The sequence below is a fragment of the Lagenorhynchus albirostris genome, chromosome 9 (assembly GCF_949774975.1).
Source record: "Lagenorhynchus albirostris chromosome 9, mLagAlb1.1, whole genome shotgun sequence".
NCBI classification, from domain to species: domain Eukaryota; kingdom Metazoa; phylum Chordata; class Mammalia; order Artiodactyla; family Delphinidae; genus Lagenorhynchus; species Lagenorhynchus albirostris.
Window position 1 is genome coordinate 68,913,193 of NC_083103.1, and position 136,116 is coordinate 69,049,308.

At 37.7% G+C, this 136,116-nt stretch overlaps 1 protein-coding gene across 1 annotated transcript; it reads left to right on the forward strand.

Moving 5' to 3' along the window:
• The first annotated feature begins 10,818 nt into the window (after positions 1–10,818).
• On the forward strand, positions 10,819–111,794 carry DEUP1 (deuterosome assembly protein 1). The gene is made up of 15 exons (XM_060157888.1): positions 10,819–10,903; positions 12,058–12,130; positions 39,714–39,885; positions 41,283–41,378; positions 48,355–48,489; positions 53,145–53,258; positions 55,264–55,506; positions 61,420–61,565; positions 64,969–65,074; positions 69,945–70,142; positions 71,846–71,932; positions 89,537–89,560; positions 92,739–92,890; positions 98,353–98,467; positions 111,332–111,794. The coding sequence occupies exons 2-15, from the start codon at positions 12,084–12,086 to the stop codon at positions 111,506–111,508; spliced, it is 1,812 nt and encodes a 603-aa protein (XP_060013871.1). The 5' UTR covers positions 10,819–10,903; positions 12,058–12,083; the 3' UTR covers positions 111,509–111,794.
• Positions 111,795–136,116: the final 24,322 nt, after the last annotated feature.

Genomic DNA, 136,116 nt, shown 5'->3' on the forward strand with positions numbered 1-136,116 from the left:
AGAACTTCTAACATGTAGCTGAGTGGATTTCAGAATTGCTATGGAACAGTGACTGCTTTGGACATCCCATTTTTTCTCTTTTTGAACAAGAATGTCCAGAGTGGTTATCCTGTGCCTGTCCCATATATACATATACATATATATACATACATATATATATGTATATATATAGGATGAGTTATCCCCTCATGTATGTATTTATGTATGTGTATATGGATGTATATATATATGGATAACTTGTCTCTTTCGTTCACAGGGCTTGAGATCTAAGGAACCATACTCAAGGAGTTTCACTTAAGGAATGACACCTGACAAGCCAAAGCCTCACCTGGATCTGATTAAGTTGACATGTTTCTGGACTTTAAACCGATGCAATAAATTGTTGAAACAGGGTTGGTTGGGGGGTGTTGGAAGGGGATGAGTATATTTTCTATGTGAGAATAATTTTAATCTGTGGCCAGAGGACAAGTTAAAGAGTTTTAAAATACATCCATAAATCATTCAACACCCTTTCCTCCAAAAATGGAGCCTAATTCACTTTCCCTTGAGCTTAGACTGGATTTGGTGACTTGGTGCTAATGAATAGAATATTATAGAAATGATAATGTGTGATCTCCAAGACTAGTTCATAAAAGGCATTGCAGCTTCCTTCTTGCTGTCTTTTAGATCATTTTTCCTGAGAGAAGCCAGCTTCCATGTCATGAGGATGCTCAAGAAGCTCCATGGAAAGGTTCACACGGTCCATGTAGAGAGGGACTGAGGTCCTCTGCCAACAGACAGGAGTGGGCCATCTTGGAAGCAGATCCTTCAGTCCCAGTCAAGTCTTCAAAGCCTCCAGTCCTGTTCAACATCCTGACTGTAATCTCATGAGAGACTCTGAGCCAGAAGCACCCAGCTAAGCCAAAACCAAATTCATGACCCTTAAAGAAATAAGGTAACAGATATTTGTTGTTTTCAACTGATAATTTTGGGGGTAATTTGTTACACAGCAATACATAGCTAATACAGGTGTACACTATTCTGTTGCTCTCCCCCTTCCTTTTTTGCTATTATAAACAATGCTGCAACAAAACCTCTTTGTATGTATATCTTTATGTCCTCAAGAAATTATTTCTATAGGATAAATTCTTAAAATTGGAATTTTAGGCTTGCACATTTTAAATTTAGGTAGATATTGTTAAATTGCCTCCCCAGAATAATTGTAACAATTTTACTCTCCCAAACAGTAGATGAGAATGTCTCTCTCTCTTTGCCAATTTTAAATGTTATTAGTCTTTCTAATTTTTCTCAATCCTATTTGATATTTTTATTAATTTGTATTCTTTATTGGTGAGGATGAGCATTTTTTTGTATATTTATGATTTGAAAAAAGCACCTTGCTTATCATATGAATTTCTCTTTGCATGCTCCTACCCCTTGATCTTTCCTCTCCCACAATGCCTAGCATATAGTTCACATTACATAAATGTGCTGTTTTTGAATGGATGAATAATGGAATAGTAAATGAAATTTCGACACACAGAAAGTCTTTATTTAACCCCATGGGATTGACTTTTAATTGGGAAAAATACCTTAGCAGCCAATTAATTTAATTACCTTTCCCTTTCCCTTTATCAGTATTTAATTATCATTCAGGTGTTCTCTGAATAAGCTCTTTATTTTAACTTGTCCAGGCTAATTTGCTTCTAAAAGTTTTTCTCTCTGAATATATAAAACACAGCAGAATAGTTATATAACAAATAATAACACTACAATAGAAACAACCATGTAGTGATGCTAATTCCAACTATTCTTAGGTACCTCCTGAGTGACAAGCACAGCACATTAAATACATCATTGACCTAATTTAATATTTACTACAGCCCTGTAACTACTGTTATTTCCCACTATGGAACGAGGAAACTAATATTCAGTGAAATTAAATAAATTAGCCAGTCATATGGCTGTTAAATAACAGAGTTGGGATTCAAAATCTCATCTGTCTGAATTCAAAGCCCATCTTCTTTCTGTAATGCTCAGCTGAATTTCTCAGAAATAAATCACTTGTATAGTTGTATTTTAATATTGTATATTCAAAGGAAAAGAAGGGTTCAAGATAAGAATTCCACAATTTTAAATGATGAACATTGAAATTATATATTTTTTCCTGCTTGGAGGGCACTGTCTACTGCTATTGATTCTTTTTTCAGAAGAATGAATTTCCTTTCCTTCATTGTTAACAAACCTAATTCAGCCATGACAGGTAAGTGACTTAGCCCCAGTTAAAGTGAGAAATGCAATTGAAACATTTAACAATGAAAAGAGAAAAAAAAAAGAAAATGTGGTTTCTTCTCACAATGATCATCAGTCTCTACCATCTAAGGATCTATGTCAAGCTGAGAAAATTCTCCCAGTCAGTTCAGATATAGGACTGCATAATGAATTTCAGCACAACCCCATGATAATGAGACTGATGCCTTCTTTACAAAGCAATTTACAAACTTTCAGAGATAATTTTGGTTTCTGGATGTTGAGGTTACCATAAACTGAAGGCAAGTATACTTTTCAGGTGACACTCCACAATGTTCCATCAGAATGACGTAAATTTATTTTTTAGAGATGATCAATCCCTAAATTGTCAAAAGTTGTTTTCTAACAAGTTTTCTGTAGACTCAAGCACTGTAAAATGCAAGCAGGTGGGGAGTAAGCGGCACTATATGTAAGGGCACTGGGAACTAGATTTCATGGTACATATTTCTCTGCTTCCTTTTCTGAGACATATCTAAGAGGTTTCATCATTTTTGTCCAGGAAAAGGAAAAGAGAAAAATGTTCTGGTTTTCTTTTTTCCTATTGAATGTGGCAAACTCATGTTCCCTCAACACTGAACTCAGATGCCTCCTGGAATAACGTTTTATTATAGGCATAACAACTCATATTAGGTAGCAACAGGGACAGTGCTAACATGCTTTATACCAGGAACGAAAAGAGGCATAATGGTGGCAACATGATGAGTAGTCTTGCAACACAAACCTAAGAAACAAAGGTACTAGGAGTCACTTTCCTTCAACCTTCATGTTGTTTCATATGCTCATTGAAGGGTGACACTAAAATGGATAAAACACTGATATCTCTCTAAAACAGGAGCTGCAGTCTCTCGTGGTGATGATAGAATGTTTATCCATTGAAATTTGTTTCTTCATGTATCTCTAATTCAGTTTTACTCAGCCACCTGAGTAACCACCACCACATTAACCACTGTTTATAGGATAACTAGGAAACATGACACTCAGAGATACACAGAAAGTAATTCTCAATTCATAGAAGTCATTTCAATAAAATTAAATAACAATAAAATAATGATAGTTAGATTTCCTAATATAAAATCTGTGTTCTAAATATATTTTAAAGCCATATTCTCTTACTCTACACATTGCTATAGTCTGTTCTTTAATCTCTCACTAGCAACACCATCTATAGCAGATGGGGGCTGATCTTGAAGCATTATTTATTTAACTCATTCATAATTTTTACTGTTGCTGTTTCTAAAAATAAAGAGCTGAGGAAACTTAAAGAACATTTATATATAATATGATACGAAAAAATTTTAAATAATGTAGAGAAGACTTCCATTTCTGGCAGCATGTTTGATTAGGTATACTGAACAACCCTCCTTATCAAAACAAATAAAATATAAAATATAAATATATTGCTGAGTTGGAAAGAAAGAACGGAACTGATAGATTTATAAACCCAAGTAGAAGCAAGACCTCTAACAAGGGAGTGAATGCTAACAGCAGCTTTGCCCTGAGTGTTTCTTCTTACACTGTGATGACTATGGGCAGAAGGGCAATGGATATAAAGCCCAGGACCAGCCCAGGTGAGGATTCCAATAGAAGACCCCTGCAAAAAACTGGGATCCCCAAAGTCTACTCTCACTATAAAAGTAAATGACAGACAAAGAGTAAACTTTAATGCATACAAATTTTTAAAAAGTGATTTAGGGGGTTAAAGGATCCCAGGATGGAATGCAAAATGTGACATTTTAACTGTATTATAAATGTATGAAAGAGGTAAGGGGAAAAGGTACTGATCTAAGTAACTTTGGGTATGAATAGAATCTGTAAAAAAGGCAAAATTAACTGTACATAAGTACTGTACTCTAATTGATAAAGTTGTTTTTCAGAGGATACAGGTTAACGCTTCCAATACTGCAATACCTGTATACTTATGCAGTTGAGTAATTAAGTAAATAGATGGTGGATGGTGGGATCCAGTTTTTTCCTGTTGGAGTAGGAGTTTACACATAAGCAAGGAGAGGAGGTTAGAATGATCCACATAATAGGTTAGTTGGAGATTACAATGGGAACTCATGTTTAGCCTAATAAAGAAACAAATGGTTACATACAGAAGCATTCATAGATACTTGTAGATATAGACATTTATAGATATAAATGAGCCTGGAACATCTTATAATGCCAGAAAGTCATGAAGTGCTTCAAAAAAACCCAAAACTAAACTAAACTAAAACCCACAATGATGAGAGTATGTCAAAGGGACATAGAAGTTAACTGAAAGAATTCCCAATGGCCAAAGCTGGAACAATTTGAGAAACAAACTAAATAAAAAAACTTTGAATTATAATTCAAAGTATACAATAAATATCCATGAGTCCATACAGATATAAATAAATGATAGAGATGAGACAAAACTTCCATGCAGAGGAATTTCAAATAATTTATATAGAGACCCTACCCTTAAGGAGGTGATGGAGCAAAACTCCTTACTCCTTAAGTGTGAGCTCTGCCTAATAACTTCCATCCAAAGAGCACAGAGTGGAAAGGGAGGGGAGAGTAACTTTACAGTGGGGAGACCTGACAAACACTATCTCAATCAGGTGACCAAGATCAACACCCACAATCATAAACCATGTTGACAGTAGGTACCCTTGATACAACGTGATGAAAATGGCAGTTTACTTCTGTGATCTTCTTCCCCCAAACCCATAATCCCAGTCTAATCATGAGAAAAACACAAGACAAATTCCAATTGAAGGACATTCTACAAAATACCTGACCAGCACTTCTCAAAACTGTCAAGATCATCAAAAACAAGGAAATTCTTAGAAGCTGTCACAGCCAAGAGATGCCTAAGCAGACATGATAACTAAAGGTAATGTGTTATCCTGGGTGGGATCTTGCAACAGAAAAAAGGATGTTAGGTAAAAACTAAGGAAATCTGAGTAAAGTACAAACTGTAGTTAATAATAATACATCAGCATTTGTTTATTAATTGTAACAAATGGACCATACTAATAAAAGATGTCAATAATAAGGGCTATTGGATGTGGGGTATATGGGAACTCTCTGTATTATCTTCATAATTTTTCTGTAAATCTAAAACTATTCTAAAATAAAAGACACTTATTTTTGGTCACAAAAATGGAACAGCAGAACACATACCTATCTTAACTTTGACCCTAAGTGAAGGAAAATTCTTTCTCTGGCAATTTATATCATAAGTTGTCCCTACACTTATTTTTCATTCATTCATATTACCTGTGTTGTCTTAAAAATCTCCTGTCAAGGGCTTCCCTGGTGGCGCAGTGGTTGAGAGTCCGCCTGCCGATGCAGGGGACACGGGTTCGTGCCCCGGTCCGGGAAGATCCCACATGCCGCGGAGCGGCTGGGCCCGTGAGCCATGGCCGCTGAGCCTGCGCATCCGGAGCCTGTGCTCTGCAATGGGAGAGGCCACAACAGTGAGAGGCCCATGTACCGCAAAAAAAAAAAAAAAAAATCTCCCGTCACAAATTTAATATAAAATAATTTGGGGTTGGTTATGCCGTAAGGCAACACTCAAAAGCAAATGCAAATCCTCTGGAAGAATTTAACCTCAATTCTAGCCTCAAAGATGTCCCAGAAATAAATCCGCCCCCCAAATTATCTTATAGTCAAAACTCATAAAACATACAAGAAAATAAGATAACATGATAAGAAATAGCAGTAATAGATCCCAACATTTCAGAGATTGGAATTATAAGACACAGAATAGAAAATAACTATGATTAATATGTTTAAAAATTAAAAGAGAAACCTGAATACTTTGACAAAGAAATGGAACTTATAAAAAGTGACAAAGATGATTTGTGAAATAACCAAATTTCAAATTCAACAAATACTTCTTGAGTACCCACTAAATGCAAGGGCATGTACTAGATACTTTCATATATAGTATCTATTTTTATTTTCATAACAACAAATAATTCTATTAATAAGTACTAAAGTTGTAAACCTTCATCTTAAAATATTTTCCAATATTTTGTCTTTTCCCTACAATCTGGAAAATTTCTTCTGATCTATTTTCCAGTTCACAAGTTCTCTCTGTACTTGTATCAAATCTACTATTACACACATCTGCTGTGTTCTTAATTTTTGTTATTAGTAATTTTTTTAGCTTTAGAATTTCTATTTGGTTCCTTTTCAAATACGCCAAGTTGCTTTTTATATTTAGCACTCCTTACAGATTTTTCAATCTTATTTTTATTTCTTTAATCATATTATCCATATTTTTATAATCTTTGTCTGATTCCAATTATAAATCTTCTGTGGTTCTGTTTCTGTGGTCTGTACTTTCTACCAGTTTTCCCTGATGGTATCTTGTTTCCTGGTCCTAGATTATATTTGCGTCTGTTCTGCTATTTGAGAAATTATTCTTAGGAAGAATTTGAGGCCTAGAATGATTTTAATCTTCACCAGAGAATAATTTGCTAACTTTCTCCAGGTGTTTTAATCTACCAGTCCAACACTGCCTTATCCATGCTCAGAAACTGAGATTGTCCTGAATTACTTAGGTGATCCAAAGCTGGGCTGCAGGTTAGTGAGAGGACTGATTTATTTCCACTTCCCATTTTCCTGAGGGCAAAGCTCTTTGGGATTCCAGCTTAAAGGCAGAGGGTATTTATTGACTCCTTATCTGGGGTGAGCCCAGGCTTTGTCTTTTGGCCACTTTGCTTCCGAAGACTACCAGAACTGCTGCTCAGTTTTGTGGTTATTCCTTCCAGAACATCGAATGCCTTCCAGGCAAAAGCAGCATTGAGCTCTGGGCTCACTTCTCTAGGTTCTTGCCTTTCTTCGATTTTGACCCAATAATTTCTCACTATCATATTAGCTCGAGACCTGAAAGGTTTTATCAGAGATGAGCTTTTGGAAAGAGTTGACCCCTGGCTCCAAATTTGTCTTTCCCGTTGGGAACCTTTCACTTCAGTATTAACCCTGCCATGCCTGATTCCAGGAAATAAGCTATTCCACCCATGAAACTTTAGCTCAAGACTGTAAAAAATCTTTGGTTCCCTTTAATATCCAAGAGAGGGTTACATTTTCAAAACCACAAAGCAAAACACTAAGGACCTCTAAGAAGGAAACCTATAGGAAAAAATCATGGTAGCCATTTTCCAAAAAATTTAGTTTTGTTTTCTGAACCTAAAATGAGATCCGGTGTTCCTAATTCCCATCAGGAGGACGTGCTTCTGTGGCACCTGGGCCCCTGGCCAGCCCACACAAAGAGGCCCTCCCATCAAACCTGAATTGTCTGAATTCTCTTTGGAGAAGCAGCCCTGATGAGGAGAATTGACAGGACTGTGAGCCATGATGCAGTGAAAGGCCTCACCCTGCCTGGCTAAGGGGCCTAGTTATGCTTTGCTCCAATCCCTCTCCCAATGCAGAGAAGGTTAATGAGGATTTTGAGGGAGGAGACTTTCATAGTCCCTCTCAAATCACACCCAAATTACTTAGAATCTCTCTCATTGTATGACCCTTCACACTTAACAAAGGGCTTTAGTACATTGACCAGGCACCCGTATTCCAGGGATATGCTGTCCAATGTGGTAGCCACCAGTCATGTGTGGCTATTGAGCACTTGAATATGGCTCTAGGAACTGATCGTGCTGGAAGTAAAAACTACACACCAGATTTTGAAGACTAAGTATAGAAAAAAAGAATGTAAAATATCTCAATTTTTTATACTGACTCTATGTTGAAAACATATTTTGGATATGTTGGGTTAAATAAATATGCTTTTCAAATTAACTTCACCTGTTTCTTTTTACTTTTTAAGTTTGACTACTAGAATATTTTAAATTACATGGGTGGATAGGTGGTATGCATTATATTTCTATGGGCCAGTGCTGTCTCTAGGGTGGCCTTGGTTCTAAAGACCGAATCTCCTTTTCCGGAATGGCTATTTTCTCAACTGGAATATGCATTGAAGCATCTCCAGAAAACTCCCTCAACCTGCTTCCACTTATAGAAGTGGCAAGATACCATAAGGAAAAAACCTGGACTCTAATCTCTATTTTTGTCATTAACTAGAAATAAAACTAGTCAAATCATTTTAATTCTTTGGGTCTGAGTTTCTTTATATAAAATGAAGCGTTGGACTAGGTGCCCTTAATGAATTCTTCCAATTCTATGGTTATTTCATAATTATTATTATTAAAATTTTTTTCTAAAATATTTTCCATGCATAAGGTAGTCATAACTTTTCATTGTAATATATATATATAATTTTTTAGCCTTCTTTTGAAAATGATATAAAAATAAATATTCCCATGTTGATAAAAAGACAGACATAAAGATAATTTATATAACCTTCCATATATTAAAGTTGTATGTTTGTTTTCTGTACTACTATTATAAATTTTGGCATGAAAACTGTTTTGTTAATGAAGGTTTTTCAATGTTTAAGGTTCAGTCTATAATGATTATTATGTATTCTACATAATTCATCCCTTAGTTTTTCTTCCAAACACCATCCTCGATCCTCTCCTCATCCCTTTCCAAACAATTTCACCTGAAAAGATCTAATAATAGGTACATTTCTGGGTAAATTCAAGGCTTTGCAGTTCTTACTTGATGGCGGGGAGTCATGGAGCAGTGAGGAGGGGGGGGAGGGTAGGTCTTTGCATTTTAAGTTTTAAGTCTCACCCTGAAATGAAACCTTTATTCCTATTAAATTGAATGGGGTATTTCTATTCTGTATTGAAATTTTCTTTAAATCTGTCATAGTATGTGAACTCTCACATACCTATGCTTTGCAAGCCCTGCTCACATTCATTCTTTCTTGTGAAAATATGGCTTTAAATACATCTACAGTTACCTGTGCAAGATTCTGACTGCTAAAGAAACCTGCTCAACCTTAATTTTAGGACAGAGTTTGAAGAGCACTGGATTTGAAGTAAGATGATCTTGGTTCATATCTTAGCTGCACTTGAACTAGATGAATCCTCTTGGACAAAATTTTTTTATTCTCCCTAAACCTTAGGTTCCTAACATGCTAAAAAGAGCTACAATAACACCTGTCACACTTGTGTTGCATGGTACATTTTGAGCATATAAGGAACTAATGAACATAAAAGTACTTACCAATGGTAAAGAGCTACACAGCAAGAGTGATGTTGGGCATCCTGAAACTTCATTAAATTTCATTCCTAGTTCCATTTTCCCTTCCTGGGGTCAGAATAAATACATTGATCCATTCAGTTTAGACAAGAATAGAGAATATGACTAAGGTTTACAGAATAATGGAAGGTCTCAAGTTAAGATAAAATGATCACTTTCTTCATTCAAACATAATGAGAACTATGAAACACTTATTAGCACTAATGACCTGAGTTACTTGACACAATTCATCTATGAAACTCAATTTGTCGAGAAACAGCAAATGTTATTTTGGAATTTGGATGGAGGAATTGAGGTCAGTATTAAATTGATAGCCATATTAAAGTAGCAAATTAATGTTAATATTATGAAAGTGGAGTGCAAATAAAAGATTTTAAGAATTAGGAATTAATCGACTGAATGTATTGCAAGGAATTCTGTCCCTAAAATAGATGCTAGAATATTTTCCAAACACAAAATCTAAGTGCTTAAAATATCACTCGTGGAATCAGTAGAAAAAAAATGGGTATATATATATATATATGTGTGTGTGTGTGTGTGTGTGTACGTACAAGTATTTATGCATATATTCTTTCCTATCATTTCTTTGAAATCAGAACCATGAAACAGAGCTTCTGTCATCAGTTATACTTGGAATTTGGTGAAAAAAAGAAAGAATTTGGAATCAATCACTCTGAGCTCCGTCCGTGTTCCCCCACTTAGGAGGTATTTCCTTCTCCCTAAAAGGGAAGCAACACTATCTGCTCCGTCTAACTCTCAGAGTTGCTCTAAGGACCCAATGCGCTGGATGGGAAAGACAGGTACAGTTGCTGCTGAAAGTAAAGCTCTTCCTAGCTGGGGCCACTTTGGTGACTCGAAAGGCAGCTCTCTTTGCCGTAAGTCTATTTCTTTTTCGTATCATTTCAAATGTGGGTAAGAGGAGGGGGAAGCCAGGGGGATTTAAGGAACCTGGATGCAGAACCCTCCCTCCCCCCAGCTGTTTACACTTTGTTCCCTCGTTATTTCGTTCATTCATTCGACAAATATTTCTCGGATCTCCGTCGAGTGCCGGACACTCTGCTAAGCGGTGGGAGCCACAAAGTGGACAGCACCCAGAATGTGGTCTCGGGGAGCCCTCCGTCTGCTGAGCAGACCCCACACGCAGAACTGCAGGGCGGCGAGGTCCCGGGTAGCCCGGCAAGGCGCGGCAGCCGCGGCCTCCCGCGGGTCAGCCCGCCGCGCCGCCGAGCCCATCCCCCGCCTCACCCCCCGCAGCAGCGAGTTCGGCCGCGTCCCCATGGCAGCCAGCGGCGGCTCTGTGGAGGCGGCGGGCCGGGAGCGAGAGGCCGTAACGGCCTCGGAGGCCGCGCGGCGGGCTGGCGGGCCCGGGCGGCGGGCGGCGGGGCCCCTCGGGGCGGGCCGGGCTGGCGGTGGCCCCGGCGTTCCTACTCTCGGGGCTTCAGACCTCTCGGGAGAGCGCGGCGCGGCGCAGGTAACCCTCCTCGGACCCTCGACCTTTAGCCCAGCTTGCCCAAGAGGGGCGGGGGACCCCCAACAGACAGGCTGTTCCGCGGAGGCTGGCCTTGAACCCTCCCGGGGGGCGCGGGCTGTGGGACGGGTGGAGAGAGGCTCGGACTGACCCTGTAGAATTCAGAACAGAGATTCTCCCTAAACTGGAAGGTCTGTGTTCTAGTTGTGTGGCTTTGGGCAAGTCACTTGGCTCGTCTGTGCCTCAGTTTCCCTGATGTTAAAGTGAGGGATTTGAGAACCTACAAAATGAAATTATTCATCTGAACGTACTGGTCAAGTTTTCATTGCCCATTCCTGCTCCTCGCCCTTCTGCTCCACTCGCAATTCCAGAGTCTCTCTTTAATCCCTTTGATTTGAGAGGGACTTGAGCCCGCCTGTCTTCCTCCTCTTTCTACCATCTTGAATGCTGTTTAACTTTTATTCAGAGGAGTCAAAGTCCTTTTCAATATTTGTCCATTTATCCTCATAGATTTTTTTCTTTTTAATTAAAACTACGTTGCTGGGAAAACCTTTTTTTTTTTTACTTTAGGAAGTACTAACATCCCTATATTGTCAAAAGGGTGAGCAGGTGCCCACAGAGCCACTGAGGAATTGTTAAGATTTCTATTTTTCTATTTTATTTTCTTTTTCTATTTTTATTTTCTTTTTCTATTTTTAGGCAATTTTACGTTTTTTGTCCTAAATCTCGTGGTATATTCATTCTAACTAAATCCAGACAGGACCAAAGAAAGAATCTACTCAAAGGCAGACCTTTAGGGGAACCACCAGGAAGGAAAGCTTGAGTCCCTTCAGCTGGGACCCATCTGGAGTAAGAATTCTGTTTTACTCATCTCATGTGTTGGCACTTTGCAAAGTACCTGGCACCAAGCTGTTGTTCATTAGATAGTGAATGAATGTTCACTTCAGTCAGTAGCATCTATTTCAACTCATCACTAAGCCAGTAAATGCATGGGGCACACACACACATGCAAGTTTCTACGTTTTGTGGAACCAAGAGTACTACACTCAGAAAAACTCATATAACAGCATGGTTTGCCAGTAGCAAAATTTTCTTGTTTTATAGGTTAATAAATGTAAGCATTTTAGGAATCTAGATCATTTTTTTCCTCCTCACAGATTAAAAATCAAGAAATACAAACCAGATGCAGCAGTTTCTTGACATGGAGAACCAAGCCCATAATACAGTGGAGTAAGTGCTGAGACATTGCTTTTTAATGACGTTGGTACTTAATTATGCCAAAATCTCCCTGATGATATGTGAATTTTGAAATTTAGTATTAATAGAGGATGTACCAATTATTTTTGGTGAAGAGGTTGGGAGAAACTCAAGTGACTTTAATTAAGAATCTATAGTTTGAGTCTTTCCAGTTTTGACTATGAATCTGTAGTCAAAAATCACCATTTTCCAACTTTTAGTGAAATTTTCCAGTTTTCTAGGGTGATGGATGCCCACATAGGCCTCATGTGCTCTTGGGTTTCCACAGTGCAGCAGCTCCTGGCCAGCTTGCTCCTTTCCTGCTGCATTGAGTGTCCAAGCATCCCTCCAGGCTTACCCTTAAGGCTGAACTCAAAATGTAAACATAGCCTCAAAACAGACTTAGCTCCTCAAAACTGCAGCAAGAACTGGATATTTTACCAAACATTTCAGGAAGAGATAAGGAATAGAGTTTGTATGGCATTTGCCATTGTAAAAAATTAAATTCTTTTTGACAAATGTCTGTCCTGCCCTGCCACCAGCACCATAAAGGTTTCTCTTCCTACTGTTTCATTAGCCAACTGGCCACTGGCTGACCCTAGAACTTAGGGAGTTGAGAGGGAGTGGAGAAAAGTGGGAGAGGGATTGGGGATAGGGGTGATACTATAGTGCCTGATCTTGACTGTGACTCACTTTGGCACTAGTCAAACACTCCAGATATCTTACTTTCAGTTATTCTGCTCAGACTGTGACTTTGACAGCAGGCTAAAAGCTGCACAATTCTTAAACTTCTACTGCATACTTCTCCTTAGAACAGCCCTGCTAGGTATCATTCTCATTTTACAACTAACAAAATGGAGCATATTAGTTAGAGTATAGTCTAAGCTCTTGTGACAAAGAGACCCCCAAATACAGAGGTTTAAAAAAGATTGAAGTGTATTTCTGTTTCGTCCACAAGACCAGAGATGAGCAGACCAGGGCTGGTAGGGCAGCTCCGCCATTCTCACTACATGATTTCCAGCTCTGGGCCTGAAGTGATTACTTTAGCTCCCACCGTCATGACTGTGCTCCTGCCAGAGGGAAGGGGGAAGGGCAAGAGGAGAGAGTAAGACCGGTTCCTCTTAGGAGTACGACCTGGAAGTGACAAGCCTTGCTTCTGTTCACTCCGCATTGGCCCGAACTTAGCCCCAGGGCAAGAGCTAGCTGCAAGGAAGGCTGAGAAATGCAGTCTCTAACTGGGCAGCCATATGGCCAGTTAAAGCTTAAAGGTACTATAATAAAAGGAAAAAGAATGGATATTGGTGAACAACTAGCAGCCTCTGTCACACTGAGTTCAGAAAGGTAGAAAGAAAGAGAAATAAAGCAGGAACTTGGCCCAGAATACACAGCTGGTTTCTGGAGAAGGTAGGCTTTGAATTCAGCAGATATGTCTGGCTCCAATCCCAGCATTTTGCTACATTAGAAATGGATGGCAAAACGATGTGGGGAGCATCCTGCCTGGAACCCATAGCAGAGCCAGGATAGGGTTCTGAATTGAGCAGGTGGTAAGTCCCTGGTGTGAAGATGGCACTAAGGGCTATGATGCAGATTGAAGGTCTTGAAGCTGAGGTTGGGTACCAGATATCACTTCACTCCTGCAAATCTGAGGCATGGAGACTGCTGTTTCTCTTCATTCTTTTGGAAAAAAGTATGGAGGACTGAATGTACGCCAGGCACAACACTAAGCTCTCTGACTCATACAAAGACCGTTAAGGAACAAACCTTAAAGAACTTAGTATTTAGTAGGGAGCCATAGAGCTCATTTGGGTACAATGTAATTACAAACCAGAAGTGAATGAGAATTACTGGAGGTTTCCATGAGAAAGCCACCACTTACAACAGCAGACATGGGACCAGACCTTGTCGACCTTGGTCTCCAAAGAATGGAGAGCCGGGTTGGCTTTGCCTCTGTCCCATGCACTATTGAGAAATATGTAAAAATTTAGATCATGAAGATGATAAAACCTCACTCATCACGGATTTGTTATATGCTTATCAAACTATGTCACCTATATACACAGTAATGATTTGTGGAGCAACCTTCATTTGACGAAGATTTCATTTAGCTAAAGTCTACAATGAGCCATTCATTGGTCTAAGCACCAGGAAGACAGCAGTGAACACACTAGAGCCCACTCCTCCAAGGGATTTTTACAGTGGGAGACAGTGGGAGATATCAACATGTTTCATATGTGATATGAAGAAGAATAAAGCAGGCTGAGGGTGAAAATGGGGTGGTCAAGCAAAGATTCCTGGTAAGGCAGCATTTGAGCAGAGCTTATGTCTGGAAGAAGACGGTTCCAGACACGAAGAACAGAAAACACAAAGGCCTGAGGTGGGACCTTTTACACAGAACATTTATGATGTGGGTGAGTCATGATTCTCTGACATCTAGGTTATAACAGGGTTTGATTTTTATTTATCCAAGATTTCTCCCAATTATAGGTGTTTGTGCCATAATTATCAACCTAAACTTCTAAATGAAACATTTATGTATTTATTTTTGTCATGGGGGTTTTTTGTTGTTGTTTTTTATACATCTTTATTGGAGTATAACTGCTTCACAATGCTGTGCTAGTTTCTGTTGTACAACAAAGTGAATCAGACAAGTTTGTCCTTTTTGTTTTCAGAGTGTATTCCCAGAACATAAATAACTATAGAATGAATAAATAATCTACTTTTATTGGACTTTTTAAGAGAACCATGTCTACATTTTACTTTGTTTTTGTTTTATTCATGAATTACTGCTCTTTGTCCTTTTATGTTTTATTTTACTTATCCTGTTCTGATTTTTGAGTTGAAAAATATGATTCAGTTATTTTCATGATTTCTGGATTTCATGATTTCTTTAAATAATACAAGCATTTAAAGCTAAAGTTCCTCTTGGGCTCAACTTTGCTGCAGGCCGTAGAATTAGTGTTCTCATTTTCTAAATTGTCTATTATTTCAGCTTTGATTTCCTCTTTGACTCAAGAGATATTTGGGAGATGTAACTTCTGGGGGTGGGGTTTAATTATCTTTTTATTATTACTTTCTAATCCACCTACATCCACGGTCATAGAATATGACCTATATGATAGTTCAGTTTCATTAAGATTATTCTTATGATTTATTACATGATCAACTTTTATTAATGTCCTTTAGGCATTGAAAACAAATGTATATTCTCTTTTGCTTAAGAAAAAAGGTTAAAAAGTTATACATTTATAGCCAAACTGTTTAATTGTTATTATTATTATGTTTAAATTATGCTTTTCAAATCCATTATTACCTTTTTGTCTATTTGATCTGTCACATTTTAAGACAGATCTTTACTATAATTGTAATTTTTATCCAATTCTTTTATTTCAGGCAGTTTTAATTTTATATGTCCAGTGTTCTGTTGCTCAATATATCGAGGTTCATGGATGTTATATCTTCATGGTATATTATATGGTTTAGCTTCATAGAATGTCTCACAAGTATAAGTGAGTGATTTTTATTTGAATTCTACTTTGCCTGATATTGATATTGCCATCTCTGCTTTCTTCTTAATTTGCATTAGTCTGTAATAGCCTTCTTCATCCCTTTTATAAAGGAAAAAATTCAGTCTTCTCATTCCTTTGTAGGGAAAAACCCATTTCTTCCCTACTGTGTCTTTCTTCCCTGTGTGTCTCCTTTACCTTCACAGAGAACACTTCACTTCCGGTCACCAAATGTGTGGAGGTTTTTTCCCCCACCAAGCAATTCTCTGGGACACCAGCTGGGTGTCCTGCAATTCAGCTCAGTTCTGACACTGTCTACCTAGAGACAGCAGCAGATCCCACAGGTTGAGGGCTTAGTCCCACAAGACTGCTCACCACCCTCTTCAGCTCCAGTTGCAAGCCCAGGTTGTCACCTGTGCTTCTGACCAACCAGTTACAGATCAGAGGTTCCAACAGCCCCTCCTCGGATTTGATTAATTTGCTAGAGTAGCTCACAGACTAGGGGAAACACTTACCTTTAAACTCTTACTTTCATCCAGCTTGTTAAAGGATACAGATGAGCGTCCAGATGGAAAGGAGGCATAGTGCAAGGTATATGGGAAGCGGCATGCCACTCTCCCAGCACCTCCACCTGGTCACCAGCCCAGAGGCTCTCCAAACCCCGTACTCTGGGGATTTTTATGGAGGCTTCATCATGTAGGCATGATGGATCACTAACTCCATTTTCAGACCATCTCCCTACACAAGGGAATGGAAGGGGGAGAGGCGGGGCTGAAAATTCCAAGTTTCTAATCATGACTTGGTCTTTCTGGTGACCAGCCCTCATCCAGGAGTCATCTAGGAACCTGCCCAAAGTTGCCTCGTTAGAACAAAAGACACTCCTATCACCCAGGAAATTACTAAGGTTTCCGGAACCAAGGTCTAAGACCAATATTAGAGCAAGAGATGCCCCTAGAGTTCTTATCACTTAGGAAATTACAAGGGTTTTAGGAACTTTGTGCCAAGAACCGGGGGCAGAGACCAATACATATTTTCTATTCTCCCATACCCTTGTTTGCAATATTTTTTAATATCATATTGTGTCTCTTATAAGTAGCATATGGTTAGATTAATGTATATATATATACCTCAATTGGAATGTCTTTGCCACTAAAAAGAGGATTTTATGATCATTAATATATTAACATTTGACCCTTTTTGCTTTGCCAGCATTTGCTAGTCTTATCTAGTTTTCTTTTTTTCTTAGAAGTTCTACATCCTATTTTATAAGTTTTTAATTTACATTTTTTACAAATTTTTTTTTTTTTTTGCGGTACGCGGGCCTCTCACTGTTGTGGCCTCACCCACTGCGGAGCACAGGCTCCGGACGCGCAGGCCCAGCGGCCATGGCTCACAGGACCAGCCGCTCCGCGGCATATGGGATCTTACTGGACCGGGGCACGAACCCGTGTCCCCTGCATCGGCAGGCGGACCCTCAGCCACTGCACTACCAGGGAAGCCCAACAAATATTTAAAATTTGGATTTCTAGTCTGGCTTCCCGAATTTTTAGTGTAACTTTGACCTCCCTCAATCCTATGTAAGACTTCACCTTTAGTACTGTTTTTGCTTCCGCATTCCCTTACTTCACCTCCAAGAAATAATCTGGATTTCTAGTCCTGATTTCTATTAATTTATATATAAATGATTATATATAGGATAATGTTATCTATTTTATTCCTCTTTTAAGAATCCTCTTTAACAGCTGTAAATTTTATTGCATCGTTTATTACTATTATATAAAATTTTCCCTGTTCTTAATTTAATTTATTTAAAATTCATTTTTAATTTGACTGAAGTACTGCCTTAGGTAATCTTTTCATAAAAATGAACATAGGTAGTGTACTTCTTAACTTTTTTCATGTCCAAATGTCTTATTTTTACCCTTACACAGGAACTCTGTAACAGTCATTACTCCCATGGTCTTGAAGTGTAGTGTTGAAGATGGAAAGTCCAATGCCAGTCTCATTCTCTCCTCCAGGTTTTGTTATCCCTTTCTTTTTTTTTTTCATATCTGGAGGCTTATGGGATTTCTTTTTATCCTTGAAATTTACAAATTTACCAAGATAACTTTCTAGGTATAGATCCTTTCTCAATAATCCTTCACAGCATTTGGTGAACACTTTTATTACTGAAGATTCAAATCTCTTCAGCTCAGTGAAATTTTCTTCTATTCCTTTGATTAGTAATTTTCCACCATCTTGTTTCAATCTACTAGAATACCTACATCTTTTTCTTTTTTTCTCATAATTTCCATCATTGTCTTTTTTGTTCTGTGTTCTGGAGGAATTCGTTGCATTTTGTCATTTTTATTTCAGCAATGATTACATTCTGGTTTTTTATTGCTTCTCTTGAGATCTTTAGTATTGACAACCATGTTTTTATTTCCAATACTTCTTTTTTATATGTTTATTTCATTGTTCCTTTTACATAGTAAATTGCTTTTCTTTATCAATGCAATACACCCTTTGACTCATTAAAAATATGAATAAGAAGTGTTTGAAATTATCTCTTGCTTCTTATATTAACTCCTTTACAGTCAGTCATTCTGTGGGTGTGGCTCCGGTATATTTCTCCACATCCTTCAATTTGTGCCTCTTTCCAAACCCCAACAATTACTCCACGGCGCTGCCTTTCTCCCAGCCTCTGCTACTCTAGAAGAGAAATCAATTACGTTTCCAGAGAAATCATTCCACCAACTACAGTGCAGCTACAGCTCCCTAAGGGCTCAGTATAACCACCATCCAATGTGCTGTGCAGTCTAATATATTTAAGATTGTTAAAGCTTATGTTTAATAAACTTATCTCTGAAGGTCATTTCTAAATAGGAATTCCACAAATGCACTGAGCAATGCTAAGGTCAATAAAACACAGAGAGTCCCAAAATTTCTGAATTCTGGAGTGATGTTTTGAAAAATGTCATTTTCCTTGTACAATATAAGTGGATGCACATATGATGGATTTTTTTCTTTAAAATATCTTTTCTAACTGAAAAACAATATTTATCCAGATTTTCCTTTACTTAGTTACTCATGTATGTAATTTAAAAAGTCATTTGGTTCTTTGTCACTGTTACCAAAAAACAGCAACCTCCTATTCCTGCTCCAGTTTTCCACTCCCGAAAGGCAACCACTTTCATTTCTTTTGGCTAATCCTTTGATATTTATCTCCATATCTCTAAAGAACATGCTTACATTGCTACTTCTTGATTTTTCAGTTTTGGTCACCTCGTCATCCCTGCTACACACACACACACACACACACACACACACACACACACACACCATTCCTCCGTTCTCTCAATACACTATAATTTTGGTTGGATCAATATTCTGTTTGCCTTGTTATGACTTTATAAATACCTCTACCTTTATAAACACTCTTCACCTCTGAGCCATATAGTATACTGTGATTACTCTTCCTTTCCTGCATGTTTTGTTTTTCCTGGCGCTAATACCTCTAGTATCTTAATCATAAATTTTTTGACGTTTTCTTCTTTCTGCATAATTTTCTTCAAACAATGTCTTTCTGTGTGTATTTGACCTCGCTGTGTGAACTGCTTCCCTCAGATGTCTGTGATCTCTGACTGCTTGCTCATATTTAAGAGTAATGGCATTAGAAGCTGATGGGAAGATCCAGTGTACAGGGGTAGGGCTTGTTAACAGTGGTCTTCACTGTCTGATTATCAGGGTAGTCTCTTTCCTTTGTCTCAGGCTGATCAGTTTCCAGAGAACGTGATTCGAAATCCTCCTGCTTACAGGGTATAAGTTGGGCAGCCAGCGTTCACCTCCTACTTCCAGAAATATCTAGTGGGTTGCTTCTTGGCTTTTTCCAATACCAGCTCCCATTTTTTTTTGTCCTGTAGGTTTAACCTTGTAGGTTAAAAATATTCCTTTGCTTTATTTTAGTAGGATTTGGGAAGGGAGCAAAATTTGTATGTTCATCCACCTTCAACCAAAAGTCTCATTTTCTCTACTGAATCATTTACTCTTTATTCTGTGACTTATATCTGAGTCATTGATCTCATTCATAGAATCTCGTAAAATCCTTCCTAAAATCTAGGTACTGCTACATGATCTACCAAAATGTTTTTATCTGCTGTGAAAGTCATATTTTCAAAGACCAAGGCAGATGAATATTAAAGCACATTCTCACATCTGAATTCAGAAAACTCCTTTAAAGGAGCACTCTTCTATGTATACAACTTTCTTTTTTTTTTTAACGTTTTTATTGCTGTATAATTACTTTACAATGGTGTGTTATTTCTGCTTTATAACGAAGTGAATCAGTTATATATATATACATATATCCCCATATCTCTTCCCTCTTGCCTCTCCCTCCCTCCAACCTCCCTATCCCACCCTTCTAGCTGGTCACAAAGCACCAAGCTGATCTCCTTGTGCTATGCGACTGCTTCCCACTAGCTATCTATTTTACATTTGATAGTGTGTATATGTCCATATATACACTACCACTCTCTCACTTTGTCCCAGCTTACCCTTCCCCCTCCCTGTGTCCGCAAGTCCGTTTTCTAGTAGGTCTGCGTCTTTATTCCCATCTTGCCCCTAGGTTCTTCATGACCATTTATTTATTTAGATTCCGTGTATATATGTTAGCATACGGTATTTGTTTTTCTCTTTCTGACTTATTTCACTCTGTATGACAGACTCTAGGTCCATCCACCTCACTACAAATAACTCAATTTCGTTCCTTTTTATGGTTGAATAGTATTCCATTGTATATATGTTCCACATCTTCTTTTTCTATTCATCTGTCGATGGACACTTGGGTTGCTTCCATGTCCTGGCTATTGTAAATAGAGCTGCAATGAACATTGGGGTACATGACTCTTTTTGAATTATGGCTTTCTCAGGGTATATACCAAGTAGTGGAATTGCTGGGTCGTATGGTAGTTCTATTTTTAGTTTTTTAAGGAACCTCCATACTGTTCTCCATAGTGGCTGTATCAGTTTACATTCCTACCAACAGTGCAAGAGGGTTCCCTTTTCTCCACACCCTCTCCAGCATTTATTGTTTGTAGATTTTTTTTTTTTTTTTTGCGGTAAGCAGGCCTCTCACTGTTGTGGCCTCTCCTGTTGCAGAGCACAGGCTCTGGATGCACAGGCTCAGCGGCCATGGCTCACGGGCTTAGCCGCTCCGTGGCATGTGGCATCTTCCCAGACCGGGGCACGAACCCGTGTCCCCTGCATCTGCAGGTGGACTCTTTACCACTGCACCACCAGGGAAGCCCTGTTTGTAGATTTTTGATGATGGCCATTCTGACCGGTGTGACATGATATCGCATTGTAGTTTTGACTTGCATTTCTCTAATTATTAATGATGTTGAGCATTCTTTCATGTGTTTGTTGGCAATCTGTATATCTTCTCTAGTGAAATGTCTATTTAGGTCTTCTGCCCATTTTTGGATTGGGTTGTTTGTTTTTTCGATATTGAGCTGCATGAGCTGCTTGTAAATTTTGGAGATTAATCTTTTGTCAGTTGCTTCATTTGCAAATATTTTCTCCCATTCTGAGAGTTGTCTTTTCATCTTGTTTATGGTTTCCTTTGCTGTGCAAATTTTTTTTAAGTTTCATTAGGTCCCTTTTGTTTATTTTTGCTTTTACTTCCATTTCTCTAGGAGGTGAGTCAAAAAGGATCTTGCTGTGAATTATGTCATAGAGTGTTCTGCCTATGTTCTCCTCTAAGAGTTTTATAGTGTCTGGCCTTATATTTAGGTCTTTAATCCACTTTGAGTTTATGTTTGTGTATGGTGTTAGGGAGTGTTCTAATTTCATTCTTTCACATGTACCTGTCCAGTTTTCCCAGCACCACTTACTGAAGAGGCTGTCTTTTCTCCATTGTATATTCTTGCCTCCTTTATCAAAGATAAGGTGACCATATGTGCATGTGTTTATCTCTGGATTTTCTATCCTGTTCCATTGATCTATATTTCTGTTTTTGTGCCAGTACCGTATTGTCTTGATTACTGTAGCTGTGTAGTACAGTCTGTAGTCTAGGAGCCTGATTCCTCCAGAATCCAACAGCACATTAAAAGGATCGTACACCATGATCAAGTGGGGTTTATCCCAGGAATGCAAGGATTCTTCAATATACGCAAATCAGTCAGTGTGATACACCATATTAACAAATTGAAGGAGAAAAACCATATGATCATCTCAATAGATGCAGAGAAAGCTTTCGACAAAATTCAACACCCATTTATGATAAAAACCCTCCAGAAACTAGGCATAGAGGGAACTTTCCTAAACATAATAAAGGCCATATATGACAAACCCACAGCCAACATAGTCCTCAATGGTGAAAAACTGAAACCATTTCCACTAAGATCAGGAACAAGACAAGGCTGCCTACTCACACCACTATTATTCAACATAGTTTTGGAAGTTTTAGCCACAGCAATCAGAGAAGAAAAAGAAATAAAAGGAATCCAAATCAGAAAAGAAGAAGTAAAGCTGTCACTGTTTGCAGATGACATGGTACTATACATAGAGAATCCTAAAGATGCCACCAGAAAACTACTAGAGCTAATCAATGAATTAGTTTAAGTAGCAGGATACAAAATTAATGCACAGAAATCTCTTGCATTCCTATACACTAATGATGAAAAATCTGAAAGTGAAATCAAGAAAACACTCCCATTTACCATTGCAACAAAAAGAATAAAATACCTAGGAATAAACCTACCTAAGGAGACAAAAGACCTGTATTCAGAAAATTATAAGACACTAATGAAAGAAATTAAAGATGATACAAATAGATGGAGAGATATACCATGTTCTTGGATTGGAAGAATCTACATTGTGAAAATGACTCTACTACCCAAAGCAATCTACAGATTCAGAGCAATCCTATCAAATTACCACTGGCATTTTTCACAGAACTAGAACAAAAATTTCACAATTTGGGCTTTCCTGGTGGCGCAGTGGTTGAGAGTCCGCCTGCTGATGCAGGGGATACGGATTCGTGCCCCGGTCCAGGAAGATCCCACATGCCGTGGAGCAGCTAGGCCTGTGAGCCATGACCGCTGAGCCTGCGCGTCCGGAATGGGAGAGGCCACAACAGTGAGAGTTCGCGTACCGCAAAAAAAAAAAAAAAAATTCACAATTTTTATGGAAAGACAAAAGACCCCGAGTATACAACTTTCTTAACCTTTAGAGTGTCCTTTCCCTCTGAGGCCTATTCATAATCACAACTTTATTTACCTGTTTCTTATGAGTTAAATACAGTTTTAATTATAATTTGTAAATAATTCTAATATAAGTCAATATATATTTGTAGTTTAATAAATTGTCATGTATTATTTTTGCACATTGAAAATTATTTTTAATTTGATTGATTCTCGTATCTGAGTGGCCCAGACTATACCCCATTATTCTCCCTCCCTCATAATTTATCCCCCACAAAATACACATATTCCTCTCCCAAGTAATCAAATTTAACAAGTTCTAGTTTCTTGTTTCTCTGAAGAAGCAAAGTGAAGTGGACCTAGTGTAGAATTCTGATATCTCAGACTTTGAAGTTAGACCCTGAAGTGTTAGCACAATGCTAAGTGGTTGTAGGAATTCACTGAGTGACTTTGAAAGGAGGGAAAGACACTTAGGAAGAAAGGGGAGGGAGTGAGATAGAGGGGAGGAGGGGAGTGAGGGAAGAAAGAAGGGAAGAGAAAGATTCCTTTGAAAGACTCATTAAGCCGCTATTAAGTTAAGGCAAAGATTAAAGTTTACCTCTGTGTAGGATAAATTTGCACGTAATTTTTACAGGACAGTGTTTACAAAAGGTTGGTTGTATTAGTTACAAGTTACATTTTTTAAAAAATGAAAAAGAAATAAGCCATGATATGTGTAAACCTAGGCATGTACATCAGGATCCAGGCACACTCACCCTGACCTGACATTGCAGATGCTCCATGGTCTGGCACCTTGGAACCACTTGGAGCAGTTGCAAGCCTCTTGTCAGAGCATTGGTGAAACAGAGAGGTGTTGAAACATGAAAATGATAGAAACAGGAGGAGCTCGTTAGTTCTCTCCCCTGCGGCGGAAAAAGCAGTCTCACTGGACCGTAGCTCATGTAAAAGCTATGTACAAAAAGAGCATAACAGAGCCAGGTGCACTGTAGAATCATGCAGTGAAATGGCTTCCAAATTTTCTCTAAAAAAGAGAAAAGCAGAATTGCAAATATCTTGTGATAATCTTATTTTCAAATTATGAAAATACTTTTAAAAAGTTCAAGAATAGGAAAAAAATGGGTGGATCAGCAAAACAGCTGACTCATGAAGGACAGCTGGTCAGAGTACAGATGAAGTCTGTACCATTCATATAAGAAACTGAAGTGGGATATGAGGCACATTTGGTGCTGTGGCCCAGGGACCCTGGAATACCCAAATCTTGCCTCAGATCACAGACAGTCTCAGGGAGATACATACATACTTACGATGGCAAAGAAAAACAGACACTTTGAGCAGTGAATGATAACGAGGCCACCCACTTCCCACAGTGTCCATGGGGGCCATGAGGACACCCCTGCCCCTCTCAGCCATGGTGGTATTGGCAAAGGACTAGTGGGGAGCCTGAACCCCTCCCCTGGCCACCCAGCAGTAATGAAGAATCCCCTCTCCCAAGTAGCAACAGATGCTTAGTCAAGAACGTGGATTCCACCGTGGCCTGGCAGGAGTGAGACAGCGCCCCATCTCTCTGATGGTGCATTCTCAGAAAAGGCCTGTTGAGCACAAATTTTATAAAGGACCCAGAGTCTCATAACACAATACCCAAACAGATTAGGGTTTTTATTTTTCTGCAGGTTGGCAGTTCAGAGCTGACACTGGCTCTACCATACCATCAGGGATTCATGGAGCTTACAGTGCAGTGGGGGGACAGATTTTAACAGATAAATGAGGGTATATTCTGTCAGAGGGATGGTAGTGACTGCTTTGAAGGAAAATTAATCAGGTTATGGCAGTAGAGAGTTACAAAGTACATCTGATAAGGTGACATCTGAAGAAAGACCTACAGAAAGTGAGGATTCTCTTCATATGTATTCATATATATGAATATATATATGAAATATATATGAAAATATATAATTCATATATATATATATTCAATATGGCCTGGGGAATGGCATTCCAGGCAGAGGAGACAGCAAAAGCAAAGGTTCTGGGGCAGGAACATGCTTAGTATTTTCAAGGAACAAAAAAAAGGCCAGTGTGTTTAGAGAGGAGCAAGCCGGGAGGAAGGTGGTAGGTGGTGACCTCAGAGAGACAAATAGAACCAAGTCCTGTAGGGCTTTCCAGACCCTGGTAAAGACGTTAGGTTTCACTCTGTACAATGGGAAGTCACTGGAAGGCTTTGAGCAAAGCAGTGACATTTTCTGACCTAAAGTTTTGAAAGGCTCATTCTGGTTGCTATGTGAAGACTAGACCATAGCAAAGCAAGGGTAGAAAAGACAGACAAGCTGAACTCTAATTCAGTGGGAGATGGCAGTGGTTTGGATCAGGTTGGTAGAAATAGTGACAAATGGGGATGTTGTGACAGAAAAACTGATAATATTTAGAAATCATAGATTGAATGTGGAGTGTGCAGGAAGGAGATGCGATGGTGGGCTTTTGTCCCACCAGTTGGAAAGATAAGATTGTCATTTATTAAAATAAAGAAGACTGGAGAAAATGCAAGCTTGGTTTGAGATGCCTGTTAGCCATCCAAGTAAAGATCAAATAGTTAGCTGTATATCCAAGTCTAGATGTATCTTTCTGCTTTATCACCCTCAGTGTGTGGCTTTATTGTTTGGCCCCAACTAATGATTGCAAGATGGCAGAACCATCTCCAGCATCGCATCTGCCTTCCAGGAAGGGAGCAGAGGAAGGGCAATGGGTAAAAACAAAAGAGAGCATGCCAGCATTTTATTTGGGATTCCTACAGAAGCCAAAGCCCTGAAACAAGGATTTGGATACAAGTAGTTTATTTGGGAGATGAAAGTATGGTCTATTAGTTTCCTATGACTGCTGTATAACAAACTCAGTGGCTTAAAACAACTAAAATGCATTTACTCACAGTTCTGTGGTCCGGAAGTCCAAAATCAGTGTCACTGGCCAAAATCAAGGTGTCAGCAGGGCTGCATTCCCTCCAGATGCTCTAGGGGAGAATCCGTTCCTTGCTTCTTCAGGCTTCTGGTGACTGCCAGCATTCCTTGGCTTGTGGCTACATCACTCTGATCCTTAAGGCGAGCATCTTCACATCTGTGTCTGATTCATCTTCATATCCCCTTTTCTTGTGTGTGTCAAATTTCCCTCTGCCTCTTTCTTAGGGCCCACCCAGATAATGTAGGATAATCTCCCCATCTCAAGACACTTAATTTATACAAAGAACTTTCTTCGAAATAAAATAACATGAACAGGTTCTGGGGACTCAGACCTTACATCTTTGGTGGCCATTTTTCAGCCTATCACCTGTAGGGTTGGGGAAGTAAAACAAGGAAAGGCAGGTTATCAAACCAAGTACCATTGAGGGTGACTGGAGCAAAATCCTGATGGGGAAACTCTGGAACCCAGTATAAATCACACTCCTCAGAGTCCTTCCATCCAAGAAGCAAATGAATGTTTATACACCAGTAACCGACAGTTATTGGTTGAAGGTTGCTCCTGGGACGGCTTCAATTCCCTGTCACTGCTGGCCTATCACACAGGAGGCAAAGAGGACTCCAGTAGCAAGAGAAGACACTTAGGCAAAGAAATGCAGGTTCTGTCCACTGGAAGTCAGGCTGAGTGCCCTGAAGTGGTAAGTGTGAGAGATGTGTGGGACACCAACAGCAACTGCTGTGGCCTTCTTTTCAACAGCTTCACGGCAACTTCCGCTTACATTTCATAGGCCAGATTTTGTTACATGGCCATGCCTAGCTCCAGGGGAGACTGGGAAATGTAGTTGTTTTTTTCACTGGACACATTTCCACACTGAATAACATCAGAGCTCTGTTGGTATGGAAGAAAGGAAAGCTGGATGTTGAGTAGGCAACTAGCCACATAGGAGATAAGGATGGAAGCAGACAAGAGATAAGGATGACTCAGACTAGGGTTTTATCACTGGATATGGTGAGAAGTAGTCAGAATTTAGTATACTGGAGGCAGTGCCAATAGGACTATGGTTCTGGGGTTTGAGGAAAACCCAAATCTAGAATCATGAAGAGTTTTTTATCTTGAGTAACTGTAACTATGGTGCCAATTAAAGAAATGGAGTGGACTGGAGTGGGAGCAGGTTTGTGGCACAGGGAGTCTAGCATTCTGCTTTGAACTTGTGAAGATTGAGATGCCTATAGACGCCTATGGGAATGTCAGTGTTGAATAGGTAGTTGGTTAGAGAAGTCCGGAGCTCAGCAGCTCAGGCTGCAGATACAGATTTGGAAGTTATCAGAACAAGCTGGCATTAGAAGTTTCATTAGAAATTTCTAACATTTAGGGAACAGTATATTTCTTAGTTTTCTAGCATTGGAAAAACAGATTTTATCAGTGTTTGCCTAATTCTTCACTGTTAGGATCCAGTGAAATAGACAGCTGTAGTTTTAAATAGAAAAAGGGTAAAGTGACTGTCCTCACATGTACTAACACTGCAGTCTCTCATCAGATAGACCTTTTGGCAGGAGGGAATTTTAATTGTCTTAAGAGATTGGCTTATAGAATCCATACTTATGGTTATTAGTGGAAGTCAATCATTAAATATTTAAATGTTTAAATAGTCAAAAAAATTACAAAGGGTAATTATAGATGTTGAAAATGGGATAGCAATATACGTCAGATACAAATTTGATTTTGGGTTCATACTTTTTCAGTGGCTTTATAATATGTCCAGATTTGCTTTAGTTTCAACCTCTCCCATAGGCTTAAGAAAAGAAATATAAAAAAACAAACAAAAAAATCTAAGCTAATGCGTGTGTAAATATTTATTTACTATTAATTGTATCCTATGTTTGTATGTATTAATATGGAATAATTTTTCAGATAATTATTTATGCTTCTAGATGATTGTAGAAATCACCCTGAAGAAAGAGGGTTAGTGCTTGCTAACATTTCACTGTCTCCTTACCTCAGTCGATCTGTGAACCAAGATGTTACTCAGAATGTGAATAATTATCATAGAAAAGTTTCAAGAAAAAGTTTATCTGTAATGTAGATCTTTAAACAGAATTTCCATTCCCTTTAGAACATAAAAAAAAATGAGATTTTAAATTTGTATGTACCTAGAATTCTTATAAAACATTGATAGAGACTTGAAAGCTATGACATTGCATTTTCTTTCTATAAACATCTTTTTTTGATGATTATAATGAAGGCTTTAGAATAAGGCCTTTATAAGTACAGTTAAGCATGCTTTATTGGAATAGTGGGATTTACACCTCCTCCACATCCTAACATTAAGCTTATCACAAATGAGAGCAAAGAATGGACTGAATATGAGCCACCATCTCAAATATGCAATAAGAATAGGCATTGCAATGCTAGTATGTCAGCAAACACTCATGGTGACAGTAAATAACATTTTTTGGGCAACAAAAAAAAGTGCTTGAGAAGAAGCTACTTTTAACTATAATTCAATAATTAATTTTGAACAAGGACAACCATGAAACTATGACCTAAAAATCATAAAGTGATAAATCTTTCATTTACTGTTTTAGGAGAGACAGTTGACTAAAGAGCAGGCTGACACCACAGACATGTCTACAAAAGTGAGTTCTAGGAGTTCTGCTGGAGTCTCTCTCATTTGGTTCTAATTATGTTTCAGGTGTAGTACAGAATGTGACGTGCAAATAGGATTTGTGAGCCACCACAGAAATGTTCAATTCTATTTATTATTATTTTTGAAACTGAAAAAACAGTTTATCCATTTCTCCTACCTCCACCTCTTGCCTCTGACCACCACCAATCTGTTACCTGTATCTATGAGTTTGGTTTATATATACATATATCTTATATATATATATATCTTAGACTCCACATATAAGAGAGTACATATGGTATTTGTCTTTCAGTGTCTGACTTATTTCACTTAGCATAATACCCTCAGGGTTCATCCATATTGTTGCAAATGGCAAGATATCACTCTTTTATGTGGCTGAATAATATTCCATTGTGTGTGTGTGTGTCTATACACACACACACATATACATACATGTACCACATCTTCATCCATTTATCCATCAATGGACGTTTACTTTGTTTCCATAACTTGGCTATTGTTAAATAATGCTGTAATGAACATGGGGATGCATATATCTTTTCAAGTTAGTGTTTTCATTTTCTTCAGATAAATGCCCAGAGGTGTAATTGCTATATCGTATGGTAGTTCTAGTTTTAATTTCTTGAGGAACCTTCATACTGTTTTCCATAAAAACTGTACCAATTTACATTCCCACCAACAGTGTACAAGTGTTCTCTCTTCTCCACATCCTTGCCAACGCTTTATATTTCTAGTCATTTTGATAATAGCCATTCTGACAGGTGTGGGGTGATATCTCATTGTGGGGTTTTTTTGCATTATGTTTAATGATTAGTGATGTAGATTAATGATAAAGAGCATTTTTCATGTGTCTTTTGGACATCTGTATGTCTTTTTTGGAAAAATGTTTATTCAGATCTGCTTTTTTGTTTTTTTTTTTTTTTTTTGCGGTATGGGGGCCTCTCACTGTTGTGGCCTCTCCCGTTGTGAAGCACAGGCTCCAGACGCGCAGGCTCAGTGGCCATGGCTCACAGGCCCAGCCACTCCGTGGCATGTGGGATCTTCCCGGACCGGGGCACGAACCCATGTCCCCTGCATCGGCAGGCGGACTCTCAACCACTGCACCACCAGGGAAGCCCCAGATCTGCTCATTTATTAATCATATTTTTTTGTATTGAGTTGTATTAGTTGTTTATATATTTTGGATATTTGCAAATGTTTTCTCCATTTTCATTTTGTCAATGATTTCCTTTGCTATGCAGAAACTTTTTAGTTTGATGTAGTCCCACTTGTTTATTTTTGCTTTTGTTCCTTGTACTTTTGGTGTGAGAATCAAAAAATCATCATCAAGGCATAATGTCAAAGAGCTTTACCACCTGTTTTCTTCTAGGAATTTTATAATTTCGGGTCTTACACTCCAGTCTTTAATCCATTCTGAGTTAATATTTGTGTATAGTGTAAAAGTATTAGTCCAGTTTCAATCTTCTGCATGTGGCTGTCCAATTTTCCCAAAACCATTTATAGAAAAGACTGTCCTTTCCCCATTGTGTATTCTTGGCTTCTTTGTCATCAATTATTTAGCCATATATGCTTGGGTTTATTTCTGGGCTCTTTATTTTGTTCCTTTGATCTGTGTGTCTGCTTTTCTCTGAATATCATACTGTTTAAATTACTATAGCTTGTAATGTAGTTTGAAATTAGAGAGTGTGATACCTTCAGCTTTGTTCTTTCTCAAGATTGCTTTGGCTATTTGGGGTCTTTTATGGTTTCATACAAATTTTAGGATATTTGTTCTGTTTCTGTGAAAAATTCCATTGGGATAGGGATTTTGATAGGGATTGCATTGAATCTGTAGATTGATTTGGGTGGTATGGACATTTTAACAATATTAATTCTTCCAATCCATGAGCATGGAATATCTATCCATTTATTTGTATTGTTTTCAATTTCTTTAATGTCTTGTAGTTTTCAATATACAGGTCTTCCAACTCCTTGGTTAAATTTATTGCTAGGTATTTTATTCTTTTTTGATGCAATTGTAAATGGGATTGTTTGCTTAATTTCTCTTTCTGATAGTTCATTATTAGTTTATTTAAATACAACAGATTTTTGTATATTGATGTTGTATCCTACAAATTTACTGAATTTGTTTATTAGTTTTTAACAGTTTTTTGATGGAGTCTTTATACTATATATATATATGTGTGTGTGTGTGTGTGTGTATATATATATATATATATATATATATATAGTGTCATCTTAATAGAGTGACAGTTTTACTTCTTCCTTTCCAATTTGGATGCCTTTTATTTCTTTTTCTTGCCCAATTACTCTGGCTAGGACTTCCAATGCTAAATTTAATAAAAGTGGTAAGAGTAGGTATCCTTTTCTTGTTCCTGATCTTAGAGGAAAAACTCAGCTTTTCACCATTGAGTATGATGTAGGCGTGCCACATATGGCCTTTATTATGTTGAAGTAATTTTGTATGTCCCCTCTGTACCCACTTTATTGAGGGGTTTTGTCATAATGGATGTTGAATTTTGTCAAATGCTTTTTCTGCATCTATTGATATGATCATATGATTTTTATCCTTTATTTTGTCTATGTGACATATCACAGTGAGTGATTTGTGGTTGTTGAATCATCCTTGCATCCCTAGAATAAATCCCACTTGATCGTAGTGTATGCCTGTTGAATTTGGTTTGCTAATATTTTGTTGAGGATTTTGCATTTGTGTTCACCAGGTAATTTTCTTTTCTTGTGATATTCTTGTCCAGGTTCAGTATCAAGGTAATGCTGGCCTCATAAAATGAGTTTGGAAGAGTTCCCTCCTCCTTTTTTTTTGGAAGAGTTTGAAAAGGATTGGTATTAATTCTTTGAATGTTTGGTAAAATTCACCAGTGAAGCCATCTGGTTCTGAACTTTTGTTTGTTGAGAGGTTTTTGATTATTGATTCAGTCTCTTTACTAGCAGTCAGTCTGTTTAGATTTTTTATTTCATTATGATTCAGTCTTGGTAGATTGTATATTTCTAGGAATTTATCCATTTCTTCCAGATTGTCCAATTTGTTAGTGTATAATTTTTCATAGTAGTCTCTTATGATCTGTTTATTTCTGTGGTATCAGTTATAATATCTCCTCTTTCATTTCTGATTTTGAGTCCTCTCTTTTTTTCTTGGTGAGTCTAGCTAGAGGTTTGTCAATTTTATTTATCTTTTTCACAGAACCAGCTTAGTCTCACTGATCTTTTTTTATTGTCTTTTTAATCTCTATTTCACTTACTTCTGCTCTAATCTTTTTATTTCCTTCCTTCTACTAACTTTGGGTTTTGTTTGTTCTTTTTCTAGTTCCTTGAGGTGTAAAGTTAGATTGTTTATTTGAGACTTTTTTTTTCTTGAGGTAGGTATTTATAGCTAAAACTTCCCTCTTAGGACTACTTTTGCTGCATTCCATAAATTTTGTATGTTACATACCCATTTTCATTTGTCTCAAGGTATTTTTTACTATCTCTTTTTATTTCTTCTTTGAACCTTTGGTTATTCAGTAGCGTGTCATTTAATATCCACACATTTGTGAATTTTCCAGTTTCCTTGTATAATAAATTTATAGTTTCATACACTGTGGTCAGAAAAGTTGCTTGATATGACTTCAGTCCTTTTAAATTTAGTAAGACTTGTTTGTGACCTAACATATGATCCATGTACACTTGAGAAGACTGTGTTTTTGTTGCTTTTGGATAGAGTATTTTATAAATATCTATTAAGTCCATCTGGTCTAATGTGTTGTTTAAAGGCTGATGTTTTTTGTTTTTTGTTTTTTTTTTTGCGGTACGCGGGCCTCTCACTGTTGTGGCCTCTCCCGTTGCGGAGCACAGGCTCCAGACGCGCAGGCTTAGCGGCCATGGCTCACAGGCCCAGCCGCTCCGCGGTATGTGGGATCTTCCCGGACCGGGGCACGAACCCATGTTCCCTGCATCGGCAGGCGGACTCTCAACCACTGCGCCACCAGGGAAGCCTGATGTTTTTTAATTGATTATCTGTCTGGATGATCTATCCATTAATGTAAGTGGAGTATTATAGTGTCCTACTATTAGTGTATTGCTGTCTATTTCTCCCTTTAGATCTGTTAATATTTGCTTTATATATTTAGGTGCTCCGACATTGGGTGTGTAAATATTTACAAATGTTATATCTTCTTGTTGGATTGACTTCTTTATCATTATACAATGCCCTTTTTTGTCTCTGTTACAGTCTTTGTCTTAAAGTCTATTTTGTCTGATAAAAGTATAGCTACTCCAACATTTTTTTCAGTTTCCATTTGTATGAGATATCTTTTTCCATCCCTTCACTTTCAGTCTATGTGTGTTCTTACATCCTAAATGAGTCTCTTGTAGGCAGCATATAGATGGGCCTTATTTTCTTATCTGTTCAGCCACTCTGTGTCTTTTGATTGGAGAATTTAGTCCATTTACATTTAAAGTAATTATTTTTTTAATTTTAAAAATTATTTATTATTTATTCATTTTGCCTGTGCTGGGTCTCAGTTGTGGCATGTGGACTTCTTAGCTGTGACATTCAGACTCTTAGTTATGGCATGAGGGCTTCTTAGTTGCGGCATGTGGACTTCTTAGTTGTGGCGTGTGGACTCTTAGTTGCAGCATGTGAACTCTTAGTTGTGGCATGCATGTGGGATCTAGTTCCCTGACCAGGGATGGAATCCAGACCCCCGTGTTTGGAGTGTGGAGTCTTACCCACTGGACCACCAGGAAAGTCCCTAAAGTAATTATTGATAGCTGTGCACTTACTGCCATTTTGTTAATTGTTTTCTAGCTGTTTTTACAGTTCCTCTCTGTTCTTTTCTTCTTCTCTTGCTCTCTTTGTGATTTGATGACTTTTTTTAGTGGTATGCTTATATTCCTTTATCTTTTGGGTATTTACTATAGGTTGTTGCTTTGTGGTTACCATGAGGTTTACATGTAACAATTGCTATCTATAACAGTTGACATAAAGTTGATAATAACTTAAGTTTGATACCATTGTAAAGCTCAACATTCTTACTCTTCCCCTTGCTGCATTTAATGTTTTTGATGTCACATTTTACATCTTTTCATCTTGTATATCCCTTAATTGTTGTAATCATAGTTATTTTTACTACCTGTTTTTGAATCTTCTTACTAGCTTTATAAGTGATTAACTCACTACCTTTACTATATATTTATCTTTCCAGTGAGATTTATTCTTTCATATGTGTTCTTGTTATTAATCAGTGCCCTTTCTTTTCAGCTTCAAGAAGTTCCTTTAACATTTCCTGTCAGGCCAATTTAGTGGTGATGAACTCCTTTAGCTTTTGCTTTTCTGGAAAATTCTTTATATCTTTTCTGAATGATAACTTTGCTGGTTAGAATAGTCTTGGTTGAAAATTTTTTTCTTTCACCATTTTGAATATATTGTGTCACTATACATTTAGTAGAACTAAATAATAGTAATATAACTAAGACAGATAGTATGTTAATACATTTTTAAAATGAGTTTTATTAGACTATTTTGAAAAAGGTAAGACCTGATAAGATTGCTCATCAGCCTTTTGGAAACTCATTTTCTTAGCCTTGTCCATGTTGCATGAAATAGTGTCCTCTTTATTTTTTCTCCCTGCTTCCCTTCCTCTCTCCCTCCCCTTTCTCTGTGATGACTTCTATATTTGTTTTTTAAGGCAAAGCCCCTCTTCTCTCTCCCAAGGTGAAGATCCATTTCTGTCAGACATCTCTCATGTCCTAAACTGAACTCACTCTTTTTTTTTTTTTAAATAGACCTGTTATCCCCTTCTGTTTTCCAGACTGGTGATGTATAGACTGACCCTACATTTCAGTTTGCCGAGAACAGCCACTGTTTATACCTGTTGTCCTGGAATAATTAATATTAGTGCCCCTTTCACTTTTAAAATTGTCCTGGGTTGGATAACAAATCATGTGGTCACCATAGTTATCTGTCTGATGAAGGTCTGCCTTTTAAGAATCAGCACCTGGGCTTCCCTGGTGATGCAGTGGTTGAGAGTCCGCCTGCCGATGCAGGGGACACGGATTCGTGCCCCGGTCTGGGAAGATCCCACATGCCGCGGAGCGGCTGGGCCCGTGAGCCATGGCCGCTGAGCCTGCGCGTCTGGATCCTGTGCTCTGCAATGGGAGAGGCCACAACAGTGAGAAGCCTGTCTATCGCAAAAAAAAAAAAAAAAAAAAAAAGGAATCAGCACCTAAGCCCATTGTTAAAGGACTTTGGGGTGACATATATTACATGTATCTTACTCTAGCCCCTTTTACTCTGAATGACTCTCTCCACATTCCATTCCCCTGCCCTTTCCCAACACAGTTGCCACTACTGCCTCCATTTACATCACCAGCTTTCTAGTTTGCTCTCTCTTCATCTCCAAATAATGATGTCCTGATATTTTAACTCTAGGATCCCCAGACTGATATGTTACCCTGCAAGTCTCAATGTGCCCCCTCCTTTCTGGCTTAATGCATTCAGACTGCTGTCCTGACCTCAGGATCTTTCTCTTGTGAATTGCTCCCAAGGATAAACCCCATAGTTAGGGCAGGGGTTTACATGTCTTAAGTAGTGTTATCCAGCACAATCCAGCCAGTCTCCAATGCTGAAAGATTCATAGAATTTTTTTTTTCTTTTTTAGCTCCTCAGTCAACTTTTCTAAACTTGGAATAATAAGGTCTACTTTATGGGATGTTATGAGGATTCATGACAGGAAGTACAGGAAAGTAATTAGCATAGTGTTAGCATTTGACTAAAGGAAGAAATAAAAATATAAATAATGTACTGTCCAGTTATGGAGGAGGCTAAACTAAGCCTTTTGTATTTTATTTTAAAGTTCACTAGATTTTGGAACAGATATTGATACTGAGACAGCTGAACTGCTATTAATTATCTCTGAGAAACTGAAGAAGGGAAAATATACTACAAGATTAGACAATTGACTTTCAAAAGGGAGTATTAACTATGACCAAAAGCTGAATTTGATGTAAAAGTGTGTTTGACTGAATCTTAGGTAAGACTCTGGAAAAGATTATCAGTGGTTTGTGAGCATCCAGAAGAGGAAGCAGTGGCCACCAGGACTCAGCGTGGATGCGCCTGGACCACTGCATGCTAGACCAGCCTTGCTTCAAAGTGCAAATATGCTGGTACATCAGAGAACATACAGACAGAGATATACTTGGGCTTTGGCATATTTTATAGGGCTTTTCACCACATATTTTGTGGGGAAAAAAAGTAAGGTTAATTAAGTGGATTAACATCTGATTATAATAAAAGAAATATTCAACAGATCACTGTGACCCTGAAGGGCTTGATAATGGAAGGCCAGAGGGCTCTGTCCTGTCTCCTGTCCTTTATGACATTTAACAATCACTTGTATGAAAAAAAACTGTATATGTAAAACAAGTAATGCTTATCAAATCTGCTGTTGACACAAAATTGGGAGGTATAGTGAATATATTCTCTGACAGTACCAGGATCACAAAATATATGTTCAGGTGTTACCTCTTTTCAGGAAGGCTTCTGTGATAGTCCACGCTATCCAATACCCAAGGGGTATTCGGGCCCCTCCTTGCTGTTCCCAAAAGAACTGTATGTATTCCTCAATCTGTTACTGTACCTGCCTGCCTTGCAAGTCTTCCTATACACAGGCAGTTGGTCTTATGTCTCTATCTTCCTAGTTCCTCTCACAGTGGGGAGAAGTCACCTGTGAATGTTTGCTTCCTTAAAGAATCAGTGATGACAACCTACATCGAGGCTGAAACTGTAACACTGAAATGTAATGAAAATAAATATAAATCCCTGCCTTTGGAGCATCCCCCAAAATGAAACAATCACAAGATAGTGAGTAGGTGGCTCTACTCATAGCATTCATGAAAAGGAAAAAGCGTGTTTAGCAAGAAAAAACTCGCCTTAAAAGTCATATGATATCACTGCTTTACCCTTCCCCCTCCCAAATTCAAAGCTAAGGTGATCTTCATCTGCTTGAATGAAAGTATGTATCACCTAAAACAAAGGATGTGAGAGTCCCTCTCTGAGCTAATTAGACCATACCTTGGGTACCATGTTAAAGTTCTGAACAATACATTTCAAGGAGGAAATCGACAAACAGGAAGGAACTTGTTCAGAGGAGAGCCGCCAGGATTATGAAGGTTCTGAAAATCTTAAAATAGTCATTCATTTCTTCAACTAATACACAGTTCAACAACTGTATATTAAGCATGTAGTATTTCCTAGACAGTATACTAGGTAGTGAATGGTAGAGAAAAAAAAATCTCTACAAGCAATTGAAGGAAGTAAAGATAACTTGTGAAAATAAACAAAGACCACCCAATAAGAACAAATGAAGGCTATTTATTCAAAGATTTCTATAAAAAGGGAGTCAGCTATCACTTGCATTTGGCAGACTCAAAGACAGGCAGGAGAGTGGGAAGGCTTAACAGTGAAAAACCAGAAGGCTTCAGGTATGCCTCAGCCCTAGGCTGTCGACATGGGGAAGCTAGAGGCAGGATCGTTAGAAGCAGGGCCTCCTGTGTGATTGGTTTGGGGAACATATTTGCCTTTCTCTGGTTGGTCCTGAGTTGGAAGTGGAGGCAAAATTGGGGAAGCTGTCAGTCATTGACCAAGTCTTGACCATTCTAGGACTGTTGCTGCAAAGGTTTTGGGTCAGAATCCATTACCGTATATTCTGCATTGTCTGTTAGTATGTTCAGTCTCAAATATTGAACATTGAGAAGACTCAGGGAGAATCTGGAGGTACACTGATAACTGTATTCAGCATATTGATAACTGTATTCAAGTATTTTATAGTCTACAGTGTTGAAAAGGCATTTGTTCTCAATGGCTACCATGGATCAAATTAGGACCAGTGGATGAAAAAGTTCTTCTGTATAAGAAAGAACTTTAAAAAACCCACTTCTGTCTAGATGCAATCTCAGACAGTGGTTACCTGCTAAAGGAAAAGTTCAGACCTAGGCTGGGTGACCTCTTGGCAGTGATATTACAAAACAGATCACAAACTTTGGCATGCACCAAGTGGCATGTACTTGATACCTTTGTTACTAATGCAGAATCTGGGCTCTGTCGTAGATTTGCTGAATCTGATCAGTGGGGTATGATAGATGATTCTCTCCAGAAACATTTGTGGAAGGTATGCAAACACTGAATGGGTAGTTGGACTAGATGACTTGTAAAAGCCCTTCCACCTTGAAGTCTAATATTCTGACTTTTGCATATCATAGTCATAACCAGGAAATAAACACTTTGTTCACTTATTTAACAATACCAGTTGAGTAGCTCATATTATGCCACACTCTACTTTAGGCCTATATTTTAATTCTATTAGTATGGTACATTCCTATATGCCAAAGAGATAGTAATGGAAAAAACTCATTTGTTGACTCTTCAGAGATTTATTGAGCATCTGCTATGTGCTGGAGCACTGTGCTAAGCCTTGGGGAGATGGTGATGAACAAGACTGATGTAGTCCTTTTTCTTTCAGAGCTTACACCAGCAGAAAAAAATAGACAAAATGTATTTACAGTAAAGGGTGGTACATGTTGTTATGAAATAAAAATGGTGTGAAAACCATTCTTTTCGTTCTGTTTTTTTTTTCCCCCACATCAGAACTCCAACCAAAATCCAATCCAGTTTTTTATAGAGGAACTAGTATTTCCTTTCCTCAGACTTGTTTTAGGTTTTAAGTAAAAATTGAGAGCCTTTGGGCCTTAGCCCAGGAACGTTAGAAGACTTAAGAATGGCATTTTGTACTTAAAACCTCTGTGGTGTCGAAACTGGTGAATCTGCTGTTGAATAAGCCAATCAAAGGGACATCTCTTGTTCAGGATGATTCTGGGTACTTGAGAAAGGGATTCTGGAAATTCTGAGTTCTTTGAGTTCAAATACCTATTTCTAAACCTATTGCAACAGAGCTAATTTGTACTACACTTTTCAAGCAAGTTCTTATGCAAAACACCATGTCTTTTGCTGTGTGGTATACAGGAAGGAGCTTAATTAAGATGGGAAGCAGCCGTCTAAGATCTAGTTCTGGCTCTTCCATTAATTAATGTGTGACCTTGATGTCGCTGGGCTTCAGTTTTTTAAAAATGCTAAATGATCCTTAATTAGCCCTAAAATTCTGATTTGGTGAAACTAAATGGAGGAAATGATGTCTTTTACACCTGCCTCTCCTGCCTTCCTCCCAGCTACGCAAATATATTGGAAGCCCTATCAGCACCATTGAATGGATACTGAAGTAACTTGCTTTTCTCATCTGGACATTTGTGTGTTCTTTAAGCTGAAGTCTGAGGCCTCAACATCTACCTGCTTATCCAGGCCGAATGACTGGATTTATACCAGGTCCTTGCGGAATGCTTCAGCTTCTATGAAGGAGAACCCTGCCCTGGGAGCACTTAGCAATCTCTCCAACTCTCGGTCTCTATAATTCTAGTTATCATCAAGCGTCTTGTTTCAAACACAGTAGACCTTCCTAGACTCAAAATATTACCACTTTTCTGACTAATAGTATCCCCATTGTCTAAAATCTTACATTACTCTGCCCACACCTGCCCACTTAGATTCCTTCCAAAGAGATACCACCAGCCAGATCACACCAAGTTTCTCTCCCGAAGGAGCAGCAGTGTAGCCCAGATAGTACATTTGAATCTGGTCCTACCTAGCCTGGGCTTGTTCCTCTCTCCCTGGCAGGCACAATTGAAGCCCCAGCTGACCTGCCGTCAAACCTCCTCAACTTATGATAAGCACATAGGTATATGTATATTTACATGTAAGAGCATGGAATCATTTTTCATAATTAGAATTTTCCTTCGAATTAGCCCACTCTAAAATTAATTAATTAATTTATTTATTATTTTTAAACTAACTTTCTTTATTGTGACCTTATTTCTGATGTAATCCACACAATATTTTTTCATTTTAGGACTCCCTTGTCTAAGTCAAAACTTTTGGGTCAGGGAGATCCATGCATTACCACCAGTACATAAGAGAAATGCAGGCAGTGACTTTATCAATATATTGCGTTATATTATGGCAGCAACTGTACTTTTTTAAATGCCTTTGAAAAGTATGTACACTGTTAGCTCTGAAATTAGCTTTTAGTTTTAATTTAAAACGTTAACCTCTGGTTTTCGGAATTCTTCCTATTTAAATAATTGAACAGTTTGAGGAAATAATGATCAAGCTATTCAAAGCAAGACCATCATTTTTCTTGTGCTCACATTTCACTCTTTTTAAATGTATTTTACTTTTCTACAATTGCCAGAGTTTCTCCTTGTGAGGCTGAGCTTCAGGAATTAATGGAACAAATTGACATCATGGTAAACAACAAAAAACTGGATTGGGAAAGGAAGATGCGGGCTCTGGAGACACGATTAGATCTTCGGGATCAAGAGTTGGCAAGTGCACAAACTTGTTTAGAACAGAAAGGTCAAGAGGTACTGCAGAGATGTGTTAATAAATTGTTAATTCCTCAGACTGTTATAAATAGTATTTGTCCTGTCCAAATATATTTTTCATTACACATACTTTTTATCAGGCATCAGCAATAGCATTTATAGCTTGAAATTCTGTCACAGTGTGCTAAATGTATTCTATCAAATAAGCGGCAAGCAGAGCTTAAACCGGTAGTAATTTGCCAATGCAGACAGAAATAGAGTCTAGTCAATGTCATCTAGGAAAGTGAACATTCAATATGTATGTGAAATAAATGCTGTTTGCAAGCAAAGATGTCCGTGCCTTTGCTGCTGTAGAAACAAAGTAGTCAACAAAGCTGTGCCTTTGGATGAGGCAGAGTTCAGGAGCATTTGCCTTTTCTCATCTGCTAGAAAAATCTTTCCTAAAAGAAGTAAAAGGTAAAGGCTTGATTGCAGAACAAGAGAGAAAACAGTTTGGTGAAGGGAGTGTGTGTGTACCTGGGCGCCCACTTGGGAGGAATGCCCTGGGCCCCGGTGAAGGTGCTTGTGGCCAAGCTGGTGATGGTAGAAGGAGGCCTGAGTGCTCTCGGGCCTGCGGAGGAGTTCAGGAAAGGCATACGCTTCACCTGATGTGGACTTTCATGTCTGTGAATTTTTCTTTGGGGTGAGGCATAAGAAACATGTTTACTGATCACATGCTAATAACTAAAACATCAAGTCAACTTGTTCAGTGGCCGTTTTTCTACCTCTAATGGCCTCTCAATGGAACTTAGTTTTTTGTCATGGTTAACTAAGTTAATGTTTGGCCTAGTTAGTTATCAATAGAGGCAGGTCATAAGACCTGGCATATGGAAGGGACTATTTTCTCATTTTTGTACCTGTCACAATACAGATGTGCGAGCAGGGGCCTCGCCTACTTTTTAAGCAGACAAATTCTGTAAGCCAAATCCCTAAGAACTCCTCTTAGACATTTTTCTTTTTCTTTTTAATTTGTTAGTCCTTATAAAAATGTAACAATTATTCCACAACACCACTAAAACAGAGCTCCCATTGAAGGTAGTAGCACCTAAAATAAAGGCTGAAGTGTGTCTGCAGGGGTTCTGCCCCAGGAACGATGACATAAGCCTCCCAAAAAGATAATGCGAAGTAAATTTTAAATCTTGCTTTAGAATGTGCCGGTGAGAAGGATCTTTTGTCAAACATCCATACCATACTGTCTTAATGTGTACCCAGTGGAATAGTGCTAGCTACATTTGGTTTCTGTGAATTTAATTGTTAATAACTATTCTAAGAACCACAGTACAAATATTTATTCTTGGTTTGGTACAGCAGTTTTATTTGAACTGTACTCCTCTTTTGTACATTTTCTGATTTTGTCAGGCAAAATTTAGAAAAATTAAATTTTATTCTTAATTCAGGTGGGGTTACTTAGACAGAAGTTGGACAGTTTGGAAAAATGTAACTTAGCAATGACTCAGAATTACGAAGGACAACTACAAACCCTAAAAGCTCAAGTAAGGAAACTTATTACAATTTAATATTATATGTTTTGGTATATGTTTTGACCTATAAAATTGTGTTAATTTTGTTAAAATGAATTATTTTTAGTACAAGCAAAAGTTCTAGTATTTCAACTACAGGTTATATGTTTGGCCCTGTCTTTCATTGTTTTATGTGTATTGATTTTGTCTCTTTTATTAGATTGTCAGCTCTGTATCCCTTTAACACTTAGCACAGTGCTAGACTAATGGCTTTCTATTTATCAAGTGATTAGTAGGTTAATTATATCATGATAATTAGCTTTGTGAACAACAACAACAAAGTATTATCTTTTGTAGTCACTACTTCCTAATAGGGGTGTCCTTTCTTCTATGGCAATTTAAAATATGGAGGTTTGCTATTATGAAATAGATATTTGAAAGAACAAAACTGGTCTTTTTGCTTTATTACTGGTAGGGCTGTTTCATAAATGAGAGGGCTTCTGCATATATGATGAGAGGGATACTGATTTCTTTCTGATTTATCCCTATATTATACTCCCCACTGTGCTAGGAAGCAAAAAGTCTTCTCTTTCTTCCCACAGGTGACACATAGGGCAATAAGCATCTGAGCATCTCAGGTCTCATAGGTACTGTATCCTTGCTTCACTTAGTAAATTAATCAATGGGAAATATGGTTTGATTATGAATTTTACTTTACAACCAGCTTTCTCTGGAGTGCAGAGATTTCACAGATGTTAATATAGTTAAAACAGCCCAAAGAAGTTAAAGTTCCTCCTTATGTACCTTTTTAGGGAGGTGATCAGCCATTACAATAGGAATATGAAGCATTTGATTCCACTTAATGGGTATGATCTTACAAGACTAGCTCTTAAGTCTACCTAGATATTTTGCCTGCAATTTAAATAGCTGCTGCTAGATGGTAGCTTGAATTATGAAACTTTATATGGGTTTTCCTAGTTAAGACTCTAAGCATTTAACACTTAAGCCAATCAACCTTACTTTTTCTATAAAGATGAAGCTCTAACATAGCAACATAAATATTGAATCACTATAATTTTTCAATATAAACAAAGAGATCACAACCTGGAATAAGTTTGAAAAAATACAGAAATCTAGATACAAGTTAAGTACCATCTCTAAATTATATTTAACGAGTTCAGCCGTAGCTTACCAGATCTTTAATTTCTGGATTTTTTTTTCATGTCTGTTGTTAAAAAGTTTTGGGCTTGTTTACAGGCACTGAGCAGTCATTTAATATATGAATCCTTGCCATTTGATGCTTTGCAGCTCTATTTTATTACTCAGCTGCCAGCTAGCCAACAAATGTCTTTACGGCAATTTTCACAAAAATTTGTTCTGTGTACTAACACTGAGAGCTTAGGAAATGCTATTTACTCTTCCTCTTCTCCTGGACATTCACAGTGCATAGTAGCGTATTACAGGCTGTGAGAAGTCTTGCTTTAAAAACATCCATTTAACCCTTTTAATCCATCATTTTTCAAATATATTTGACCATGGAACCCTTTTGTTTTTTAAACTAAAACCAACTAACACCATAGCACAGCTACAATGTAAACACCATAAACAGGTATTTCATAGGATACACTTTGGAAACACTACATTGTTGTTGAGAGAACAGCCATAATGCTTCCGATGCAGTTTTCTGACTCTCTTTTCTTCTCTGGTTAAAAGAAAGGAAAGGAGAGAGTTAGGGGGGGAAGGCAGAAGAGAAGGAAGAGGAAAGGAGGGAAAAAGACAGAGAGAAAAAGAAAAGTACTATGTATTTGACTTGGTTTGCATAATAACTAGTAATATGTCATTTTTCTAACCAGAAAACGATATCTTGTGGCAAACATGCTTTTGTTGCTGCTGGCTCACTCTACTGCTTCTTTCTTTGAAATTCCTCATTTCTTTACAACCTTATTTTCCTAAAATTTCTTAAGGGTACATTTTACCACACTCTGCCTTAAAAAACTCAACTCTGTCAAAACTTTCTTGTAGAAATTGCTTCCTTTTATAAAATGGGATGTTTTCTTTTCCTTCTAACCATTATAAAACTATAATTATATATATATTTGAGATTTCTACTTCTGGAAAGATGGAGTCAATGTACTTTCCCCTATTCTTCCTGCTAAATGGAACTAGAAATCCTGAGCATTATTTATAAAACAATAAGAAGACTCTGAGAAGTGGAGAGGAAAGACAGACCAACTAGGACCTTGGGACCCAAGGAACAACATGGTGGTGAGTTCCTGGAATTTCTTTTTACTTCTTATATCCCAGACTGGATAACAGAGAAGCCAGCAACCCAGACACTCCAGTGGGCACAATCAAACAAAAAGAGCCCCAAGGAAAGCCTGCTGCCTACAACTGAAAAACCAGAAGAACAGACAACCTACCAAGATTAAACACTTTTAGATAATAACTGCTTGACACTAGCCAAAGGCCACAGAATAAGACTATGGCTGCAAACCCACTTCACCAGCAGAGACTGAGTGGACAGCCTCGGTTCCACCCTTACTATCTATGATGAGGTAGCTCAGGCCCCAACCTGGATGGAGTCAGAGAAGACTGAGTGGAACTCTCCATGGGGTGTCAACAAGGCCCTCCCCAGCCCATGGTGTCAGTGGAGACCATGTGGAGAGCCTGGACTTCTCTGCCCATCTGGTGGTGATGAGGCAGCCCTCCTCCTCTTCTCTGGAATGGTATCCAAGGAAGCCTAATGAGGAGTCAGGACATTCACCACCTCTCCATAGTAACAGGGCTACGCCCCTCACTACAGCATCATTGAAGGCCGTGTGAGAAGCAGTAACAAGGCACCTATGCCCCTCCAATCAAAGTGTTGTCAGTGGAAAATGTGGGGAGGCTGAACTCTCACCCCCACTCAGCAGTAATAAGGAATACCTCCTCCCAGTTACCAGCTGAGGCCAAGTTAAGACCTGAACTTTCCCTGCCAGCTGACAGCAATGAGGCAGCATTCTATTTTTGCCTACTGGGATGTTGTCAGAAAAGGACTGCTAAAACACAATATTTAAATAAAATCTAGAGTCATGTAACACAATACCCAAAAATGGCCTCAGTTAAAAAATCGCTCATCACACCGAAGACAAGGAAGATCTCAACTTGAATGAGAATAGGCAATCAAGAGACACCAACACTGAGTTGATATAGGTGTTAGAATTATCTGACAAGGAGTTTAAAGCAGCTATTATAAAAATGCTTCAGTGAGCAATTACAAACATCCCTGAAACAAATTAAATTAGAATGTTTTAGCAAAGAAATAAAACTAAAGAGCAAGCAGTTAGAAATTTTATAACTGAAAAATACAATAACCAAGCTAAAAAAATTCAATGGATAGGCTCAAAAGCAGAATGGAGAGGACAGAGGACATAATCAGTGAACTTGAACATAGCAAAATAGAAATTACCCAATCTGAATAACAGAAAGAAAACAGACTAAAAGAAAATGAACCTCAAGGACCTGTAGTATTATTACAAAAGGTTGAAAAATTGTATCATCAGAGTCCCAGAAAAGAGGAGAAAAAAGGGTAGGACTGAAAAAGTATTCAAAGAAGTAATGACTGAAAAGTTTCAAAACCTGGCAAAAGATGTAAATCTACAGATTCAAGAGGCTGTGTGACACTCAAATATGATAAATCCAAACAAATCTACACCAAGACACATCATGGTCAAAGTTCTGAAAACTAAGACAAAGTCTTAGAAACAGGAAGAGAGAAATAACACTTTGCCTATATAGAAAAGCCAATTCAGATAATGGATTTCTTATCAGAGACCACGGAGGCCAGAAGGAAGTGGAATGTTTTTCAATTGCTGAAAGAGAAAAAGTGTCAACCCAGAATTCCATGTTCAGAGAAAATATCCTTAAGAATCAAGAGGAAATTGAGAAATTCTCAAATGAAGGAAACCTAAGAGATTTTGTCAGTAATAGATCTGCCCTAAAAGGATAGCCAAAGGAAGTTCTCTTGGTAGAAAGGAAATGATAAAGACTTTTGAGACATCAGGAAGGAAGAAAAAAAATGGAAAAAGTGAAAACATGGGTAAATGCAATAGACTTTACTTCTCTTGAGTTTTCTATTGATAAATTGTTTGACAGCTGAAGCAAAAATTATAACAGTGTCTAAAGTGATTCTTAATGTATATTGAGAAATTTCTTAAAGACAATAATGTTAGAAATGGGTCATGGCAAAGGGACATAAAGAGAACTAAGATGCTGCACTTCACTTGAACTGGTAAAATGTTGACACCAGTAGATTGTAATAAGCTATGTATCTATAATATTACACCTAGAGCAATAACCAAAAATGCTATACAAAGAAATACATTCAAAAATACTATAGATAAATCAAAATGGAATTCTAAAAAATGTTCAAAGAACCTAGAGGAAGTCAGGAAAGCTAAAACAGAGAAAACAAAACCTAGATAACAAACAGAAAACAAAAAAAATGTCAGGCTTAAACCCTAACATAATAATAGTTACATTAAATGAAAATGGTCTAAATACACATGTTAAAAGATAGAGATTTACAGGGTAAATTTTAAAAATGACCAAACTATATGCTGTGTTCCAGAAACTCACTTCAAATATAACTACATATGTAAATTTAAAGTAAAAAACAGAAAAAACAAAAAAAGATAGAAAAATATATACCCTACAAATATTAATCAAAAGAAAGCAGAAGTGGTGCCAAAATAATTCAATGGAGAAAAAATAGTCTTTTCAAGAGTGACAGGACAACTGGATATTGACATGAAAAAGGATTAAGTTCAACCCTTACCATAGACAAAAATTAACTCAAAATGGATCAAAGACCTAAATATAAAAACTAAATCTGTAAAACTCTTAGAAGAAAACATAGGAGTAAATCCTCATGATTTTGGATTAGGAAATAGTTTCTTAGATTTGGCACCAAAAGCACAAGAAAAATTAGGTAAACTTGATTTCATGAAAATTTTAAAAACCTTTGTGCTTCAGAGCACACCAAAAGAAAGTGAAAAGACAACTGACAAAATGGCAGAAAACGTTTGCAAATCATATATTTGATAAGGGACTAGTGTCCATAATTTAAAAAAAAAAAAACTCTTACTAGTCAACAGTAAAAAGAAGACCAAATTTTAAAATGGGCATAGATATAAATAGGCATTTCTCCAAAGGAGATATATAAATGACCAATAAGCACATGAAAAAGTGCTGAACATCATTAGTCATTAGGGAAATGCAAATCAAAACCATAATGAGATACCCCTTCACACCTGCTAATAGCTATAGCCAAATGATAGATAACAGCAAATCTTGGTGAGGATATGGAGAAATTGAAACCCTATACATTACCACTGGAAATGAAAAATGGTGCAGCCACTTTGGAAAACTGTTTGTCAGTTCCTTAAAAAGTTAAACTTAGAGTTTCCATGTGACCCAGCTATTCTACTCCTAGGTATATACCCAAGAGAAATTAAAACATATATCCACACAAAAACTTGTACACAGATGTTCATAGTAGCATTTTTCCATAATATCCAAAAAGTGGAAACAATCCAAATGTCCATCAATTGATGAATGGATAAACAAAATGTGGTATATCCATGCAATGAAATATTATTCAGCCATTAAAAGGAATGAAATATTGATACATGCTACAACATGGATGAACCTTGAAAACATTATGCTAAGTGAAAGAAACCAGACACAAAAGACTACATGTTGTATGACTCCATTAATATGAAATGATCAGAATAGGCAAATCTATAGAAACAGAAAGTAGATTAGTTGTTGCCAGGCCTTGGGGAAGGAGGAAATGCGTAGTCCCTGTTAATAGATATAGGGTTTCTAACGGAGGTGATGAAAATATTCTGAAATTAGATAGTGTGATAGTTATACAACTATGAATATACTAGAAACCAATGAAGTATATACTCTAAAGGGTGAATTTTATAGTAGGTGAATTATATATCAATTTTAAAAACAATGTGAGAAGGAAAAAGGAAGCAGCAATGACTACATTACTGTCAGATAAAGTAGACACAATTGTTCACAGCTTTACTTATAATAGTCAAAAACTGGGAGCAACCAAAAACGTCTCAATACGTGAATGGTCAAACTGTGGTTACATCCATACCATGGAATAATACTGAGCAATAAAAAGGAATGAACTATTGGTACACTCATGCACATATTGTACTGACATCAAGTTCCTGGGTTTGATACTGTACTATATAGTTCAATAAGGTGTAAATATTTGAGGAAACTGGATGAAGAGGACCCAGAACCTCTCTGTAATATCTTTGCAACTTCCTCTGAATCTATACTTATTTCAAGATAAAAAATAAAAACAAAAAAACTTGTTAAGTTATTTAGAAATTTCCTATCAACAGATGTTGATAGACCATGACACTTATAATCAATTACTTGAAGGTAGAAGCAAGAAAAAAAATAATACAGAGTCTAAGTTATAACAAGAATTACTGGTAAGAAAAAGATCAAGCTTGATATTTAATTTTATTTAAACTTATATCAACATGAATAAGTGTATGTTGTTTGTATCTTTTAAATTAAGTCCTTAGTTTTCTTAAATGGAGTATAAGTTGGTTATTTTATAGATTGAGTTACTGAAATTAAAATCATCAACACAAGATGTCACTAAATAAAAATAAGAAAAAAACTTGGTTGTTTTAAATTTTGAGCCTTGCTACATATGGTTAAGACAAAACTGAACAAAACATTTTATCAAGTGAATCGCTGTTTAACTGTGCAGTTAATGAACTTCCAAATTTACATGAAAGCTGAATTGCGTTCAGCTTCAATAATTTAGTTTTAATAACTAGTTCTATCTTCACTAATTGGAACATTTAAGCTTTACTGCATTTCCTAATCGTGACTTAAATTTTGAAAGAGGTACACAAGAAAAGAACTATCGTGAAATCGAGTTAGAAATAACCAATAGTAAAATGTTATCATTCTGTATTATTTACAGTTCTCCAAACTAACTAATAGCTTTGAAAAACTGAGATTACACCAGATGAAACAAAATAATTTTCGACAAAAAGAAGTACCACACGTCAAAGAAGAAATACCCTTTGAACTGAGCAATTTGAACCAGAAATTAGAGGTGAGCTATATTTTCTTAGTTTCTCCCTGTGTATTGAGATTGGTTTTTGTTGTTGCTGTTGAGGGCTATTTGTCTCTAGTGTACACAATGACATGTACCGCTGTGGTAACAAACTCCATTAGAAATCAACTTCTCATTGAATATATTTTCTTAGTGCACCTTCCCTTCAGGCACTTAGTGAATTAAAACATCACTTCGATTTATACATCTTTTATGTGTATCAGCATTTTTGGAGAGCAAAAAAAAAAGTTCAGAGGAACTGCAGATGTTGAGTGAAATTGAAGGACATCCCTGGGGTCACTTAAAGCGAGTGTCTAGTAAATCTTTTAATGGCTGTTTAACTATTAGGTACTTAAATCCCAAAGAAGCCTCATAGCAGTTTTCAGAACAGAGCTTGTAGTTTCAGGATCTTTTCTTTGAAGAGGTAGTGCCACTCCAATATAGCTACCCCATGTTACCCAGAACTTAAAATCTCAGTCCCTATAAAGGTTTACTATGGCATAGATACACTTATTTTAATGCCCTTAACTTTCCAACCTTGGAAAAAATAAACCAGCTATTTTTCTTCCCTGTGCCCTTGAGCATTCCTGCTACTGGTCACATAACAGCAAATAGATTCTAGTATGAATCCCTGTTCTCTAACCTTAGCTAAATTCCCAGTGCTGCTCAATCATTGTTTTTTAATTGACCTCAAGTTGACCCCTATCATGTTATCCAAGTCATTTTTTTCCCCACTGTTCTCAAGCCCTAAACCCCAGCTTCTCCCACCGTCAGCCAATGATTTCAGTTTCTTCTACTTTGTTAATAGGTAATGGTTCTGTACTTCCCAATCACCCAGGTAGAAACCTCTTAGGAATCTTTTATCTGTTCCTTTCTCTTACTCTCATATTCCAGCCCAGATTTGCCCCTTTCCTTTGTCTAATGCCTCTTATCTCTGTCTTTCTCCTATCTAATTGTCCTTGCCCTGTTTCATACTTCTTCATCTTTATCATGACTCTTCAATTAAGTCCTTCTCAAACTTTTCCTCCAAAATATTTTTAAGAGCAGGAAAAAACAAAAATCTGGAATCACAGTCCTAAAACCAGCCTATTGCAAGAACTTTGTTGGAAGTCTTTGGTTTTAGTTTTTAAATTCCTGCAAATTTTATATTGTACTGAATAATAAATGTACCTTCTTTTAAATACAAAATTACTACCACTGAGTAAGGTTGACCATCTAGGAAAATGCACTGTGTATAACTCCCTGGCTCTTGCAATGGTGTAACTCGACTGGCTTCTGAAATATTCTGGTCTCACAGAAGATGCCCAAAGATTGTGACATAATATACACGAGCTTTCACTGAAAATGCAATTAAGTCACTGATGTTCCATTTGATTGACTTCTCATGGGGATTAGTGGGAGAATTACATTCATATAAATTGTTTGGACAAAGAAAAAGCCTTACATTAAGTACTTTGTGTGTATACATTTTACATTTAGGGAGCTAAATATTTATATAAAATGTATCTCATGAAATTATAGTGGAAATTAGTAGCAAAGTATGACTTGATATGTTTGTACTTATACAAACATTTTTAAGCACACTATGTAGATACAGTTTAATCTACTTTATTACAGAAATGCTTCATGTACCTGTTTTTGCTTAGAAGCATCTGAAAAATTAATGTGTAGGAGATGGGCTGTTCCAGTTTTAGTCTACATCTAAGCATGTTTCTCCTTGGGGACAAACATTTATACACTGGTACAGCGATCGAGCAATGGGAAGCAGCTTGCTATAGTGGAAGAACCTGACAGTTTACAACTTAAAATAGGACCTGACTGACTCATTTATTTGCCCTGTGACCTTTAGACAAGCTGTTAACTTCACAGAGATTACAGTTTTCACCAATAAATGGGGGCTAAAATTATAAGTGACATTGTGGTTATGGAAGAAAAAAATATATGTGTTTGTATGTGTGTTTAGATGCACACTCAAGCATTTGGGGGTAAAAATACATGAAGTCTGGAAGTCGCCTTAAAATACTCCAACAAGAATGGGTGGAGCGATAGATGAAATATAGATGGACTGAGTTGACAGTAGTTAAGCTGGGTGAAGGGTATAGGGGAGTTTGTTTTACTCTCTACTTTTATGTAAGTATGGACATTTTCATACTAAAAAGTTAAAACTATCTTGCAAGTGGAGGTTTGTAGAGTCCCTGACATACAGTAATCACTAAAGAAATGGTCATTCTACCTCTCAATATTTAGTAGAGGGATTAAAAACTATATATAATAATATAGCTTCTGCTAGAAACTTTGATTTTAATGCCTCTGATCCACTCTCAAACTTAAAGACCCAGAAAAGGTTTCTAGCTGTGGAAAACATACTCTAGAGGTTTAAGCAAGTGTACAGAGCCTCTGGAACTGGAGCCTGGGCCGACACCTCCAGTCTCTACAAAATCCTCATAAAGCTTTTCTCTGTCTTTGCACGGCCCCATGACTGCTGGAGATATTGTGCTTACTTGTTTGCTGATCTTGAAACCAATACATCTGTAAGACCGAGGAAGCCAGGACAGGACCAGCCTATACGTTTGTGACACACATTTTTAGCCTTGTTTGCCCTCATTCTTGGCCTCATTTCTACCTGTTGTAGAATTTGTAAGGAAGTGAGGCTGATGTTCCTGCCTCCTCCTAAAGCATGCTGGGAAATATTTATTGTCAAGATTGAGATTGTTGGGTGTTAAGTATTAATATCATTGAAAGATATGAACTGTGCAAGTCAACCTTGCCCACATTTTGATTTCTGACTCCAAATACTCCTTTCTAAATTAAACAGCAATTTTTTAATCCACGTTGTACTGATTTGAAGTGTACCTAGTTTTGTAAATTTGTCACTATTTCTGAAGACCCTGTTTTCATGTACCTAATTTTAAATTGTCAAATGTCAGAATCAAAATCAATAACTTTAAATGAACTGTCTCCATTTATCTTAATAAATATGGTCTATTTATCAGGGTATTATTATATATTTAAACAGGGTCTATCTATATTTCTCCATCTTTCTTACCACCACACAATTTCAGGTCACCTTTAATAACTATAAAAGCCTCCCAATTTATAGCCTTCTTTCACTGATTATTTTGGGACTTCTGGATTTATAAAATGAAGATTTCCCCAAATATTCTTTAAAATCATTTCTCCATAGAAAATATGAAACGCCATATTCTCATTTTAAGCAAGTTGTAGCTTTCATTCTCTAAATTAGTATATTTATTTTCCAGCTAGCCAATCCAGTCATTTCAACCATCTTCAAAACATCGCCAATCTTTCTAGCCAAATGAACTCTTTTCCAATTGACATATTATTGGGGTTGGCTAAGATAATCATGGCATCATCTGCATGGCTTTTATGTGGCACTATTATTGTACTAATAATTTACAATTATTTACATGTACATTTCCCTACTTTATTTTATATATAAATTGATTTTTTCTTTTGAAAATTTGTTTCTTTTAATCATGAAATATTTCCAAATTCTCCTCTCTCCACAGTACCTGCTGGATACTAATACTACTAATACTACAATTAATACTACTGAGCTGATAATTGGAAACATCAATGCATTCATGCCATGTATCTACATTCAGTAATATATCGATATGGACTAAGTAGCTATAGAGTTTGTTTCCAACCACATTGTTTTCTTTGCAAAATTTAGTGAGAAATGTTTACATTTTTGGAAATATTAATACCATGCTTTTGTTTGTGCATCCCTGTACGTGGTGCCTGGCACTTTGTCATGCACTGTGAGCAATACAAAAGTAATGAAATACATAGTCCTTACCCTTAAGTTGCTTACAGCCTGGAGAGAAAGATGAGATATGATGGCCAGCCCTAGGCAAAATTGAGAAGCAGTGAAGTTTTCTCTGGGATTCCCAAAGCCACATTCTTTCCTCTTATAAATTTGTGAACAGATAACCAGGCTCCATGAAGACACTACTTGAGCAAAACGGTGAAGAACTGAGAGCATGCTGTATCAAGTAGTTCTACCACTTCTTCCCCAGCTTAGCCCAGTTGGTACTGCCTAAAGGAGGCCTGAGATGGTTGTTCTGTCTGTTCTCAAGAATGGGTCAATCTTGGCTTCACCTGGGATAACAGTTTTGAAAGCCACAGGGGACAAAGTCACTAAATCAGTCCAAGCCCCACCCCCTCAAAAACAAGACAGCAGGTTTGGTGACTGAGTGTAAAGAATGAAAGAAGGGAAAAAACTTCTGGTGTCAGCTCAGGAAATAGAAAGGAAGTAGTGGTTGATGCAAAAAATTGTTTGAAACTCTGCTATTTGTTATCAGTATTTGTTATAAAATTTTTTTTATATTTTTAACAAACAAAAATCCTTATTTTTAAAAAGATGCAGTAAAGGAACTATACTCCAATAAAAATTAAAAATAAAAATAAAATAGCAGATGCAATTCCATACTTTCCTAGCAAAAATTAGAAGATATATCTATTACTAAATCCAAGATGAGTGATTTGATACTTTTTTGTTTTCCTAATGGGGAAAGAATGGATTTACTTTTTTTCTCAGAAGAAAGATGTACAAATGAAAGAAGCCCTGTTCATTGTGCTTTAAAATGAATAATTTTTTCAATTTATATTTCTCTCTCCACTTTTTAAAGGAATTTAGAGCAAAGTCAAGAGAATGGGACAAGCAGGAGATACTATATCAGACTCATCTGGTTTCTTTAGATGCTCAACAAAGAGTATTATCTGAGAAGTGTAATCCATTTCAGGTACATCATCTAATACTATCCTCTAAATCAGAATAAATTAGAAGTTAAATACTATTACTCTCTTTACCATTCAGCATGTAATCCTTCTACAGATACAAATGCCAACTAAGGGAAAATAACCAGAGCAGGTCCAACACTGGGTAGAGTTACAAGTGCATGAAATATCTGTAATGGTGACTTTAGTCTGTATGTCTCAGAAGGTGGTGCTATTAAAAGTCTCCATTGTTATTATGTCATTAAATAACATGTTTTTGCATGCCTATGAGCAAGTCATTTAGAAAGTCTTAAGATTGCTTGATCCTGGCACTCTAGAACCTTACAGCCTAGACACAGATAATACATGTACAGGTTTACAGATAATTAATGACAAGTGAATGAAAAGGATACAAATCCTTTTGGAGGTCGAAGGAGTACGAGAAAAATTTGGACTGACATAGTCAGGAAACATCCTCCAGCAGGGGTGGGACTAGGCCTGGGCCTAGAAGAAGAATGGCTATATTTTGAGACAAGAGAGAATGTATTCAAGTTGGTGGAAATAACATGAGCAAAGTCACTGAGGCAAGAGAGCAAAAGGCAAATTCAGGGAATGGAAAGTGGGCCAATTGGCTGGAAGTCCATGTGGGAGGTGAAGGGGCAGTAGGCGGGAGGGAAGGCTGGCGAGTTGGATATTAGATTGTAATAAGCCTTAAAGGCTTACCTAAGGAATTTTGAATTTTTATTAAAGCTGGTAAGAAACATTTTTGTTTGATATATACTTATTTTTCATTCTTTCTTTAAGTTACTTGAATTATATGTTATACATGTTCCCTGAATTCAACAATACAAAATAATGTGATGTAAAACTGATAGCCTCATCCTCTATTTCATTCTTATCCATTTAATATAAACACTGTTAACAATTAGGTGTTTATCTTCACATACATTTTCTTTTGTTTGTACAAATATGTAAATATATGCTTGTGTGGAAATTGTATATTTTTCTTTTTTAAATTTTGCTTTTTTACTTAATAAGCCATGAATAGCCTTTTGAGTCACTACTTAATTAAAATATTTCAAAGTATATAGTGTATATATATCATATATACCATAGTATATCGCAGATGTACCATAATTCTTTCAATCATTTCCTTATTAACTAACACTCAGGTTGTTTCCAGTTTTCTGCTATTACAGTAGTGTAACAAATACCCTTGTATGTACATCTTTAAATACGAATACTTTCGTTTTGTTAAATAAAAATCCTAGAAATGATCGCTGAGCCAAAGGGTATGTTCATTCAAAATTTTAATAAATATTAGCAGATTCCTTTCTTAAAAATGATAGTAATTTGTAATTCATGAACAGGCAACAAGACTACCCCTACTTTCACCAGCATGGACTATCTGTCTTTTGATTTTTACTAACTTGATGGACTAATAGTAACCTTGACTTCATTTGCTTTACGTTTCTCTGACTACTTGTAAGGTTGAGCATCTCTTCTTGTGTTTCTCAGCCTTTTTCATTTCCTCTTCTGTGGATTGCCTGTGCATAAACTTTGCCCACTTTTCTTTTGTGTTGTTTGTCTTTTTCTTATTGATGTGTAGAAGTTTTTGTACATCAGAAATTACCCTTGTTATACATGTTGACAACTTCTTTGTACAATCCAGATTTTTTTTATTTTGTTTATTTTTTGTCATAGAGACATTTTCAGCTATTATGTAATTGAATCCATGCTTTTTTTCATATCTTCTATATTTTCTTTTTTGCTGAATAAGAATTCCCTAGCAAAAGCCATCCACTCTCCTCTGCATCTTTGCTCTGAGGTTATACAGATATATATTCTCTTTATGCCACCTGAAATTGAGGTTTTAGAATAAACACAAGACTGAATTATGAAGGACAAAGCTTCATTATCTAATAATATATTTAAAGATGTTTTACTAATTCTTTTCTATCATTCTTGAACTTTATGTAAGCTTAAATACGATATTCTTCACTTAACTGACACAATTTTCATATTTCTCAGAAACAGGCGCAAAGTTACCAAACTCCACTAAATAGTAAAAAACAGGGCATAGAAGAAGACAGCAGCTCTGAAATTCCTTGGATATGCGAACCAGATACCAGTTGTGAAACCAATGAAAGAGATGAGTTCATTATTGAAAAATTAAAATCAGCTGTGAGTGAAATGGCGTTAAGCAGGAATAAATTACAAGATGAAAATCAGAAGCTCTTACAAGAACTGAAAATGTACCAAAGACAGTGCCAGGTAAGGATTTATTTGTTTTTCAACTGTTATAGCCCATGAGTTGTACAAATGATGACTCAACAGGCATGTGGATTAGAAAGCTAATTTTTTATTGCATATGTAAATTCAGCTCACATTTCCTCTTAATAAGTAATTCTTACTTGATGAGTAAGTTCAGTATTCCCGTGGGTACTTTTCCCCACTAGGTGCACTCGGGTTCTGCAGCGACGTGATAATAAATATTACCAGTGCCGTAGAACAGTGGTCTCTCACAGACCTCGCTTCCTAAAAACCATGGCCCTTTAGCCACACCACACCTTCTGTCCCCAGTGTTCATTCTCTCTGACACTGTGCCTCTTTGCCTCTCAGGAGTCCTGGGCTGGAGACCCAGGAAATGATTAAGGGTTTGACAATCTAATCACCTCCCTGAGAGGCATGAGGGTCACTCCCTGTGATTTATCGCCATTAACCTTATCATAATCGTTTACCAAATAGGAGGTAACTCCACCTTGGTAGATGTGATGGATGGTTTTTCCAAGGATTAATTTTTTTCTTAACTCAAAAATCTTTTTTTTGTCTCTCTCTTGGAACCGCTAAGAAGGTTATGCAGCATTCATCAAAATTGATCATTACCAATTTCTCGACTAAATATGTATTTCTTATTCATGGCTCTCCCAGTTACTTGAGACATTCTGTGGTTTTCTCTCCCATTCTAGGTCTTATCTCCCACCAGCAAACATTCAGCCTCTTTCTACTGATTCCTCTGTGTCAGTTGGCCCATTTCTTAGTCCCACTCTATTCCCTCCTCAGGCTGAGGTCACCTTTCCAGGTCACTGCCTGAGCAGACTCCCACTTCTCTAAGATATTCCACCTCAGGCTCTTCTTCCCAGGGTCACTTCTTAGTGTTGGGCCGACTTCTCCTTCCCTCCTTCTGCCACATTGTATGTGGGATTACGTGTGGGATTCATCCTTTCACTTCTTTCTCTGCCAGCATCTATCTTCTGTGTTCCCCTGTCCCCACGTTGGCCAGGGGACAGAGCACAGGCTCCCGGCTTCTCCTATCCTGTGGCATTTCTACGAGAAGTACAGCTTCCCACCCCAAACTCCAGCTTTGTTTGGGGAGGGGGTGTTATTCCAATACAAATGAGATAGCAGATGTACACAAACCAGGCTAAACCACAAATGCTAAACACTGAGAAAGTCATACGTCTTCTAGAAACAGAAAAGTTATTGATGATGTTTTCTCTGGATTCACTAGAATGTAAGTGAGACGAGCCCCTCCTCTTCTGCTCTAGAGCTTGTCCAGGTGCTTTCTAGTGTTTAGCTCGCCATCAGCCCACCAGTCCTGGTGGAGCTGGGTTTGCGTGACTGCTAGTTCTGACAGGCTCCCCTTCCTCCCAGGGGCTGCTTCCCCTTCATCCCCCTGGACAGGGGCCACGGGTCACACTTCTGGCCCTGATTTAAAGACGACTTAAATTTACATTTTGCAGCTGTCTTTATACTGCTAGAGGCTACACCAGGATCACAAGCGTTCACCTGCAGAAAAAAAAAAGCAAATTATTCTGGAGTATGGTTCACACACACACACACAAAATATATTATAGTTCTAATGAAAAGATTTTTGAGAAGTAATTTGCTTCAAAAACTTCAAGGTGTCTAAAAGCTAAGATTTCTACTTCCAGGAAAACACTAATTAATTTTGATGCAACTAGAAAAAAATGCTGCTTTTGTTTGGCCTTTTCCCTGTTTTACTTCCAAATTTTACTTACGTTTCATTCTTTTGCTTTAGAATAAGTATCAATTATTTACTGCTTGATAGCTGATTGAGGGTTCAAACTCACTGCTTCTCTCAAACCATTAAGCAAATTTCTAACTAAACAGATGGGCCTCAAACTAGTTTTACAAAATTTATATTTTACCAAATGGGAATAATTAGAAGTGAATAATCACTGTAACCAGTGCATGTATTTAGAAAGAAGTTTCTCTTCTCTTTTTGCAAAACTGTCATATGATGGTGTTCCACGTCTTGCACATGAATTTAAAAAGACAACCATTTCAGTCTGAATTACTGTCACTTATTGTATATAAAATTCTCTTTAGTTTACAACACACTTTAATGCCAGCTGCATCTGAATTTTCACACGAATCACACCTTCTCACTTGTCTTTCCACAACCTTGAAATGTGTCAGCATAGCTATTAATTCCATTGCATATGTTTATTTACTGTGCTGCATTACTCACATTTTGAAAGTGTACAATATTTCCCATTGGCAGTTAATGACAGAAATAAATTGTTCTGCATTTTTTCTAATATCTATGCCCAAAAAATGGACCTTTTTTGTTTGCTTGTTAATGTGTCATTAAGGTACTAGAGCAGCACTGTCCAATAGAAATATAATGCAAACCACAAATGTAATTTAAACTTTTCTAGTAGCCACATTAAAAGAAGTAATACGAAATGGGTGAAATTAATAGATAATTTTAATAAACTTTATGTAACACAGCATATATCCAAAGAGTTATCATTTCAATATATAATCAATGTAAAAAATTATTAATGAGATATTTTACATTTCTTTTCATACTAAGTCTTCAAAATCTGGTGTGTATGTTACACTTACACATCTCATTTTGGATGTTTAGTATTCACCGGAAGTTCCCAATCTGTATTAAGATTTCATAAAATTTACAGTTAAAAAAGTAGAGATTTACATACCCAAGTTGTTCCAAGCAAACTTGAAAGTGTTCCAGTAACTGAATCAAGTACCAAAGAATCATTTTTCCTGAATATTTGCATCCACACTGACAAATAATTGATTTGACTTTTATACAAAAGCATGCTAATTTTAAATCACCTAATCTAAGTTAAATCACCAATTCTTGTGTCAACTCAGTATTATTAACATTGAATTCAAAGGGATATTACAGAAGTCAAAAAACAACTCAATTTATCAATATCAACAAAGCTTATTTTTTTGCACTTTCTAATCAATTTTACATAATGCTGTCAATTATAATTAAAAACTTTCACATATTCCTTCATGTTAGAAAAACCTGTCAAATCATTATTATTGTAAAAGTTTCAATTCTAACATAAATTCTTCTATCTGTGCAGCTAGATCACAAAGAAGCCTTTTTTTCCCTTAATGATATCTCCAAATGTCACTCTTTTTTTTTTTTTTTCGGTACGCGGGCCTCTCACTGTTGTGGCCTCTCCCATTGCGGAGCACAGGCTCTGGACGCGCAGGCTCAGCGGCCATGGCTCATGGGCCCAGCCGCTCCGTGGCATGTGGGATCTTCCCGGACCAGGGCACGAACCCGTGTCCCCTGCATCAGCAGGCGGACTCCCAACCACTGCGCCACCAAGGAAGCCACAAATGTCTCTCTTTTAGGTGTTATTTTCTAATGACAGTACACAAATAGACTCCATTATTATCACATTTTACAGAATTCCATGGTGACACTACATTTCATTGTCCTGGAGTTAGAGCCCTTTTGTACCCCACCCCTTCCCCAAGTGAAGGCAGGCCACTCTTCTACATGCAGGTTCATGTTAGATTGCTCCCTGGTAGTAAATCTGCAATGCAGGGAGCCGGGAGGGTGCCTTCCTCAATTGGGTAAAGTAATCGATGAAATTCACATCAAGTTAATTTGTCTTTCTATTTGCTAATCTATTGTTTCACATTTCTTTTGTTTATTTTGGAATTTTAACCTCATCTGAAAAATCCCCACTGTTTGAGACAAGGACTTTATCCAAACAAGTCTGTTAGGTCACTTATTTGAATATATTTTCATTCTTATTTCCAAATCAGCCAGGAATTTCTGGGGCTAAAGTATTGCAGCTAGGTCTTTTACTGAGCCCAGGTCTCTAGGTCTCCTGGAAAATAATACATTATATTTAAGACTTTGGTAAAAAAAAAAGAAAGTTTATCTGGGAACCCATATGTCCTATACTGTCTACATGATTATAATTCTAAGCTGTGAATTTTTGCATAAGAATTAATGAATAAGAAAACGTATGTCCACGTAAAAGCTTATACATGAATTTCATAACAGCATTATTCATAATAGCTAAAAAAAAGGAAGTACCCAAACGTTCATCAATTGATGAATAAAGTGGTATATCTATACAATTAAATATTATTAATAAAAAGGAATGAAGTACTGATACATGCTACAACATGGATGAACCTTGGAAGCATTATGCCCAGAGAAAGAAACCAATCACAAAAGGCCACATGTCACATGATTCCATTTGTATGAATTGTGCAGAATAGGTAATTCCATAGAGACACAACATACGGTAGTGGTTGCCAGGGGTTGGAAGGAAGGGAAAATGAGGAGTGGTTGCTAATGGGTATGTGGTTTATTTTAGGAGTGATGAAACTGTTCTGGAATTAGATAGTGGTGATGCTTGCACAACTTTGTGAATATTCTCGAATCCACCGAACTGTACAATTTAAGTGGGTGCATTTTATGGTATATGGATTATATTTGAATGAATCTATTATTGATATATAAAGCATTATTGAACAAATGATTTTTTGAAAATATCAACAGTGTTTTTTTACAGCCTTTATTAGCAGTGCCCTCAGAACAACACCCCCCCCCAACTTTACCAATAAGCTACAGGTCTGCTTTACTTATTTTGCACGAAACAATTATTTTTGTGTCTTGAATGTTCTAACTGAACTAGTAGACAAAAGATCTGGATTTTTCCATTCCAGAATCTGCAACTTATGAGCTATGTAACTTTGGACCAAGTCTGGCCCTCAATTTCCTCATCTATAAAAATGGCGATGGATTTGATGACTTGGGTCATCAAATATATTAATATGTATTTAATATTAATTACATTAATAAATATTCATTTCTCTGTGTAATTGAGTGGAGGAGACCTGTTGATATGAAAGGACTCTTCCATTCCTCTCTCCCAGAGAACAGCCAAGTTCTGCTGGAGAAAATCACTCAGCAGGTCATGGGCACAAACCTCAAATGAGTATCAACATTGCCAGGAGTCCTACTGTGTTGCTCCAAACAACTAACTCTCACATGCCCATTGAAGGCCATCTCAAACCTTCTCCACTCTCAAAAACCCCTCCCCCACCCCCACCTCCACCTCTCCTTCCACTGACCTGACATTGCCTTTTTCCTTCACAAGGAAAATAAAAGCCAACAGGTAGCCCCTCTCCTAGCTCCCCATTTCCAAATGCATATACGTGTCTCCATTCCATCTTCCTTCCTTCTTTCCTACTGCAGGAGCAGAGGGACTCCTTTGCTTTAGGCAGTTCTTTCACTTGTGCTTTGGGACCCACCCCACCTACCTTCTCAGGAACCTGACACTGTTAGTATTACCCCTTCTCTCTCCCAACTAGATCCTTCCCAACAGCTTCTAAACTTGCTCAAGTCCCTGCTATTAGCCAAATAAAACACTGGGCTCACAGGATTGCTGGTATTTCTAGTTACCAGCTGAAGTAGGGCTACTATTGGGCAATAGTGGAACCGTAAACCCTGGTTTATAATTCACTTTGTTGGCCAGCTTTGAAATTAGATTTTTCTTGGCTATTATCTTATTTAAATTAGGAATGATTTGCATTCATTCAAATTTTATGCATTGATATTTTATTCATACTTTTATGTTTCACTCTTTCATACAGTATGGCCATATTTGGATGCTTCTTTGTCTTTATCACTAGACTGTAAGCTCATGAGGACAGATCCTGTGTCTGTATCCTCAGTGCTGAGCATAGAGTAAGAGCTCAGTAAATATTTGTTGAATAAATGAATGAAATTCTGTAAGACAGAGCCAGCAAAGGATGATATATCAGTTCATTTGAAATTAGGCTGCTTCATAGATGTTAAATATTTTTAAAAGTATTATACATCATGATATCCAAATGTGAGGATTGAAATTTTTTGATGTTTTTATTTAGGCCATGGCAGCAGGACTCTCAGAGGTGAAAAGTGAGTTACAATCACGTGATGATCTCTTGAGAATTATAGAAATGGAACGATTGCAGTTGCACAGAGAATTATTAAAACTAGGAGAGTGCCAAAGTGCTCCAGAAAATAAAAAAAGGTATATTTTTATATTCAGCAGCCTGAGAAAAACTATTCAAAACATCATGTTTGAATGTTTTTAAGAGTTTTATATTTGAAACTAGAATTAAAAGTCAGTTTTGTATTAACATGCTGTTAATTATTAGGTAATATTAGATATTAAAAATAAAGTTAGTGGGGGCTTCCCTGGTGGCGCAGTGGTTGAGAGTCCGCCTGCCGATGCAGGGGACACGGGTTCGTGCCCCGGTCCGGGAAGATCCCACATGCCGCGGAGCGGCTGGGCCCGTGAGCCATGGCCGCCGAGCCTGCACGTCCGGAGCCTGTGCTCTGCAACGGGAGAGGCCACAACAGTGAGAGGCCCGAGTAACGCAAAAAAAAAAAAAAGTTAGTGATTATTTATCTTCAAAATCAGTATCTTTACTCACCTAGGGAATTATATCATGCTCTGATATGTGGATATTTATGTGTCATAATGAAGTCAGAGACTTTCTTAGAACTTTATTCTTCAGAATATCGTGAAAACAATAGTATAGAGCTGATATTTAATTATCAGTGTTGGTAAATAAGATTTATTCCATATTTTTCAAATATTTTTATTTTGTTGGCCTTAAACCTGTTACTAACTTTTCACTCATAAATGTTGTATTTATTTTGGCCTCCACACTCACCACTGTGTCAGTTCCATTAAGGGTTTTGTTAGACCAGACTTTTTTTCCCTTTTTTAAAATCAGACAGATATTGTGTACTACATAACCACAAAGGAAATGGAACTTCAGAGGATTATTAAATGTTTATGTTTGTGAATAGACAGTTTGAATGTTCTAACTATTCACTGATGTTCTAATTCTCATTAGAACTTGAATCCTTCATACATCTGAAGGCGAATGCCAGACCAATGATAGGATTTTAGAAACTGAATAGCCAAATGGTAAGGGATATTTTATTGAAGGATAATTACATTGTTTTAAAGGCAATAATTATTTCTTCAAAGTTGTGGGATCTGCTAGCATTTCTTTGAGGTCTACGCTTAACAACAAATGGCAAATTAAGATCCGTAAAAATGACCTACTGTGCATCTAACCAGGGATGGTAGAATGCCTGTTAGCCAGTTTGCATTATAGAGTGCTCAGATATATAAGCTATATGTCATCACCACTGATCATTAATAAATCCATTGGAAATATATTATTATGTGCAAGGCACTGTCCCAGTGTGGTGAGTTGGTGAGAAATGTCTTTACGCAAGGAATGTATATGCCTAAAAACGTAAGAAGTTTCCTACAAGAGCAAACCATTCAACCCATGTCTAGCTCTGGTTTGTGAAGAGCATTGTAGGTATTTTCTCTGGAACTTCCTCACAAGGCCAATGCTGAATTCCAGACATTGCCAACTGTCCTTCAATACATGATTTAATCTAAAATCTTGCCGTTATTCACATATTTGGCTAATACGACTCCTCTGGTATGCCTGCTTAACATCTTCTATTTAAGTTGGTATATATTTTGGTCTCCACGCTACATCTTTCTAATTTGGAGGATATTCTTCAGTTCTAGTATTCTGAGATTTGATGAAAAGATAGATATTTAACTTTTCACAGCTTCCATTGTATTTTAGACTTTGGGCAGAGTCTTCTCAGCCTTCATCTTTCCCACTGAAAGTTTCTAATTCTTTTAGTTTGTGCTCATATGAGCATGATTCTATCCTCTTTATTGTTTTGGGTTTTTTTAAAATTTAGACTCTGTTTTGTCTTTACAGCTGTATTAAGGTGAAGCAGCCATGGCTAATGAGTGTAGACACACAATAGCTTTATAATAATAGCATTATAATGTCTTCATTCATTTTCAGAACATTTCTCCATAATGCTAAGATTTTGTTAGCTTTTTCTTGTCTTACTTATAGAAACACCTTGGGCTGATATGTTCTGAGAGTTATAAAAATAATTTCTACATTCCCTTCTTACAAGATAAATGATAGTTCCTTTATATCTTTATATTAGCATGATTATTGTTTTCTTCTTTAAACTTGTCCACATTAAAGCTTGATGTTTGTTCCATTCACTTACTGAAATTTATAAGGTCATTATGAGGTTTTACCATTCAGTTCAGCATTCCATTCCCTGAATTGCTTAGGAAGAATTAAAAAATTAGGAAATTTCATTTTTCACCTTTTTAAAATCATAGCAAATAAGAGAAATTTAAGATGGATCCTGAAATAATGTTTTAGGAGAATATTAGATAAAATACAATATATTACTGAGTGGGAAACAAAAGGGGACTGAAAAATAATGTGTTCAGTACATTCTAATTGTACAGGAAACATGTATGTTTTTATACACATATGCACAGGCAAAAAAGACAATATACACAAAAATGCTGACAACAGTTTTTCCTAGATGACAATTTATCGCAGTATATACTCTGATAAACTGTTTTCTACACTTAACATGTATATTTGATAATCAGAATAAAAGCAGTCCAGTCCAGACATATGTACCTCAGGGATATCACTATTAATTTATACCTTTTAAAAGAGCCCTTTATTTTCCATCTTTACATTAGTTATTTCTCTCTCATTACTCAGATTTTGTTGTGTTTGAATGTGTGGCTTAAGTTTTTGATTTGTGGAACTTTTTAAAAAGCTCTTTGGAAATCTAAAATTATGCTCACTTATAGGTGGGTACATTCCTCAAAACCCCAGACTCTACCAGGTTAGTCCAGCAATAGTGGAAAGCATGTTTCTTTTCTTGCCTGGTTATCTTTATTTTTCTGTTTTAATGTTTTTTTAATTTTACCAACCTCCCTGATGTGGAAGTGAACATTACCTGTTTCTAGTTCTCCAACCTTCCTATGGAAATGGTACTTTTTATACTAGTTTCTGCCTTTCCTCTCTAGTGTCCATATATGGTTGCCATTCCATTTTATAAATTGAGCAGCCAAAAAATAGACATATTTGCACTCTCTCTGGGTAGCCTGTCAGATTTAATCATTTTGAATCACTTTTACAGAGTAGCGGCTCCCCTCGGACATCTCCTGACATAGTTCCTTTCCACGATGTAGAAGCAGGTCAGGTGTATTTTCTTTTTTAAATTGGCTCCCAAGCTATTTTATTATACCAAACAGTCTTTTCTTCTTATCCAAAAATCTTATCTACATATGCAAATCCAGTATTCAGCCAATTTTTAATGTATAATTGAAATTCCATATTAATAACTAGGTTTTATTTTTTTCACTAAGACTATTTGCACTCAGTTAAATATGCAAATACTTATGGGACCTGAATGTATTAGAACTTGCCATTTCTGTAACTAGAAATGTTTCCAGCAGACTAATAATCTATCTCTGCATCCTATGATGGCCTAAATTAACAATATAATCACAACAATTTATCAAGTTAAGCTTAATTTTTACTCATTATAATTTGTAGACTTGAATCATCTTATTCACCATCTATTAAAGAATCAGAAAAACAACGGAAAGAGCTGTTTGCAGTGACCCCAGATCAACCAAATCATGAAAAAGAATTGAACAAGGTATGGCAAATAATGAGCTTTGTTCTTACAGGCAGATCTGAGGTCTCTGAATACAAAGGGGGAAAAACATCTTCCCTCTCACTCCGTTCTTTTTTTTTTTTTTTTTTTTTTTTTGCGGTACGCGGGCCTGTCACTGTTGTGGCCTAGGCTCAGCGGCCATGGCTCACAGGCCCAGCTGCTCCGCGGCATGTGGGATCTTCCCGGACCAGGGCACGAACCTGTGTCCCCGGCATCAGCAGGCGGACTCTCAACCACTGTGCCACCAGGGAAGCCCCCACACTCCCTTCTTTTTCCTTCTGTGTTTTCTCCTAAGATAATAACCTACCAAGCTGCTAATTCTGACACTCCTCTGTGTGATGCTACAAGAAAGACAAACCTTAGGTCATCACTCTGCTGCTGGGAGACTGCCCAGGAAACACAGAGGGCCTGTGGCTCAGTGCAGGGTAGCTGAGCGCAGGAAGTGTGAAAGCAGAGGCCTGCACTCAACCACACGCTAGGTGCATGAGCTTTGGGAAGTTGCCTATGCGAGCTGCTTATGTTTCTCATTTCTAGGATGGGGGTGGGATAATTCGCCCTACCTCATAAGGTTGTGATGAGGATTAAACAAGCTTAAACAACTCTTGCCATGTGCCAGAAGCTGTTCTAAGGGCTTAACAAATCCTAATTCATGTATTCCTCACAACCATCTTATAAGGTAGGTACTAATACTACTCTCTTTTACATTTAAGGAAACTAAGGCACAGAGAAGATCAGCAATTTCCACCAATATTATATAACTAGTAAGTAGCAGGGGCCGGATTTGAATCCAGGCAATCTGGCTCCAGGATTCATACTCTTCCTTTAAGAGTATGAATTCATACTCTTCCATTAAATCCATAAAATAATGCAAGTAAAGTGCTTAAAACGGGGCCTACCCAGCTCAGAGGAAGCACCTAATAGATGTTGGCTGCTCTTGTTATTGGTGACACCCACATTTTGTCATTGAGCGCCTAACATGTGCCAAGTACTCTGCCAGGAGCTAGGCAGCTACAAAAACTGTCTTCTCTTCTTCCTCTAGTCAAATTCAGTCGTGGCTTTCCCATGAGTTTCTCACGGCTGCTACCCACTTCTCTGGTCTTTCAGTTTAAGGATTACACAGAATATTCAATGCTATATAGTCTAAACAATTGTTAAAAGCAGGAAAATACTGGATGTGGCTTTGAATTATCATCCAGTGCCCAGCAAAGTGCCTGACACACAATGAGTGAAAAGAAATATTTAGAGAACAAATTAATTAATATTAAGGCTGAAGTCTCCCATAATTGTATAGGGTCATAAATTCAGTTGTTTGTATAAATTAAACAAACATTTATTGAGTATCTAGTAGGACTGTTGCTGTACTGCTTATTTCTGTAGGAAATATAATAATGTAAAAGCCAAATCCCATCTCCTGAAGAATTGACTGTCAGGCAACTATTAAGTGTAGAAAAGGTGTTATGAATTACTGATCATTTTCCTTATATTTTTCACATAATCCCATGAAACTTATTTTACTGATATTTTAAAATATAACTTTAAAAACTGTTCTTGACTGGAGTCCCCAGTGAATAAATTATGATAAAAGGTTGATTAAATCCTCCTAAAGTATAGTTACACCGTTCTTAACCTCATAGATTAAGGTAGAGTAATAAACTTAGAAGGAATCTACTGATTTTGCACAGTTTTGATGTGGAGGGAGAGACTGCAAGACACAAATCTCTTTACAGACTCTGGGAGACCTCTAGATAATGCATTGCTGTGCAGAAAAGGTAACAAATGAATTGTGTATAAATAGCTATAGTTTCTGGGAAGTGTTTGTAGAGAGCATTTTCATTCTCTTGTAATAAAACCAACAAGAGCCATGTACTGTGAATCTTGCAAGTGTTTTATTTCTTTCTCTTTTGTCAATATAGAATGATTTTTAGTAACTTATTTTGTGATAAAATTGACATTTTTAACAAAGCCAAAAGTCATTTACAGCTAGGTAAATTAATCTCATTTAAAAAGAAATTTTGCAGTATAGCATGTTTTAATATCTAAATGTTATAAAAATAATGAAAATAGTTTACTCCTTCTTCATGATAATATATTCATTTTTTTCCCACATTTTAAAAATACCATTTTAAGAGAACATGTTAAACTACACCATGGGGATGCAATCAGCAAAATCCAAATTGGGGCAAATGATAGAACAACCCCATTGTTCATCAAATAAATTGTAAGAGAAAAAAATTGGAGAGAGAAGATGGGAGATGAAAGGAGATGTGTAATATTGCCCTGGGGTAAGGGTATTTGTACTTCAGTCTCCTAGTCTACGCTTCTGCTCTTAGGAGCTGGATAACTTAGACCCAGTCAGTTCCTTTCCCTATGAGCCTTTGTTTTTCCATTTTTTTAATGATGGAGTTAGGCCATGTGATTTCTAAGGTTATGTCCAACTCTGAAATTCTAAAAATTTTGGTAAAAAGAATAGACTCAGATGAGAGATTGATGGTATAAAGCCTGAGGCTGGACCATGGTTGCCTTACTGACCTGAGGACTTTCCATGTTAGGTCATCCCACTCTGGCTTTTTTCCAATGTGGGAACCACGTTCTAGGGCTATGCTCACAGAGGTTACATAGAACAATGGGTAAGGACCTGGAATCAGACTGCCTGTCACCAAGAATGTGACTGTGAACAGTTATGTATCTTAATTTTCTGATCTGGAATATAGAGATTGTGGTGATTAAATAAGACGATGTATGCAGAGTACTCAGAACACACACACACACGTGCACACGCACATGCATGCACAAAGAGAGGCTTTAAAAAGATAGGTGCCAGGGGCTTCCCTGGTGGCACAGTGGTTGAGAGTCTGCCTGCCGATGCAGGGGACATGGATTCGTGCCCCGGTCCGGGAGGATCCCACATGCCGCGGAGCGGCTGGGCCCATGAGCCATGGCCGCTGAGCCTGCGCGTCCAGAGCCTGTGCTCCGCAACGGGAGAGGCCACAACAGTGAGAGGCCCGCGTACCGCAAAAAAAAAAAAAAGATAGGTGCCAGTCGCAATGTGTGGACCATATTTAGATCTCAATTCAAATAAGCAAACCTGCAAACCATTCATTACACTTCTGATACAATTTTAAATTTGATAGTGCCTGGATATTGTATGATATTGAGGAATTGTTGTTAATATTTTTAAGACATTATAATGGTATTCTGGTTATGTTAGAAAAGAGAGAGAGCACACCGCTATTCTTTTAGAGATATATCCTGAAATGTTTAAAGATGAAATGAAAAAAAAGTTTTTGAAGTAAGTTCCGAGGGGTAAATTCATATAAATCTCTTTGTGAATGGCCCCTCCTTAACTCTCCAGCCTTACTTCTCACAACGCGCCAAGTCCCAGCCACTCCAAGCTCCTCTGGGTTCACTGAGTGTGCCTTCTCCATCTGACCCCGCTCCTTCACTGCATTCGTTGCCTGGGAGCTCACCTCCATCTCTCTCTTCCATCTGGCTTCCATTCATCCTTCAGTATTCCGTGTGATGTCCCTTCCTCTGGGAATCCTATCCTGGCATCCCCAGGCTGGAGTAAGCACTACTCCACTACATACTGCTGATATCAGTTGCTACACTGTGTTCTAACTGTTTATTTTCCTGTTTCCCCTGATGGACTGTGATTTTTTTTTTTTTTGAGACCGGTAATTACGTACTTTATCTCTGATCCTCAAGAATCAGAGAGAGTGAAAGATTTCTAGAAAGACGGGAGGAGGCTGGACTAAGACAGTGGTAGTAGGAATGGAAAGCAGAGGTGAGATTTAAGAGAGGTTGAAGTAGAAGGGACAGAATTTGCTACCTGACTTGATTTGGGAGGATGAGGGAGGGGAGGAGTCCAAGGTGATCCAGAGGTTTCTACCGTGGAAGGTTTAGCTAAAGTTAAGAATATGAGACTCCATCGGCTTAAGAAGTGTAGGTGATGCTTTTTGATGGACACCTTAAGTTTGAAATTTATTGTAACAAGATTCTTAAAAACATAGTGTTCAGTCGCAAATAGTACAGCATGATTTAGTCCAAAAAAGCACTGAATTTAGATCCAACAGTCCTAAGTTCTAGACCTAGCTCTGCCCGTTAATAGCTTTATGAATTTGAGCAGGTCACTTAACCTCTCTAAGCCAATTTTTTCTCCCTAAAAAATGGTTCATCAGCCTCTGGGCTGTGGGTCCAGTGCTCTTCCATGGCACCAAATCCGGAGTGGTGGTTTAATGGGTATCAAGTAAGTTACACGAGATGAGTAAGTTCCACAGTCTGCTGCACAGCACAGTGCAACAGTAAACAGTAAGGTATTGTGCACTTAAAAATTTGTTAAGAAGGTAGAGCTTGAGTTAAGTATTCTTACCACACGTACACAAAATTAAAACAACAAAGGGACACAAAGAAACTTTTAGGTGTAATTGTCACGTTTATTTTCTTGATTTTGGTGATAGTAACACAAGTGTATGTCCAAACTCACCAAATTTTATCCATGAACTATGTGCAGTTTTTGTATAGCAATTATACCTCAATGAAGCTGGGAGAAAAGTGCTTGATAATACTTTCCCCACCTTCCTGTCAAAGTCGTCATTAAAGTGGTGTCAGTAGTTGGTGATGACTTACATACAATAGAAAATAGAAGTGAAAAAAAAATTTTGAAATTGGAAGGAAAAAGTCAATGAATCATTATTGTAAGTATCTTTTTCATTTAGCATTGATCAGAAAAGGAGGGTAAAGTGAGGTCTGGCAAAGTTTTAAGATAGGATGGGAAGACCGAACATGGCCAATAAAACCTTTTAGCTGCTGTATAAAGGATTTGTTACTATTTTCTGGAAAATATCTGCTGCAGATAAGAAGCCAACTCTATCAGGAGGAAGAGTACCATAGCTCTGAGCAGGAAAGAATGAGGAATGAAATCTCTGACCTAACTGAGGAGCTTCATCAGAAGGAAATCACTATAGCAACTATCATGAAGAAAGCTGCCTTTCTGGAGAGACAGTTAAAAATGGAGTTAGAAATAAAAGAGAAAATGTTGGCGAAACAACAGGTATGCAAGCGGCAGGAAGCACCTGTCCAGGTCACTCTTGCTCAGTGCAAATAGTCGCCTTCCTTATTGATTAATAAAAGGGTTGTATTTCTTGTATTGTTTCTGAGACTAACAGCACAGAAATGCTTTGTGGAGTCACATAAAACCTTGGTGAGATAATGCAAAGTGTCATCAAACAAGAACCAGGGAAACAAGTGACAGCACAAGAAAATTTCTTTAAATCTCATGCTAACATTTTCTAGTGACCCATATTCTGATCACCTCCCACAGCATGCTCTGGTCAAAGATTTCTTCCTGAATTTGTTTTCCATAGTTCTCTTCTATTAACATTTGTATCTTAAAAAAAGCTTCTACTCCAGCTTTTCTTGGACACTTCCCACTCCCATTTCATACCTTTGTTTTAGAGTTTTAAAAAATGGACATGAAACACGAAGATTACTTCATATTTACTGAACATTCACTCAATGCATAGCTTGGTTCATGGGGAAAAACAGCCATTATAACGTTCTACTGTTAAAATACTGCAAGTGACTTCTAAGTCTTCCCTCCCTCCCTCCCCTCCTATTCGTTTTGAAATTCCCTCAGTCCCATACTCATCATCAAACTGGTGGCCTGCTACTGAAAGTATAGGGTTTCTCAGTGTTTTTACCCCAAATATAGAGGGATTTTTAAATTTTATTTATTCATTTTTATACAGCAAGTTCTTATTTGTTAGCTATTTTATACATATCAGTGTATATATGTCAATCCCAATCTCCCAATTCATCTCACCACCAAATAGGGTTTTTGAGAGCACCATTCAATAATTTTCTAAGCATATGAGGGTTACTTCATAAATAACAGGGCTATTTCAATCCTGAGTATTGTAAAAACAAGAAAAAATTCTGCCTTTGCCCAATTATAAGCTTTAAACTGTGATTAATTTGTATAATATTACAGGAAAACAGCATAGATAGGACAATAGCATTGGTTGCACCTGTAAAGGAAATGATATTTTTACAGGTGTTAACAGTGATCTGGGTAGTTGGATCACAAATGATTTTTAGTTTCACCTTTATATTCTATATTTTTAGATTTTTGTCAAGGAGAATATATTTTGTAATTTACAAAAGTAAACCTTTTTAAGGGAAGTGTTTTATATGGAAATGAGCCCTAGATAAATAAAAGGGCAAATGCTATGTCTAAGTGCTCTTAAGTAGAAGAAATTAGGGAAAAAAATAAATGAGGAGACAAAATGAAGTTGTCACAAAAAAGAAGGAAATTTGGCAGAAGTATCAAGAAGAACAAAATTAAACATGAAATCATATTTGCGTATTGTAAAAATTAATCAGGTCATGAACAAATTTAACGGACACTATTATTCAAGCATGTTTTTAAAACTGTAATTTTTCTGATGGTAATTTGCATACCATAAAAAAGTAGAAGTGAGAAATGGAATTTTGGAATAGAAAAGTATAATGAATCATTATTGTAAGTATCTATTTTTAATTTAGCACCAATCAGAAAAGGAGGGTAAAATGGGCCCTGCTGAAGACCTGAGAACTGAATGAAAATACCTGATTTATGATGATCCTGCCTAAGAAGTGTTTCCCTTCACTACACTTTGAAAATATTTACATTAACAAAATAAAATTAATTTTCATAGAATTGTGAACTTTTATTATGAATTTTACATTCACTTTTAACTACTAATCTCCTTTCAGGTCTCAGATAAGAGAGATAAAGCTGTCAGAACTGAAATCACACACCTGAAAGGCATGATGGGAGATTTAGACCCTGGACGGTACATGGTAATATGCTGAAATCATTCAGTAACTTGAACAGAGAGATTACTTAGTTGGTCAGGATTTACCCAGACATTCTTTACTGAATGCTTCCCACATGTCAGGCATGCAGGAGATGGGGTGGCAAATTATCTTGCACTTAGATTGAATTTACTTTTATCCTCAGGCTAGAACATGTGAATTTCTAGTTTTCTCCCTTGTTCTTTTCTGGCATTGGACTCAATTCTGATCATTTCCTCAAACACACTACTTCCTTGCTTTTGCTCTTGCTGTTACCTCTGGAATCCTACATCCTACATGGCTTGACTCATGTGTCAACTTTCCCCTTGATGAAGCTGCTCCTGAAACTCCAGTCAGAATAAATCATTCCATCTACACTTGGTTTGTATTTTGGGTCCAACTTGTTTCATAGCTTATCACTTCCCCACTGGATGGTGAACAAAGACTGTGCCTCACTAATGTGTGTATCAAGAGTACCTCCCAGCGTCAGGAGTATAGACAGTGTTCAGTGAATGCTGGTTGAATAAAAAGGATGGATCAGTGAATGATTGAGGACTGACCGTGTGGTTTCAAGCAGTGTCTTTACAGGTTTACACAAGGCAACTTAAACAGGTTCTGTGCCTTTCATTTCAAATGTTTAATATAACAGTTGAGGGTTGGTTTTTTACATGTAAAATAGAAGAATTTTATTTATTGAACTAATGAAATACCATTGTTACTTGTCTACCATTTATTTGCTCTGAGTGAAAATTCTGAGATAAAATAATTTTCTGCCATGCAGGGAATGGAGGGAATCGAGTACGGCAGGTGCTTAACCTGGCCTCACGTTCCTCAGCTGTAAAGTGAGGAAGTTGGATCGGGCATTTTCCAAGGTCCTTTCTTAAGCCAGGATACTGTATTTCTTTTTTTGTCAGTATTTTATTTTTGCTTTTTTAATTGAAGTATAGTTGATTTACAATATTATATAAAGTTACAGGTATACTACATAGTGACTCACAATTTTAAAGGTTATACACTATTTATAGTTATTATAAAATATTGGCTGTATTCCCTGTGTTATACAATATATCCTCATAGTTTATTTTATACATGATAGTTTGTACCTCTTAATCCCCTACCCCTATCTCTATATCTGTGAATCTCTTTCTTTTTTGTTATGTTCACCAGTTTGTTGTATTTTTTAGATTATACATATAAGTGATATCATACAGTATTTGTCTTTCTCTGACTTATTTCACTTAGCATAATACCCTCCAAGTCCATCCATGTTGTTGCACATGGCAAAATTTCATTCTTTTTTATGGCTGAGTAGTATTCCATTGTGTGTGTGTGTGTGTGTGTGTGTGTGTGTGTGTGTACCACATCATCTTTATCCATTCATCTGTTGGTGGACGCTTAGGTTGCTTCTGTATCTTGGCAATTGTAAATAATGCTGCTGTGAACATTGGGGTGCATATATCTTTTTGAATCAGTGTTTTTTGTTTTTCTCAGTTACATACCCGTGAATGAAATTGCTGGGTCATATGGTATTTCTATTTTTGGTTTTCTGAAAAACCTCCATACTGTTTTCCACAGTGACTGCACCAATTTACATTCCCATCAACAGTGTATGACAGTTCCCTTTTCTCCACATTCTCAACAACATTTGTTATTTGTGTTCTTTTTGATGAGAGCCATTCCGACAGGTGTGAGGTGATACCTCATTGTGGTTTTAATTTGCATTTCTCTGATGATTAAGAATGTTGAGCATTTTTTCATGTGCCTGTTGGCCATCTGAATGTCCTCGTTGGAAAAATGTCTATTCAGTTCTTCTGCCTATTTTTTGATCGGGTTGTTTGTTTTTTTGATGTTGAGTGTATGAGCTGTTTTTGATATTAACCCTTATTGGTCATATCATTTGCAAATATTTTCTCCCATTCAGTAGGTTGTCTTCTCATTTTGTTGATGGTTTCCTTTGTTATGAAAAAGCTTTTAAGTTTAATTAGGTCTCATTTGGGTTTTTCTTTGCTTTTATTTCCTTTGCTTTAGGAGACAGATCCAAAAAAATATTGCTACAGTTTATGTCAAAGCGTGTTCTGCCTATGATGATACTATATTTCTGTGATAGTATGTGCTTGTTCTCCTAATAGTCTGTATTCCAGCATCAAAGAATAGAAGCATTCTGCATTCTTCTTTGGGCCTTGTTATGGATCCTGTGATTGGAGTATAAATGGATAAAAAGTAAAGTATGTGTGATTTCCCTGTCTGTTACAGAAAATCTGTGTAACACAAGGACTTTTTTTTCTAAACTGGATACACGAAAACGTTATTTAGAATCCTGCCCTCATCTATGTCTTTTTCTCTCTCAAATAAATGGTTTTTATGTTAATTTTTTACATTTCAATCTGGATTTTTTTTTTTTTTTTTTTTTTTTTTTTTGCGGTACACGGGCCTCTCACTGTTGTGGCCTCTCCCGTTGCGGAGCACAGGCTCCAGACGCGCAGGCTCAGCGGCCATGGCTCACGGGCCCAGCCGCTCCGCGGCATGTGGGATCTTCCCGGACCGGGGCATGAACCCATGTCCCCTGCATCAGCATGTGGACTCTCAACCACTGCGCCACCAGGGAAGCCCCCAATCTGGATGTTTTTAGTTGTGTATTCTGCTTCGTCACAGCCCCCACTAAGCCTGCTTCACTCTGGCTCCTGTAGGCATTTGGCTTTGTTCATTTATTGGTTTTCATTTTTTCAAGAAATAAAACACGTGAAGATGTGTAAAGAAGAAGCTAATTATCTCTGCTCCTATCCCCAATCCCAGTTTGGACTCCAGAGGTATTCAGCGCTAACCAGCTAGTGTGTAGCATTCTATAACTTTTTCCTTGCTTGTGTACACACTTAGGAGGGATGAGCTGAGTGTTGTTTTACAGAAATACATGTGTAATACATACATTATTCTAAACTGCCTTTTGACTGTGTATCACGGACAACTCTACAAGTCAGTAGAAAAACACCTTTTTATTTTTCTTAATTTCTTAGAAAAAATAAATGTATGTATACTCATGTAAGGTATATACAAATTTTAATGAATTGAAGAGTAACTTACACACTAGTGATTTTAGCGCAGTCTCTCTTTTTCTCTTGCTTTTCCCCTTCCCCTTTCCTCCATTTCTCTAGCAACCTCCTAACCCATCCACCAGATAACACGTTAACTATTCGCTATGTATCATTTTGTGTTTTTCATACATGTTTTTGTGTGTGTGTAGTCATATACCTATTTAGGGGTTTTAATTTTTTTTTTAATGGATTAGATTTTACACACTTCTCTGTGTCTTGTATCCTTTGCAGATCCTATGTCAACAAGTTTAGGTCTTATTTGATTGTATAGAGTAGCTTAATAATATCCCATGATGTGAATGTATCAAAAGTTATTCAGCTATTTTTTCAGAATTATGGTTGACCCTTGAATAACGCAGGGGTCAGGGGCGCTAACTCCATGCAGTCAAAAGTCTGTACATAACTTTACAGTCAGCCCTCCTCCATATCTGAGGATTCAACCAACTCTGGGTCTTGTAGTACTGTGGTATGTATTTAGGGGAAAAAATCCATGTATAGTGGGCCCACACAGTTCAAACCCCTGTTGTTCAAGGGTCAACTGGAATTCATTCATAATTAATAACTGTTTCTAGATTTTTACACAGATACACAATACTGTCAAAAAGATCCTTGTACATACATCTTGGAATACCTTTCTGAGAATGGAATTGCCGATTCAAAGAATATGTTTTAATTTTAAAATATTTGTTGTCGAATCATATTTCTGCCGTCTCTGTATGAGAGTACCCTTTTCTTTCATCCTTAGTGGAAATAATAGGTGTTATTGCTCTTTTATATTTTTGTCGGTCTGATGGGTGTAAAGTGATTTCTCAATAGTAGTGTAATTTGCATATCCCTGACTACAGTGAGCATATTTTTGCGTATTTATTGACAATGTACTATAAATTCGTTATATTCTTTGCTCCTTTTTCTCGAGCAAAACTCAAACTCATTTTCTTTGGACAATTTTTTCTTGTCAATTTATAACAGCATTTTTCTAAGTTTGTTGTTTCTAATTTTATTTATGATATCTTTTTATCATACAAAAAATTTTAAACCTTTATTTGTCAAACATGTACATCCTTTTGTTTATAGCATCTGAATTTCCTTCCTTGTGTAACATGGTTCTTCCAACTTCTAGACAATACATATAGTTTACTCAAAGATCTTTATATTCTTCATCTAAGCCTTTAATCCATTTGAATTACACTTTTGCATGTGACGTAAAACAGGAATCCGATTTAAATTTTTATATAAATATTAAGCTCAGTTAATCCAGTTTCTCCTGATAATTTCCTGTTGGATTCTATTTGGAATTGAATTAAGTTTATATATTATCTTTGAAAGAATTGGCATTTTTATAATAGTAAAATTTGCCATCCAAGAATATGGCATGGCTTTCCATTCCTTCATCTCTTATTTTATGCTCTTCAATAAGACCTTACAATCATCTTTGTATAAATTCTGTGCCTTTCTTTTTAAATTTATTCTCAAGCATTTTATAATTCTTGTCACTATTGTAAGTGGAATATTTTCCTTTTTCCATATCTAAAAACTTACTGCTAATATAGAAAAAAGAGCCAAATTATCTTTTAATTTTAGTAGGCATTTTACTAGAGGTTCTTAAGTTTTTTGAGATATGCAGTTGTCTCAACAAAAATAGTTGTATCTCTTCCTTTCTCCTGTTCATATCAGTAATTTTTGTCATATTGAACTTGCTAGCACTTCCAAGAGAATATTAAATAATAGTAGCGATTGTTGACAGATTTGTCTAATTGATGAAATTGTTTTAGAGTTTTACTGTTTAGGATAATATTTGTTCTTGACTTATGGTCTTTATTTTGTCTTTCTATTCCTAATTAGAGTTTTTAAGATTTGCTGCCAGTTTCATCAAATGCCTTTTCAGCATATGTGAGATCTTGTAGTTTTTGTCCATTAATTTGTTGATGTGTAATAGACTATGATTGACAGATTTGCTGATATTGATCCACCTTTGAATTCCTGGAATAAACCTTCTTGGTCATTGTATTCACTTTCTAGTGCTGTCATAACAAAGTACCACAAACTGGGTGGCTTAAAACAATAGAAACTGTTGTATAGTTCTGGAAGCTAGAAGTCTAAAATCAAGGTGTCAACAGGGCCATGCTCCCTCTGAAACCTGTGTGGGAGGATTCATCCTTGCCTGTTTATAGCCTCTAGTGATTTGCCAACAATCTTTGGCAATCCTTGGACTGTAGATGCATCACTCCAATGCTTTGTCTTCACATGGCCATCTTCTTTCTGTTTCTTCATATCATCTTCCCTCTGTGCATGTTTTCCCGGTGTCCACATTTCCCTTTTTTATAGAACACCTGTCATACTGGATTAGGGTCCACCCTAATGACCTCATTTTTTATTTGATTACCTCAGTAAAGATCCTGTTTACAAGTAAAGTCCCATTCTAAGGCATTAATAATGGTTAGGACTTCAACATATCACAGTCATCCTCTAACAGTTTTGATATATTTCTGGATTCTATGTGGTAATATTTTATTTAGAAATTAAGATGTGTGTGTATAAATGAGATTTGTATATAGTTCTCTTTTGTCTTCCTTGTTATACAGTTATGCTGGCTTTATAACATAAATTGGGGGCTTTCCATATTTATGAGCAGTCTAGCATGGTTTAAATAATATTGGAATTACAGTTCTTTAAAGGTTAGCAGGAGCTTAGCTATGAAACTGTCTGGATGTTGAACCAGTGAAGATAAACCATAATGGAAAAGAATATAAAAAAGAATGTATATATATGTAACTGACGTTTCAGCAAAGTAGATTTTCAATTACCTTTCTATTCTCTTTCAGGGTACCTGGTATATTCAAATTTCACTTCTTCTTAGGTTGTTTGTGGTCATTTTTATTTTTCTAGGAAATTTTTCCCCATTCCAGTATGTTTCCTTGTTACCAAAGGGAGTAATATCCTAAAGTTCTTTGCATCTCTTCTATATTCTGTATTTGTTTCCTTTCTTAATTCTAAGTTTGTATAGTTTAACTCTCTCTCTTTTTTAAGTCTGGCACACAGAATCATTGCTTATTTTATTAGTATTAAAAGTATTGACTTTGGATTTGTTATTATTTATTCTTCCTAATTTCATTATTACTGTCTTTTATTAATTTCCTCTTCCTGATTTGTTTTGTTGTACTTTGTCTAATATCTTAAGATAAATACTGAATTTCTTAATTTTATATCTTTTTCTTTAATTGTAAGGGTTTTTAAAGCTCTCTGTGTTCCTCTGGATATAGCTTTTGCTGCATCCCATCAATTTTGCTGTGAAATGTTTTCCTATATGTTTCTCTTCCAATGCACTCTGCCAGTCATAGAGTGGGCTTGGTCTCTGAGAACTGGACGATCAGGCACACCCAAGAGGGCTAATATAACCCAGCCAAGCCCCTCCTAGGTTACGTGGCCCTGCTTGCTCTGAGGGAGGGAAGGAGTCTTCACCAGCTTTCCCTGACAGGAGCCTCACTCACTTAGCTCAGGAGCAAAAGGTTAGAAATAAACATGGTACAGGGGAGATGCAGCAAGATGCCAACTTCCAAGTCTCCCTCGCTCCTCAAAACAAGAATATTAGAAAATATATATCCCACAGAGAAGTTAGCACTCAAGTTTTAATGAAGTTAGTCAGTTTCACATTGGTTTCTTAAAGCTTTCTTTTGTTCCCCCCTAGATTTATTAAGGTATAATTGACAAGTAAAATTGTTTATATTTAAAGTATACAATGTGATGATTTGATGTATATATACATTGTGAAATGATTACCACAAATTATTTAACACATCCTTCACTCACATAGTTACCATTTGTGTGTGTACGTGGTAAGAACACTTAAGATCTACTCTGTTTGCTAATTCTCAATGTACAATACAGTATTATTAACTATAGTCATTATGCTGTACATTGGATCTCCTGAAGTTTTTCACCTTATAAATGAAAGTTTGTATTCTTTGATTCAACATCTGCTCATTCCACCCCCCCCCACCCAGATAGCCCCTGGCAACCAACATTCTACTCTCTGCTTCTATCAGTTTGACTTTTTAAAGAAGTTCCACATATAACTGCAATCATACAGCATTTGTTTTTCTCTGTCTGGATCATGTCACTTAGCATAATGTCCTCCAGGTTCACCCATGTTGTCACAAATGGCAGGATTTCCTTCTTTTTATGGCTGAATAATATTCCATTATGTGGAATTTTCTGTATCCATTCATCCATTCATAGACACTTAGGTTGTTTCCATATTTTAGCTATTGTGAACAATGCTGCAATGAACATGGGAGTGCAGATATCTCTTCAAAATACTGATTTCATTTCCTTTAGATATGTACCCAGATGTGGGATTGCTGGGTCATATGTTAGTTCTATTTTTAATTTTTTCAGGAACCTCCGACCAGTTTGCCAGAGTGGCTTCTCCACTTTATATTCCCATCAGCAGTGTACAAGAGTTCTCTTTGCTCCACATTCTCACCAACACTTGTTATCTTTTGCCATTTTGATACTAGCCATCCTAACAGGTGTGAGGTGATATCTCATGGCGGTTTCGATTTGCATTTCCTTGATGATTAGTGATGTTAATAACTTTTCATGTGTCTCTTGCCATTTGTACGTCTTCTTTAGAAAAATGTCTATTCAGGCCCTTTGCCCAATTTTTATTGTTCGTATTTTTGCTGTTAAGTTGAATGAATTTGTTATATATTGTGGAAATTAACCCCTTTTCAGATAAATGGTTGGCAAATATTTTCTCCCATTCCATAGGTTGCCTCTTCACTCTGTCGATTGTTTCCTTTGCTGTGCAGGAAGCTTTTCAGTTTGGTGTAGTCCCACTTGTCTATTTTTGCTTTTGTTGCCTGTGCTTTTGGTGTCATATCCAAAATATCATTGCCAGGGCCCATGTTAAACAGCTATTTCCCTTGTGTTTTCTTCTAGGAGTTTTACAGCTTCAGGTCTTACATTTAAGTCTTTAATCTATTTTGAGTTATTTTTTGTGAGTAGTCTACGATAGAGGTCTAGTTTCATTTGTTTGCTTGTGAACATCTAGTTTTCCCAACAACACTTATCGAAAAGACCATCCTTTCCCCATTGTGTGTTCTTGGTGCCCTTGTCAAAGATTAGTTGACTGTACATGTATGGGTTTATTTCTGGGTTCTCTATACTGTTCTGTATTTATCGCATGCCACAGTCACCACAGAATGTTTTCATTCATTCTATAAATACTTATTGAATGTCTGCTATGTGTCAGGCAGTATGTTAGGATTGTAAGTCAGACTACATCCTTGAATTCATGGAGCTTAATATTAGTGGAAGGAGACATACATTAGTGGATACAGACAATTAACTAGATAGTTATGCTAAAGAGTGATAGGAAATTGCAGAGTGCAGGGGGCTGTATAGGGGTTACCTAACCCAGTATGGGGAGTCAGAAAAGGCATCTGAGGAATAATTAGCCAGACAGAGTGGTGGGAATGAGTCATGATAAGGTAATATAATGTACAGAGACTAGAGATAAAAAGTCAGGGAGACTGGTAGAACTGTATAACAACACAGAGCTGCTGTTCATTGGGTGTTTACTACATGCCTTGCCCTCTGCCGAATACTTTACGTACATTAGTGTCTACATCTTTATACCGTGTGTGTATGGTAGGTATTATTATCCCCATTTCACAGAAAAAGAAATGAAATCTTTAAGTTTTTAAGTAATTTGCCCAAGATCACATAGCTTGTAAGTAATTTGCCCAAGATCACATAGCTTGATGACTCCAAGTGCATGATATTAACTGTTATTATATCCCGTGGTTCTGTTTCTTCTGTTTTCTTCACTGGCTCCTCACCCTTCTTCCTCTACTCATCCTTTAAATTTGGCCTTGGCCCTCTGCTTCTCTGGCTGTGTACTTTCTCTTAAAGGATAGAGATAACGTCAGTTATCTCTTCTGGATCATAGAATGGCTTCCAAGTTGGGCACTTCTCAGACCAGATATGCTTTCTTTACATAAGCTTTCCTTGTAGAACATGTGCTCAATTTCCCATAGGAAGTCAGAACTCTTCACATTCCACGGCTTCCTTAATCTGGCTCACCCACTTTGTTTCCCTGTAGTGACTTACACAAAGCCTCCACTATAGCTAGAGTAGCTTATTCTCATCTGTGTGTGTGATGCTCATTTCTCATGTTCTTTCTTATTACCAGGCCTTTGCACATGCTTTTCCTTCTACCTAAAAATCCCCTTTCCCTACTTCACATGGCCATGCCCTATTAATGTTTCAAGTCTCTCCACATAAATTTTACGTGTTATACGAAATCTTCCCCGATTTTCCTCTGTTAAGAGTCCCTCCTCGAAGCCATCATAGCATCCTTTACTTAACACCTATCATACCGCAATATTAAAATTACCTGTTCCTTGTCAGCTACCCATCCCCTTACCAGTAGGCTCACTGAGGGCAGTTATGGTCCTGGTTTACCATTGTACCTCAGCACTTACTATAGTGCCTGAATATAGGAGGCACTGAAAAAATCTTCTGTTGGATGAGTGAATGAATAAATGAATGAGTGAATGATGAATTAATTAACCTATTATATGTCCTCCACCTTTCCTTTACTTTACGAGAGTAAAGACATACCCTTTTCTTTATTAAATCCCACCAGTCCCGGGCTTCCCTGGTGGCGCAGTGGTTGAGAGTCCACCTGCCGATGCAGGGGACACGGGTTCGTGCCCCGGTCCGGGAAGATCCCTACATGCCGCGGAGCAGCTGGGCCCGTGAGCCATGGCCACTGAGCCTGTGCGTCCGGAGCCTGTGTTCCGCAATGCGAGAGGCCACAACAGTGAGAGGCCCGCGTACTGCAAAAAAAAAAAAAAAATCCTACCAGTCCCTTAAGGGACTAGATTAAATTTTATTTCCTCCATGAATTCATTTCCCATTACTCTAGGGCCCATTTAGTTCTCCTGTCTTTGACTTTCTTTAGCACTTAGTTATAACAGTTTAGCACTAAGTTTAGAATTGTCTTCTTTTATTTTTTTAATTGTTTAGTATGGGTATGTTTTGTCTCATCAATCATAGACTTCTTGAGGGAAGAAGTGGACTATGTTTTATACTTTTTCTTCATATAGGGTGTGGTATAGTGTAGGGCTCAATGAATACTTGCGGATTTATGGGACTCACCTGTAGTCTAAGAAGCATGAATAAGTTATCATGAAAATCATTTCTAATATCATTAAAAAGATCACTGAAGCCTTGTCTTATCTCACTTTCTGGATGATCTCAATCCCAATAATTGTTGACATTCATTGATTCAGAAAACATTTGAGTTCCTACTTGGTGCAACATAATTTAACACATAATTATACCATATCTATATTATTTACTATTTTTTCATACATGTTACTTTAGCCTACTCAATTTTATTATATTTTCCATAAAGGCAGAGTCACTTTTTGATATTTGATTACATCTGGAGAACTTAGCACATATATATATATATATATATATATATATATATATACACACACATACACACATATATATGTGTATATATATATACACACATATATAATATATATATATACACACATATATATATATATACACACATATATAATATATATGCCTAAAGATGTGTTAATGGGCTATCATAAAATGGAATGCCATTGATGTATAGCCTTCAATGTGATCTTATTAAAATAGCATTTAATCATATATATTTTATGTAACATTTTACTTCATATAGGAAGGTTATTTTAATTGAAATGTACTTGACATAAAATATGTTGGTTTCAGGTGTGCCTCATAGTGATTTAACATTTGCATATATTATGAAATGACCACAATAGTCTAGTAACCATCTGTCCCATATAAAGTTATTTCAGTATTATTGACCATATTCCATATGCTGTTTAGTACATCCCATTGCTTATTTATTTTATACCTGGAGATTTGTACCTCTTAATCCCCTTCACTTATTTCACCCATCCACCCTTACGCCCTCCACTCTGGCAACCATCAGTTTGTTCTGTGTATCCTTGAGTCTGTTTTGTTTTGTTTTTTAGATTCCACGTATAAGTGAGATTATATGGTATTTGTCCTTCTCAGTCTGACTTATTTCACTTAGCATAATAGCCTCTAGATCCATCCACTAGATCCACTTGTTGTCCCAAATAGCAAGATTTCATTTTTTTTTAATTATGGCTGAATAATATTCCATTGTATATATACACCACCTCTTCTTTATCCATTTGTCTATTGATGGACATTTAGGTTGTTTCCGTATCTTAGCTATTGAGTTAGTGTTTTTGTTTTCTTTAGGTAAATACCCAGATGTGAAATTGCTGGATCATATGACAGTTCTGTTTTTAATTTTTTGAGGAACCTCCATATTTTTTTCCTTAGAGGCTGTACCAATTTATATTCCCACCAGTAGGGCATGAACATTGCTTTTCTCCACATCCTCACCAACACTTGTTATTTTCTGTCTTTTTTATGATAGCCTTTCTAACAGGTGTTAACAGATAATCACATTGTGGTTTTGATTTGCATTTCCTTGATGATTAGTGATGTTGAGCATCTTTTCATGTATTTTAGTCATCTGTATGTCTATTGACATCCACATTTTTTAATCAGTTTTATTTTTTGATGTTGAGTTGTATCAGTTCTTTATATATTTTGGATATTAACCCCTTATCAGATGTATCATTTACAAATATCTTCTCCCATTTGTTAAGCTGCCTTTTCATTTTGTTTATAGTTTCCTTCCCTGTGCAAAAGCTTTTTAGTTTGATGTAAACACACTTGTTTATTTTTGCTTTTGTTTCCCTTGCCTGAGGAGACAGATCCAAAAACTATATTACTAAGACCAGTGTAAATGAGTATACTGCCTATGTTTCCTTCTAGGAGTTCTTTGGTTTCATGTCTTACATTTAAATCTTTAATCCATTCTGTGTTTATTTTGTGAATGGTGTGAGAGTAGTCCAGTTTGATTCTTCTGCATGTAGCTGTCCAGTTTTCCCAACATCATTTATTGAAGAGAATTTTTCCCATTGTATATTCTTGCCTCCTTTGTTGTAGATTAATGACCATATAAGTGTGGATTTATTTCTGGGCTTTCTAGTCTGTTCCATTGATCAATGTACTATTTTTGTGCCAGTGCCATACTATTTTGATTACAGTAGCTTTGTAGTATAGTCTAAAGTCAGGGAGCATGATATATCCAGCTTTGTTCTCCATTCTCAAGATATTTTTTGGTTATTCAGGGTCTTTTGCATTTCTAAACAAGTTTTAGAATTATTTCTGCTAGTGCTGTGAAAAATACAGTTGGTATTTTGAAAGGGATTGCATTGAATCTGTAGATTGCCTTGGGGAAAAGGGTCATTTTAACAATATTAATTCTTCCAACTTATGGGCACAGTATATCTTTCCATTTGTTTCAGTCATCTTCAATTTCTTTCATCAGTGTCTTATAGTTTTCCAGGTATAGGTCTTTCATCTCCTTAGGTCGATTTATTCCTAGGTATTTTATTTTTTTAATGTGATTATAAATGGGAATGTTTTTTTAATTTCTCTTTCTGCTGGTTCATTATTAATGTATAGGAATGCAAAGGATTTCTGTATATTAATTTTGTATCCTGAAACTTATTGAATTCATTTATTACATCTAATAGTTTTTTGGTGGCATCTTGAGGGTTTTCTATATATCGTTTCGTGTCATCTACAAACAGTGACAGTTTTACTTCTTCTTCTCCAATTTGAAATCCTTTTATCTGTTTTTCTTGTCTCATTACTGTGGCTAGGACTTCCAGTACTATGTTAAATAAGTGGCAAGAGTGGGTATCCTTGTCTTGGTATTGATCTTAGAGGAATTGCTTTCAGCTTTTCACTGTTGAGTATGATGTTAACTGTGGGTTTGTCATATAGGGCCTCTATTATGTTGAGGTATGTTCCCTCTATGCCCACTTTCTGGAGAGCTTTTATCATAATGGATGTTGAATTTTGTCAAAAGCTTTATCTGTATCTATTGTGACGATCACACGACTTTTATTCTTCAATTTGTTACTGTGGTGTATCAAATTGATTGATTTGCAGATATTGAACCATCCATGCATCCCTGGGATAAATCCCACTTGATCATGGTGTATGATCTTTTTAAAGTGTTGTTGAGCTAGATTTGCTGGTATTTTGTTGAGGACTTTTGCATCTATGTTCAGCAGTGATATTGGCCTGTGGGGTGTGTGTGTGTGTATGTATATGGTGTCTTTGTTTGGTTTCAGCATCAATCTGATGCTGGCCTCCCTCACAGAATGAGTTCAGAAGCATTCCTTCCCCCTCAATATTTTGGAATAGTTTGAAAAGGATCAGCATTAACTCTTCTTTAAATGTTTGGTAGAATTAACCCATGAAGTTGTCTGATCTTTCACTTTTATTTATCGGGAGTTTTTTGATTACTGCTTCAATTTCATGACTGGTAATGTCTGTTCATATTTTCTACTTCTTGATTCAGTTTTGGAAGATGGTACATTTCTAAAAATTTATCCATTTCCTCTTGGTTGTCCATTTTATTGGTGTATAATTATTCATAATAATCTTTTACAATCCTTGGTGTTTCTGTGGTGTCAGTTGTAATTTCTCCATTTTCATTTCTGATTTTATTTATTTGGGCTGTATTTCTTTTTTTCTTTATGAGTCTGACTCATTTTAAAAGTTTATCAATTTTTTATCTTTTAAAAAGTTTATCAATTTTTTATCTTTTAAAAGGAGCAGCTCTTAGTGTCATTAATGTTTTCTATTTTTTTAGCTTCTAATTCATCTATTTATGCTCTGATCTTATGATTTCTTTCCTTCTGCTAAGTGTCGGTTTTGTTTATTCTTCTTTTTCTAGTTTCTTTAGGTGCAAGGTTAGATTGTTTGAGATTTTTATTGTTTCCTGAGGTAGGCTGGTATCACTGTAAACTTCTCTCTTGGAACTGCTTTTGCTTCATTCCCATAGATTTCGAATTGTGTTTCCATTTTCATTTGTCTCCAGATATTTGTATTTTCTCTTTATTTCTTCAGTGACCAATTTGTTGTTTAACAGCATGTTTTGTTTTGTTTTGTTTTTACAATTTTCCGTTTAGTTAATTCTAGTCTTATAGTATTGTAGTCGAAAAAGATGCTTGATATAATTTCAATTTTCTTAAATGTATTGAGACTTGTTTCTGGCCTAGCATGTGATCTATTCTAGAGAATTTTCCATGTGCACTTGAAAAGAATGTGTATTCTGCTGGTTTGGGATGAAATGTTTTGTATGTATCTATTAATTCTAACTGCTCTAGTGTGTCATTTATGGGCAGTATTTCCTTATTGATTTTCTATCTGGATGATGAGTCCATTGATGTAAGTAGGTTGTTATAGTCCCCTACTATTATTATATTACTTTCACTTTCTCCTTTTATGTTTGTTAATATTTGCTTATGTATTTAGGTGCTCCCATGTTGGGTGCATATATATTTACAATTGTTATATCTTTTTCTTGAATTGATCCCTTTGTCATTATGCTATGTCCTTCTTTGGCTCATTATAGTCTTCGTTTTAAAGTCGATTTTGTCTGATAGTATTGCTACCCCAACTTTCTTTTCATTTCCATTTGCATAAAATACCTTTTTCCATCCCCTCGCTTTCAGTCTGTTTGTGTCTTTAGATCTAAGTGCGTCTCTTGTAGGCAGCATATATATGGGTCTTGTCTTTTAATCTGTTCAGCCACTCTGTGTCTTTTGATTGGAGTGTTTGGGCCACTTATATTTAAAGTAATTATTAATAATTATGTGCTTACTGCCATCTTGTTCATTGTTTTCATAGTTGTTTTTTGTTCTTTTCTTCTTCTTTTGCTTTTTTCCTTGTGATTTGATGACTATGTTTATGATGATTTCTTAAGTTCAGATGCATTTTGACAACTCTACATTTTTACTCCCCACTCACATTTAATGTTTTTGAGGTCATGTTTTATATCTCTTTGGTTTGTGTATTCCTTAACTATTTATTATAGATATAGATGATTTTAATACTTTTGTCTTTTAACCTTCTACTAGCTTTACTACCTTCTGTATGTTTGCCTTTACCAATGAGAGTTTTTCCGTTCCTAATTTTCATATTTCTAGTAGTGACCTTTTCTTTTCTGCTTAAGGAAGTCCCTGTAACATTTCCTGTAAATCCGGTTTAGTGGTGCTGAACACTTATAGCTTTTGCTAAAAGCTTTGTCTCTCCTTCAAATCTTAATAATAGCCTTACTGGGTAGAGTATTCTTGGTTGTAGGCTTTTCCCTTTCATCACTTTAAATATATCATGCCATCCTCTGATGGACTGCAAAATTTCTGCTGAAAAGTCAGCTGACAGTCTTTTGGAGTTCCCTTGTATGTAACTAGTTGCTTCCTCTTACTGCTTTTAAGTTTCTCTTTACCTTAATTTTTTTCCATTTTAATTATAATGTGTCTTGGTGAAGGCCTCTTTGGGTTCATCTTATTTGGGACTCTCTATGCTTCCTGGACCTAGATGTCTGTTTCCTTCCCCAGGTTAGGGAGATTTACAGCTATTATTTCCTCCAGTAAGTTCTCTGCTCCTTTCCCTCTCCCTTCTCCTTCTGCTACCCCTATAATGTGAATATTAGTATCCTTGATGTTGTCCCAGAGGTATCTTAAACTGTCCTCATTTTTTTAAATTATTTTTTCTTTTTTCTGTTCAGGTTGGGTGATTTCCACTACTGTCTTCCAGTTCACTGGCCCATTCCTCTCTATCATCTAATCTCCTATTGATCCCTTCTAGTGTATTTTTTCAGTTATTGTATTCTTCAGCTCCTTTTGGTTCTTCTTTGTATTTTCTAACTCTTTGTTAAACTTATCACTGTGTTCATCCATTCTTCTCCTGAGCTCATTGAGCATCTTTAAAATCATTGCCTTGAACTCTTTATTGGGTAGATTGCTTATCTCCCTTCACCTACCTCTTCTACATATGGAATATATATCTCTCTCACCTCATTTTGCCTAATTTTCTGTTTTTATTTCTTCATAGTAGGTAGGTTGATTATGATTCCTGATTTTGGAGAAGTGGCCTTATGTAGGAGATGTCCTATGGGGCCCAGCAGAACACTCCCCTCTATTCACCAGAGTTGTGTGCTCTTGGGATGCCTCATATGTGGGCTGCATGAACCCTTCTCTTATGGCATGGCTAACTACTGTGGGCACAGTGGTTGGCAGGCCTGGGCCCTTGCGAGGGTGGCTGCCAGGCTTTGCCTCATGTGGTGAATGCTGGCCCACTGGTGGGTGGGGTTGGGCCCCAGCATAGCTGACCATGGGGCCTGTGGGGCCTGAGGCTGGTTCCAGACCTCTGATAGGTGGGGCCATGTCCTGGCACAGCTGGATGTGCAGCCCATGAAGTCCTGGGACTGATGCCATCCAGCTGGTGGGCAGGTAACCCCTGGCACTAAGAGGCTAGAGGGAGGTCTCCAAAATGGCGCTTGCCAGTGCTGGTGTCCATGTGGTAGAACGAGCTCCCAGGAATGGCTTCCACCTGTATCATCATCCCCAGGGGAGTCCTAGTTGCCTCCTGCCTCTCCAGGAGGTTCTCCAAGATTAGCAAGTTTATCTGATCCCGGGTCCTTTCAAACTCTGCCTCTGTGCTGAGACTTGGAGCATGAGAAATTTTGTGTGTTTTCTTGAAGAGCAGAGTCTCTGTTCCCTAGTAGCCCTCTGGCTTAACATAAGTCCTGCTGGTGTTCAAAGCCAGACATCCTAGGGGCTCATCTTCCTGGTATAGGACCCCCAGTCTGGGGAGCCTGATGTGGGGCTCAGATCCCTTGCTCCTTGGGGAGGACTTCTGCAATTATGATATTCTTCCAGTTTGAAAGTTGCTGATCCAGGAATGTGGGTCCTGACCATACTGTGTCTCCACCCCTTCTACCCGTCTCGTTGTGGTTCTTTCTTTATAACTTTAGTCATGGAAAATCTTCTCTGCTAGTCTTCAGGTTGTTCTCATAGGTAGTTTCTCTATAAGTAGTTGTAATTTTGGTGTGCCCCTGGGACAAGGTGAGTTCAGGATCTTCCTACTATGCCATCTTGAACACATTCCCCTCATAGGAAGTTGACTTTATAATTGCTCTCCATTTTTTATATATGAAGATTTGGAATTGACTTTGATAATTGAAATAGTCAAGCCACTGCCCAAAGAGAAAAATCTTGTGTCTATTGAATAATAAAAAAGAATTCAATATGACTCAGCTCTTTAAGCCTTTATAATCTATTGTCACCTATTTAGCACTTATCTGTTTAAAGATTAAATAAAGAAAACTCATATCTGCTATATGTTAAAATCCCATAATTAGATAGTTAATTTGCTCTGAAATCACTAAAATTAATAAGTAAACATACAATTAAATAATTTGTGCTGAAACTTTACCTCGCGCAATAAGAAACATAATATTTACATCATTATTTTTAGATCTTCTAAAATATGTAGTATTTGTATAATATTAAAATAACAATTATTTTTTCCTTCCTAGACAAATGGAATTACTGATATAAAGGTAGGTCATTTCTGAATAACTAGAGCTTTGAGAACTTTTCTGCTTAATTAATTGTGAAACTCCCTTATTATTTACACTTAGGGGGAAAAAAAGGTTGAAAAATGACACCCACCCAGTGGTAGGACCTACCCAGGTAGGAACAGCAGCCCTGCACTCAGTTCTAACCTATTGCATACCTGGGGCTGTGACCACCCCCATTTTCCTCTGGAGAATTTACTGTTGGGACTATCCACCTGGTATGTAAGTTGTCCTCCGGTCTCAGTGAGACACTTAGAATAGCAACAGTACTAGCAAGAGGTTTTTTGTGCAAAAACTTGACTGTATGGAGAAAAGTGAGGGGTTTATCTTTATTCTGCTCCTGGGTAAATTATGAAGAATCAATTTTATCATGATAGATTTTTGTGATTCCATATTTATTTAGACCTATATTTGTATTTGTTAAATTTTCTTTTATTTAATGAAGGTGTAATCCAGTTAGATTTAATCAGAACTCAGAATTTATGGTAATTTTTAAGACTAATTTGCCTTTCATTATCCATAAAGTTTGCTAAACAAAATAACAGCATAAAAAATTAGTACCCTCATAAGCATCTAAAACATCCATTTATATACTAAAAATTAATATAGTAACCTTAAATTAACATGATTAAAGCCAGTCCTTCTGTAGAAGTACTTTGTTAGCCTAATTACTATTGTAGAATACACATGAATTTAAGAGAAAAAGTGCACATACAAAGTACTATCATTCAGACGGTTCAGCACCTCAACTGGCCTTGAGCCGGTGAGTTCAAGTAAACAGGCACCAGCAGGTTTTTCCATTTCAAGAAAAAAAGTCGAAAGAAAAAAACTATGAAACCGTAAAATTTGGGAGGAAAAAAACAAGAAATTGAGATAATGGGCCTGTAAAAGAACTGATCAGCAGTACAGAGGTAAAGTTTAATCAAGGCATGATAACCGTCTAGTGGAGGATATATTTCTGAAATCCCTAGAAAAGTATTTAGGAAAAAAATAAAACGAGAGAGCCCCAAAATGTTGTCCAGGAAACTGGAAAACGCTTTTAAATACAAATCGTGTAAATACATTACCTGTGTAATTCTTTCAGGTCATGCTCACAACACATTTAATTCTGGTGCATTTAGAAAATTCTGGGTTTTTAAAAAAATCATTACTATCATTCTTAATTACTTTAAACCAACACTGGGCCAAAGAGTCACAGATTAAATCTCATTTTATAGAAAATTTTTGAATAAAATTGTAACAGAGCAGCAGACCATCAAGAATTATATATTTTGACCAGTAGATGTCTTTTTAGGAGTAAATTTTGAATCTTTTCCAAGATCTTTTTCAAACAGATCTGTGCGTATGAGTATTCTCCTTATGCGTACAAATTTTATAAGATCTGCCTCCTTTATGTTTATCACAAATCTGCTCTAATTTTAGAATAAACAATCCTTTCTCTTTTAAAGCAGATTATAGATTACTCTTTTATATGCAGCAGTGTATCTCAAATGAGCAAAGTTGAGATATACTAAAGGCAAGGGCCTAACAAGCAGAGAAATACCTTGAATGGCCCTTCTTTCCCAAAGGGCATCTTGGTCAATAGACATAGAAGCATATAACCCTTGTTGTACTGTTCTGAGGACACTTGATCTCCTGGAGCACTTTTTTTTCATTCAAAAGTAAGATCTTTCTAAAATTCATAAACTTCTATAATACATTAGGCAGTAAACAAAAATTTTAATAAACAGACTTTGCCTGTGAAGCAAAAAATAAGACAAATAGGTAAACATTTTAAATGCCTAATATATATTTCTATACTTATCAATGTTGATACTAATATGATAGTATATGAATAATTTTAAATGTGCAATTAGTCAAAAATTTTTGAATGACTTTATGGCATGGCAGCCCATATGAAATGGCACTCAAAGCCTTAAATTTAGAAACTTATAAATGAAAGTTCTAAGCCATAATCAACTATAGTCTTATGAGCTTTGAAACATAGACATTTGTAGCTTCAAAAGATATGTTACTCATGTCATGCTTTTTGTGCTAAAATATTATCCTTCTGAAAGCAGAGAGCTATTGTTTAATCAGCAACTACATAATTTATGGGTATTCGAATCATAACACTATAAAGGACTACATGGGGTCATTTAAAGCATTTTCATGAGTTTTCATGTGAGTATATATCCTGTTTTTTAAAATTCTGTGAGAAAAAAGTTTAGGGCTTCCCTGGTGGCGCAGTGGTTGAGAGTCCGCCTGCCGATGCAGGGGACATGGGTTTGTGCCCCGGTCCGGGAAGATCCCACATGCCGTGGAGCGGCTGGGGCCCTGAGCCATGGCCGCTGAGCCTGCGCGTCCGGAGCCTGTTGCTCCGCAATGGGAGAGGCCACAACAGTGAGAGGCCCGTGCACCGCAAAAAAAAAAAAAAGTTTAGACTCTCCCTAAGAAACTTCTTACAGCATTTAATTAAAACTGCATCAGGAATCTTTCTTCTTGCTCTAAACCTCTCATTTTGTGATTTAAATATGCTGCTTATTCTTTTATGAAGACATTAAAATTGGGTTGCCCGTACTAGAGAGTAAAACTTTATCATGTAGCTACATTGCTCAAAACTGTGTGGTATTGGCACGCTCTCAACCAGGATCTAATGATCTTGGTATAGAATGGTCCAGAATCGTATCCCAGTCTACATGGATTTGGTATATAATTTGTTGCATCACCCAACAGTGGGGAATTGATGTGTGATTTTCTATAATGACACGTATTGTTTTAATCAGAAAAAAATCTTTTAAAATTGAAAGCTATGTTAATTCTGGTTCCATTATTAATCAGCACTAGAAGGCATACCCTATAAACACAAAAACTCCTTTATCTAGCCAATTTCTTCTAGCTGCAGAGAACGGTAATGCATGGAGTGAGGCTTTTCTGTACTGGAGCGTGGGCAGTAGTGTGTGCACCCCTTTTACTGCGATGTGTTTAGTGGCAGCTGCCCCTGAGTACCTGTGTTGTGAGAAGGCGGGGGTGAGAAGAGGCATTTAGGAGGCACACAGGAGTAGAGCGACATCACTTGACTCAAATTAAAGGGTCTTTCCAACGTGTGTCCAAACGCACAGAAAACATGCGTCACTTGTACGTAACAATGTTTTCAATGATAGTTTATTTTATTCTCTAGAGTATGGACTTCACTAACAGGGAACATGCAAGGCATACATCTATTAACAAACTGGAATATGAGAATGAAAGGCTCCGAAATGATCTTGCAAAACTTCAGGCCATTGGAAAATCAGCATGGGCTAACCAAAATACCTACAAAGAAACAGGAAGGTATGCCTATCAGAGCCAAAAAAATAAGGGAAAAAATGAAGATTGGTATGCTGACACCATTACATAAGGACATAAATGTACAGACATTTAAGTGACATTTATTTTTAAACAATTCAAATTATAATTTTATATACTTTCTCTTCAGTTGTTTAACATTTATTTTATGGTGATAATTCAATAGTCTAGATATACCATTTTTTATATGAAATTCTGTGTTGCCAATAGCTTTCAAAGTATAACAGTGAAATGCGTAGAGTGTTAAAATGAGTTTTCGTCACTTCACACCCTTCTTAGAACCTGATGTGGCATACAAAATATACAAATAAGTAATCTTATTTTTTACGTCAAAATATAGGAAGATAGCATGTCTGACTTTACTTCAAATATATATACACTTTATATTGACACTCTGGCAGTGGTGAAAAACTGTGGTCATTTCATAGGAAAGAACCTATGAATGTGTAAGAGAGGTCTTTTCTGTGTGAAAAGAAGAGTGTGGAAAATCACTATCTGCTGCCCTCATTATCCCCAGGCTCTTTAAAATGTCTTAGTTCAAAATTTAAGTAAATACATCAGCCATAAAATTGGCTAATTTCTTCAACTTTAGTAAAGTATTTATGGAGTCAGAGCTGTCTCTGGAGTTTTCACCATTTTCCCATACTTGGAAAATGCTCAGCAAGACAAACAAGTTTCTTTTCTACAGGATTTCTCAAAGTCATTAATATTGCTAATTACATTGTGAGTTTCCAGGAACAGGTGTGATGTGCAACATTCCCCAAACTTATTTGATTTATTAACATTCCATGGTGCTTAGAAACGGCAAATTAATAAGTCCAGACCCAACTTCAATACAACTTTTGCTTTGAAGCTCATTATACTTAGCATGAAAACTTTACATATTGTTTTCATAAAATATAATTAATATTTGCAACTTTGGGAAATTCAGTTAACCTTTGTTTTCCCATCTGACAAATACAGATAATAGTTATAGGGGTTTTCTGAGGATTATACGAGAAAACATAGTTCCATGTAAAATATATAGTCCCCTAAATGTTAGCCATTATCACTGATGTTATTATTACCAACAAAATTGTTAGTATTTATAATAATGTTAATACTACTCCAACAACTCACAGTACCTAAAAAGTATATTATTTTGGTGGATAAACAAATGGCTGAATCTGACATTTCCTCAAAAGATAGTCCTGTTGGGGAGGAGTGATGCCAGGCTTATCTTTGTAACTAAGCGGTCCAGTTCTACAGGTAGATAAATCCATAAATCCAGGGGCCGTACTAAAAATGTCTGCTCAGCATTCTTGCGGATGTAGTACAGCTCTCTCCCACTTTCACCGCCCCAGCCCTGTATGTATTAGAGGGATATATTCTAAACTGATGTAAGAAACAGAAAGCATTCAGAAGTGCTAAAGTAATAACTCCTCTTCAGGTGGTTAGGGAAGGGAATAAGGGAAGACTGGCTGCTACCCAAAACAAGCACTGTGCGTGGGGTGCTGTGATGGGGTGGGAGCAGCAGCACAAAAGCAGTGTGGGGAGGATGAAAGCGGGCACTGCACCACCAGGGCCCGGTTCTCTGGTGAGCGTGCCCACGTTGACCGGCCAGTATAACTGAAAATCTGTCCAAAGGGGCCTAATCTTGATTTGAGGGTAAGAATGTATTTTCTAATATAGAATGAATGCTTTACAAAGTGCTTCCCTACACTATGGATTCATTTCTCCATGGGTCAACTCACCACCCCATCTGTATAGTTTCTCATTGTAGGAGAAAGCAGGCCCCTGTGTTACAAAGGATCTTCCAGTGTATCTTAGTCACTGGTCTGTGTTGAGTGCCCATTAGATGCACAACACTTTCCTATTCTTGCTTGTTGGGAATAACTTTGAAAGCCTTGGATGAAGGTACTAGGTGTTGTTATTTAAACAAAAAGACAGCTACTCTGCTTTTTACTATTTTTAAAGAGTGTTTTTATTGTTTGGATTGCTCCCTTTTCTCTTTGCCAGGCAGTAGGGAATGTGTTAAACATGCCTAACGAAAACAAGACAGTAGGGGACACAGAGAGCAGCATAAGAGGTAAAATGCTCAGCAGGAGACTATCTTAATAAGCAGTTTGGGTGACTATTCCTGCTGCAAAGCCTTGTGTCCTGCCAGTCTGATTTGTTGAAAGTTTCATTAAATTTGTTTTAATGGCTTGTCTGATTTCAGTGTTCTCCAGTGACCTGATTTTTTTAAAAGAAACAGCATTTCAAATGTTCTGAATAAATTATTACCATATAAAACCCACTATGGGGAAAGAGTTGTTGAGAGGCAAGGACACTGTGAACTCACCAGTGGAGAACTGTAAAGCACATATCTATTAATTTTAGCAAGTGAAAAAGGCAATGTGCTTTCCTTCCCTCACAGCACGGCTCAGTGAAGTCAAATAGTGAAAGCTGTGTGTATTGATTAGGCAGAAAATAATTTTAAAAAATACATAGTCATATTTACATATCAATGGTTAATGCAATAAGGTCATATTAAGCTATTTTAGAAAGGAAAAGGCTTTTAGGTAAAGGTATATAAAGGTAACGTTCCACAAAATTTTTAAGTCTGTAGTCTAATTTTTAGCCACTTCTTGCTTTTACCTGAGGAAGATTTGTATACTGTATTCTTAAAATAATCTTTTATCCACTTGGAGGTGACTCAGTTTTTGTTGTTGTTTTTCACTCCTGTTAGAAGTGATAAGAAAATTTTCATGCTCATCCACTTAAAATGTGAAGCCTTTTAGGATATTCCAGAGGATTTACTTTCCAATAAGAAAGTTATTCAGCACTTTAAAAAAAATTAATGAATGAGATGAAATTAAATTTGGTGAGGATGTATTAAATGTTTTAAAAGGTTTTTAGAGTTTTGAAGTTTAAGAATCATTTACATTCTCACTTAGAGTAGTGGTATCCAGAGCTATTAATATACAACTAATTTTAATGGCAAATCAGTTTTATAATAAATGGAGCTTTATCTCTATATACGATTCATACTTAAAACTGAATATACGGCTTTAAAAATTATATCCTGTACTGGAAAGGTTTTGGTAATCACAAGCAAATCTAGTTAATAAATTAAAAGTTTGTAATACTAAAAAACCACAAAGTCAGGTTTGTCTTAACCACTCTACAGGATCCCTTGTCAAGGAATGAATAGCTGGTTAGAAGCAAAAAAGTAAGTTGAGTAAGTTTTGGCACCATGGTGTTGCTTAATCAGGAGAAAAACACAGCAGGCGAAAGAGTTCTAGGCCAGGAAATAATGAGTAGTTCATAGAATAAGGGAGCGTTATGTGGAGTGTTAGAAGGCAAGGCTGGAAGCAGGTAAATTAGCATAGTTTGTGCAGGGATCCTGTTCCATGCTGAGGACATTATGCGACAGCCCAAGGAGGGTTATAAAATTAATGGAGGGCCAGGATTGGATGTACAGTCGGACAACTCTGTAAACTGTGCAGAGTTGACTGAGGTCTCAAGCTGACTCCCGTTGGATAGAGTTCTGCTCCCCAGCAAAGCAGCCAGGTCCTGCACTCCTGGCAAAGTAGGCAGAGGCCTTAGAATGGGGCCTGTGGAAAAGCTAATTGAACAGACCGGCTTGTGAGAGTGTATTAAAAGCCTTCTGAAATAATTTTTAAGATAGCTTTTAAATTGATATTCTTAGCATGTTTTTGCAAGGTAGTTTTATGATGTATTTGAATAACTGTATTCTAGAAGAACAACTTAGATATAAAGATGATTTAAAGCAAAAGTACTTTACTTCCTAATGTAGTCTTTCCTTTCAATTTCTACATTTTATTGATCTTACAATAAAGAGAATGTTCATACATAAATTTTAGTAGTTAAGACCGTAAAATTGTATCTATACATCCAAAGCCAAATGGATAATTGAGATAATTATTTAGATAATTTAAGACAAATAATACTTTCCCTGAATTCTCTGTATAATTGAGATTATAGAGAGACGTATATTTCTTGAACCACTTCTATAATTATCTTATTTTTTCCCCACTGTGCTTTGAAGTATAGATGGTAGCCTCATTCAAATTAAAAGGTTCAGCTGAAGATTCTGTGCAGATGTACTAGGCAATTGTTGTAATTCTATTTGAATTGTGGGAGGTTTCATTTTATTGTGCACATCATAAACCATGTTATTTCAGTTTAATTTGCTGTTCTGTTTCCATGGTAATTATGGTTTGGAAGAATGGATTTTAAAAAAAGATCTATTTCAAGATAAGTAAAAATGTAAAGCATGTTGTGTTTGTTTTTATGTACCAATTTACAGATACCTCACTTACCTTTTATTGCTATTTGTATGCATAGCTTTGAAAATGTTTGCATAATAAAAAACAAGTTTATATAGATAGTCTTTGGATAAGAACAGAGGAAAAGAATGTAACTTTTTTGAACGGTGTGAAGTTAAAATATGAAGACTTTGAAAATGGTTAATCAATACCTGTGGAGAATTTGAATTATTAGTAAAAATAAATAATTTTAAATTCAGGGGTTTTTTATGTTTTCATGGTCTTTGATGATTTTGATTAAATTTAAACCCCATTTTCATGAATTAAGGTTCAGAAAAAATATTTATCTAGCTCCAAACAGCCCCTACTGTTAGGACCTTTTTGTGTAAAATTTTAGGGTAAGTTGGTTTGTTTCTTTGTTTCATTATTCATTTGTTTAGTCAGCATACCAAAATTTAAAATCTCACTGGTATTTTGTTCAGTCTCATCTTCTACCCCATATCTTAGCACAAACAGCAAATTCTATACTGCGCCTTTCATCAAATTGTGGAGTTCAATTCTCATAACAACCTTTTTTTATAAATGAAAAAATTAAGGTCACAGAAAGATATAGTCACCTGCTCAAGGTCATACAACTAAGGGTGGAGGAGTTCAGGAGATGATGTAAATTGAAAACATGCTATAAATTATTAAGCTCCTTAGAAATTAGAATTATTATTATACAGAGACGTATTAGCATCAAAAAAAAAAAAAAAAGGAATAACTCTGCTAAGAAAGCCAGTGAGGTTAAGTGAAATAGAAAATTAAAAAAAAAAGAGTACCTATTTAGAACTGTCAAGGGCAGCCGTGTTAACTGTTTTGAAATTTTTCTCAAACTGTTTTAATATTATTTAATTAAATGGCCAAGAGATAAAACAGTAAAACACAGAAAGGGAAAAAACATAGGCAATAAGAATGGCAGAATATTTTTTAACAATTACAAAAGTTTTCTGCTTCATTATTAATTGTTCTCAGTCTTTTAAGTGGAATAGAAATTATCAGCAAAATTATTTTCCAAGAAATACCCAGATAACAAGCACAAACGTTTTGTTGTGTTTTCCTCACAGTTAGATATCAGAGAAATTTAAATCCTTAGCCCCATAAATAAGCAGGTGTCCTTGGGAGCAATAACGACAACCAGTCCTTCTCTTTTAGATTTAGCCACGATCGTGAGCCAAACAGAAGTGCAACACCTTCGTTGCCACTTTCGCCATTTCAAACCAAAGAAATGACAAGTCCTTTGGTTAGTGATGATGAAGTATTCCCAATGGTGAGTTGCTGATTATTGGTTATTGTTTTTTTTCCTTTATAGGGTGATTACTCTTACACTGATACTGACATACTGATGTGTACATAGTGGTTAAAAAAAAAACATTGCTCCTTGAATAGGACTCCAAGATGGGTCTTGTGAATCATCTGGCCGTGACTACCTATAGAAGGAAAGGATCCATAATGTTTCATGAAGTATTTCACTTCTAGAACAGGCCAGAATTACTGGTGACTTTTTTTAAAAAAAAAATGCAAGTCACCTCTGCACATTCTAAGACCCCTCAAAGATCTGTATATTTTAAAGAGCTACGAGTGATTTTTTGTGCCTGTTTTTTTTTTAAAAAAAAAAAAACTCTTTTATTGACTCTGACATACATACAGAAACATGTGTAAATCAGAATTGGACAGCTTGATGAATTATTGAAAAGGGAACACAGCAGTGTAACTACCACCCAAGTAATAAAAAGAGCATTAGTTGTACTCCAGAGGCTCCCTTCTGTGCCCTTCCAGTCACTCTGATTCGCTCCCAAGATAACCACTGTCTTGACCTTTAACATCGTAAATTAGTTGTGGCCATTTGTAAATTTTATATAAATGGTATTACACTATATGTGTTCTTTTGTATAGCTTCCCTTGCTCAACATTGTTTCAACATTGTTTGATGAGAGTCATCATCCATATTGTTGGCTGTAGTTTATCCCTTTTTGTTTCTCTATAGTATTACATTGTATATAAATACTATATATAATGATTGTTATATAATGATACTGATACAATTTATCCATTCTACTATTGAGAGATATTTGAATTATTGCTGTTTGGGGCAATTACAAATACTGCTTCTAAAAACATTCTTGCAAGTGTCCTTTGGTGCACATGTGTACATATTTCCATTGGATCTATATCTAAGAGTGGAATTGCTAGGTTATAGAATATGCATAAGGTCAGCTTTAGCAGGTACTGTCAAGCTGTTTTCCTAACTGTTTGAGTCAGTTCATATCCCTACAAGTAGTGTGTGAGTATTCTCCTTTTCTATATTCTAACAGTTGGTGTTATTGGTCTTAATTTTAACTTTTATGGTCAGTGTGTAGCAACATCTTATTGTGATTTTAATTCTTGTTTCCTGGTGACTAATGAGGTGAGCACCTTTTCATAAATTTATTGGCTATTTTGATATCCTCCTTTGTAAAGTATCTGTTTGATTTTCTTGCCTAATTTTCTATTGGATTCTCTTTATTCTTCTTGATTTATAGGAGTTCTTGGTATATTCTAGATATAAGCCCTTTGTTGAGTATATGTATTGCAAGTATCTTCTCCCACTCTTGCTTGCCTCTTCCCTTAATGGAATGTTTTGATAACGAGAAGTTCCTAATTTTAATACATTCGTACTTATGAATCTTTTCCTTTATGCTTCATATTTTTGGTGTCCTATTTAAAGCTTTTGCCTGTCCCAAAGTTATAAAAGATATTATCCTATGTTATCTTCCGGAAGCTTTGACTCTTTATTTTTTACTTAAGTATACACCTGGAATTAATTTTTTGCATATAATGCAAGGTATGACCTCAGTCCCTTTTTCCATGGAAATATTCAATTGAATTTATACATGTTTTCCAGTTCTGTAGATTCTTTGAATTTTCTATATTCAGAATCAAAATAATGATAGTTAGACTTCCTACTTTCAAATCTTTATACCTTTCTTTTCTTCTTCTTGCCTTATTGTACACTAGGACCTCTAGTAAATGTTCAGTAGTAAAAGTGGTATTGCCAGCATCTTTCTCTTATTTTCAATTGCAAAGGGAAAGCATTCAGTATGTCATCATTGTACATAATATTTGCTATATATATTTTGTAGGTTCCTTTTAAAAGATTAAGAAGGTTCCTTTTATTCCTACGTTGCTAACTTTGTTTTCACGAGTTGATATTGAATTTATCAAATGCTTTTTCCACTGCTATTGAAATGACCATATAATTTCTCCTTTGCTCTGTTAATGTGGTGTTTTTTTCTTGACGTTAGATTGTTAACCCAACTTTGAATTCTTAGAATAAACACACTTGATTACTGGCTTTGGTCTGTTCGTATTGGTTTAGAATTTTTGCTTTATGTTCATGAGAAAAATTAGTCTGTAATGTTTCTTTGTTGTCTTTGTCAAGCATTGGTATCATATTTTGCCGACCTCATAAAACAGGTGGGAAGGGTTTTAAATTTCATATTCCTTTGTTCTTCGTTTTCCCTGACTCTCTGTGTTGGTTTCTCTGCATAAGATAAAGAGCCACCTCTCCCAGCCTTGAGGAAGTGGTCTCATGTAGGTTAATTTCAGTTTTATTATTTTTCTATTCTTGGATTTTCATTTGATTTTTCTTTTTAGTTTCCAGTTCTTTGCTGAAATTTTCTACCTTGTGATTTGATTTACTGAACATAATCACGTACTTTTAAAAGATATGTAGGTTTTTCACCTCAGAAACTAGTAGTACTCTTAGCAGTTACCTTTGCTTGTATTCAAAGTGTATTATGTAATTTTTCAGTGCCTCTCCATGATATAGCACTATTAGATACAAATTATAAAAACAAACAATAACAAAAAAACCCAGAAAATGTTTAAACTGGTTAGGCATCCCATGTTAGATCCAGGAAATGTTTTGGAGAGATCAGACTTGACAGTGGATTGGCTATGGGAGAGAGGGAAAGAGAGGACTCAAAGATGACTCCTAGGATCTCAGCCTGAGCTCAGGTAGATGCTCATACCACTCTCTGACATGGAAGGCTAGGAAGGAGCCAGGGTTAGAGGAGAAAATCATGATTTCTAGGTTAGACATTTAAATTTAAAGTGTTTATTAAACATTCAAATGGAGATATTAAATAGGCAATAGATATGTGAACCTGTTAATCAAGGAAGAGATCAGAGCTGGAAATAAAATATGGGAGTAATCAGCATAAGGCTGATACTTAAATCTATCAGACTGGTTGATAATACTTAAAAGAGTATAAATGGAAAAGTTGTCCCAAGACAGAGCCTTAGACCATAACATTTAGTGGTCCAATGGGCATCTTCAAGGAGAGGAGGAAAGTTTGATGGTGAAAGAGGTGGGGTGGGACCCAGGGAGGGATGAGGTTCATTTGTAGAAGCAAAGTCATTAAGCAGGTAAGAAGGAATAGAATCCACAGTGTAGGTAGAAGGAAGACTCTGAAACAGAGTATGGCCTAAAATATGGCTCCAGGTGCAAGTGGTGTGGAGAGATGAAGGAGTTTCCACCTGAGAAAGAGGCAAGGCCACAATGCCATGAGTGAGAAAGTGAACATACTAGGGAAGTGCAGTAGAATGGCCAGGCAGTGCTAACTAACCCTTTGAATTTGTGGTCATGAATTTCAAGTGAAACCAGTCCCTAGAGTAATGTAATTTCTCCTCCATCCACCTGCCCAGCATTCAGTTGCTCAGGTACAGGCATGGTGCAGGCAGTTTAATTAGGCCTGGGTTTTACCAAATACCTAGGATAAAGCCAGGATATAGGGAGGGACAAGTTGCGGAACGGTTATCATAATGGATATGGAATATGAGCAGAGTTAGAAAAGAAGGAAGATATGAGAAAGTGGGAATACTAGACTAAGTCAGATGGAAGGATAATAGGTGGGTTGCATAAAATCTTTATTAGTAAGTAATGCAGTTATCACTGATGACAATGTCAAGAATATGACCATGGGAGTGGGTGCCTGAAATGAAGTGTTCCCCTACGTTTTCCTCAAGGAGTTTTATAGTATCTGGTCCTACATTTCGGCCTTTAAACCATTTTGAGTTTATTTTTGTATATGGTGTTAGAGAATCTTCTAATTTCATTCTTTTACCTGTAGCTGTCCACTTTTCCCAGCACCACTTATTGAAGAGATGGTCTTTTCTCCATTATATATTATTGCCTCCTTTCTCATAGAGTAATTGACCATAAGTGCATGGGTTTATTTCTGGGCTTTCTGTCCTGTTCCATTGATTTATGTGTCTGTTTTTGTGCTAGTACCATACTGTTTTAATTACAGTAGCTTTGTAGTACAGTTTGAAGTTAGGGATTATGAGTCCTCCAGCTCCGTTCTTCTTTCTCAAGATTGTTTTGGCTATTTGGGAACTTTTGTGTTTCCATACAAATTTAAAAATCCTTTGTTCTAGTTCTGTGAAAAATGCCATTTGATAATTTGATAGGGATTGCATTGAATCTGTAGATTGCCATGAGTAGTACGATCATTTCTAACAATATTGATTCTTCCAATCCAAGAACATGGTATATCTTTCCATCTGTTTGTGTGGTCTTCAATTTCTTTCATTAGTGTCTTATAGCTTTTGGAGTACAGGTCTTTTGCATCCTTATGTAGGTTTATTCCTAGGTATTTTATTCTTTTTGATGCGATGGTAAATGGAATTGTTTCCTTAATTTTCTTTCTGATATTTTCTTGTTAATGTATAGAACTGCAACAGATTTCTGTATATTAATTTTGTATCCTACAACTTTACCAAATTCATTGATGAGCTCCAGTAGTTTTCTGGTAGCGTCTTTAGGACTTTCTATGTATAGCATCATGTCATCTGCAAACAGTGACAGTTTTACTTCTTTCCAATTTGAATTCCTTTTATTTCTTTTTCTTCTCTGATTGCTGTGGCTAGAACTTCTAAAACTATGTTGAATAAAAGTGGCAAGAGTGGACATCCTTATCTTGTTCCTGATCTTAGAGGGAATGCTTTCAACATTTCACCATTAAGTATGATGTTAGCTGGGGGTTTGTCTGTATGGCCTTTATTAATATTGAGGTATGTTCCCTCTATGCCCACTTTCTGGAGAGTTTTTATCATAAATGAATGTTGAATTTTATTAAAAGCTTTTACTGCATCTATTGAGATGATCATATGGTTTTTCTCCTTCAATTTCTTAATATGGTGTATCACACTGATTGATTTGTATATATTGAAGAATCCTTGCATCCCTGGGATAAATCCCACTTGATCCTTTTAATGTGTTGTTGGATTCTGTTTGCTAGTATTTTGTTGAGAATTTTTGCTTCTATGTTCATCAGTGATATTGGTCTGTAATTTTCTTTTTTTGTGATATCTTTTTCTGGTTTTGGTATCAGGGTGATGGCCTCACAGAATGAGTTCAGAAGTGTTCCTTCCTCTGCAGTTGTTTGGAATAGTTTCAGAAGGATAGGTCTTAACTCTTTTCTAAATGTTTGATAGAATTCACCTGTGAAGCCATTTGGTCCTGGACTTTTTTTGTTGGAAGTTTTAAAATTACTGATTTAATGTCAGTACTGGTAATTGGTCTGTTCATATTTTCTATTTCTCAGTGTTGGGAGATTGTATCAATACCTTTCTAAGAATTTGTCCATTTCTAGGTTGTCCATTTTATTGGTACATAGTTGCTCATAGTAGTCTCTTATGATCTTTTGTCTTTATGTTGTGTTGGTTGCATTGTAACTTCTGCTTTTTCATTTCTAAGATTTGGGTCCTTTCTTTTTTCTTGATGAGTCTGGCTAAAAAAATGTATCAATTTTATTTATTTTTCAAAGACCCAGCTTTTAATTTAATTGATCTTTTCTATTTTTTTTGTCTCTATTTCATTTATTTCTGCTTTGATCTTTATGATTTCTTTCCTTCTACTAACTTTTTGCTTTGTTTGTTCTTCTTTCTCTAGTTGCTTTAGGTGTAAGGTTAGGTTGTTTATTTGGGATCTTTCTTGTTTCCTGAGGTAGGATTGTATTGCTATAAACTTCCCTCTTAGAACTGCTATTGCTGCATCCCAGAGGTGTTGGATTGCTGTGCTTTCCTTTTCATTTGTCTCTAGATATTTTTTTTAATTTCCTCTTTGATTTCTTAAGTGATCCATTGGTTGTTCAGTAGCATATTGTTTAGCCTCCACGTTTGTGCTTTTTGCAATTCTTTTTCTTGTAGTTGATTTCTAGTCTTATAACGTTGTGATCAGAAAAGATGCATGATTTGATTTCAGTTTTCTTAAATTTACCAAGGTTTGTTTTGTGGCCTAGCATGCGACCTATCCTGGAGAATGTTCCATGTGCATTTGAAGAGAATGTGTATTCTGCTGCTTTTGGGTGGAATGCTCTATAAATATCAATTAAGTCCATTTGGTCTAATGTGGTATTTAAGACCTGTGTTTCCTTATTGATTTTGTCTGGATGATCTGTCCATTGATGTTAGCAGGGTGTTAAAGTCCCTCACTATTAGTGTATTACTGTAAATTTCTTTTATGTCTGTTAACATCTGCCTTATATATTGAGGTGCTCCTATGTTGGGTGCATATATATTGACAATTGTTATATCTTCTTCTTGGATTGATCCTTTGATCATTATGTAGTGTCCATCTTTGTCTCTTTAACAGCCTTTATTTTAAAGTCTATTTTGTCTGATATAAGTACTGCAACTCTGGCTTTCTTTTGATTTCCATTTGCATAGAATATCTTTTTCCATCCCCCCACTTTTAGCCTGTATGTGTCTCTAGAACTGAAGTGGGTAATTTATAGGCAGCAAATATACAGGTCTTGTTTTGGTATCCATTCAGCCAGTGTGTGTATTTTAGTGGAGCATTTAATCCATTTACATTTAAGGTAATTATTGATATGTATGTGCTTATTGCCATTTTGTTAATTGTTTTTGTAGGTCTTTTTTTTTCTCCTTTTCTTCGTTTGTTCTCTTCTTTTGTGATTTGATTACTATCTTTAGTGTTATGTTTGGATTCCTTTTTCTTTTTTGTGTGTTTATCTATTATAGATTTTTCATTTGTAGTTACAATGAGGTTTTGGTATAGCAGTCTACATATATACATGATTGTTTTAAGTTGCTAATCTCTTAATTTCAGATGCATTTTAAATGCCTTGCATTGGTACTCTCCTTCCCTCATGATTACTGTTTGTTTGTTTTTTTGTTGTTGTTGTTGTTTGTGGTACGCGGGCCTCTCACTGTTGTGGCCTCTCCTGTTGCGGAGCACAGGCTCCGGATGCGCAGGCTCAGCGGCCATGGCTCACGGCACAGCCGCTCCACGGCATGTGGGATCTTCCCAGACCGGGGCACGAACCCGTGTCCCCTGCATTGGCAGGGAGACTCTCAACTACTGCACCACCAGGGAAGCCCGATTACTGTTTTTGATATCATATTTTACATCTAATTGTTTTGTGTATCCCTTAACTGCTTATTGTGGATATAGACAATTTTACTACTTTTGTCTTTTAACCTCCCTACTAGCTTTGTGTGTGGATGATTTCCTAGGTTTTCCTTTACTGGTGAGGTTTTTCCTTACATAATTTTCTTGTTTCTAGTTGTGGCCTTTCTTTTTTGCCTAGAGAAGTTCCTTTAATATTTGTTGTAAAGCTGGTTTGGTGGTACTGAATTCTTTTAGCTTTTGTTTGTCTATAAAGCTTTTGAGCTCTCCATCCAATCTCAATGAGAGCCTTGCTGGGTAGAGTATTCTTGATTGTAGGTTTTTCCCTTTCATTATTTTAAATATATTGTGCCACTTCCTTCTGAACTGCAGAGTTTCTGCTGAAAAATCAGCTGATAGCCTTATGGGGATGCCCTTGTATGTTATTTGTTGCTTTTCCCTTGCTGCTTTTAGTATTCTCTCTTTAATTTTTTTTCATTTTGGTTACTGTGTGTCTTAGTGTACTCCTCTGTGGCTTAATCCTGTATGGGAGTCTCTGCATTTCCTGGACTTAGGTAACTATTTCCTTTCCCAGGTTAGGGAGGTTTTCAGCTATTACCTCTTCAGATATTTGCCTGGGCACTTTCTCTCTCTTCTCCTTCTGGGACCCGTATAATGTGAATATTAGTGCACCTGATGTTGTCCCAGAGGTCTCTTAAACTGTCCTCATTTCTTTTCATTCTTTTTTCTGTTCGGCGACAGTGATGTCTACTACTCTGTCTTCTAGCTCACTGATCCATTCTTCTGAATCATTTATTCTATTATTGATTCCTTCTAGTGTATTTTTCATTTGAGTTATTGTATTCTTCATCTCTGTTTGGTTGTTCTTTATGTTTTCTAACTCTTAGTTAAAAAATTCTAACTTCTTGCTCTGTGCATCCATTGTCCTCCTGAGTTCTTTGATCATCTTTATGATCATTACTCTGAACTCTTTCTCGGGTAGATTGACTATCTCCATATCACTTAGTTCTTCTTCTAAAGATTTATCTTGTCTGGAACATACTCCTCTACCACCTCATTTTGTCTAAGTTGCTATTTGTATTTTTATGTATGTGGTTGGTAACTTAACGTTTCTCGACCTTGGAGAAGGCATCCTATGCATCTGAGCAGTGCACCCACGGTATATGCTCTAGGGGTTCCCCCTAAGAGGGCTGGGTGGGTCCTCCTCTTATGACAGGCTATGTGGGTGGTCTGGAAGGCTTGGTTGGCCCCTAGTCTGGTTGTTTGCCAGGCCCTGCCTTGTGCAGTTGCTGCTGGCTGCAGTTTAGTGGGGCCTGGTCACGAGGCAGCTGGTTGTGGAATCCTAGGGGGCCCTGGGGCTAGTGCTCACTGGTGGGTGGAATCAGGGTCCCAAAGACTGAGGCTGTCGCCAACTCACTGGCAGGTAAAGCCAGATCCTGGGGTTAGTGCTGGAATAGTGGCAGGGAGAGCTGGTTCCTAGAGTCTGGCTGCAGGGCCCTGGGATCCCAGAGCTCATTTCAGATCACTGCGGGGGGAGGCAGTTGACTATGGGGTCCAAGGTGTCTGGAAGGTTGCGTTGGCCTGCTACTGGGCACGGCCAGGGCCCAGCTAGTCCCAGGAGGCCTGCATTGTGGGATTGTAGTTTTCTTGCTTCTGGTGTCTGCTCTGTGGTGGGTGAGGCTGATTTAGAGGTTTGTGTAGGCTTCCTGGCAAGAGGGGCCAGTGCCTGCCCACTGGTAGGTAGAGTTGGGTCTTGGCCCTCTGGTGGGCTGGGCCCTGTCTAGGGGTGTGTCCACAGGCGGCTGTGGGCTCTTTAGTCTGTAGGCAGCCTGTCTGCTGATGGGTAGGGCTGTGTTCCTGCGCACTTAGTGGTTTGGCCTGAAGCACCCCAGCACTGGAGCCTGCAGGCTGTTGGGTGGGGCCTGATCTTGGTGCTAATGATCCAAGATGTCAGTTGTCAGGACTGTTCATGCAGTTGAATGTTTCCCGGTATGTCTGACACCAGTGTCTTTGTCCCCAGGGTTAGCCACAGCCACTCCTTCCCTCTCCAGGAGACTCTCCAAGGTCAGCAGGTAGATCTGACCCAGGCTCTTATCAAATTACTACTTTTGCCCTGGGTCCTGGTGCACGTGAGATTTTGTGTGAGCCCTTTAAGAGTGAAGTCTTTATTTTCCCTAGTCTTGTGGGGCTCCTGCAGTTAAGCCCTGCTGGCCTTCAAAGCCAAATGCTCTGGGGGCTCCTCTTCCCAGTGCTGGAACCCCAGGCTGGGGAGCCTGATGTGGGGCTCAGGACTCTCACACCTGTGGGAGAACCTCTGCAATATAATTATTCTCCCATTTGTGAGTCGCCCACCTGGGAGGGTGTGGGATTTGATTATATCGCAAGTCCCATCTTGTTGTGGTTCCTTCTTTATGCCTTTCATTGTAGAAGATCTTTCCTGGAAGGTTCCAGTCTTTTTCTTCGATGGTTGTTCTGCAGACAGTTGTGATTGTGATGTGCCTGTGAGAGGAGGTGAGCTCAGGGCCTTTCTACTCTGCCATCTTCTTGGCTGGTGTTCCGGGCCCTGTGTCAATCAGTCACTGCCTCTGAGAAGAGGGGGGAATAGTAACTTCCCAGGTGAGGCGGGAGGCTCCAGTTTAGCCACAGGCAGATCTCCAGAGAAGTGGCCAGCTCTGAGCTGTTAGCAGCCAAAACCCGCAGCAGCTGGAGGACAGATGCACCAGCCTGGTGAAGGGATCCAGGTAGAGCACCAGCGGCATCCCCTGCGGTCCACTTCTTGAACCACTCAGAGCCATGTGCTTTTCATGTTGTTCATTCCATTCAGGCATAGCTTCTCCAAGATTCTGGCTGGTTATAATTTCTGGGAGAATTTACAGAGGAGGGTTGGTAGAGCAAACTACAGCCCTTGATGCTGTCTCAAGGGCTTGACTGATACTCATCATCTCCTCACCCACTCTAGGTTCCCACCCCCCTCAACTGGCACTTCTGTTGGTCCAGGTGGCTTGCCTTGTGGGGTGAGCCCCTGGTTCCCATGCCCTTATCAGGATGTGGTTTGTCATCTACACTTAAATCTGGGCATGAGAGCACCAAAAGACCACCTCAGTGGATCACCTGAGTTCCAAACCTATTCCTCGCTGCTTCCATTATGTAGTAGTAGCCTTACCTCTTCATGATGCTTGGGGTCAGTTCCCGCCGCCAGTATAGTCCCTCTTTTCTGTGCCTCTGATCTGTCAGCATGAGGAGGCCAAAGTGAGTAGGTACAGCCAAAGCTTTACGTTTAGGGAGACTCTTACAGTCTCACTTGGTGAGAGGCATTGCTTCTCTGAGACCAAAGACCTGTAGACCAACCAGACAGAGACAGAAGGAACAAGTTCTCCAAGAGGGCCAACAGAGAGTGAAGCCATTCCTACATCCTCCCTTCTGTTCCCAGATCACTGTTACGAACACAGCAGCCTATAACAGCCATTGGTTTAAAGTCTCTACCATACGCTGAAGAATGGCACCCCATCCGCGCGGGATATGATTTCCAAGCTAATTCCTCAGCTGTGCCTTCAAGAAGCCTATCAGGCTAGCATCCTCTGGAGACACTTCATGCTGTATGTGGTAGAACCAGTAGATACCCGGTCACGCCCTCACTGCCACACTCCTCTGCTGTAAAGTAGGCTCGTTTATTATTAATCAGGATCTCATGTCAGTAAATCAGTTACTCGGATAGTGGTGCTGACCGAGGCCCTGCAGGCAGGAAAGGCAGATTATAGGATACACATCAGTTCTGGTAAGGATAACACATTGCCCTTTCCAAAGTGTAAGGGACCTGATGTAATCTAATTGCCACCGAGAGGCTGGCTGATGTCCTTGAGGGACGGCGCCACATCAGAAGCTCAGCTTTGGCCTCTACTGCAAGCAGATCAGCCATTCAACAGGAACAGCAGCTAGATGAACCTGGGTAAAAGGGAGATGGTGCTGTTCGGCCCATGCATAATTTCCACTGGAGTGGCCAAGGACAGAAGCTAGATCAAGTCATCCTGTCTACTTCTTAGATGCTCTGTCTCACTAGCACACTAGCATGACAGGAACTGTTCTGCAAATAGTAAACAGTTTTCTGCAGCAGATGGCATGGCCTTGCTGCAGAATCTCAAGGGTTTGTAACACAACTCCCCGCCGAACCTTGCCAAAGGCTCCACAGAGCACTTTTCTCTATGAGAAATTCTTCTAGTATGAGAGCTGCTAAGTCATTTCACCCAACTAGCAGGACTGCTTTTCCCCCCATTCTCAACTTACTGCAAAGCCCTTTCTTGCTCTGGGCCCTGCTCAAAAACAAACAAAACTGCCTCTGTGTCCACGTAATAAATGAGTCAGGTTATTCCTCCCAAGAGTGGAACATGCTGCCTCCAAACCTGAAGAGACCTACCAAGCTTTATGCTGGATACGGTGATAAGAAATGCAAGGTGCATTAATTTGTGCTTAAAAGGAGATGTCCTGACATGTTCCATATCACCAGACACCTACAAACAAAGTGTCAAGCCTTGAATTGCTTCTGGGGTTTACCTTTCACTCTCTGGAGTACCTGTGTCTTTCCAAGCCTTCAACATGCTTGCCAATTCTTGCTCATCAGGGCTTAGCATGATGTTCATGTTACTGTATCATGTTCTATACTCTGCAGTCCGTGGAATGTCCAGGTGGTCCAGGCTCCCTGAGAGTGTATTATGACAGCATCGTTAACATAAAACATAATGTTGGAGCGAGAACATGGATGTGTACTGTCTATCCCGTGAGAATGCTAACTGCTTCTGATCTTCCTCCTTACTGAGTATTAAAAAGAATGCATTTGCCAGATCAACAGCAGCATACCATGTCCCCAAGACTGTGACATTCTACTTCAGTAAAGATGTGATACCTGGCACGGCAGCTACAGTTGGGGCTACTACTTGGATAAGCTGGCAGTACTCCACTGTCATCTGCTACAGTCCCTACACTTCTGGCAGAGGCCAGACTTGTGAACTACATCCCCCTATAACAGAGTTCACCTGCATACAGATCGCTGACTCTCCAAACACTTTATAAAAATCCCATTCTTCCCATAAAACAAAAGTTGAAGAAAAGTCTGGGGGGTGCCGCAGAACTAAAAAATTAAAGTACAGATTTCCCCAACTTATTTTTTTTAATTAACTGAACAAATTATTTTGAACGAAACACTGTAAAATTATGGTATCATTGCCCTTTATTCCTCAGCCACCCATTGTATGTGTGTGCGTGTGTGTGTGTAAATAAGCACTACACAGGTCACAGTTAACTGAGCACTTCCATACCACATGAAGGGTGGAAGCAGGCACTCATCACTGAAGTGTTCTCAACTGCAGTTGGACAAACAAGCTAGCCCAGCATTACGCACCCACCTCCACTATACATCATGCTTTTATCCCACCTCACCTGGCCACCTCCATGCAGCAGTGAGCCCCCTTGAAGCCCAGCCTTAAGTTTCTTTCCTCTATAAGCTTTCTTTGCCCGACTCGACTATACTCTTCACTTGCTGTTTTCGTTCCTTAAGGGTTTCATTAGCAGCAACTGTATTACACTGGTGTAGAGAGTTCAGCTCAAGACACATTATTTCATTAAGAGTTGCAGTGTTCTGTCAGGGGTGAAGCATACCAAGAAATATGAAAACTTTTTGTAAAAGACCTTGTGTTCCTCATCTAACTTTTCTTTTTCTTTTTTCAGTTGCCCCCAGATATAGCCTTCCCCGCTTCTTTGGCCGCACAGCATTTCTTTCTGGAGGAGGAGAAACGAGCAAAAGAACTTGAAAAACTTCTGAATACACATATTGATGAACTGCAAAGACACACAGAATTTACTCTTAATAAACACACCAAGCTAAAACAAAACAGACACATATGAGCTTTTAAACTTTTTTATTTGCTTCGCCCACCCCAAGGAAAAAAGCTCTGGCAAAATAGTTACAAAGCTGATTCGTGAAACTGAGAAATTTTGTTCTGTTTTCCTGAGTAAATCATTTCTGTAAGGCAGCTAGAAAATAGTATTTTGTTCAATAAAGCTCTTTGTATTTCTGCATTAACAAACAAATTGTTCAGCTACAGTTACTCTAAAATAAACATGACTTCTCCAAAAGAGATTTTTTTCTCCAGTCTGAGGAATAGTTTGGAATTAAATATGCAGTTTTTTCCCACCTGAATCATGTATACTGAAACCCATTTCCTCTGTAACAACACATGATGAGGGAAAGGGACACACTATATTCTAAATACAAACGGATCAAGTGCAGCTCTGTTGTACTAGGTTTGAAAACCCAATGATTTTTTGAAATGAATAGCTATGTAAACATCCTAACATTTCTTTTAGGAAAAAAAGATACAGCTTACTGTTGCTGCATTCATCTTTGTAATGTCTCTCTGTTTTTTGTTTGTTTGTTTGTTTTGTGGTACGCGGGCCTCTTACTGTTGTGGCCTCTCCGGTTGTGGAGCACAGGCTCCGGACGCGCAGGCTCAGCGGCCATGGCTCACGGGCCCAGCCGCTCCGCGGCATGTGGGATCTTCCCGGACCGGGGCACGCTCCTGCGTCCCCTGCATCGGCAGGCGGACTCGCAACCACTGCGCCACCAGGGAAGCCCCCTGTCTCTCTGTTTTAACACAAAAGACCTGGAATGTGCTGTTTGCACACTTAAAACATATGTGCCAAATATTAATGCTTTCCTGTTAGTACTAATTATTACTTCATGGACATAAGATAAAGAAACTATAAAGCATTGCTGTTGTTACCTTCTCCTTTGTCATACCTCTGTTTTAAATACAATTAAAGAATGAGAAATTCTTTGGACTTAAAACATAAATGCCAAGTCTGTAAAGAACAGTAATAGCATGGTGGTGAATAAGGAAACTCAAGTTCCAGATATACAAGCATGATAATCCATTTTTCTTTCTTTAAAAATGACATTTATATAAAGATTACGAAAAATCCCCATGTCATTACTCCAGGTTAAGTCCTACAGTTTTTATAGTTTTCTTTTTCTCTTTGAAGAAACTAAATCTCCACATACGGAAAGATAAGTCACAATGTCCTTAGACAAGTGTCATTGCCACCGGGAAATGCAGAGCCCTGTCCACTTCAGCTGAAACAACCACGTGGGTTTGTAGAGCTCTTGACATTTGCAAAAAGCCTTCAGAGAGCATTATTCATTTCAGCCCAAAACAAGCCTGTGCAGTCAGCAAGGCTAGTATCCTTGTTCCTGGGAATCAAGCTGTTAAGAACTTACTAGAATCACGGTGAGCAAGAGTCAGAAACGCCAGCCTCTGATTCCCAGCTCTGGCTCTTACCACTTCCCAGCATTATGTCTTGTCAGCAAGCAGGTGGTGAGCAGTGCTCTATCCACAGAAGCCATGTTTCATGGCAAAACATCAGAGGGTACAATGACCCACATGAGGAAAATAACCCGTTACCATAGCTTTAATTAGAAATTTAGTAATTTCTAGCCTGGACACAAAGAAAATAGAATACTTTTCAGTGTTATCTTTAGAAGATGGGAAGAAAAAGTACATTTAGGTAAAGGACAGTTCATAAACAAATTCTAAAACCTTTATATCCCTAATGCAAATGCAAACAATGCAAAAATTTAAAGGTACGTATCTTTAAAATACGCTACGTCTGCATGCTGGATCGAAGACTCTAGACTACAATGATTTTAAAACAACAAAGTCAAGAGAGCATGAACCTGGAATATGTCCAGGACTCACAGTGCATTTGCCCCTCCAGATTATTATGTCAAGTCCACAAGCAAACTTCTTTTAAATCACGAGGTTCGACATTCCTCTTCATACCCACTTTCTTAAAACAGTGGTTTTCAATAGTTTTTGCTTAACAGCAGGATTCAACGTTTGAAAGGAATCATATGCTGAAGCCCAACATATATACAGTCAAGATAAAAAGCAAGCAGCTCTGGTTGAATGTTGAAAGGAGAGGCGTGAGGCCTACCTGCTGCTCCTCCCTTCCCCTCCCCTCCCCCTCCCCTCCCCTCCCCTCCCCCTCCCCTCCCCTCCCCTCCCCCCTCCCCTCCCAACCCTCCTCTTCCCCCTCCCCTCCCCTCCCCTCCCCCTCCCCTCCCCTCCCCCTCCCCCTCCCAGCCCCTCCCCTCCCCTCCCCTCCCCTCCCCGGACCCAGGGAGTTGACAGAGCAGTTGCCCATGTGTTGCTGTGGAAGGGGTCGAAGGAGAGGCAGCTGTGCTGTTACTACCTCAGGACAGAATACAGTTTCCTACAGAAACCATGCCATGAAGAGGGTTATAACCCCCTTCATATTACAAAAGTCAGCTTAGCCCATGATTGATCTAAAACACAACAAAAGGAGTAGAAGCAGAGCCGCAGGAGAAAGACCAATCAGGTCACCTAACGCTGGGAGTCCACTCAAAGAGGAGGTGGGACTTGAGTTAACTTTTGCCTTGTAATGGCCTAAATATATACTTTTACTTCTTAATTATCCAGGAGCAAACTGGTTTGAGAATCAACCAAATTTGAAGGAGGGAAGGCTGCTGGAAAAACACAGATAACCCCCAAATGTCAGTTAAAACAAAATGATGGACAGCTCTGGATTATCTGTCAACAGCGCCGCTCCAGCTAAGTGGGACGCAGTCTCCCCAGGACCATGATCCTGAGACAGCGCCCTCCCCTCTGGGAGCGCAATCAGCTCAGCAGCTTGGGCTGCCTAAATAGAGGCCTGCCCTGCAGTGAGTTTGTCTAGATCCCTGCCATGCCTCAACCATGGTTAACCTGACCCAAGCAATCCGTAATCGTGGTTTTAACAGTGCTGTGCAGTTATCCCCTCCCCATCCCGTTATCTCACTTAATGTACATTTCCTCTTTATACATGCGCCTCCAGTCTCTCCAACTGGCCTGAAAGCTCCTAGAAAAGAGGAGTATTAGGCTTCTTTGCCTCCCCTGTGCACCTAGCACAGGGAGGTATTGGATAAGTAGCAGTCAGTGGGTGGATTGAATCCAAACATGGGGAATGCCTTTAGCAAAGGCAAAAAGTAGAGGAAGTTTGAGGCAGTTTAGATACAAGACAAACTATTAGCCATATCAAACTGTCAGCTGCAGAAAGGAGCACAGAACTGTGAATTTGTCTGAATGGTGATGGGCGTGGGGGGAGATTTTCACTTCATACTTGACCTAACGTAGGACCATCTGAGCATCTACACACTCCTTTTATATGTGTTAACTAATGTCTAATAGGAATCTAATATAGAACAGCAGCCATGGTGCTTAATAGTTAGAGCAAATGAAACCATTAGAATCCCAGGATTGTGAGAGGGATTTGGGCCCAAGGACTTATACCCAACTAGCAACTGAAACTCTGTCCTACCCTCCCAATCCCACAGCCTAGAGCATCACCAAGAGCTAAACCCTAAGGGATAAAGCATTCCAAGCTGATGAAAGGCTCTTTCCTGCTACAGAGAGGATGCACTCACTGTGCCAGGGATGACAATGAATGGGCAATGGACCTATGAGTCCTGGCTGAGGGAAGAGCCTGGGGGAAAATTTTCATGACCGCCAGGGACTCCCAAGGCAGGCATGAGGCAAAAACATTGGCACAAGTCACAGAAGCCAACTGGGCAGTGTTCAGAGGCTACCTGCCACACAGCACCATCCTCCAACATGGGTCAAGAGGGGTCACAGTAGCTCGTGAAGCTCAATAACAAACAAAAAACCAAATCAAACAATGGGCAGAAGACCTAAATAGACATTTCTCCAAAGAAGACATAAAGATGGCCAACAGGCACATGAAAAGATGCTCAGTGTTGCTAATTATTAGAGAAATGCAAATCAAAACCTCAATGAGGTATCACCTCACACCGGTCAGAACGGCCACCGTTAAAAAGTCTACAAATAATAAATGCCGGAGAAGGTGTGGCAAAAAGCGAATCCTCCTACACTGTTGGTGGGAATGTAAAGTGGTGTAAAGCCACTATGGAGAACAGTATGGAGGTTCCTTAAAAAACTAAAGATAGAGTTACCATATGATCTAGCAATCCCACTTCTGGGCATATATCCAGAAAAGACAAAAACTCTAATTCAAAAAGATACATGCACCCCAATGTTCATAGCAGCACTATGTACAATAGCCAAGACCTGGAAGCAACCTAAATGCTCATCGACAGATGAATGGATAAAGAAGATGTGTTAGATATATAGAATATTACTCAGCCATAAAAAAGAATGAAACAATGCCATTTGCAGTAACATGGATCAAGAGATTATCATACTAAGTGAAGTAAGTCAGAGGAAGACAAATATATGATATCACTTCTATGTGGAATCTAAAAAAAATGATAAAAATGAACTTATTTACAAAACAGAAAGACTCACAGACATGGAAAACAAACATGGTTACCACAGGGGAAGGCAGGGGAGGGAAAAATTAGGAGTTTGGGATTAACGGATACACACCACTATATATAAAATAGATAACCAACAAGGACCTACTGTATAGCACAGGGAACTATACTCAAAATCTTGTAATAACCTATAATAGAAAAGAATCCGAAAAACAAGTATATATGTTTATATATGTGTGTGTGTGTATATAAAACTGAATCACTATGCTATACACCTGAAACATGGTAAATCAACTATACTTCATTAAAAAAAATTTTTGACACCTCAAAGAAGAGTGGTCAGAGTCTTGTGACAAGGAGAAACATGAGTCAGAGTCAGCCAGGTAATTATTGTTACGGTGACCAGCAATTTCATTGCACAGCAGAACTGCCAGGTGATCTAGAACAGCAAGGCTTCAAACAGCAAAGGCTTCAGGAGGGCCAAGCATAGCACAAAGGAGATGCTCAGAGCCACCTAGCCAGACCCATGACCAGGCTAGAAATTCTTAGGTCTTAAAGGTTCCCGACACATTTGGACAGGTCAGATCTGTTGGAGGCCAGGTATTCTCCATGCCTTGACCCCAGGACCATAACAAAGCTTCCGTTTCCTTTTCTGTAGAACAGGCACAATGTCAGAGAGTTGTGAGATTAAAGAAGGCAATACACATAAAACGGTTAGCATAGAGTCCGGAACAGTGAGTACTCAGTAAATGCTAGCTGTGAGCACGTGCCATCCTTGCCCTCTTGAGGCATTAGGTCTGAGCTCAGAAGAGAAAATACATCTTCAAAGAATAAGACTATCATTTATGGAGGACCATGTGCCAGCCACTATAATATATACTCATTTAATCATTAACAGTTCTATTAATAATTTACAAACCATAAAATTCAGCCATTTCAAGGGTATAATGCAATGATCTTTACTAAATTTACAAAGTTTTGCAACCATTGCCACAACCCAATTTTACATTTCCATCATTCCCCAAAGATCCCTAGTGCCCATTTGCCGTCACCCCCCCTTCCCATGCCCGACCCCAGGAAGCTGCTAAACTACTTTGTCTTTATGATTTACCTGGACGTTTCGTATAAATGGATTCATATACAGTGTGGGTTTTTGCATCTGGCTTCTTTCATTTGGTATGTTTTTGTGGTCCATACTGTAGCATGTATTGATATTTTGTTGTTTTTATTGTTGTTGCTGAAGTGTTCTGTTGTATCGATAAACCACATTTTCTTTATCCATTGCACTAGTTCATTGACATCTGAGTTGTTTCCACTGAGGCTATTATGAATAAAGCTATGATGAACATTTACATACAAGTCTGTGTGTGGACATCTTTTTGTTTCTATTTAGTACATTCCTATGAGTAGAATTTGAGTCACATGGTAAATTTATGTTTAACTTTTAAAAGAAACTGTCCAACTATTTTCCTAAGTAGCTACACCATTTTACATTCCTACCAGCAAGGCCTAAGAGTTCCGATTTCTCCATATCCTCTCCCATGCCCGGTACTATCTTTTTGGTGAGTCATTTCAGTGTGTGTGAGTGGTATTTCATGCTAGTTTTAACTTGCATTTCCCTAATGACTAATCATGTGAGCATCTTTTGTGTGCTTATTGAGTATGCATATTTTTTTTGGTGAAATGTCTGTTCAAATCTTTTGCCCATTTTATAATTATTTCTTCTTTTATTGAGCTATAAGAATTCTTTATATATTTTGGCTATAAATGCTTTATCAGATATATGATTTGCATATATTCTCTCCCAGTCTGTAGCTTCTCTTTTCATTTTCCTCATGGTGTCTTTTGAAGCACATCAAGTTTTGAATTTTGATGTAGTACAATTCGTCAATTTTCTCTTTTACGGACTGTGATTTTGGCATCAGAGCTAAGAAATATTTGCTTGACTCAACGTCACAAATATTTTCTGCTACATTTTCTTTTAAAAGTTTTACAGTTGCAGGTTTTACATCAGGTTTATGATCCACTCTTAGTTAACATTTTTGTATAGTGTAAGGGTCTAGATTCATCCTTTTACATGCAGATGGATACCCCATTGTCCTAGACCATTTTTTGAAGACTATTCTTTACCCCCATTGAATTATCTTGGTACTTTTTGTTGAAAAATCAACTGACCATAGATATAAGGCTTTATTTCTAGACTCAGTTATTTTCCATTGATCTATATGTTTATCCTTATGCCACTACCACAGTCTTTTTTTTTGAAAACTTGAATTTTATTTTTTTATACAGGAGGTTCTTAATAGTTATCTATTTTATACATATTACTGTATATATGTCAATCTCAATATCCCAACTCATCACAACACCACCACCCTCCTGCCGCCACTTTCCCCCTTGGTATCCATTCGTTTCTTCTCTACATCTGCATCTCTATTTCTTCCCTGCAAATCGGTTCAGCTGTACCATTTTTCTAGGTTCCACATACATGCATTAATATACGATATTTGTTTTTCTCTTTCTGACTTACTTCACTCTGTATGACAATCTCTAGATCCATTAACGCCTCTACAAATGACCCAATTTCATTCGTTTTTATGTCTGAGTAATATTCCATTGTATATATGTAGCACATCTTCTTTATCCATTCATCTGTCGATGGGCATTTAGGTTGCTTCCATGACCTGGCTATTGTAAATAGTGCTGCAATGAACATTGGGGTACATGCGTCTTTTTGAATTATGGTTTTCTCTGGGTATACCCAGTAGTGAGATTGCTGGGTCATATGGTAATTCTATTTTTAGTTTTTTAAGGAACCTCCATACTGTTCTCCATAGTGGCTGTATCAATTTACATTCCCACCAGCAGTGCAAGAGGGTTCCCTTTTCTCCACACCCTCTCCAGCGTTTGTTGTTTATAGATATTCTGATGATGCTCATTCTAACTGGTGTGAGGTGATACCTCACTGTAGTTTTGATTTGCGTTTCTCTAATAATTAGTGATGTTGAGCAGCTTTTCATGTGCTTCTTGGCCATTTGTATGTCTTCTTTGGAGAAATGTCTATTGAGGTCTTCTGCCCATTTTTGGATTGGGTTGTTTTTTCTTTAATATCGAGCTGCATGAGCTGTTTATATATTTTGGAGATTACTCCTTTGTCCATTGATTCATTTGCAAATATTTTCTCCCATTCTGAGGGTTGTCTTTTCGTCTTGTTTGTAGTTTCCTTTGCTTTGCAAAAGCTTTTAAGTTTCATTAGGTCCCATTTGTGTATTTTTGTTTTTATTTCCATACTCTAGGAAGTGGGTCAAAAAAGATCTAGCTGTGATTTATGTCAAAGAGTGTCCTTCCTACGTTTTCCTCTAAGAGTTTTATAGTGTCCAATCTTACATTTAGGTCTGTAATCCATTTAGAGTTTATTTTTGTGTACGGTGTTAGGGAGTGTTCTAATTTCATTCTTTTATATGTAGCTGTCCAGTTTTCCCAGCACCACTTATTGAAGAGACTGTCTTTTCTCCATTGTATATCCTTGCCTCCTTCGTCATAGATTAGTTGACCATAGGTGCGTGGGTTTATCTCTGGGCTTTCCATCCTGTTCCATTGATCTATATTTCTGCTTTTGTGCCAGTATCATACTGTCTTGGTTACTGTAGCTTTATAGTATAGTCTGAAGTCAGGGAGCCTGATTCCTCCAGCTCCGTTTTTTCCCCTCAAGCCTGCTTGAGGCTATTCGGGGTCTTTTGTGTCTCCATACAAATTTTAAGATTTTTTGTTCTAGTTCTGTAAAAAATGCCATTGGTAATTTGATAGGGATTGCATTGAATCTGTAGATTGCTTTGGGTAGTAGAGTCATTTTCACAATATTGATTCTTCCAATCCAAGAACATGGTATATCTCTTCATTTGTTTGTATTGTCTTTAATTTCTTTCATCAGTGTCTTATAGTTTTCTGCATACAGGTCTTTGGCTCCCTAGGTAGGTTTATTCCTAGGTATTTTATTCTTTTTGTTGCAGTGGTAAATGGGAGTGTTTCCTTAATTCCTCTTTCAGATTTTTCATCATTTGTGTATAGGAATGCAAGAGATTTCTGTGCATTAATTTTGTATGCTGCAACTTTACCAAATTCATTGATTAGCTCTAGTAGTTTTCTGGTAGCATCTTTAGGATTCTCTATGTATAGTATCATGTCATCTGCAAACAGTGACAGTTTTGCTTCTTCTTTTCCAATTTGTATTCCTTTTAATTCTTTTTCTTCTCTGACTGCTGTGGCTAGGACTTTCTAAACTACGCTGAATAACAGTGGCGAGAGTGGACATCCTTGTCTTGTTCTTGATCTTAGAGAAAATGCTTTCAGTTTTTCACCATTGAGAATGATGTTTGCTGTGGGTTTGTTGTAAATGGCCTTTATTATGTTGAGGTAGGTTTCCTCTATGCCCACTTTCTGGAGAGTTTTTATCATAAATGGGTGTTAAATTTTGTCAAAAGCTTTTTCTGCATCTTTTGAGACGATCATATGGTTTTTATTCTTCAATTTGTTAATATGGTGTATCACATTGATTGATTTGCATATATTGAAGAATCCTTGCATCCCTGGGATAAATCCCACTTGGTCACAGTGTATGAACCTTTTAATGTGTTGTTGGATTGTTTGCTGGTATTTTGTTGAGGGTTTTTGCATCTATAGCCATCAGTGATATTGGTCTGTAATTTTCTTTTATTGTAGTATCTTCATCTAGTTTTGGTATCAGGCCTCATAGAATGGCCTCATAGAATGAGTTTGGGAGTGTTCCTTCCTCTTCAATTTTTTGGAACAGTTTGAGAAGGATGGGTGTTAGCTCTTCTCTAAATGTTTGATAGAATTCACCTGTGAAGCCATCTGGTCCTGGACTTCTGTTTGCTGGAAGATTTTTAATCACAGTTTCAATTTCATTACTTGTGATTGGTCTGTTCATATTTTCTATTTCTTCCCGGTTCAGGCTTGGAAGGTTATACCTTTCTAAGAATTTGTCCATTTCTTCCAGGTTGTCCATTTTAGTTGCATACAGTTGCTTGTAGTAGTCTCTAGGACGCTTTGTATTTCTGTGGTGTCTGTTGTAACTTCTTTTTCATTTCTAATTTTATTGATTTGAGTCCTCTCCCTCTTTTTCTTGATGAGTCTGGCTAAAGGTTTATCAATTTTTTTTATCTTAAAGAACCAGCTTTTAGCTTTACTGATCTTTCCTATTGTTTTCTTTGTTTCTATTTCATTTATTTCTGCTCTGATCTTTATGATTTCTTTCCTTCTACTAACTTTGGGTTTTGTTGGTTCTTCTTTCTCTAGTTCCTTTAAGTCTAAGATTATATTGTTTATTGGAGATTTTTCTTGTTTCTTGACATAGGCTTGTATTGCTATAAAATTCCCTCTTAGAAGTGATTTTACTGCATCCCATAGGTTTTCAATCATCGTGTTTTCGTTGTAATTTGTCTCTGGGTATTTTCTGATTTCTTCTTTGATTTCTTCAGTGATTTCTTGGTTATTTAGTAACATATTGTTTAGCCTCCATGTGTTTGTGTTTTTTTACGTTTTTCTCCCTGTAATTCATTTCTAATCTCATAGCATTGTGGTCAGGACAGATTCTTGATATGATTTCAATTTTCTTAAATTTATGGAGGCTTGATTTGTGACCCAAGATGTGATCTATCCTGGAGAATGTTCCATGCACACTTGAGAAGAAAGTGTAATCTGCTGTTTTGGGATGGAATGTCCTATAAATATCAATTAAATCTGTCTGGTCTATTGCATCATTTAAAGCTTGTGTTTCCTTATTAATTTTCTGTTTGGTTGATCTATCCATTGGTGTAAGTGAGGTGTTAAACTCCCCCACTATTATTGTGTTACTGTCAATTTCCTCTTTTATAGCTGTTAGCAGTTACCTTATGTATTGAGGTGCTCCTATGTTGGGTGCATATATATTTGTAATTGTTATATCTTCTTCTTGGATTGATCCCTTGATCATTATGTAGTGTCCTTCCTTGTCTCTTGTAACATTCGTTATTTTAAAGTCTTTTATCTGATATGAGCATTGATACTCTAGCTTTCTTTTGATCTCCATTCATGGAATATGTTTTTCCATCCCCTCACTTTCAGTCTTTATGTGTCCCTAGGACTGAAGTGGGTCTCTTGTAGACAGCCTATGTACGGGTCTTGTTTATGTATCCATTCAGCAAGCCTGTGTTTTTTGGTTGGAGCATTTAATCCATTCACGTTTAAGGTAATTATCGATATGTATGGTCCTATTACAAGTTTCTTAATTGTTTTGAGTTTGTTTTTGTAGGTCCTTCTCTTCTCTTGTGTTTCCCACTTAGAGAAGTTCCTTTACTATTTGTTGTAGAGCTGGTTTGGTGCTGCCAAATTCTCTTAGCTTTTGCTTGTCTGTAAAGCTTTTGATTTCTCCATCGAATCTGAATGAGATACTTGCCGGGTAGTGTAATCTTGGTTGTAGGTTCTTCCCTTTCATCACTTTAAATATATTATGCCACTCCCTTCTGGCTTGCAGAGTTTCTGCTGAGAAATCAGCTATTAACCTTTTAGGAGTTCCCTTTTATGTTATTTGCCATTCTTCCCTTGTTGCTTTCAATAATATTTCTTTGCCTTTAATTTTTGTCAATTTGATTACTATGTGTCTCGGCACGTTTTTCTTGGGTTTATCCTGCCTGGGACTCTCTGCACTTCCTGGACTTGGGTGGCTATTTCCTGTCCCATGTTAGGGAAGTTTTCAACTATAATCTCTTCAAATATTTTCTCGGGTCCTTTCTCTCTCTCTTCTCCTTCTGGGACCCCTATACTGCAAATGTTGTGTTTAATGTTGTCCCAGAAAAATTGCAGAAGGTAGTGGAACAAAAGGATGAATACGTTGTTCAATCAAGTTCTCGGTGAAAATGAAAAATGTGTCTTTTGTTTTTACTTAAAAACCAAAGGCACTTTTAGCCAGCCCAAATATAATCAATTTCTGTACATTGGTCTTGTCATCTGTGACTTTGCTGAGCTCATTTGTTCTGGGCGGTGGGGGTTGGATGTGATGAATTGGCGGACTGGGATTGACATGTATACACTAATATGTATAAAATAGATAACTAATAAGAACCTGCTGGATAAAGAAATGAAATAAAATTCCAATATTCAAAAAAAAAGACTGCGGTAGTGGCATAAGGATAAACATATAGATCAATGGGAAAGAATTAAGAGTCTAGAAATAAAGCTTTATATTTATGGTCAGTTGATTTTTCAACAAAAAGTACCAAGATAATTCAATGGGGTAAAGAATAGTCTTCAACAAATGGTCTGGGACAATGGGGTATCCATCTGCATGTAAAAGGATGAATCTAGATCCTTACACTATACAAAAATATTAACTAAGAGTGGATCATAAACCTGATGTAAAACCTGAAACTGTAAAACTTTTAGAAGAAAATGTAGCAGAAAATATTTGTGATGTTGAGTCAAGCAAATATTTCTTAGCTATGATGCCAAAATCACAGTCCGTAAAAGAGAAAATTTTCTACATAAGGATCATGTTGTCTTTAAATAAAGACAGCTTTTACATCTTCCTTTCCATTCTGGGTGCACTGTCTTTTTTTCTTCTTTCATACCTGATTGCACTAGCTGGAAACTCCAGTACAATGTCAACTTGAAGTAGTGAAAGCAACCATGTTTTCCTTGTGCCTGATCTTATGGAAAATGTTTCAATCTTTCACCATTAAGCATGATGTTAGCTGTAGGTTTTTTTGTATATGCTTTTTATCAGGTTAAGGAAGTTCCCATCTATTCCGAGTTTGTTGAAAGCTTTTATGATTGGCTGTTAGATTTTGTCAAATGCTTTTTTTGCATCTATTGAAGTGATCATGTGGTTTTTGTTCTTTATTAATATAGTATATTATATAAACTTATTTTTAGGCTGAACCAATCTTGCATTCTTGGGACAAATCCTGCTTAATCATAATGTATAATCCTTTCTTACATGCTGTTGGATTTGGTTTACTAGCATTTTGTTGAGGATTTTGTGTCTATATTCATAAGCAATAATGGTTTGTAGTTTTCTTGTCATGTCGTATCTGGCTTTGGTATCAGGGCAATTTTTATTTTATTTTATCTTTTTAATTTTTTAAAAAAATTACTTATTTATTTATTTATTTTTGGCTGTGTTGGGTCTTCACTGCTGCATGCGGGCTTTCTTTAGTTGCCTCTAGCGGGGGCTACTCTTTGTTGCAGCGCACGGGCTTCTCATTGTGGTGGCTTCTCTTGTTGTTGATCACGGGCTCTAGGCACACAGGCTTCAGTGGCTGTGGCACATGGGCTCAGTAGTTGTGGCAAGCAGGCTCTAGAGCACAGGCTCAGGAGTTGTGGCACACGGGCTTAGTTGCTCTGCCGCATGTGGGATCTTCCTGAACCAGGGCTCTAACCCGTGTCCCCTGCATTAGCAGGCAGATTCTTAACCACTGCGCCACCAGGGGAACCCCAATTTTTACATCATAGAACAAACTGGGAAGTTTCCCTTACTCCTCTATTTTCTGGAAGAGTTTGTAAAGGACTAGCATTATTTCTTCAAATATCTGATGGAGTTCACTAGTGAAGCTATCTGGGCCTGGGTTTTTCTTTGTGGGAAAATTTTAGTTATTAATTCAATTTTTCTCCTTGTTATAGATCCATTAAGGTTTTCTATTTCTTCTTGAGTCAATTTCGATGATTGGTGACTTTTACATTAAATGTAATCTTTATAATAATCCCTCAAAATAATAATTAGGCCCATGTTATTTTGAGACTTAAAAGATTGAGTGATTTATCTCAAGGTAAGATATCTGGAAAATGTCCAGTCAGTGGGACTGCAAAGTCCATGCTGCTTCTACCAGGTCACACTGCCTCTAAACAGACATAGGGCTTTATAAGGTGACCCCCAACCCCCAGAGTCACCACTAAAAACAACCTTTTTTTGTGGATGCCTTAATCTATCCACGTTTGGGGGTTTTTTAAAATCAAAGACTTGTGACTCCCTGCAGTACGAGTTGCTGGCAGCAGGGATGCCACCCACAGCCCAGGGTTCTCCCTTCTTTAAAGCCCCATGGAGAATCACTGCCTTAGGAATCCCACTCAGCAGGATACAGGTAAACCCTCTTGGGAAGACACCCAATGGCAGAGGCTGCACTTAACGGTTTAAACTGATACACCTTCCTCCCCTGCCTGCCAAGGAGGGGAAAAACTAAATATGCCCAAGGACATAAGTGGTTAGACTGATCCACACTCGTTTTGACAATGACAGTTGACAACTGATAATCAAGAGCGTTTCTAGATTAAGAGAAGCCTGATGTGTGACTCCCTAAATTTTGTTTACTCACACAGAAATGATACGGTTGCTCCCCTAACAGGAAGAACCATCAGCGATAAAATTTATTGGCTCTGTGTGCTTCACATGAAATAAAGAACTAGGCGTCTCACTTATCGGGTCAACATGCCTTTTATCAGGGATGGTGAACCGCCTAGAAGATTATTATATAAGATGAGGCCAAAGGGCCCATACTAAGTAGATGCTATGCTGTACTCGAGGTGCGCATAACAAGATCTATATCAGAAAATTTTATACATTAAAGTGACAAAATAGAAAAGAACTGAGCTGGCCTTCCCTGGTGGCGCAGTGGTTGAGGGTCCGCCTGCCGATGCAGCGGACACGGGTTCGTGCCCCGGTCCGGGAAGATCCCACGTGCCGCGGAGCCGCTGGGCCCGTGAGCCGTGGTCGCTGAGCCTGCGCGTCCGGAGCCTGTGCTCCGCAACCGGAGAGGCCACAACAGTGAGAGGCCCGCGTACCGCAAAAAAAAAAAAAAAGAACTGAGCTAACATTCTTCCCATTTTGGTATGATTTCTTTTTTGTTTGTTTCTGAAAATCAGAACAGCTTTGAAATTCCTCATTTTCATCAGCTTGAGGAAAATCTTCCAAAAGTCAGTACTGTTTCAGTTCAAACCATTTCCAATCCCAAACATCTCTCAGCTGAGATAAATTATTTGATGAGTCACTCCCAAATGACTCTGATGGATAAAATGATGAGTAACCAAATTAAAACAGCTCTTTGGCTTCATTTGCTGCATTAAAAGTTTAGCTTATAACAAAAGGTTTTTATATTAACAAGAGTTGCACCCAAGAATTTCAGGAAAATAAATATATACATATATATGTATATGTATATATATGTATACACACAAATGTGTGTATGTGTACATAGACATGTATGTATATGTAAGCAACGTATACACATACATACATATATACACACACTGTTCTGAAAATAATCATCAATAAAATAATAAATAAAGAGAGGGAGGAAACTTTTGAAGTTGATAGATAAGTTAATGGCACAGATGATTTCACAGATGTATACTTATCTCTAAATTCATCAAGTTGTATACATTAAATATGCACAGCTTTTTAATATGTCAATTATATCTCAATACAGTAGTTTACAAAAACAAGCACGAATCAAGAACAGTCTCAGTGGGACTTCCCTGGTGGCGCAGTGGTTAAGAATCTGCCTGCCAATGCAGGGGACATGGGTTTGAGCCCTTGTCCAGGAAGATCCCACATGCCACTGAGCAATTAAGCCTGTGCGCCACAACTACTGGGCCTGTGCTCTAGAGCCCGCAGGCCACAAGTACTGAGCCCGCATGCCACAATTACTGAAGCCCGCGTGCGTAGGGCCGGTGCTCCACAACAAGAGAAGCCACCACAATGAGAAGCCCGCTCACCACAAGTAGCCCCTGCTTGCCACAACTAGAGAAATCCCACATGTAGCAACAAACACCCAATGCAGCCAAAATGAATAAATAAATTAAGACACTCTCAGCTGAAGGAAAACCAAGAGAATTTGTCATGCTTTATACAATAATTAACTTTTTTGGTAATTAAAAAATTATAAAATTAATTATACAAAAATGGATCATGGACTTAAATGTAAAACTATAAAAGTTTTAGAACAAAACATACGAGAAAAGCTATGAGACCTAGGGCTAGGCGAAGAGTTCTTAGATGTAAAGGAAAAGCACATTCCATAAAAGGGAAAATTGATAAATTGGAAGTCATCAAAATTTAAAACTTTTGCTCTGCTAAAGGCCCTATTAAGAGAATGAAAAAAGCTACCACCAGGAGAAAATATTTGCAAACCACACATCTGAAAAAGAGCTAGCATCTGAATGTATAGAAATCTCTCAAAACTCAACGGCAAAAAAACAAATAATCCAATTAGAATATGGGTAAAAAAATGAAGACACATTTCACTGAAGAGGATATACAGGTTACAAATAAGCACATAAAAAGATGTTCAACATGTTTAGTCGTTAGGGAAATGCAAATTAAAACCACAGTAGGATATCACTACAGATCTATCAGAATAGCTAAAATTTTAAAATAGTGACAACACGAAATGCTGGCAAGAACACAGAGAAATTGGACTGTATTGCTGGTAGGAATGTAAAGTGGTACCGCCACAACTCTAGAAAACCATTTGGTAGCTACCACATGACCCAGCAATTGCACTCCTTGGCATTTATCCCAGAGAAGTAAAGACTTATGTTCACACACAAAAAGCTATACATGAATGTTCATAGCAGCCTTATTCATAACAGCCCCAAACTGGAAACACCACAGATGTCCTTCAACAGGTGAATAGTTTAACGGGGGGAATGGTACAGGGTACATCCTTATCATGAAATAACCACACAGCAATTAAAAAAAAAAACTGATTTATATAAAACCTAGAGGACTCTCCAGAGAATTATGCTGAGCAAAAAAGTCAATCCTAAATGGCTACATTTTGTTATATAACAAATATATACATAACAAAGCCATTGAAATAGAGACCAGGTTAGTGGTCACCACAGGCCAATGGAGGGAGTGGGGCAAGAGGGAAGTCGGTGGAGCTATAAAAGGGGAACAGAGCATCCTTGTGGCCTCTGTTGACTGTGCCATTGTCAATATCCTGGTTGTACTAGGTCACTGTACTACAGGTTTGAAGAAGTTAATATTGGGGAGAACTAGGTAGAGGAAACATAGGATCGCTCTGTATTACTGTTTACAACTGCATTTGAATCTACAATTATCTCAAAATAAAAGGCTTAATTTTTTAAAAAGTAACTATTCTTAGCTCTCCATCTGTTCAAAAACAGGTGGTAGGCTGAATTTGGCCCACAGGCTGTAGTAGTTTATAGAGCTTAATGCAAACAACAAGAAACACTACATGTTCATTCAATGCTGTCTTAGATGCTAAAACTTTAGAGAAATCTAGACACAATCAGAGGTCTTAAAATGTGTTTACAGTAGTTAGTTCTTACACTTTTTGCAGTTTTTTCCTAGGTGGCAAGCGTCCATTCCCAAAGCTAACTTGGAAGGGGATAAGAGCAGTGGGTATGTAACCCTCTCTGGATTTGGAATCTTCAAAATCCTCTTTCTCTTATCGTTGCTCTCATATCAGTATCGTGAGCGCATCTTCTCCAGTTATATGCCACCCCTACTTCCTACATCCTGGATTTTCACTGCATCATGGACGCTAGTTGTTTGTTTTATTCAACTGTGTTGTGGTCCATGTAAATATGATGGCTCTCTGAACAGGAGTTCTGTTTGAATTGCATGGACTGGTATTAACTTTCTCAGTCTTTCCGTTAACGATCTCAGTTTTGTCCACTGTGCAGCACACACAAAAAATTTAACACCATATTTAAAGCATCCGTATTCACATTCATGTTAGGAAATCTTTCATCCAATACAGCAGTCATTACCCAGCCATTCGGTGTGGCCTCTGTTTCCGCTGCATTGCTTTGTAATTGTTTATTTTGGCCTCTTAACAATTGTATTGTGATCCTTAGCTGTCTGATTGTATTTAAGGGTGAGGCACTAAAAAGCTCTGTGTCCATGGGTGAGGCTTGGTAGAGCTTACTGAAGCCCAGGGCTCTACTGAAGGCTAATCCAAATAGATCGCTTCTTTGGGGAGCCCACAACATTAGTCCTTTGGTCTTTTCTCCTGGGTCTATTAAATTACCTGGAGAAGATACTCTTCTGTCTGAAGTTTATGATCCTCCTTGACGCATTCTGGGGGCTAGATGTGGAAAAAAGGCTTCTCACTTTCTCTTCATCCTGGGAATTTAGTTCCTCTTCCTTCACTGTTGTTTTATCATCAGGAGGGAGCATGTGTTTGACTCGCCTTCATTAACCAGAGGTCTTTATTTAAATAATCATAGTCTGAGCCAACACATGAGGAATGAAAGTGGTTGTAAGGGTTTAACATGACATCTGGGTTTGTCATCATTCTCGTGCCCCAGCCCCATGGTTACTTCAAGCACATGGACTCAAATTACCACTGTGGATGTAGCTGAGATGAGCTCTCATCATAACTGGAGGTAGTTAGACAAGAAGGCAGGAAGTCAAATTCCAAGCCTAACTTGAAGGAGGAAGTATTTGGATGTGGAATCTTCTTCAACATCCTTTCTCCTGCTTTTTATTTTGTTTCATTAATACAAGCATTTGGGGCCCATCCTCTCCAGTTGTAGGCTTTCCTAATCCTAGATACCTAATCAGAATCTATCAGGGTGATACAGGAAGAAGTAGGCGATTAAACCAGTCATTTCTATAGAGCTTTCAGCTCTAAGGTTCTAAAATTCAGTTTTTTGTGGGCCAGTCTGGAAATGCAACCATGAAATATGCACCTTTATTGCTATGTGGAAATGCACTCTGAGTTTCATGTAGCAAATTTACACGTCAGCTATAGGCTAAATGTCAGCCTGGGGTAGATACTCCCTTGGGGGAGAGCACCAGAGCGGGGCAGACTCACAGTGACGGGCAAGAGCAGCTAAGCAGAGAGTTCCTGGGCGCTGTTCGGAAATGGGTCGACCTCAGCTGTGGGCCTATCAGGATGAGATGCCATCCTGCCTGTGGCCACGCCACCCACTGAAATAAAGGGAAAGTTAGAATGTGACCTAACACAAGTAGTACATTTCCTCAAGGTCATGGCTCACCTTGGACGTTTGCGTGAGAGGATCTGGAACTGGGAAGAACTGTGTGTGTTACCTGTTCTGCTTGACATTTTGCAGAGCTGACACAGTATCTAGGTATGCATTTATATATATAAAGCAAGGATTTAGAGCATGTTATTTTTTTTAAGCTTTGCCAACTTGATAGGTAAAATGATATTCTTTTGATATCTGAATAGAAATAACTTTGGTTATAAAGTTGTGCTTTTTGTCCCCCATGAGCTTATTGACCATTTATGTTTTTCTTTTGTGCATTGTTCTTTCACTTACATAAAAATATTTATTGGTCACCTCTACTACTTCCTGGGATAAAGGGTTAACAAGACAGACAATTTCCCTTTTCATCTCACAGAGCTCATCATTTACAGGAAGTAGACAAACATAAGTAACAATTTTTGTAAATATTTCTGGAACTTGAAAAGACATAGCCTCTATCTTTAGGACAGAATTTGATATATACGAGTCAGGTCTATTTTATTATGTCGTTTAGGTCTTATAAACCCTTATCTTTTACTTACTTGCTCTGTCATGGGCTGAAAATGGTGAACTAAAGTCTCCATTTACTGATATGCTTCTATTGCTCTTTGTAGTTCCTGTAATTTTTGTTGAGAAAAATGGGATTTTTATACATATCCATAATTTTTAGATCTTCATCATGAATTATATACTTTATCATCATGTGTCCTTTCTCCCTCTTATATTTTGTTCCCATTCAACTTTAACAGTGAGGCTGTGAACACTGCTTCCTTCTTCTCTGACAGTGTCATTTTTTCATGTTTACAGAAAGAAGTATTTAAAGCTGTGAATGTTCCTCTCAGCACTCCTTTAATGGTATTGTTATTTTCCACATGTATCACTGACATACATTTTGCCCATCCTTTTACTTTCAACTGTTCTGAATCACTTCAAGGTGTATCTCTTTTTATATAGCATATACTTGGGTTTTCCTTATAATCCAATTTGAGCCTTTTTCTTTAAGTATATCTGGACCGTTTACATTTACAGATAGGATGGCTGTTTGGTCTTGTTTCTGTCATCATGTTTTACATTCCACGAACTATTTCCATTGATGCTTTAAAATAACTTCCAATATATGGCTTGTTTCCTTTGCTCATGTATGTGTTCTGATCATTCAAAAAATTTTTACGTTGTCTTACCTTTCAGCGGTTATCTTATTGATGAACCCTCTATTTCTTAGCTTCTATCTACTGACACCATATATAAAAAATAAAATAATAGTATGCTTTTACTTCCTCATACTCTCCTCTCCTCTAAATTAGCTGATTATTTCTATTTATTCTTTCAGTACTTACCTTTATACTTTAAAGTATATTACTGGATTTTCCTGGTGGTGCAGTGGTTAAGAATCCGCCTGCCAATGCAGGGGACACAGGTTCGAGCCCTGATCCGGGAAGATGCCACATGCCGCAGAGCAACTAAGCCCGTGAGCCACAACTACTGACCCTGCGCTCTAGAGCCCGCGTGCCACAACTACTGAGCCCACGTGCTGCAACTACTGAAACCCGCACGCCTAGAGCCTGTGTTCCACAACAAGAGAGCCACTGCAATGAGAAGCATGCACACCCCGCTTGCTGCAACTAGAGAAAGCCCACGTGCAGCAACGAAGAAACAATGCAGACAAAAATAAATAAATTGAAAAAGTATATTATGAACTTTTTTACTCCTAATAATAAAAGAGTAAGAAATCAGAATACTTATGCCACCTCTTACCTTCTCTTACTTCCAACTTTTGTAACTGTAACTTCCACTGTGGATCCTGTCTTCATCCTATAGCAAATTCCTTTGCTGTGATTTCTCATTTACCGCTTGTTTGGAGCTTATCCTCTCGCAGTTTTTTCATAAAATGCTCGTAAGAAATACAGTCCTTAATTTTCCTATGTTTATAAACGTCGATGTATTACACTCAAACATAAGTGGCAGTCTGACATATTCCCTCACTAGAGTATACACTACACAGGCAGGAACGTGTGTCTGTTTTGCTCACTGGTGTATCTCCGATGCCAAGAACAATAGCTGGCACATAGTTGCACTATAAATATTTGTTAAATGAACAATATACAAAGGAAAATTACAAAAAAGGTTTGGGGTTGGGCTTTTTCCTTCTGAGAATTTTGTCAGCATGGCTTTTCTAGTGCCAAATGCTAAAAGAGAGAAGTTTGAGGCCTCTCTGATTTCTACCCCAGTACAATTTAGTTTTGGTTTTCAGCAATTTGACCTTGAGGTGCCTAAGTGTCATTTTCTTTGTGTTTAATCTTACTTGAAATTGTTATACATCTTGAATCTATGGGTTTATAGTTTTCATCAAATTTGAAAATGTTTAAGCTCGTTTTTATTTCTGTACCATGTGTGCTCTTAAAAAAATCTTTATTCTCTCTTGAGTGAAAAGATCTATATTTATCTACTAGATCAAGTTCATTAATTTTACAATTCAAATCTATATCTCTGCTCTTTTCAGCTTTTGATCTATCCATTTCTGCACGGTATATCTTAAAATCTTCAACTAAAACTTTCTAGTCTGGTGATAGTCACTTGCTTTATATATTTTGAGGCTATATTGTTAGCAACATACATATCCACGATAAAATATCATTTGTTACTACTAATATATGACATCCTTTGCCCCTTATGGCATATTCATCTTATAATTGTTTTGCTCATGTTAAAATTGCTGCCATGGCTTTTGTTCAATCTGCCTGACATATATTTTTTCCATCTTTTAAATTTTCAATCTTTAGTATACTTTTGCTTTAAATATATCTTTTGTAGATATTGCTACATCTTTTAAAACCCAACCTGGGAGGACTGTGTGAGGCAGGGAATTACAATGTCTCTGGAGAATGTGGGTGGATGAACTAAATGGAAGACTTTCAATGAACCAGTAATGCAGTAAGAGGCAGAAGTAACTCCAGGTGGAGGGCCTTGCAGGAGGAGTTCATCGTGGGCTTTCTTAATTTATTCCAATCCAAACGAGTTGATGCCTTGGGAGTTGGGCCTTATCCCAAAGAGTTCACTGTGCTTTCTGAAAGAGTGGCTGTGATCCGTGTGGCCAGCTGTGCTTTGTTTCAGTTGGAAAACGAACAGTCACAGGTTGGAGAAGTTTCCTTCCTGGGAGGGTTCAAAGAGACAACCTTCACACAATGATTAGGAAGTGAACAAAAGAAGGAGAGAGACCCTGAACCGTGGCATCACTGAGCACCCAAAGCTCACTCTGGTCTACCTTCCTGAAGTTATTACTCAACAGCTCAAGTGATTAAAAGCTTTCTGAAAAGACTGGCTCCTTTCCACAGAACTGGCAGGCGGGGGGATAATAAAGATGACCCAACTGACATACTCTGAAGTCAGAAACCTTTGCCTTGTAGAGTAATGAGAAAATACTCAGAACAGAAGAGGACAGCCCGGCTACTGCACGACATAGACTCATAAGGAAAAATTAAGCCTGATGCAGTGGGTGAGGCAGAACATATGTGCACAACTGCTCTTCCCTGATCTCTGAAGCACAGGGGCAGGTGGGACAGGCCTCCGAGGATGTGCAAGCCCCTACCCAATCCTAGTACAGATGTTCTGGAAGGGTTGAGGAAGGTACTCATCTATCTCCTTGATCCAAAGATTCTGTATCTGATTTTTAATGCTTAAGCAAGTCCATGACAAATATTGTCGAGCAGGGGTCTCCAACCCCAGGGCCTCAGACCACTACCGGTCCACGGCCTGTTAGGAACCAGGCCACACAGCAGGAGGTGAGCAGTGAGGGAGCGAAGCTTCATCTGTATTTACAGCCGCTCCCCATCGCTCCCATTACCGCCTGAACCATCCCCCCACCCCCAGTCCACGGAAAAATTGTCTTCCACGAAATCAGTCCCTGGTGCCAAAAAGGTTGGGGACCGCTGTTGTAGAGAACACAGAATTAAAGGTGGTTCCCGAAAAAGAAATTGCATTCAAAGTAAGGCAGACATCTTCCGGTGACAGAGCATGTGGGGCATTTTCAACACAGAGCTATAAAAGATAAATATATTCATGTATATGCACACACACAAACACATACACACACACATATATGTGATGGCAGCCTTCCAAAACGAAATCCAAGAGCCATAATTGACTTCCTCCTTTTTCTACCTCTAGCAAGTAAATAATGATGTAAGATCCTTTGGGGGGAAAGGGAAAGACAATCATCTCTTTAATCTTCCTAAACAAACCTGAGGCAGGTGTTAAAAACCATCTCCAATTTACAGATGAGTCTGGCTACAGGTTTCCTTCCTGTTACCTCACGAAGGATGCAGGAAGGAAAGACGGGAGTGTGCTGCTCTGCCTTTGAACCGACTGAGAAGGAATTAAAGCTGGTGGTTTTAGAACCAGCAGATACACAAATACATCTTGGTATGATTTTCTTAAAAGACAACGAGTGACGCCTTTCAAACCAATGACAATGGTTTCTATTCCTGTTTCTAATCTGATTCCTCTCTTGGAATTTGCTCTTCGAGAAATGTTAGGCTTTGAAATGAGGACCCCGAAAGCCAAGAGCCCCAGATCCTGCTGCAGAACCCCAGCATGACCTGTGAAACTCCTAATAAATCACTCGGTTTTACCTTGAAGCCATTGAATAACTGAGCACAATTTGGAAGCTGGTGTCTCAAATCATCACCCAGTGCCTCCACATGAGAGTACCATTTACCCTGAGAATTGTTCAATTCCACCCAGCAAGTCCACAGTAAATTGGCACCTCGTTCCTGCCAGGAGGGGGCTCACATCAAAGTTATGTTAACTTTCAGAAGTCCATCTTCAGCCTGCTTTCACCAAGCCTGCCTGGTAATTGCCTTCACCTGAAAATCCAGTGCAACTCCACCAGGCTTCCCGATGGACAACAAAGAGAAAGACAGTGGGAGAAAATAAGGGCCAGAAGCACCTCAGGATCTGTCATCCAGTGTGAGGTCTTGTGTCAGTCTGGCAAGCGACACCCTGGGAGGCTGGCCTTCCTTCATGCATGTCCTGTGAGGTTTGAACGCACTGACAAACAGAGAATGGCTATTTATTGAGCACCTACAATGTCTTAGGAACAATGTCACACCCCTTTTTTATTTCCATTTATCCTCCCAACATCCTCTACATAGTTAAAATGAACCTTACCTGACAGATGTGGGGCAACTACAGCTCAGGTCACGGGACCTGACTGAGGTCATCTGGTTAGAAAGTGGTGGGGTGAGGATTCACACGTGTCTTTGCTTCCCAAACCTCAGGCTCTTTTCACATCACACCCGAAATGTTCTAAGCACGAATACTGAGATGCTTTTCTAAGGAGCCCACGAAACAGGTATTTCTCCTTGATCGCTACAGGGTGAGAGATTGAGCAGGGTGTCAGACACTCAGTGGGTAAAGCTAAACTATGGCCTGTTGGTCCAAAGATGGCATCTAAGGTTGTTCACGGCAGCTGTGGGCAAGTGAGGGCTGTTCACACACCTGGGCAGGAAAGCTTACTTTAGGCTGGGAGAGTGGAGAGGGGGAAATTAGTGTTTATTAAGAGGTAACAGGTCTTCATAATGAAGCCCATGGACTCTGGAGCCAGACTGCCCGGGTTTAAATCCCATCTCCTGCTCTGCTGCAGAATAATCCGGTGTGCGTGTGCACAGGAAGGTGTCTGGGTGTGAGGGGCAGTGGAGATGGTAAGCAGGAGTGGCCATGTGTTGCGGTTTGCTGAAGCTGGTCGAGGTGTACATGAGGTATATTGTATTACTGTTCTATTTTTGTGTATGTGCGAAACTTCCCATAACAAAAGCATTAAAATAAACAAACCTGGGTTCCTCCGCTGACTAGCTGTATGACATCAACAAGTCCTTTGGCCCACCTCAGTTTCCTCAGCAGTAACATTGAGCGCTAACAGTACCTACTCCTAGGGCTATATGAGAAATAAATGAGTTAATACGTGGAAAACAGTGCATGTATACATTACCTGACTACATGAATACATGTCAAATGCTAGAAATTACTACAGAGTAACTACTACATCCCAGATGTTAGACTTGGCATCACAAATGTATTATTTCAATTGATTCCTCCCAACAATCCTACGAGGCAAGAGAGCCTTCATTTTCACAGGAGGAAGTGGACTGAGAGG

Coding starts and splice junctions, on each gene's coding strand:
- DEUP1 (XM_060157888.1), top strand. CDS start 12,084: ATGCAGCAGTTTCTTGACATGGAGAACCAAGCCCATAATACAGTGGA. Junction 12,131..39,713: donor CAAGCCCATAATACAGTGGA/GTAAGTGCTGAG, acceptor TACAATTGCCAG/AGTTTCTCCTTGTGAGGCTG. Junction 53,259..55,263: donor AGAAGTGTAATCCATTTCAG/GTACATCATCTA, acceptor CATATTTCTCAG/AAACAGGCGCAAAGTTACCA.